This window comes from Lynx canadensis, chromosome A2 (assembly GCF_007474595.2).
Source record: "Lynx canadensis isolate LIC74 chromosome A2, mLynCan4.pri.v2, whole genome shotgun sequence".
Classification (NCBI taxonomy): Eukaryota; Metazoa; Chordata; class Mammalia; order Carnivora; family Felidae; genus Lynx; species Lynx canadensis.
This window is the reverse complement of record NC_044304.2, coordinates 11,609,158-11,750,623: the sequence shown is the minus strand read 5'-3', so window position 1 is coordinate 11,750,623 and position 141,466 is coordinate 11,609,158. Positions and strand designations below refer to the sequence as shown.

The window sequence follows — 141,466 nt, the reverse complement described above, 5'->3', positions numbered from 1 at the left end:
GGAGGGGCAGAGAGAGAGAGGGAGACACAGAATCCGAAGCAGTCTCTAGGCTCCGAGCTGTCCGCACAGAGTCCAATGCAGGGTTCAAACTCACGAACCATGAGATCATGACCTGAGCCAAAGTCAGATGCTCAACCAACTGAGCCACCCAGGCGCCCCAGGATTTCACTCTTTCTCATTGCCAAGTAATATTCCATTGTATACATAAACCACATCTTCTTTATCCATTCATCAGTTGATGGACCTTTAGGCTCTTTCCATAATTTGGCTATTGTTGAAAGCACTGGTGTAAACCTTGGGGGACCTGTGCCCCTATGCATCAGCACTCCTGTATCCTTTGGGTAAATTCTAGCAGTGCTATTCCTGGGTTGTAAGGTAGTTCTATTTTTAATTTTTTGAGGAACCTTCACACTGCTTTTCAGAGAGGCTGCACCAGTTTGCATTCCCACCAACAGTGAAGAGGGTTCCCTTTTCTCCACATCCTCACCAGCATCTGTTGTTTCCTGAGTGGTTAATTTTAGCCACTCTGACCGGTGTGAGGTGGTATCTCACTGTGGTTTTGATTTGTATTTCCCTGATGATGAGTGATATCTTACCTCAGTCCTATGAAAACAGAAGTTATTATCCCCAGCTCTTCTCCCATATTTCCTCATGAGCAAACTGGCTATCAGGAGCTTAGGGGACTGAATTTTCTCTGGAAGCTTTTCTTTATGGCATTCTTAAGCTCCTTATTCCTGAGGCTGAAAATTATTGGGCTAAGAAAGGAGGTAAAGACTATATAGGTGGTAGCCTTCAGGGTGTTACTGTCCATAGAATGGAGGCCCTTGGGCTTGAGGTAAATAATGGAGGCAAAGTCTTAGTGCACAACGACCATAGTGAGGTGACACACACATGTAGAAGGTCTCAGCTGAGTAGATCCTCAATATGGCGGCCACGATGAAGACATAGGAGAGGACGATGAGGAATAAGCAGCCCATCAGAGCTGAGACACACACCAGGATCACAGCCAAGGTGACAGAGGATGTCTCCTTCCCACAGGCCAACTTTCGAAGGGAAAGCACGTGGCAGGTAAAATGGTGGATCACATTAGACCCACAGAAGGTGAGGTGAAAAACTATCAGGGTCACCATCATCCCCATGACTGAACCACCAGCCCAGCACCAGGGGCAGCTGTGGGGACTCATGAGCACATTGTAGCACAGGGGGTGGCAGATGGCTATGTAGCAGTCATAGCCCATGATCATGAACAGAAAGGACTGCTCTGTGTCCTCACATCACTTTGCCCTCATTATTCATTCATATAGTAAAGAAATGTTATTCAACACTTATTTCATATGGAAATATTATAGGTGATGGGATCCAGCTATACCCAAGAACTAGGTCTCTGCTCTCTCTTTTCATGGTCCAGTGAAAGAATCTGTCATATAACCAAAGATGACAGCACAGAATGGTCAGAGATGTGATGAAGGCAGCCTAGGGATCTGAAGAAGCTGGCGAGGGTCACAGATCCCACTTGGGATTTAGAGACTTTGGCAATTGGTGATGTCTACATTGAGACATGAGGGAGTGTAAGTATGATTCAGGCAAGGCAGGTAGGTGGAAGATGGGTTTCCTGACAGTATAGCAAGTGCAAAGGTTCAGAGTGACAGAGGCATGGTGCATTTGGGGACAATCGTTGTCTAGCACAGCCCAGAGAGTTGGAGGTGGCTAAGGGAATTCTGGAATGCGAAGGCAGATAGGTGGGTAGGGCAAGATCATGCAAGACCATGGCATCCACTTAAAGAGTTTGTTCCAAGGAACTCTAAATACTCTCAAAATAAATACAGAAAAGATGGAAAGCCTGGATGGCTCATTTGGTTAAGCATCTGACTTCGGCTCAGGTCATGATCTCATGGTTTGTGGGTTTAAGCCCCGCAATCTGGCTTTGTTCTGACGACTCAGAACCTGGTGCCTGCTTTGGATTCTGTGTCTCCCTCTCTCTCTGCCCCTCCTCACACTCACACTCTGTGTCTCCCATTCTCTCTCTCTCAAAAATGAATAAACATTTAAAAAAATTTTAAATACACAGAAAAGATGTGTATGGTAATTGAGTATGTCAACATATTTGTAGATGTTTCCTCTTGGGGGTCCTATGACGTCTACTACATGTTCCTTCGTGGATTAATACTTACATGTTATGTTGGGTCTGAAACTAGCAGTGTAAATACTGAGTCATAGGGGATACCTATGTTCAGCTTGAATAGATTCTGCCAAATGGATTTCCAAAGTAATTATACCAAGAGGTACATTTTAAGCCCATGCACCATGGTCAGATTCCTGTTTGTAGGGAGTCCCCCTGGCTGCTGTGAGGGAAGCAGGCTGCTGAGGGCCGGCGGGGTGGGCAGACACAGGAAGAGATGGGCAGAGGTGCGCGTGGGCATCCTGGACTGGGTCGAGTGGCAGACTGGAGGTTGATTTCAGAGGCAGAATGGACTGTGTTGCTGATTGGACAGAGGGACACAGGAAGTGAGCTGTTTCTACGCCTAACACTTAAGACCGAATGGGTGAGTTCTTCCCACAACAATGAACAATTCTTCAGCTTCCCAGACACCAACTTGCAGTCCCATAATTCAGTTCACCTCTGACACGAACTACCTGGAGATGCCAGTGACAAGTTTTCAGTGTTCAGGGTACCTGCACTTTTGTCTGGTGGGACTTCACAGTTGGGGTTTCTAAATTCCCCCCTTTCATTTTGGATACTTTGCTGGAATGACTCACAGAAATCAGGAAAATGCAACACTTACTCTTTCCAGTTTACTATAAAAGACACAAGTCAGGAACAGCCAGGTGAAACAGGTGCATCAGGCAAGGTGTGGAGGAAGGACCGAGGACCTTCCATGCCCTCTCCGGACACACCACCCTCCTAGCACCTCCACGTGTTGACAAATGGGAAGGTCTCTGATTCCCATTGCTTAGGGAGTTTTTGTGGAGGTTTTGTTACACAGACATGATTGATTAAATCATTGGTCCTTGGAGATTGAATATCAATCCATAGCCCCTCTCCCCACCTGGAAGTCCCAGCTCTCTGATCTCACCTTGGCCGTTCAGGGGAGCAGCCTCCTTCCTAGACTATCCAGGGGCTCCCAACCACCACGCATCTCCTTAGCATGCAAAATCCAGTATCATCACTCCTGAGACAAGGGCTTTAGGAACTGTGTGGCATGAAGTGGACAAAGACCAAATGTGTTATTATAGCCCAAGGATGCACATACTAATGGAGATGTTCCGGCTCGGATCACCAGGACAACAGGGATAGGGTAGAACTTGACCAGTGGGGGAAGGTGGGGCTATCCAGTGTGACCAGGAGACACTGAAAACTTCTTTTGACCAAAGGAAATCAGTCCCCAAGACCCAGCTCTAAATTACCCTTATTCTGGGACACCCTCCAGCTGCCCTGACCCCAGAGCAGAGCTCTGGATTCCCACTGTGGGCTGCACCAGCTCCTGCTTTCCCTCTGACTCTTCCTTGACCCTAAGGGATTGAGGGCATCTACTCCAGCCCTGTTTTCCCCAAGACTGGGAGCTCCTAGTCCTCAGCAGGGACTGGGGCTTAGGGCAGACAGAGACAGCAGGGAGTCTTGGTTGTGTTGGGGAGTTGGAGGAAGGAGTAGGGGCTGCACATCCCCAGAGATCCTCTGATGATCCTCTTGGCCACTCCAGACCCTGAGGAGGCCCTGGGGAACAGCCTGCTGGGAAGCTGCAACAGGGATAAAGCACACAGCATCAGTTCCAAGAGCCCAGAGGTCTGGCCCCATACCTGCCCCTGTGTGCTGCTGACAGAATAACACAGGAGAGTGTCTTCTTCCCTGCCCTGCTGGCTGCTTCCTGGAAGAGGCAGCCCAGCAAGAGGTGCACCAGAAGGGACAGGGTAGGTGGCAATAATGGGACATTTGTTGGGAACAAGACTCAGACAGTGGATGGGAACCGGGCCTGGTTGAAGGGTTGTAAGACAGATTTTTAGCTCTGGACACCTGCCAGGGGGGGCTTCTCAGGGTGCCCATGCTGGGTCCTGGGCTCTTCACTCAGCCTAGTACAAATGGCACTACAGAGGCTGTGAGTTTGGAATGTGACCAACTGGTGCATCTGGTACAGACTGATGACAGGAAAGCAGTTCAGAGGACAGGGAAGATATCAGCATCAGGGATAACCCCCCATGTTAGGTAAACATGGAGCCCTTTCCATGAATCCTCTGGACCTTCTGAAGATAGTTGTCTGCTTACTCCCATTTTTCAGTTGGGGAGAGGAGGCTCAGGGCTAGAACGTTCTTTCTCAGACACACATACCAAAGCTGGGGCTTGAACCCTGGCCCTGATGACTGCACACCTGGGGTGCGTTTCAGACAGTTCTCTCTGGAAGCCAGAGTGCAGTGGGAGCAGAGGAGGGGCCTGGGGCAGTGAGCAGTGCAGGGAGGGAGGTGGAGCCATGCAGATGGATAGGAGGAGAGCACACAGACAGCTATTTAGCAGGGGGAGAGGGTGCTGAGTGATGGGGGTTGAGGCACAGAAGGGGGCTGACACGGGTGTCTCGGTTCCTGGTCTGGGGAGGGGGGAAGGCTGCATGGTCAGAAGGCTTTATTTCCAGCTCACCAGCCCAGCCTTCCTCACTCCGGGAAAGTCCCTCCCTGTCCTGCTGGTTCCGTGTCCTCTAGGCTCCAGGCTGACCCCTATTGTGGGGGATCCTTCGGAACAACACATCAGTAAGACCAGGGGGTGCAATTATGGCTGGGTCCTGCCCCAGAGCCGAGGGTTTCAGGAGCTGTGGGTGACATCAAAGCTCAAGTTATTCATAAAAACATTTTTGTTTTGTTTTATGGTGGACGTCAGGTGCAGAGGTTTGAGTCAATGACGTTTCTGGGTTGCTGCGCTTGACAAGCATTGGTTTTCATCACGTCCTTCTCTTATTTTGCTCACGTTCCCTTTCGATCACTTGTTCCCTCCAGTGTCAACAACCCTTCTCCCATACTAAAGGTATGCGCTTTGATTTGCATGTGCTCTTGTACATGCGTACTGTCTTCTCTGTGCATATATGTGCTGTGAATTATTTGTATCCTTTTAAATTTCATAGAAAAATTTTTACTTTTTGATTTTATAGAAATATTATAAGTTTGCAGGAAAACACATACTTCCTCTCTCCCTCACACAGTTTCCTCTTTTACCTCTTGGAATAGTGTATTTGTTCCTGTTGGTGAGCCAATATGGCTACAACCAGAGCCCACGGGATACATTAGGGTTCACTGTCTGTGTCGTGGGTTCTGTGGATTCTGACAGGTGCATAATGGCATGTATCCACCGTTACAGCATCCTACAGAATAGTGTCAGCTGCTCTATTTTTAATATGCCGAAAGGTTATTATGCTGGAGTGTTCGCCTGCTTTTTGCTTCATTCATTCAACACATTTTACGGGTTCATTTATGCTGCTGTGTGTGCACCGAACTCCTGGCTGGGGCTGCAGGGTTTGCATCCAGCCCACGGGTCCTGCCCCCTTCCAAAGAATGGACAAGCAGGCTTTCCAGTTCCCCAGTAAAAGCAATGCTACAGAAACACCCTCTGACATGCTCCCCTGTAAATGCCCTTGAGCAATCGCGATAGATGTTCAGGAGCACATGTGCTGGGGCACAGAGCACGTGAACTCCTCATTTCCACTATTCTGCACTCTCACAGGCCGTACACGAGGGTTGCGTTCTCTCCAAAACTGATCAACACTGGGGACTTTCTAACTTGGGGCATTGAGTAGATATACACTGAATTTCCACTGCATTTTCCTTCCTTTGTCTCTCTCTGTCCCTCTCTCTCTTTTTTCTTATTACCATGTTTTTATTTGCCTGTGGTACACCCTCTGTAAGTTCTCTGCTCAAACCTTTGCTCATTTTTCTTCCTTTTCCTCTGCTTATTTCTGTATGGAGCTTTTGCTTGTTGTAGATGTAAATGGTTTCTTTTTTATTCCAGATCATATTCCTTGGTCGTTTTTGCACAATGAACATGATTTTTCTCACCTTTCTGTCTCCATTAACTGGATCCGGAATATTTTCTGTTGGACAAAAACGCTTCTTGTTGATGTCATTGTATCTTTCAAAATCATGTAAGGTTTGTGCTTCTGGAGTTTATTTATTTATTTTTTAAATTTTTTTTCAACGTTTATTTATTTTTGGGACAGAGAGAGACAGAGCATGAACGGGGGAGGGGCAGAGAGAGAGGGAGACACAGAATCGGAAACAGGCTCCAGGCTCCGAGCCATCAGCCCAGAGCCCGACGCGGGGCTCGAACTCACGGACCGCGAGATGGTGACCTGGCTGAAGTCGGACGCTTAACTGACTGCGCCACCCAGGCGCCCCAGTGCTTCTGGAGTTTAAAAAGTCCTTCTTGGGGTGCCTGGGTAGCTCAGTCGACTGAGTGTCTAACTTTTGATTTTCGCTCAGGGCATGATCCCAGGGCCATTGGATCAAGACCTGGCCAAGCTCCACACTGAGCTTGGAGCCTGCTTCAGATTCTCTGTCTCTGGCTTTTCCCCTCTCCCCTGCTCACTCTCTCTCTCTCTCAAAACCAAAAACAAACACAAAACAAAAGAAGATCCCCACTCCTAGTTCAAGAAAATTATTCTCCTCCACCTTCTTCTATTAACTTCATAGCATCATGTTTCATATTTATGTCAGAAACCCAATTGGATTACACCCATGCGTATGTTTATAGGCAGAAATTCACATTTACTTTGCTTCTAAACAGGACGGATTTTCCCACCACAAACTCTTACACAACCCATCTTTTTCCATTGATTTGTGTCCCACCTTTACCATATATCAAGTTTTGCATCACACTGGGGTACTTTCTGAGGTGTGCAGCCAACTTGATCGGTTTTGGTGTCTGTTCCAGGGTCACACTTGAAATTGACAATGATGTGTATAATGTCTATAATGCGTCTTCCCCTGCCAGGGCATTTCTCTCCTAGTTAATCCATTTTAATGGTGCAATTGTAAATGGCACTGATTCCTTGATATCTCTTTCTGCTGCTTCATTATTGGTGAACAGAAACACAACCAATGTTTGTACATTGATTTTATATCCTGCAACTTTGCTGAATTCACGTATCAGCTCTAGCAGTTTTTTGGTGGCGTCTTTTGGATTTTCCTTGTGGAGCATCATTCGTCTGTGAAGAGTGAAAGTTTGACCTCTTCCTGCCAATTTGGATGACTTTTATTACTTTTGTTGCCTGACTGCTGAGGCTAGAACTTCCAACATTATGTTGAACAACAGTGGTGAGAGTGGACACCTGTGTTGTGTTCCTGATCTCAGGCGGAAAGCTCTCAGTTTTTCGCCACTGAGGATGATACTAACAGCGGGCTTTTCATATATGGCTTTTATGATGTTAAGGGATGCTCCTTCTATTCCTGCTTTCTTGAGGGTTTTTATCAAGAAAGAATGCTGTATTTTGTCAAATGCTTTTTCTGCATCTATTTATTTATTTATTTATTTATTTTTTTCAACGTTTATTTATTTTTGGGACAGAGAGAGACAGAGCATGAACGGGGGAGGGGCAGAGAGAGAGGGAGACACAGAATCGGAAACAGGCTCCAGGCTCTGAGCCATCAGCCCAGAGCCCGACGCGGGGCTCGAACTCACGGACCGCGAGATCGTGACCTGGCTGAAGTCGGACACTTAACCGACTGCGCCACCCAGGCGCCCCTTCTGCATCTATTTAAAAGATCATAGGGTTCTTATCCTTTCTTTTATTAATGTGGTGGATCACATTGATTGATTTGTGAACATTGAACCAGGCCTGCAGCCCAGGAATAAATCCCACTTGATTGTGGTGAAAAATTCTTTTAATGTACTATTGACTTCGATTTGCTAGTATCTTGTTGAGAATTTTTGCATCCAGATTCATCAGGGATATTGGCCTGTAATTCTCCTTTTTAGGAGGGTCTTTGGGTTTGGAATCAAGGTAATGCTGGATTCATAGAATGAATTTGGAAGCTTTCCTTCCATTTCTATTTTTTGGAACAGTGTGAGAATAATAGGTGTTAACTCTGCTTTAAATCTCTGGTAGAATTCTCCTGGGAAGCCATCTGCCCCAGGACTCTTATTTTTGGGGAGATTTTTGATTATTGATTCCATTTCTTTCCTGGCTATGGGCCTGTTCATATTTTCTATTTCTTCCTGTTTGAGTTTTGGTGGTGCATGAGTTTCTAAGAATTTGTCCATTTCTTCCCGATTGTCCAGCTTGTTGGCATGTAATTCTTCATAGTATTCTCGTATATGTTTGTATTCCTGTGGTGTTGGTTGTGATGTCTCCTCTTTCATTTGTGATTTTATCTATTTGGGTCCTCTCTATTTTCTTTTTGAGAAGTCTGGTTAGGAGTTTATCAATTTTGCTTATTCTTTCAAAAAACCAGCTCTTAATTTCATTGATCTGTTCTACTGTTTTTTTTTTTTTTATTCTATATCATTTATTTCTGTCCTAATCTTTATTATTTCCCTTCTTCTCCTGGCTTTGGGCTTTATTTGCTGCTCCTTTTCTAGCTCCTTTAGGTGTAAGGTTAAGTTGTGTATTTGGGACCTCTCTTGCTTCTTCAGACAGACCTGAATTCCAGTGTATTTTCCTCTTAGGACTGTCTTTGCTGCATCCCAAAGGGCTTGGACTGTTGTGTTTTCATTTTCATTTGCTTCCATGTATTATTTTTTAGTTTTTTGATGTTTATTTATTTTTGAGAAAGAGGGAGAGACAGAGCGTGAGCAGAGGAGGGGCAGAGAGAGAGGGAGACACAGAATCCGAAGCAGACTCCAGGCTCTGAGCTGTCAGTACAGAGCTTGACGCAGGGCTTGAACTCATGAACTGCAAGATCATGACCTGAGCCGAAGTCCGATATTTAACCAACTGAGCCACCCAGGTTCCCCTGCTTCCATGTGTTTTTAAATTTCTTCTTTAATTTCCTGGTTAACCCTTTCATTCCTTAGAAGGATGTTCTTTAACCTCCATATATCTGAGGGCTTTCCAAATTTTTTCTTGTGGTTGATTTCAAGTTCCTAGCATTGTGATCTGAAAATATGCATGGTATGATCTCAATCTTTTTGTACCTGGTCAGGGCTGATTTTTGCAAGATTGGTATGGTTTTGCACTGACTTTATTTTTCAGAAGGAACTTAAGGAAACTTTTATCAAATGTACAGTAGACTCAGTATAGACATAATGTAGGTGTGCTGATGATGTAATCATTACCATATTCACTCATCCATCCAAGAGTGTAGATTGCCCTCCATATATTCAGATCACGTCCTACATTTTTACTAATGGTTAACATTTCTGAATTTGGATGTATTGCATGTGTTTCATTAATTCCTAGATATTTTATACCAAAAGTTTTCAAAGTGTGATATGAGGACCCTGGGGTCCTGGAGACCCTTTCTGAGGGAACATCAGTTCCTTACTTTTCCATTTTTCATCATATGCTTCAACTAAAACAACATGTTGCCACAGGCTGAATGAAGAGGCAGGTATGGGCATCAATTTGTTTCCCATCCAAGTTTGTTAAAATGTAAAAACAAACAAACAAACAAAAAACAGCAACTCTTCTTACTAAATGTTAATTTTGTAAATGTAGTTACTTTCTAAAAACATGTTACTTGTATTGACATTGAGCAGGTGACTATTCTTTTGAATGTATGCATAATAAGTATTTTCAAAGAATCTCGGTGTTAACTTCTAATATGGTGAAAACGGAGAGTTGTACTGCACCCAAACAAGAACCCATCAGAGTCTCACATTTTCTTGAGTGTTAAGAAATCACCAGACCACAATGTTGGCGAGCCGTGTCTTTACAGTTTGTGTCACCATTGGGAATGTTATCTTAGTTTTGCTTAAAGCTTATACTTTGAATGATTACTGCTGGAGTAATTCTGTGAGAAATACTGAATGTTGTGAGCCGATCTTGTCTTCTGCAGACTGTGCTCTCTATTGCTGTGGTACCTTATGTCTTCATTCTTTACTTTTTCTGGTTTAAGGAGCATGTCTCTTTCCTTCCCATCCATACATACCTTCTTTCTTTTTCTTATTTATAGCACCGCTCATGACTTTCAGTCCCATGCTAAAGAACAGCAGAACCGGTGAGTATCCGGGTCACTTTCCCAATCCTAACATACTGCGTCTGTAGTCTCCCCATTTCATATATTGTTGTATACACTCATGATTGTCATGATGGTCACCTTCATTCCTCTTCTGATCTCACCAGATGCAGCACCCATGGCTGGTCAGAACTATAGCATGGTGACTGAGTTCATCCTCGTGGGATTCTCCACCTTCCCACAGCATCTTCTGCCCACCTTCTTCCTGCTGTACCTGCTCATGTACCTGTTCACGCTGCTGGGGAACCTGCTCATCATGGCCACAGTCTGGAGCGAGCACAGCCTGCACACACCCATGTACCTCTTCCTGTGCGCCCTGTCCACCTCTGAGATTCTGTTCACCGTTGCCGTCACCCCTCGCATGCTGGTTGACATGCTCTCCACCCACCGCACCATCACCTGGACGGCCTGTGCCAGCCAGATGTTTTTCTCCTTCACATTCGGCTTCACCCACTCCTTCCTGCTCATGATCATGGGCTACGACCGCTACGTGGCCATCTGTCACCCCCTGCGCTACAATGTGCTCATGAGCAACCGTAGCTGTGCTCGTCTGGTGTCCTGGACCTGGGCTGGTGGCTCAGTCATGGGGATGATGGTGACCCTGATAGTTTTTCACCTCACCTTCTGTGGGTCTAATGTGATCCACCATTTTCTATGCCATGTGTTTTCCCTTTTGAAATTGGCCTGTGGGAATGAGAATTCCTCTGTCACCTTGGCTGTGATCCTGGTGTGTGTCTCAGCTCTGATGGGCTGTTTATTCCTCATCGTCCTCTCCTATGTCTTCATCGTGGCCGCCATATTGCGGATCCCCTCTGCTGAGGGCAGGCACAAGACCTTCTCCACATGTGTGTCCCACCTCACGGTGGTCATTGTGCACTACAGTTTTGCCTCCATTATCTACCTCAAGCCCAAGGGCCCCCATTCTATGGACAGTAACACCCTGATGGCCACCACCTATACAGTCTTCACTCCCTTTCTCAGTCCGATCATTTTCAGCCTCAGGAATAAGGAGCTCAAGAATGCCATAAAGAAAAGCTTCCAGAGAAAATTCAGTCCCCTAAGCTCCTGACGGCCAGTTTGGCGGTGAGGAAAATGACAATAGGGTTGGGGATGATAAAGTCCATCTCCATAAGCCTGTTGTAGGGATTCTATATAAGAAAATACTGAGTAAGTATTGTTGAATGCATCTATAGGTGTTGGATACCTGCTAGGTATTCGTTTTTCTCCAATTTGTGTGCCTCCCTCTTGCATAGGATCTAGAGATCATGATCTCCTGTTCAAGACCCCATGTGATGAACTCCATCCCATTACTTCTGTCTGCAAATGTGTTATGTACCTGTGGATGAGTTGGGGGGGGCATCACATGGACGTGTCTGGGCACTGATGCCCATGGTTCTTCTCAAATGGAGAAGGAAGGAAAGACTTTCCCTTCATCACCATACGACTGAACAAAAGTATGCATAATAATAAATGCCATCAGCTTTTCTTTCAGGCATGTGTCTAGTGTTTTATATACCCTTTAATATAAAAATGTACAAAAAGTAAATAAACTCTTTCTCTCCAAGAAGTTGGTTGAGAGTGTATATAGTTCCTTCTGTCCTAGCAGAGGATAGACCCTAAGGGAGTTTTTCTACCTTGATCGGTGTTGAGTGAAGGATGTCAGAATGAGAAGTGAAGGGAAAGAGGGAGGGAGGGAGGGTGGGAGGAAGGAGGGGAAGAGAGTGAGGGGAGGAGACGGTTCAGTGCTTGGATAAGAACATACAGAATGTTTAAAGGGTGTTGCTTATGGAAATCCTTTTCTGTTTTTCCCCACATTACTTTCAATAAAACATCAATTTCTCATTCCTGTGTACTTACATCTATCTGCGGGCTCTGTTGGAGGACACGGTGCTATCTCAAGATAGCACAAAGAAAGGTCAAGGGTGTGGGTACCCCTTTTGGCAGATGAGAAATGTTGGTGAAGGTCACACAACATGTGAAGGAAGGGGTCACATGCAACTTTAGGTCTAACTTCCATGATAGGGTTTGGGAAATCATATGTCTGAGCATCCAGGAAGGGGTCTTCTGTTAATGTAAATTTCTTACTTAAGCTGTGGCCAGATATTTGAGCTGCAGGCAGAAGGTGTTTTATAATAATAAACCAAGGGAGGGCTGTTGCATATGAGTGCCTGCCATTTGCCAAACGTTGTGGAAAGGGTTTCCTATGCATTCACTCTTCTAAGTCTCAAAATAAATCATTATTTCTCCGCATTTAGATATGACCCACTTCTATTATTATTCACAATTTTGAAACACAGAAAATGCAAATCTGATAGATAATTTGTCCTGGGTCACACCACCTTGAAGGGGGGAAGCAGGAATCCATTACAATGTGCACGTGTGTGCAGTTGGTGAATAGGAACCCGCCTCTCTCAGGTGTCTACAGAGAGAAGTGAGGTCATGACTGGGAGGAGAAGGCTGTCATTAGAAGGAAGAGACCCCTTTCAGGGAAGGAGGGCAGGTGCAGCCCTAGGCACACACCCCTTTCACACAGCCAGAGGGAAACACGGACTCCAGAGGAGTTCATGAGACACTTTTGCTCATGAACACTGACAACGAGAGCTTGAAAAAACCGTCTATGGCAATTTTGGGATTCCTTTCATCATTTTAATCATTATTGGTTTACTAACTAATGCCACCCCTCCCCATCAAGATGTCCTTATCTATGGTGCATTTGGGGACATTGGTATGTTCAGTTCACCAGGGAGAGTTGGAAGTCACTAAGAGGGTGCTGGAATGAGATGTAGATATGTGGGTAGGGCAAGAGCATGTGAGACCATGGTGTCCACTTAGGGAGTTTGTTCCAAGGGCAATGGGGAACTCTAAATACTCTTAAAATACATACACAAAAGAGCTGTGTGGTATTCCATTATGTGAACATATGCATAGACATTTCCATTTGGGGATCCTACAAATGGTGTTCTTATGACATCTACTACATGTCCTTTAGTGGAATAACACTTATGTGTTGTGTTGAGTCTGTAGCTAGAAGTGTAAAGGCCAAGTCATAGGGGATACTATGTTCAGGTTGAATAGATGTTGACAAAAAGTTTACCAAAGTGGTTGTACCAAGTAGAAAAAAATTTTAATCAAATTCAAGTTAGTTAACATATAGTGTTTTGGATTCAGGAGTAGAATTTAGTGATTCATTACTTACATACAACACCCAGCGCTCATCCCAGCAAGTGCCCATCTGCCCACCCACCTCCCCTCCAGCATCCTTCAGCTTGTTCTCTGCATTTAGGTCTCTTATGGTTTGCCTCCCTCCTTGTTTTTATCTTATTTTTCCTTTCCTTCCCCTATGTTCATCTGTTTTGTTTCTTAAATTCCGCATATAAGTGAAATCATATGATATTTCTTTTTCTCTGACTGACTTATTTCACTTAGCATAATACAGTAAACCTTGGATTGTGAGCATAATTCATTCTGGAAACATGCCTGTAATCCAAAGCACTTGTCTATCAAAGCAAATTTCCCTATAAGAAATAATGGAAACTCAGATGATTTGTTCTGCAACCCCAAAATATTTATATAAAAATGATTACAATACTGTAATATAATACAAAATAATAAAGGAAATATAAAATATAAAGAAAAATAAACAAACTAACCTGCACTTACCTTTGAAAACCTTCATGGCTGGTGTGAAGGAGACAAGAGAGAGGAGGGTTATTGTGTTGGACGACTTTCACGATCACTAATGGAATCACTGCTATCTATTGGCTCAGTGGAATCTTTTTCTGCATGGAGGTATTGTATACACTTGCATGGATGTTGACTACAGCACAGTATTAATAAACTCTTGTCATATTTTGTATTTAATGTAAACTGACAATAAGGCAGCAAAGGAAAGGGCCTCAATCTGCAGGCAGCCTGACCTAGAATGAAGCAAAGCATTCCTGAGCTTCCTCTTGTATGGAGAAGCAAAGGACTGTCCACAGGTGCTTTGAAGTGACAAAAAATACACCAGTGCCCATTGTGGGCATCTTCAAACATTCTGAAAAATCACTGATTTCTGCCAAATACTACAGCCTGAGACTGAGCATGGGAGATGATCACCCACAATCCTACAGCAGGAGAGAGAGAGGCTCAGTTGTGATCATGTGACATCTGGAGTCACATCCCACCCATATTGCAAGACATTGCTCATTTATCAAGTTGCAATTTATTAGAGGGGTGCCTGGGTGGCTCAGTCAGTTAAGCATCCAACTTCGGCTCAGGTCATAATTTCCTGGTTCATGAGTTCAAGCCCCACATTGGGCTCTGTACTTATGGCTCAGAGCCTGGAGCCTGCTTCGAATTCTGTGTCTTCTCTTTCTCTGCTCCTCTCCCATTCATGCTGGTCTGTCTCTCTCAAAAATAAACATGATAATTTTTTAATTTATTAGAAATGTTTGCTCGCCTTATAGAGCACTTGCAGAACAAGGTACTCATAGTCAAAGGTTTTACTGTGCACTCTAGTTCCATCCACATTGTTGCAAATGGTAAGATTTCATTCTTTTTCATCGCTATTATTCCAATGTATATATATACAAATCTTCTTTATCCACTCATCAGTCTATGGGCATTTGGACTCTTTCTGTAGTTTGACTAAGGCTGATAGTGCTGCTATAAATTTGGGGTGCATATACCCCTTCGAATCCACATTTTTGTATCCTTTGGATAAATACCTACTAGTGCAATTGCTGGGTCATAGGGCAGTTCTATGTCTAATTTTTTGAGGAGCCTCCATACTGTTTTCCACAGTGGCTGCCCCAGTTTGCATTCCCGCCAACAACGCAAAAGTATTCTCCTTTCTCTGCATCCTCACAAACATCTGTTATTTCCTGAGTTGTTAATTCTAGGCATTCTGACAGGTGTGAAGTGGCATTCAAGTGGTACATTTTAAGCCCATGCACCATGGTCAGTTTCCTGTTTGTAGGGAACCCCTCTGGTGGCTGTGAGGGAAGCAGGCTGCTGAGGGCCAGCGGGGTGGGCAGACGCAGGAAGAGATGGGCAGAGGTGCGCGTGGGCATCCTGGACTGGGTCGAGTGGCAGACTGGAGGTTGATTTCAGAGGCAGAATGGACTGTGTTGCTGATTGGACAGAGGGACACAGGAAGTGAGCTGTTTCTATGCCTAACACCTAAGACCGAATGGTTGAGTTCTTCCCACAACAATGAACAATTCTTCAGCTTCCCAGACACCAACCTGCAGTCCCATAATTCAGTTCACTTCTGACACGAACTACCTGGAGATGCCAGTGACAAGTTTTCAGTGTTCAGGGTAGCTGCACTTTTGTCTGATGGGACTTCACAGTTGGGGTTTCTAAATTCCCCCCTTTCATTTTGGATACTTTGCTGGAATGACTCACAGAAATCAGGAAAATGCAACACTTACTCTTTCCAGTTTACTATAAAAGACACAAGTCAGGAACAGCCAGGTGAAACAGGTGCATCAGGCAAGGTGTGGAGGAAGGACCGAGGACCTTCCATGCCCTCTCCGGACACACCACCCTCCTAGCACCTCCACGTGTTGACAAATGGGAAGGTCTCTGATTCCCATTGCTTAGGGAGTTTTTGTGGAGGTTTGATTACACAGACATGATTGATTAAATCATTGGTCCTTGGAGATTGAATATCAATCCATAGCCCCTCTCCCCACCTGGAAGTCCCAGCTCTCTGATCTCACCTTGGCCGTTCAGGGGAGCAGCCTCCTTCCTAGACTATCCAGGGGCTCCCAACCACCACGCATCTCCTTAGCATGCAAAATCCAGTATCATCACTCCTGAGACAAGGGCTTTAGGAGCTGTGTGGCATGAAGTGGACAAAGACCAAATGTGTTATTATAGCCCAAGGATGCACATACTAATGGAGATGTTCCGGCTCGGATCACCAGGACAACAGGGATAGGGTAGAACTTGACCAGTGGGGGAAGGTGGGGCTATCCAGTGTGACCAGGAGACACTGAAAACTTCTATTGACCAAAGAACATCAGTCCCCAAGACCCAGCTCTAAATTACCCTTATTCTGGGACACCCTCCAGCTGCCCTGACCCCAGAGCAGAGCTCTGGATTCCCACTGTGGGCTGCACCAGCTCCTGCTTTCCCTCTGACTCTTCCTTGACCCTAAGGGACTGAGGGCATCTACTCCAGCCCTGTTTCCCCCAAGACTGGGAGCTCCTAGTCCTTAGCAGGGACTGGGGCTTAGGGCAGACAGAGACAGCAGGGAGTCTTGGTTGTGTTGGGGAGTTGGAGGAAGGAGTAGGGGCTGCACATCCCCAGAGATCCTCTGATGATCCTCTTGGCCACTCCAGACCCTGAGGAGGCCCTGGGGAACAGCCTGCTGGGAAGCTGCAACAGGGATAAAGCACACAGCATCAGTTCCAAGAGCCCAGAGGTCTGGCCCCACACCTGCCCCTGTGTGCTGCTGACAGAATAACCCAAGAGAGCGTCTTCTGTCCTCCCCTGCTGGCTGCTTCCTGGAAGAGGCAGCCCAGCACGAGGGGGACCAGCAGGGACAGGGTAGGTGGCAATATTTAGGCAGTTGTGGGGAGCAAGCCCCGGTTGGGGGTGGGAACAGGACTGGGGAGAAAGGTGGTAAGACAGGCTCTTAGCCTTGGGAGCTGATGGGACTTTTCTCGGGTTGCCCCTGCTGGGTCCTGGGTTCCTCACTCAGCCTAGTGACCTTTGCAGCTTCTAGGTCACTATTGTTGATTGGGACTGATTCTGTCCCCCTGAAATATTTGCACATGCCCGGAGGCCCTTTTGTTGTCACAGCTCATGGGGAGGGAGGGATGCTACAGGCATCTGGAGGGTTGAGGCCAGGGATGCTGCTAAACGTTGTACAATCTGGTAGTAGTGTGGGGCGTTTGTTCCACTGGTGAACCAATCAGGACACGTTATAGTAACTCCGCCCACATTTACACTAGGGCTCACTGTCTGTGTTGCAGCCTGTGGGTTTGGAGCAGCGGATGGTGGCATGTATACAGCGTTCCAGCATCCCACAGAATAGTGTCAGGTGCTCTGTTTTTAATGCGCCCAAATGCAATTATGCTGGAGAGTTGAGCTGCCTTTTGCCTCATTCACTAGGTGTCATTTTACGGCTTCATTTATGCTGCTGTGTGTGCATGGAACTCCTGGCTGGGGCTCCAGGGTCTGCATCCGGCCCGTGGGACCTGCCCCCTTCCCAGTTCCGGTTCCCAAGCAGGCTTGTCCATTCCCGCACTACAAGCGGGACTTCATCCCACAGGCTCCGTCCAGGTAGGTGTGCGCCATGGAGATAGAGGTTCAGGTGCACATGAAGGTTGCACTTCTCCATTCTCGGTTCTCACCCGCAGGCCGCGGGATTGCTCCCTCCCCGTATAGCTGTGGGCATTGGACACTTCCTAATCTGGGGAAATGAATAGGTGTACAGGGAAATCTCAGGGTCGTTTTCCCCTTCCCTTTCCTTGTCTTGAAACCATCTGTTCACTTGCCTGTGTAACCCCTTCTGTGGGTTCTCTGCTCATGTCCTGGACTCGTTTCTGTATGGAGTCTCTTCTTCTTAATGTGCTGGTTTCTTATTTACTCTAGACAGTATTCCCTCATCAATTTTGGAAAATGCAAAGGCTCTTTTCCCAATTTTCCATCTGCCTGTTCATGTATCCTGGATATCCTTTGTTGAACAAAACCTGTGTGGAAGTTTTCATGTCTGTTTCTTTTTCCAATAGTTAAAATATATTTAATGAGAATGGCGTCAGCACTCATAGAAGATATGCTGATGAAATTCAAATACTCCTTTGTGTGTGTGTGTATATATATATATTAATTAATTAGTTAATTAATTAATTAATTTATATAGAATGCATACATACATTTCATCTTTTTTTGAAGTTTTTATTTAAATTCCCGTTAAGTTAACATACATGTAATATTAGTTTCAGGTGTACAATACAGTGATTCAGCACTTCTGTACATCACCCGGTGCTCATCACAGCAAGTGCACTCCTTCATCCCCATCACCTAATTCACCCAGCCCCCCACTCCATGTCCTCTGGTCACCATCAGTTGGTTGTCTATAGTTAAGAGTCTCTTCCTTGGTTTGCCTCTCTCTCTCTGTCTCTCTCCCTCTTCCACTTCTCAATATTTTTTGTTTCTTAAATTCCACATATGAGTGAAATCATATGCTATTTGTTTTTCTCTGACTGGCTTATTCACTTAGTATAATACCCTCTAGGTCCATCCATGTTGGAGATGGAAAGATTTCAGCCTTTTTTATGGTTGAGTAATATTCCGTTGTATATATTATATATGTGTATAATCTTATATAGCCATATATAGATATCTCAGTAGTTACAGTTTCTGTCCTTGGAAGTACTGCATTGTGTGATTAATTCTTAGATATTTCATAACAGAGGTTTTCGAAGTATGATATGAGGGCCCTGGGGTCCCAGAGACCCATTCCGGGGGACCACCAAGTCCTCACTCTTCCAGTGAAGGTGAGGATATATTTTCATCATATGCTTCAAATTAAGAACATATTGCCACAGGCTGAATGATGAGGATACCGCATCATCTTCTATGCCATCTAGCCAGCACTGGACAAATTTGCTAAAATTTAAAACAAAGCCACACTTCTCATTAAATAAGGGTTTTTTTTTTTTATCTTTATTCATTTTTGAGAGAGAGAGAGAGAGAGAGAGCCAGAGCACAAGCAGGGGAGGGGCAAAGAGAGAGGAGGAGACACAGAATCTGAAGCAGGCTCCAGGCTCTGAGCTGTCAGCACAGAGCCCAATGCAGGACTTGAACTCACGAACCGTGAGATAGTGACCTGAGCTGAAGCCAGACACTTAACTGACTGAGCCACCCAGGTGCTCCGTCATTAAATGGGTTTTTAAAATATGGTTACTTTCCTTAGTTTGAACCAAAGGTTGATTATTATTCTTTAAATGTGTCAAGAACTTTGAGCTCCTGGGTGGCTCAGTCAGTTAAGCATCCAACTCCTGGTTTCGGCTCAGGTCATGATCTCCCGCGTCATGAGTTCTAACCCCTCGTGGGCCTTGCACTGACAGTGTACAGAGCCTATTTGGGATTCTCTTTCTCTCCCTCTCTCTCTGCCCCTCCCCAACTCATGCTGTCTCTGTCTCTCTCAAAATAATAAGTAAACTTTACAAATGTGTTAGAACTAAATATGTTCAAAGAGTCTCAGTTTTAATTTCTAATATGATAAGAATGGAGACTTCTAACTCACTCAAACAAAAGCCCTCTAGGGGACTCACGGATTTTTTTTTTTCATAAAGAAATCTTGAGACCAAACTGTTTGAGAGCTGTCTCCTTATAGTTTGTGTCACTATTGACAATGTTGTCTTACTTTTTCCTTAAATTCTATCTGGTGTGTGATTATTATGTGTGCAATTCTATGGGAAACACTATGAGTTTGGGAAGTTGATCTGTCTTCCACAGCATGTGTTCTGTCTTTGCTCAAAGATTTTCTGCCTTCATTCTTGCACCTTTCTAGGTAGATGATCACGTCTCTTTCTGTCCAATCCTGATATTCCTTCTTTCTTTATCATTCCTCAAGCACCGCTCCCGGCTTTCATTTCCCTGCTAATGAACAGCAGAGACAGTGAGTAACCTTGGCTTGTTCCTGATGCTAAAATAGTGCATCTATTGTCTCCCACTTCTTGCTAGTTTTGTAGTGTATATTCTTAGTTATCTAAGAAAAGTCCACTTGATTTCATATTTAGAAGAAACTTCTAAAAAATCTTTAAGATGTGTACATATATCAATCATTATACTGTATATCTAAAATAATACAATATTTTATGATAATTATGTATTAATTTTTAAAATCATAAACAGTAATCGAACTTTAGCAATCCAGGATTGCTGTCTCAATTGATAGAATTATATGATATTTATTTTAGTTTATTCCTGTGACTGATCACATGATAGGTTTTCTGACACTGAATCATCTTTGTTATTCATGGGATAAATTATGCACCTTCATTCCCTTTCTGATCTCACCAGATGCAGCACCCGTGCCTGGTCAGAACTACAGCATGGTGACTGAGTTCATCCTCGTGGGATTCTCTAACTTCCCAAGGCATCTTCTGCCCACCTTCTTCCTGCTGTACCTGCTCATGTACCTGTTCACGCTGCTGGGGAACCTGCTCATCATGGCCACAGTCTGGAGCGAGCGCAGCCTGCACACGCCCATGTACCTCTTCCTGTGCGCCCTGTCCACCTCTGAGATTCTGTTCACCGTTGCCGTCACCCCTCGCATGCTGGTTGACATGCTCTCCACCCACCGCACCATCACCTGGACGGCCTGTGCCAGCCAGATGTTTTTCTCCTTCACATTCGGCTTCACCCACTCCTTCCTGCTCATGATCATGGGCTACGACCGCTACGTGGCCATCTGCCACCCACTGCGCTACAATGTGCTCATGAGCAACCGTGGCTGTGCCCGCCTTGTGTCTTGGTTCTGGGTTGGTGGCTCAGTCATGGGGATAATGTTGACGCTGATAGTTTTTCACCTCACCTTCTGTGGGTCTAATGTGATCCACCATTTTGCCTGTCATGTGCTTTCCCTTCTAAAGTTGGCCTGTGGGAAGGAGACATCCTCTGTCACCTTGGGTGTGATCCTGGTGTGTGTCTCAGCTCTGATGGGCTGTTTATTCCTCATCGTCCTCTCCTATGTCTTCATCGTGGCTGCCATATTGCGGATCCCCTCTGCTGAGGGCAGGCACAAGACCTTCTCCACATGTGTGTCCCACCTCACGGTGGTCATTGTGCACTACGGCTTTGCCTCCATTATCTACCTCAAGCCCAAGGGCCCCCATTCTATGGACAGTAACACCCTGATGGCCACCACCTATACAGTCTTCACCCCCTTTCTCAGCCCGATCATTTTCAGCCTCAGGAATAAGGAGCTCAAGAACGCCATAAAGAAAAGCTTCCAGAGAAAATTCAGTCCCTTAAGCTCCTGACACTGGAGGAAATATGTTGGTGAGGAACTATGACAGAAGAGCTGGGGATAATAATGTCTCCATAGGACTTTTTAGTGATTCAATATATGAAAACATTGAATAGGTATTGGTGGGTGCATCCATATGTGTGGAAGCATCCTACACCTTTGCTTTTCCTCAATTTGATTGCCCATCTCTTGTATAGGCTCTAGTAAGCATGATCTCATGTTTAAGACCCCATGTGATGAGCCACATCCCATTAACTCTTCTAAGAATGTGTTACCTACCTATTGGCTAGTGAGAGACATGACATGGATGTGTGTCAACACTGATGCCCATTGTTCTTCTTAAATGCAGAAGCAAGAGAAGAATTTCTCCTCCACCACCTTAAGGATAAATCAAAATAGGCATAATAATAAATGCCTCCAGTATCAGGGATTTTCTTATCAGGCACTGTGCCCACTGTTGTATAAGTATTACCTTCTAACTATAACAAATGCCCAAAAGAACATTAAATATTTGTCTCCATGGAGACGGTTGAATGTTTATGGTTCCTCCCTGTGTTTAGAGGGGATTGACCCTAAGGAGGTTTCTATTTTGAGCTGGGTTGAGTGAAGGATGTCAGAATGTTTAGTAGAAGAAACGAGAGAGATAGAGAAATGGAGACAGAAACAGAGACAGAGAGAGAAAGGGGAGAAGATTCAGTGTTTGGGTAAGAACATACAAAATGTTTAAAGGGTGTTGCTCTCTGACATGTTATGGAAATCTTTTTCCCTTTTGCCCCACAATACTGCTGGTAAAACATCAGTTTCTCATTCTTGTGTTTACTCAAATCTATCTACGGGCTCTGTTGGAGGACATAGTGCTCTCTCAAGATGGCACAAAGAAAGGTCAAGGGTGTGGGTACCTCCTTTACGCTGATGAGAAATGTTGGTGGGGGTCATACAACATGTGAGTGAAGGGGTCACATGCAACTTTAGGTGTGTCTGACTCCCATGCTGGAGTTGGGAAACGATGTCTGAAGCTCCGGGAAGGGGCCTTCCATTGGTGTAAATTCTTACTTAAACTGTGGTCAGATATTTGAGCTGCAGTCAGAAGATGTTTTACAATACTAATCTAAGGATGGCTGCCACATATGAGTACCTGCCACTTGCTAAATGCTGTGGGAAGGGTTTCCTATGCATTCACTCTTCTAAGTCTCAAAATAAATTATCCTTTCTCCACATTTAGATATGACCCACATCTATCACTAATCACATTTTTGAAATGTGGAAAATGCAAATCTGTCCCAGGCCACAGCACCATGGAGGCAGGGAGCAGGAATCGATTACAATGTGCATGTGTGTGCAGTTGGTGATCAGGAACCCGCCTCTCTCAGGTGTCTACAGAGAGAAGTGAGGTCATGACTAGGAGGAGAAGGCTGTCATTAGAAGGAAGAGACCCCTTTCAGGGAAGGAGGGCAGGTGCAGCCCTAGGCACACACCCCTTTCACACAGCCAGAGGGAAACACAGACTCCAGAGGAGTTTATGAGACACTTTGTCTCATGAACACTGACAATGAGAGCTTGGCAAAACCGGCTATGGCAGTTTTGGGGTTCCATTCATTATTTTGCTCATTATCGGTGTTACTGATGGATGCCCCCACCATTCCTAAGATGTGCTTCTCCAGAGCCTGTGGCTGCGTTCCCTGACCCAGCAAGAGGGAGTGTGCAGATGAGATGCAGTTAAGATCTGAGACAGGGGGATTACCCTCATCACCCAGATGGGCTGCTATAATTGCAAGTGTCCTTATACAAGGGGGCAGGAGGGACCAGAGACAGGGAGCAGTAGGGGATGTGACACCGGAAGGAGGAATTGGAGTAGCTGAGGCAGGAACCACGAGCCAGGGGATGCGTGGTGCCCTCGAAGCTGGGAAAGCAGGAGACACATCCCTCCCCGGATCCCCCGAAGGATGCAGCCCTGCTCACACCTGGACTCACACCTGGTGACCCTGATTCGATTCTGGCCTCCAGCATAGAAGAGGATAGATGTGTGTGGAGTCAGGGCACGAGATTTATATGCTTTGATACAGCAGCCCCAGGAACTGACTCATGAAATGGCATCTTGACATTAAATGTTATTGGGTTTCACTTTACAATTAGTTTCAAGTCAGATTCTTAGACGATTCTTCTTTGTGGAGAAGACCTGGGGCGTTGAGATGGCTCTCGGAGAAGTGCTGAGTGTCCTTGGAATTCAGTCAACAAAGGTGAAGGAGTCCCGGTAGCCCAGCTGCAGGGTTTGCTCATTGGGGTGTGTTTTGAGGACTCACCTGACCGTGTAGCTGCAGGGGCCCCAGCACAGGGGCTGGGGTGCGGTGTGCCCTCAACCAACACTATAGAGCAGGAGGTGGAGGACAGCAGGAACGGTCTCCGTGCTCGACGTGGACCGTGTGACTCAGGAGGGATGCTCACCCTCCTGTGTGATGGGGCCCCTGCGTTAGAATAAAGACACAGCATCACGCACATCCTCAGAGAGACGCTGAGTTGCAGGGGCTGAACTGGGGGAAATGCTTACCCACAGGACAAACCACCAAGGATCCTGAGGTCTGGGTCACATCTCTTTAGATGGAAAAGGGACATTTTTACAAGTCCTCTTTTTCTTTTAACGATTTTGTGTTAGTCAGGGTTCCCCAGAAAAACAGAACCATTACAATGGATGTGTATATACGCATGTGAACATATATACCATATATACGTAAGTGTATATAACATATGTAATAATGTTACAGTATGTTTAAATTCATCTTTTACTGCTTGTTGCTATTTTCTTTTCCGTGACCAATCTCAAAGCACAAATAACATTTTTTCCTTGGTACTCTAACAAGTAGTCTTGTGGCTAAAGACTAAGTGGTTCCAACTACTAAGCTCATGTGATACAAGATGTATAATTTAGTTCACAAATTATAATGCCTTTCCTTTTGGGCACTACTTTTAAAACAGAACAAAAAGCTTTGAAATCAATATCAAAAGAAAAACCCACTTGGCACATAGTAGAAGTTTACTAAATATTTGTTAGTTGACTACAACACTCAACTTACTGAATAAATATTGTTCTGGTGCAACCACAGTATATTATATATTATAGTATGTCATAATTGTGTTGTTCCATTTTATAAAATGTGATATGTCTGCATCCAGCTCTTCCTGTCCCCACACTGAGGGATTTTTTAGTGCCAGGTTACATCAGTGTTGTTTCGGATCCCAAGATTCAGAGCAGGTCCCTTAGCTAGAGCTCAGTGAGGATGTGATGGATGGATGAAGGAAGGAGAGAGGATGACAGAAGGGTGAATGACTAGTGGGGAAGAAGAGAGGGAGTGGGAGGGAGGGAGGGAGGGAGGAAGAGAGAGAGAAAGGAAGGGCATTCCCAGGGCCCCAGCAGCCTCCTTGGACATGGAGGAGTTCTAACCCGCATCCCAGTCTCAGGGGAGAGGCTCCCAGGAAACCCGCCTCAGGGGAGGCACCTGTGGAGATAGAGCTCCTGCCCTGCTCACCAAGCAGCAGGAGGGGTGGCCCCAGGCTGGGCTGCAAACAGAGCATCCCAGACAGACAGTCTTCACGCCAGGGGAGAGGAGCTCGGTTTCCCAGGAACAGGTAGCAAGCAAGGTGGGAGCTGAAGGGGGAAATTGTGGCGACCACGGAAAGCCAGAGCAGAGGGAGGCTCTGGCTGGAGGAAGGGGTGGGGAGTTGGATGGGGGCAGGGGTTACGGCCCCAGCAACCTGGTCCCAACCTGGCCCACGCTGCCTCCTTCCCCCAAAGCCTGGACCCACAGCAGTCAGGGATTGTCAGGGTCCATTCCCAGGCAGGAAGTAGTCTCTGCACCAGGTTGAGCCAGAAGGGTGACCCTGGGCTTGTCACCATGCACGTGTGCTCATTTCTGCAGCACAGTGCCTGCTTCTGCGTGCAGTGTTTGTGTACATGCAGCTGCATTTGCCTGGATCCGTTTCCTGGGGCTGCTGTCACAGAGGACCACAACCAGGTGGCTTTAAACAGCAGAAATTTATCCTCACAGTTCTGGAGGCTACAATCCAAAACCAAGGTTTCCGCAGGGCCATGCTCCCTCCAGAGACTCCAGGGCAGAATCTTTCCTGGCCTCTTCCAGCTTCTGGTGACCCCAGCCGTTCCTTGCCTGCGGCCGCATCACCCCAATACCTGCCTCTGTCTGCACACAGCCTGCCTCCCTCTGTGTGTCCCCTCCTATTCCTGTGAGGACACCAGCCATTAGATTTAGGTCTCACCTTTACCCAGTACGGTCTCACCTTGAGCCTTACCTTGATTATATCTGCCAAGACCCTATTTCCAAATAAGGTCACATTCTGAGGTTCCAGTGGATGTGAATTTGAGGGGGATGCTATACAACCCACCACGGTGTCTGTGTGTCCCTGGCTTATCCCAGTCCCAGACAAGCTCCAGGCACTGGTTAGTGCTCAGTAGATGGGTTGCAGAGCCAGTAAGTGTCTCTGCTCCTGGCTGTGTGTTTGCTGGGTTCCACTGCTCGTGTGTATTTCAGAAGCCATGTGTACATGTGCATTGGTGTTGGCTCTGTCTGCTTGTGCTCCTGTGAGCACAGTCTTGAGTCTCTAGCAGTGGTGTAGAAGCAGAGAGAGCAGAGTGGGTTCCATAGTGTCCCCTGGAGGTGAAAGGGTACAGGAGTAGGATCTGGGAGCCAGCCTGCGTGTGCCCTGGCTGGGGGTTCTGGCTGAGAGCCCAGAGCTAGAAGGTGGGCCTCTCTGCCCCGTTAAGTCCAGACCTATACAGCTGACTTGGGGAGCTCCCTTGCAGCATATGCAGCGGGGCTGTTCTGGGAAGGGTGAGTGCCGGAACGAGTGCCAGAGAGAGACCCGGAGCCAAGAGAGACCCCTTTTATGGTACTATTTGTGGATTTCAGAGCACATGCCTGGGAGCCTGTTCGTAGCCAGGAAGGAGGAAGGGGTGGGCTCCCCAAGGGGGTGGGGATAGGAGGTGGGGAGGGGGCACTCGCCTGCAGAGCAGAGATTGCCCTGGACCCCGGGTTGGCATGACTCCACAAGGTGTGTCTGTGTCAGGAGCTGGAGTCTGGCAGCCAGAGGAGGGTGGAGTCGAGAGGGGAGGTCAGCGGGCACAGTGCACCAGCAGACGGGGCGTGAGGCCAAGGCCAGGGCTAGACCACGGCACACAGAGGCCGGCAGTGGGGGCCAGAGATGGTGGCTGAGGGATGAGGTCCAGGAGGAGCTGAGTCTGGTGCCCCGGGATTGCTGGGCCACCCCAGGCCCCTGCTGCCCCCAAATGCTTCTTTCCTGCATGAGAGAGAGACCCCATCCTGACACCCAGCCCAATCGTCCACTTTCCAGGTGGGGTCCTGGGTCCTCCAAGCATTGGCTGACTTGGCTCTGAGATAACACTTGGGGACAACCTTCTGGGGGCTGGGTGAGGGGGCAGAAGCAGTGCTGTGATATGGGGGTGAGCCCTGCCCCAAGGTAAGTATTTGAAGCCTTGTCATCAAATCTCAGTGATATATGTAAATGACAGATTGTGTATCATGGATATATTAGTATGTATCATCGAGATGCATGTGTCAGTGATGCAGATACAAATACACATACCTGTGTGTACCTCTTTTCCAATTTTTCACCAGAGCTGCGGCTTCAGAGCCATCCCCTGTGCTCTGTGGCTGTCAGGTTTGTTTTTTCTATATGCCGTGTAGAGCTTCGTGGCTCACGCCCACCCCATGTTACTTGGCCCTGCCCCCAGGTGAGGGTGGGGGTGTCTCTGACTGCCCCTGACTGTCTGCCATCACAGACAAGGCTGCCATGAATGGCTTGACCACGTCCCCTCGCTGAGCTGAGTTTCAGATGGAGATCTAGAAGGGTTTGCGGGACCTTGGGTAAGTGTCCCCTTAATCTGGCCGTGAACCACCAAGTGAGGACGTCTTCAGTCTACTCATCTCACATCTGGGCCAACACAGGGCGGATCCAGATTTCTAAGTCTTGCCGCTCTAGCAAGCGGATGGGGAGCCTGTACCTACTGTGTTCACAGGTTGCTGCTGTTTTATTACTTTTTAATGTTTTTTCATTTATTGAGAGAGAGACAGACAGACAGAGAGAGCGAGCATGAGCAGGGGAGGGGCAGAAAATCCCAAACAGGCTCCACACCATCAGAGCAGAGCCCAATGCGGGGCTCGAACTCACGGACCATGAGATCACGACCTGAGCTGAAACCAAGACAAGGACGCTTACCCTACTGAGCCACCCAGGCGTCCTGAGTGTTGCTGTGGTAAACCGAATTCCTCTCCTTGCTAATGAGCCGCTCATGTCCTTGTTTGCTGCTGGCCTAGTGCGTTTCCTCAGCTGCAGATCACCTGTGCTCCCCTGTTGCCCACTTTCTATCATGATGCCTGTCCTTTTCCTCATTGGTTTCCTCATTTCTCTTTTTTCTCACTGTGGATTCTAGATATTACTCTCTTGTCAATGGGTTCTTTTCAGCTTGATCGAGGTATACATAATATCAAAGAGCTGCGTATATTTAACGTGTACATTTTGATGACTTTGGACATACGCCTACAATTGTGATACCATCCGCACAATCAAGGTAATAAATGTTATGTACCGCCTCCAAAGATTCCTCATGTCCCCTTCTGTGTGTGTGTGTGTGTGTGTGTGTGTGTGTTAGTAACTTTAAAGGACATCTACCCTCTTAACAAGTTCTTTTTTATTGAAATCTAGTTGACAAATAAACTTGTGTGAATTTAAGGTGTACAGTGAGTTGAGTTGGTACGTTTATTCATTATAATGCGACCGCCATTGCACTAATAGCTAGCATGTCTATCAGGTCACGTGATCATCATGTCTGTTTTAGTGTTGGGGATAAATAAGATCTCGTCTCTTAGCGAGTTTGATGATGAGAATACAGTATTGGCGTCTATGTTCTTAACAAGTGTTTAATTGTGCACTATCGTCTTGTTAACTCTAGCTTGTAGGTTGAGCGGCAGAGCTCAGGAACTTATACAGCAAGTAGCTCTCTGTTCTCTGTCATCTGTAACCTTTATCCATGATGCTCTTTGTTAAAAGGATTCAGAATTTCGATGTAAAAGAATTGATCTTTTTTACTGAAGGTTTGTGCTCTTTTTTCTTTTTAAGGAACGTGTTTCCTATTCTTGGAGCACAAAGATCCTATCACACTTGCTGTCATTAGCTATGTTTTTATCTTTCACAATTACGTTTTCAATCTATCTTGATTCTCTTTTTGGTGGGGTATTGGGAGTCTAGTTGTGGTTTTTGTTTGTAGAGAGAGATACTTTCCTCAACAGCATCCCCTAAACAATTCACCTTTTTTCCAAATGATTTGTGGTGTGACCTTAACCATACATGAATGGCTGTGTCTCCGAGCTCTGATTCCAGAACCACTGGTCACTGTCTGTCCTTGCACTGATCCCACACTGCTTTGTTTCCAAGATGCTGTCGCGTGTCTACAGAGTGCAGTCTCCCCTCACCTCCTGTCATTCTTCATTTCCAGATGGACTCAGTTATTCATGGGTCCTTATTTTTGACAAACATTTTGCAATATGTTTATCCTCCTTCTCAAGAGTCCAACTGGATGTTTTTGAGGGCATTACATTGAATGTATAGGTTAAATTTGGGAAAGAATGAACATCTTTCTGATATTGTCTTTTGCTTTCATCCATTTTGTTAGGTCATCTGTCATGTTTCCTGTCTGTTAGAGGTCTCATAGTTCTCCATGAAGCTCCTGTGTGTACTTGTTTAAAGTAATTCCTAGACTGTTGTCAGGTTTTGTGCAACTTTGAATGATACCTTATTTTGTAATGTTTTATTATTAACTAATTTTAAACTTATGAGAAAGCTGCAAAAAGCATACAGAAAACTCTCATCCTCCCCCCAACAACCCCTTTGAATGCCGGGATCTTCCAGAACCAGGACAATGATGAGACCCAGGGCACGAAAGCTGGTATATAACACTGTATAGCAAACAACAGCTCTTACTAGAATTCTTTCGACTCTCCACTAATATCCTTTTTCTATTCCAGGACACAATCCATTTCATGTAGTTGTTATTTCAAGTTTGCATTATCATTCACTTCTAAGTATCTCTTAATGTCCCTTTTAGCCAGATGATTAACGATTAATATGTTACTTTGGCATTGTCAAATGTTCACCCAATATTTACATTCTAAATACATGGGAATTTTGAGGGGTTCTTTTCTTATTAAAGTCCAGTTGTATTGCCAAATGGTCAGATATCTGGGGCTTTGGGTATTGGTACTTGGGAATGGAATGCACCTGCACTTCCTTTATGGCCTCACACATGGTCTTTTTTGGTGATAGGTCCATGCTCCTAGTGTTGGGTTTTTTGTTTGTTTGTTTTGTTTTATTTTGTTGTTTGGTGTATTGAATAGGAGTGTATGCATGTTTGTGTATATTTATACAAGTTAATATATGTATATATATAAGTATATATTAGCTTTTGCACATATATATACACATACGTGTGTATATATACTTGAGCTGTGTGTGCGTGTGTGTATTAAATAATGTGACAGAAACACCAGGAATTACAAAAGTGGTAAATGCATTAAATGCATAATCAAAAAAGAGATACAGGGGCACCTGGGTGGCTTAGCCAGTTGAGCATCTGGCTCTTGGTTTTGGCTCAGGTCATGGTCTCATGGTTCATGAGATCGAGCCCTGCATTAAGCTCTGCATTGACAGTGTGGAGCCTGCTGGGATTCTCTCTCTCCCTCTCTCTCTGCCCTCCCCCCCCCCATGTCTCAAATAAATAAATAAGCTCCCAAAGAAAGATTCTCTCTCTCTCTCCCTTGCCCTTCTCCCCAGCTTCCATGCTCTCTCTAGAAAGAGAGAGATATAACCATAAATTGCTACTTTTTAAGGGATTCTGATTCTGGTCATTCACGCCCTTCCTCATTCTCAGTGTCTCTAGTGTTTACTCTATTTCACACCCCACAGTAAGTACATTAAGCGCATAATCTTACTTCTCATAACAACCTTGTCAGCCAGACATTATTATGATCAACTTCCTTTATCGAGGAGGAAACTGAGGCTCAAAAAGTTTAAGGAACCAACCCAATGTTGTTGTGGTTGGTGTTGGTGTTGCAAGAGTGTTTTAAGGCAACGTCTCAACTTTATTTAACTTAGGCAGATAACATGGTAGAGTTTTGTCTAAAAAGAGAGAAAAGCCATCCCATAATACTTAGCAAGCCTAGCAGGCACTAAGGAGATGCAGCCTACAGGACATATGATGGCAAGGTTTGTGCTGTCCTTTCAGAGATGGAACACCAACAAGCAGCAGGTTGTTCCAATTCAAAATATTTCATGGGAGACCCCAGCATAATCACTGTTTAAAAAAGAAGACTGAATTGTGTTTTTCTTTATTTTCCATTCCCTATTAGCACAATGATTGGAGGCACTGACAAGCTAGTGGCAACTCAATCCAGGTGTGGCTGAGTAGAGACCCAGAGCTCCTATCACTGGGATTTTAAAATACTAGTAGCCAGGGGCGCCTGGGTGGCTCAGTCGGTTAGGCGTCCGACCTCAGCTCAGGTCACGATCTCGCGGTCCGTGAGTTCGAGCCCCGTGTCGGGCTCTGGGCTGATGGCTCAGAGCCTGGAGCCTGTTTCTGATTCTGTGTCTCCCTCTCTCTCTGCCCCTCCCACGTTCATGCTCTGTCTCTCTCTGTCTCAAAAATAAATAAATGTTAAAAAAAAAATTAAAAAAAAATAAAATACTAGTAGCCATTATTATTAACAGTATTATTATTATCATCATGTCCTGAGTTCTTACCGCGCACCAGGATCAGCGCTAAGCACTTGAAGCCCACAATCTTCCATGAACCCCGCGCAGCTCAGAGGAGCGCTGACCGTCCTCACGAGCAGCCTGTGGCCGAGGGACCGGCCATGGCCTGTGGGGTGAGGGGGTACCTCCTCGGGGAAGTCCTCCCAGGCTGGGCTCAGCACATACCCGTAGCTCCCGCCCACCTGGCCGCCCTTGCTCTCTCCCCACCCAGGGATGGCTGCCATGCTGGGCCGAAACCACAGCTCTGTGTCCGAATTCATCCTTGTGGGCTTCTCCACCTTCCCAAGGCATCTCCTGCCCGCCTTCTTCCTGCTGTTCCTGCTCATGTACCTGTTCACGCTGCTGGGGAACCTGCTCATCATGGCCACAGTCTGGAGCGAGCGCAGCCTGCACACGCCCATGTACCTCTTCCTGTGCGCCCTGTCCACCTCCGAGATCCTCTACACCTTGGCCATCACCCCGCGCCTGCTGGCCGACCTGCTCTCCACCCGCCGCACCATCACCTGGGCGGCCTGTGCCAACCAGATGTTTTTCTCCTTCACGTTCGGCTTCACCCACTCCTTCCTGCTCACCGTCATGGGCTACGACCGCTACGTGGCCATCTGCCACCCCCTGCGCTACAATGTGCTCATGAGCCCCCGCGGCTGTGCCTGCCTGGTGGCCTGGTCCTGGGTAGGTGGCTCGGTCATGGGGCTGGTGGTGACCACGGCCGTTTTCCACCTCACCTTCTGTGGACCCAATGAGATCCACCATTTTTTCTGCCACGTGCCTCCTGTGGTGAAGCTGGCCTGTGGAACTGATGTACCAACCGTGGCCCTGGGTGTGGGGCTGGTGTGCATCATGGCCCTGCTGGGCTGCTGTCTCCTCATCCTCCTCTCCTATGCCTTCATCGTGGCCGCCATCTTGAGGATCCCCTCAGCTGAGGGCCGGCACAAGGCCTTCTCCACCTGTGCATCCCACCTCACTGTGGTCATTGTGCACTACGGCTTTGCCTCTGTCGTCTACCTCAAGCCCAAGGGTCCCCAGTCTCTGGAAGGAGACACCCTGATGGGCATCACCTACACGGTCCTCACCCCCTTCCTCAGCCCCATCATCTTCAGTCTCAGGAACAAGGAGCTGAAGACTGCCATGACCAAGACCTTCCTCAGAAAACTCCATCTCCAGAGCTCCTGAAGTGGCTCCTTTCGTGGCAATGGTGTGTCAGGTAGAGGCACTTCAGGCTTCTATCTGTAAAATGGGAATGATTACACTTCACTGGTGATGATTCTTATATGGGAATTACCCCACCTCCCCACTTTGCAAGTACTCTGAATTCTAGATGTGTGTGTTCTCTCCTTTCTCTCAGTCTGGTTGACCTTGTTCTTCCTGGATTCACTGGGGTGTCGACCTTCCCACTATGGACCTAGTATGTCACCTTCCTCCAGGTTCCTGTGCCTGATGGTGGCATTGGGGGAGGGGGTGCCCACGTCGCTGTGTTGGGGAACCTGTGTTCATGGTTTATCATGAATGTGTGAATGAGGGATGTCGACTCTGCCCAAAATGAATAAACTGTGATTGGGCACCTGCTGTGTACCAAGCATTGTGTCCTCTGCCGCAGACACACCATTGCTGTCATTCTGAATACCACACTGAAGAAAGGAAAGCATTCTTGATGAAGAAAATGATTGTTCATTTTTAATTCTTCACATTTTTGGAGGAAAGGTGTCTCCTCTTGGGAGTTGCCTTCATTGGCTGAACTGAATGACTGGTTGAGGAGAAAGAAAGAGGAGGGATCTGAATTTCTCCTGGGAGAAAAGCTATGTGTGGACACATGGAGTTGAAGCCTTCATGGGAGAGGGATAAGGAAGTGGAGAGGGAGAGGGATAAGGAAGTGGGGCAGAGCTGAGAGAAAGGGTCGGGACAGGAAGAAGAACCAGTTGCTGGCCCTTAACCTCCAGGACGTAAGGGAGGTGATGGGCCCATGTGACTGGTGAAAAGTTTGAGGAATGAGCAGCCTGTAAATGGGCATTTTATAAGGTTTATGAGGTTGCCATAAAGTGCTGATATAATTCCCCTTTCCTGACTCCCTTTGAAATCCTCAATAAGAATCCATTTCTCTTTCACGTGTTGTGTACTCAGATATATTGAGGGAAGCATCCACAGGCTGAGTCTTGCTTCAAGGGAGGTGCTCAGGTGGAGTCAGGCAGCCCCTTTGGGTTGCACCTGTTTTTTAATGAGGAAATGGACACAGTGAAGCTCAGACTTGCCCAGGTTCATTGAAACCAGACAGGTGCAGGGATGCGGTATGCCACCAGCCAGTGAGTCCTCTGTGGCAATGGAGCTCAAGGTTGGGGGAACATCACAGTCACCTGGAGGGCTGGTTAGGTCACAGGCTGCTGGGCCCCACATCCAAAGTGTCTGCTTCAACAGGTCCGGGTTAGGGTTCTAGAATCTGTACATCTAACAAGCTCTCAGGTGCTGGTGCTGCAGGTCTGAGGATGAATTTTGGGAACCACTGCCCTACAGAATCTTCAGCTCAAGATAAAGCCAGATATACGAGTTGGAAACAAAGCAATCAACTTTCTTCTTTCTTTCCTCCTTCCTTTCTTTCTTTCTTTCTTCTTCTTTCTTTCTTTCTTCTTTCCTTCCACCCTCCTTCCTTTCTTTTTTTTTTTTTGAATTTTTTTAATCTTTATTTTTGGAGAGAAAGAGTGAAGAGACAGAGTGTGAGCAGGAGAGGGGCAGAGAGAGAGGGAGACACTGAATCTGAAGTGGGCTCTGGGCTCTGAGCTGTCAGCACAGAGCCCAACGTGGGGCTCGATCTCAGGGACTGTGAGATCATGACCTGAGCAGAAGTCAGCCACCCAACCAACTGAGCCACCCAGGCACCAACCCGCCTTCCTTCCTTCCTTTCTCCTTCACTTGTTAATAGTTATGCTGATAACAGCTTCCATTTTTCCCCATGGTGGGGGGAGGGAGGGACATTTATCATCAGCTAGGTAAGGTTTAAATAAAATAGTTATTGTGGGGCGCCTGGGTGGCGCAGTCAGTTAAGCGTCCGACTTCAGCCAGGTCACGATCTCGCGGTCCGTGAGTTCGAGCCCCGCGTCGGGCTCTGGGTGATGGCTCAGAGCCTGGAGCCTGCTTCGATTCTGTGTCTCCTCTCTCTCTGACCCTCCCACGTTCATGCTCTGCTCTCTCTGTCCCAAAAATAAATAAACGTTGAAAAAAAAAATTAAAAAAAAAATTAAAAAAAAATAGTTCTATTGAGATATGATTCACATACCATATGATTCACCTGTTTAAAGATATGTGTAATCCAAATCAGTCAATTTAGAACATTTTCATTCACCTCCAAATAAAACTTATAGCCTTTAAGTGTCATCCCTCTTTCCTCTCTTCCCTTCAGCCCTAATCCACTGTATTATAGATTTGCCTGTTCTGAACATTTTTATAAGTCATACAATATTTATCCTTTCGTGTTTGGCTTCTTTTACTCAGAATATGTTTTCAAGGTTTATCCACATGTATCAGTATTTCATTCCTTTCTATGGCTGAATAATATTCCATTGTTTGATAGGCCACATTTTATTATCCATTCATCTGTTGATAGATATTTGAGTTGTTTCTAACTTTTGGCTATAATGAGTAATGCTGCTATAAACATTCATGTACAAGTTTTTTATGTGGACATCACATTTCACTTGGGAGGTGTTGTACTTAGGAGTGGAAATGAGGGGTATGTGGTAACTCTATGTTTAATCATTTGAGGAATTGCTAGACTGCTTTCCAAAGTGGTGGCTCCATTTTTACATCCCCACCAGCAGTCTCTGCGGGTTCCCGTTTTCCACAGCCTCAGCCAACGCTAATGTATCTAACTTTTGATTATAGTCATATCTGTAGTATCTTATTGTGCGTTTGATTGTATTTCCCTGGTAACTAATGATAGATAGGTATAGTCCTTTTTTAAATTAATTTTATTTATTTCAGGAAAAGAGACAGGCAGAGAGAAGGAGAGAAAAGAATCTTAAGCAGACTCCATGCTCAGCACAGAGCCTCAGGCGGGGCTCAATCCGTTGACCGTGGGATCAAGACCTGACCTGAGATCAAGAGTCAGATGCTCAACCAACTGAGGCACCCAAGTGCCCCAAAGATAAGTATGGTCTTAAATGATTTAACACACGTGGGTTCTTTTACTTCACAAGGAAGATATATATCAGCTCCATTTCAAAGATAGGAAACAGGGCTAGAAAGAGGATTAAATCCATTAGTTAAAGGTCTTGTCCTGAATTGGGAAAACTAAATTCTTATGCTGGAACTTGGGGTCAGAAGCATACATTTCTCAGGAATTATGAGGAGAGGAAGCCAGTGTGTTCCAAGAAGAGATGGAGACATGAAGGTGTCGATTGCAAGGAGAGGACCAATTGTAGCAAGCCCTGAAAAAACAAGCCAGAACTGGAGATACACGTTCTCGGGGGTCAGGAGGAAACCCCCAGCATGAGAGGATCTGTGAGACACATCGTAATCTCGACCAAACTGCCTGAACATTTCTATGTTTTCATTAGTAGATGTATTAATATGCAAAATATTGTTATATTCAAACATGAAATTGTTTGCTCTAAAGAAATGCTGATCCTCAGTCGATTGGGCGACTGACTTCAGCTCATGTCATGATCTCACGGTTTGTGGGTTCGAGCCCCGCGTCTGGCTCTGTGCTGACGGCTCAGAGCCTGGGGCCTGCTTCGGATTCTGTGTCTCCCTCTCTCTCTGCCCCTCCCCCACTCATGCTCTGTCTCTCTCTGTCTCAGAAATAAATAACCATTAAAAAAAGATTAAAAAAAAAAAGAAATGCTGATCCCTTTTAAAGCCAGATTCCTAGGTTATACTGAGAAGATTCAAGGCAGTTAGCTAGCAATATTTGGTGACATCCTTTGCCCCCCTTACAAAATGAGAAAGAGTCCAGATGGTAAGATCGACCCCTCTTAGAGTTGTCCTGTAGAGGTATGTTAAGTGGCCAGCATAAGTCTTGGGGTGTAGCCACTGCTCCTTAGCTGGCTACAGATACAGAGACGTCTTGGAGTATACTGGTTGACCTGGGAAACAGGTGAGAGACTGTGAATTTGAAAGAGCTGATGGCAAACATGGCTTCTGGATTATATCCAAAAACTGTAAGTGTGGTTCCCTGTGGTCATCAGAGAAAAATCCACTTCCTCTAATTGGACTGACAATGTCAATGCACTCCGAAATTTAAAAAAAAACCACGTTTTAATTCTTTGATTTAGTGTTAGTTGCTTTGAAAATTTAAAACAACCAAGGAAATTGAAGTTAGTGAATGTATGTTGTTTCTGTAGGTGACAGATTCTAGACCCGAAGGGCTGGGTCAGGACGAGATGTTTGAGGCAGAGCTATGAAAGCTCACCGTTACATCCCATCTTTATTTAAAATGTTGATGCGCTGCTCATCATACATTTTTTGCATTAATTTTGGTTTTAAAAAGGTTGCATTAAATATGATTTATCTTTTTTAAGTTTATTGTGAGAGGGTGAGCAGAGAGAGAGGGAGAGAGAATCCTAGGCAGGCTCCACACTATCAACACAGAGCCTGATGTGGGGCTCGAACCCACCAACGGTGAGATCATGACCTGAGCTAAAACCAAGAGTCAGACACTCAACCGACTGAGCCACCCAGGTGCCCCAAAATATGATTTATCTTGATCACTGAATTCTTTGGTGGCCCCTTAAATTTGGTGGTCAAGGTGAATGCCTCACTTGCTTGACCCTAGTCCCTGCCTTGCTAGACTCCCCTTCCTTGCCACTCCAAATAATCTTGCATTTATTTTCCCTGAAAAAGACCAAAAAATAGAAGCCATAATTAACTTATCTGGTGATAGAAAATAGAAGTAGGAATATGTGCCAAAAGTCAGTGTAAACACATCAGGGTTTTAGGTTAAGACCCTCCACATCAGGGGAGAGAGCCCCGCCCCTCTGCTCATTAGTGTTGGCCAGGACTCCACCCCCACGCCCAGGGGAAGTGTCCCACCTCCTCGCCAGGATTCAGCTTCCCCTTTTAGAAGTTGCCCCCACCCCCTCCATTCCTCACTGTTTGCCATTCCTTGCTAATGGTCCCCTTTGTGCCACATTCTTTGGTATCCCCAAGGCATAGCCAGAGCCCAGAGAGGTGATTAAAAGGCCTGGAGCGCTGAGAAGGGCTGTTGATGGCGAGATCTCCAGACTTTAGGGGACCCCTCTCCCTGCACTAATTAGAGCCACCAAGTGTTTCAGTGCTAATTTCTGGAGGCAAAGGCCAGCTTGAGAGATGCAGTTTGCTGCCTTAACTCCTCTTGTTCTGTTCTTCCCCAATGTTGACTTGACCCCCTTGCCCTTGCCAATTCCCTCCTCAAGGGTGTTTTCCTCCTCCCCCACCCCCAACCTCCCAGACTATCTATGTCCCGAGGCCAGAGGGATCTTGCTAAAGGGAAAACCTGAAAAATCACCAGTCTATTTATATACTCTTGAGATATATTACAAACTGTAGTGTGGTTGGGTCACTGCTTCAACTCCAGCTTTATCCACAGCCCTTCCCAGCTCTCCTGCCCCTCTAGTTCTCCAGCTGTTCGGTAATAAACCAAGCATGCTCAGACCTCAGGAAGTTTGCACGGACTGCTGCTTCTACCTGAAATACCTTTCCTTAGTCCTACGTATCCATAGGTCTGGCTTTAAATGCCACCTCCTCAGGAAAGCCTTTTCTGACTTCCCCATACTGTGTCACCACCCCTATTATGAGCAACTCCTATCACAGCAACTCCCTTCTTTTCCTCCTAGCTTTTATCACAGTTTATCATATATGTTCATTAGGTTATTTGTTTAATATCCATGTCTTCCTCTCTGAAGTACAAGCACTGAAATCAGGGGTCATGTCTAATGAGTTTAACATTATATCCCTAGTGGCATCTAAAAAAGTGCCTGTCAAACAGTAGGTGCTCAATAAGTGTTTGTTGAAGAAATACAATAGGATTTGTCATCCTTGGCATGACTGACATTTGGAGATGGCTCATTCTTTGTGGTTGGGTCTGTTCTATGCATTGTGGGGTGTTGAATGTCATCCCTGGCCTTCGCCCACTAGATATTGTGACATATGTCTCCCTCCTTCAACTTTAACAGCCAAAAATTCTCCAGAAACTTCCAAGCATCCTCTGGTGGGCACAGGTGAGGGTCATGCCCCTTTGGTGACCCTTAGCCCTTGGTCCATATCTTGGTGAGAGCCCTGATATTTCTCTGTCGTTCCACCAATCACCTAGAAACAGGAAATAGCAATGTACCCATCTCTGTGCTCCCAAAACTAGCACAGGAATTGAGACACATTTGAAAGCTACAATAATTACTGAAAAGATCTTAAAAGCTGCATTGAGTGCAATCGGATGCCAGTCATCATCAATTAACCCTACATACACGATGTTATTTAATTCTCAGAACAATCCTAACAGGTGACTACATTATTATTGAATCCATTTTAAAGATGGGAAACCGAGGCCAAGAAATGGGATGTAATTCAACCAACACCACTTTGCTTCATCACTTAACCACTGCACAGCCCTGTCCTGCAATTCAGAGCACCTCTTTGTCTCTTGAGAGAGCCAGGTGTCATCACCTATCTCCAGTCCCATTAGCTGTTGCCATGGTGATGAGTCATGGGGACCATGCATGGAGGCTAGGAGCCACAGAGAGGAGGAGAAGAGGATTCTGGGAGAAAAAGGCTAGGTCAGAAAGCCTAGCTGGAGCAACCCTTCTCCCAGTGGTGCCCCCTGCTGGACCCCAATCCTCTCCACTGAGGTCCTACTCCTTCCGCAGCACTGATAACCAAGATGGATACATCAAAGTTGATGGCTCCAGATGGTCATTGCTTCAATTTACACCTCTCCCTCTGATCCCAAACTTATTAAAAAAACTTGAAATTATAATGTCATCCTAACTCCTGTGGCTACCATTGCGCCAGGCACCATGCTAACCATGCTAAACCTTTGTAAGCATTGTCTTACTTCAATATTACAACTGTCTTAGAAGGTAGTTGCTGTTACATTCTTTCAGTGTAGGCTCAGAGAGGGGAAGTGACCTGCCTAAGCTCAAACAACAAAGTGTGACAGCCAATTTCCCCACACCCACTCCAACAGTGTTAATAAACTTGAAACATTTTTTGTCCATCTTATTGTGTAGACAAAAACTGTACCTCACAGTTATATGCTCATTTGTCATCATTCTTTTTACTTAATGTCTTCAACAAATATTTGAGAACTTACCGCATTTTGTGTAGGCATATAGCAGTTTGCAAAATGGACCAAGGGTCCCTGACTACCTCAAACAACATTCTATTGGGCAGAGACAGACAATGTCTAATAAGCAGGTATATTCCAGGTGGTGATAAACACATGTCAGACAAATAAAGCTGATCAAGAGACATAGGACATGGCCAGGAGTGTATCTATTTTGTGTAGTGTGGTTAGAGAAGGGCTGTATGATTTTTGAGCAGAAATGTCTTCAAGGAATTGAGATTGAGTTGCTGTGTTCTGAGATAAGAAAGACTGTGGAAGAATGTGTGTGTGTGTGTGTGTGTGTGTGTGTGTGTGTGTGTGAGAGAGAGAGAGAGAGAGAAAGAGAGAGAGAAAGAAAGAGAGAGGGAGGGACACAGAGAAAATGATAATGGCAATGAAAATGTCTAAGAGTTAGATTTTGGACACATTAAGTTTAAGATGCCTACTAGATATCCATGTAGAGATGCTGAGTAGGCTATTGGATAGGGATGAAGATAAGAATTTTGGGGTCACCTGTGTGTAGAGTGTACATAAAGTCCTGATACTGGATAGGATCCCCAGGGAGAAAGGACATTGATGAAGTCCAAGGATCAAATTTCTTTTTTTAATCTTCTGTCATTTATTTGTTTTTTTTTAATATAATTTATTGTCAACTTGGCAATAACTGCTTTGTGTTTCAAGTATGAATGAACAAATGTTCATTTAACAATCCTTCACTAATGGATATATCTAATGCTTTCCAATCATAAATTTCATTTCTCTGAATATACTTTTATTTACACAAATGTGGAATATATCTGTAAGAGGTTGATTGAATTCGGTGGAAAAATGGGAAGCAAGTTCAAACCCAGGTCAGTTTGACCTCAAACACAGCTCCCCCTACACCATCTCCCACTGCTTTGGAGGGCAATGAGGCTTCTTACAGTAAATATTATAAACCAATATTCTGGTTTGTTTCAGTACTGTAGGGAATACATAGGTCCACCCAAGAAATATTTATTAATCAATTTATGTCTTCCTAATATCATGTTGATGCTGTGTGATGGTAAGCAAGATAGACAGACTTCCTGACCTCAGGAAGTGGATAGCCTAAGGGATCAAAATAAGTTAGCATAAGACACTGGAGGCCTGACTCACACTGGCCCACCAACTACCTTCCAGGTTCTCTGTCTATTCAGATACCAGTAGGATCAGAGGCCAACTTGGCCTTTAACGAAGAAAATGAAAGAGACTAGCTTGTATTCTTGTCCAGATTGGCCTTGCTGTTGGAGAAGAGGAGCATCTTGGCTCAGTGTGATAAGAATTCACTGCAAGATGAAACTTATTTTAAAATCAGGAAGTAGACCTGAATCTATAGAAATAACCCATCAGTGTCCCAAAGCTCATGCATGGCGGGTTGTGAGTGCCTGCCTGTGGTTTAAAAGTCTCTTAGGATTGTGGAGTGTTTGGTTTGAGGGTGGACTAGTCCTCCATGGACAGGCACCCCACAAAACCCACCATAGGAAGATGTGTGAAGCATTGGGTGGCCAGGACCAGGATTCACAAAAGACCTACACCAGAAACTTGGCCCTACCAAGTTGTGTGATCTTGGATGAGTCATACAACCATTTTGACCCTGAGTTTCCCCTCTGTCAAAGGGAGTGGATGTGTTTATCTGCCCTGATCCCCTTATGTGGCTATGATGAGATAATGTTCGTGAGGGGTAATAGGAAACATGCAGTGCAGTGTATATTCTGCAAAGAAGGATGGTCTGGATTTCCCACATTTGACTGAAATTGTTTCCTACATCCTCCCACTTCATGATAAGATGGGATATTTTTACCACTCGAGTTATAGGGAAAGACTGAGTCCAACTTTAGGACAAATGATGAATAGTTATTATTCAACATAAACATGAATAAACATTTTCTTTATTTTAGCTTTAGGTAATTTAATTTATTGTTCATGCATTTTAAATACTTTTTAAAGTTGATTTACTTATTTTGAGAGAGAGAAAGAGTGGGAGCAGGGGAGGGGCAGAGGGAGAGAGAGAATCCCAAGCAGGCTCCATGCTGTCAGCATAAAGCCTGAAGCGGGGCTTGATCCCACAAACAATGAGATCATGACCTGAGCTGAAATCAAGAGTCAGATGCTTAACTGACTGAGCCATCCAGGAACCCCATTCCTCGTACATTTTAATTACATCTGTTGTTGTGCACAACAGTATCACTATAACCTACTGTCCATTAAGTATTACTATAAATTATTGTTTTTATTTATTTTTTTAAATGTTTTTATTTATTTTTGAGACAGAGAAAGACAGAGCATGAGCAGGGGAGGGGCAGCGAGAGGGGGAGACACAGAATTCGAAGCAGGCTCCAGGCTCCGAGCTGTCAGCACAGAGCCCAACGGCAGGGCTCTAACTCACCGAGTGTGAGATCATGACCTGAGCTGAAGTCGGACGCTCAACCGACTGAGCCACCCAGGTGCCCCTATAAATTATTATTTTTAAATGAATGCATAGATTCATATTCAGAAACAATTTAAATTTGTCAAAGAAACTTTTTTTAAATTTCATGTTTAAGTAATCTCTACACCTAGCATGGGGTTTGAACTCACAACCCCAAGATCAAGAATCACATATTTTACTGGCTGAACCAGCCAGGTGCCTCAAGAAAAACTTTTTTAAATGAGATATAATCAATACATAATATTGTGTAAGTTTAAGGTGTACAGTGTATTGATTTGATGCATTTATATATTGCAATATGCTTGCCACTGTAGCATTAGCTAACACCTCTATCATGTCACATAATCATCATTTCATTTTTGTGGTTGGGACAATTAAGATCTAGCCCCTTAGGGACTTTGAAGTTACTGATACAATATTGTCACCTATAATCATTATGCTGTGCATGAGACCTCCAGCACTTATATATCTACTGGTTGCAAATTTATACCCCTAAACAACATCTCCCCAGTTCCCTCACCCCTCAGTCCCTGGTAACCAATGATTCTACTCTTCGTTTTTATGAGTTCAGCTTTTTTAGGCTTTGCATATAAATGATATTATACAGTATTTGTCATTCTCTTGAATACACTTATTTTCAACAAAGTATAAATACTATGTAGTATGATCAACCTTAAATCCCCCTCATGGCCACAGGGAAGCATTTAGCTGGTCTGATCATGAGATACACTTTTATCCTGAACTCTGAACTCAATGTGGCTCAACAAAGAGTTCCACACTGGCCCATGTGTCACATCACTCTCTAACACAGCAGGCGATGTCTCATGGTGGGACTTATTATAGAGACTTCTCTGTGTCCCTGCAGCTGCTCAAGATTCACACTTGAAATGTAGAGGTTTCCTTGACTTTATCTGTGAGTCTGCTCTGTTACTGTTTCTAACTGTTATTGTACAGATCTGTGCAATGCTGAAATTTAGGGTGATTTGCTCTCCTCGGCTATAATCTGGCTTAGTTTTTTGTAGCCTTACAAAATCCATGTTGGAGGTACCCATTACTGCCTAGTAGAAGGTGGGGACCCGACATCTTCCATTTCTCCTAGCAGTGTGGACTAATGGTAGTGGGACTAATTAGACCACTCTGGCTGCTGTCAGGAGAAGAACAGATCCCAGGTTTGAGGCCGCCTGATAAAATGTCATGCAGCAGATGAGAATCATGAAATCTGATTTTCTCTGTGTCATCATCTTATACATCTTTCCACTCTGAATATACTCTTGATGCTGATTAACCATTGTGTGTGCATTTGGATGTTGCCTTTAAGGGTCCTTGTAAACCTTAAAGCATCAGATAAATATAGGTTATTACATGTTTACAAGGTGCCATTTCTTTTTCCTCTTTTTTTTTTTAATGTAGACTCCACACCCAGCATGGAGCCCAATGTCGTGCTTGAACTCAAGACCCTGAGATCAAGACCTGACCTGAGATCATGAGTCAGGTGGTCAACCAACTGAGCCACCCAGGTGCCCCTCAAGGGTGCAATTTCTAACTTGGTAACCCAACTTAGCTGTTTCCAAGTAATTCCTTCCTGATCATCATATTTTTTCTGGGTAGAGTTTTCTGAGGAAGGTCTTGGTCATGGCTGTCTTCAGCTCCTTGTTCCTGAGACTGAAGATGATGGGGCTGAGGAAGGGGGTGAGGACCGTGTAGGTGATGCCCATCAGGGTGTCTCCTTCCAGAGACTGGGGACCCTTGGGCTTCAGGTAGATGACAGAGGCAAAGCCGTAGTGCACAATGACCACAGTGAGGTGGGACGCACAGGTGGAGAAGGCCTTGTGCCGGCCCTCAGCTGAGGGGATCCTCAAGATGGTGGCCACGATGAAGGCATAGGAGAGGAGGATGAGGAGACAGCAGCCCAGCAGGGCCATGATGCACACCAGCCCCACACCCTTGGCCACTACTGGTACATCAGTTCCACAGGCCAGCTTCAAGAGAGGGGGCACGTGGCAAGCAAAATGGTGGATCTCATTGGGTCCACAGAAGGTGAGGTGGAAAACGGCCGTGGTCACCACCAGCCCCATGACCGAGCCACCTACCCAGGACCAGGCCACCAGGCAGGCACAGCCGCGGGGGCTCATGAGCACATTGTAGCGCAGGGGGTGGCAGATGGCCACGTAGCGGTCGTAGCCCATGACGGTGAGCAGGAAGGAGTGGGTGAAGCCGAACGTGAAGGAGAAAAACATCTGGCTGGCACAGGCCGCCCAGGTGATGGTGCGGCGGGTGGAGAGCAGGTCGGCCAGCAGGCGCGGGGTGATGGCCAAGGTGTAGAGGATCTCGGAGGTGGACAGGGCGCACAGGAAGAGGTACATGGGCGTGTGCAGGTTGCGCTCGCTCCAGACTGTGGCCATGATGAGCAGGTTCCCCAGCAGCGTGAACAGGTACATGAGCAGGAACAACAGGAAGAACATCATCTGAAGGTGGGGGAAGGTGGAGAAGCCCACGAGGATGAATTCAGTCCCTGCTGAGAAATTGCCTTTCTGCATGGAGACTGTGCCTGGGGCGAAGTGTGAGAGACAGAGCTCAGCTACTTGGTGGAGAAGGTCTTCCCCATCCCGGGGTCTGCTCAAGAGGGTGCCCCGATCAATGACAGCTGGCATTTGTAAAAATTAGCAGTGGGAAACCTCACTAAAATGCAGTCAGAGGTTTTGGCAGGAAGAGAGCTCACACCCTGTCCCTCCTAGTCCATTGCAAACTTGACAAGGACAGGAAGAGATGGACTTGACCTTGGGAGTGGCTACTACTCCCCACGCTCCCAGTGAGAAGCCACCATACTTTGAACTCTCGGTTTATTCTAATGGACTTTTTATAACAGCCTTTCCAACTTACCCCTTTTCTCCTTAAAAAGTCTACCTTTCCTTTGTTCCCACCTGCCTCTGGTTTTGTGGTGGCCTATTTGCGCTGGATTGTGGTTCCATTTTATTTCTGAATAAACACATCTTTTGCTGGTAAAATAACTGGGTTTGTATTTTTAAGGTTAACACACTGACTGAGTTCCCACTCTGTGCCTCTTAAGATTTAACCCTCTCGGGGTGCCTGGGTGGTTCATCGGTTGGGCGTCCGACTTCGGCTCAGGTCATGATCTCACAGTCTGTGGGTTCGAGCCCCGCATCGGGCTCTGTGCTGACAGCTCAGAGCCTGGAGCCTGCTTCCGATTCTGTGTCTCCCTCTCTCTCTGGCCCTCCCCTGCTCATGTTCTGTCTCTCTTTGTTGCAAAAATAAATAAAAAAAAACATTAAAAAAAAAGATTTAACCCTCTCATTAACCTAGTAACAGAGGTGCTGTTTTTATCACCTGCATTTTGAGCATCTTGAGCAGACTCACGAGAATATTGGTGTGCATGGAAGTTAGGCAACTTGCTCTAGGTGAAGCTGTCAAAATGGCAGAGCTAAGACTTGAACCTGTGCCTGGCTGTCTCTAAAGACTGTGCCTTTCACTATCCTTCTGGGTTGCCTCCCAGAATGAAAACATTCCTCCCCTGGAGCTTCCAGCCATTGTCATTGTATCCTTCTACTGCCTTCTGATAAATCCTGTTCTTCACATAGCTCAGTGACCACAAGACACCCCTACCCCATGTCTATAATCCTTGGACTGGCAGGCATCTCTAACTTAATACAAATCAGATTCTTTCTCTGGAGGTATCTCTTTAGGGAGTGAGAGGTAAGAGGCTGTGTAGAAGTAACACTCTGGGTGTTTTTCTGCTCTCATGAGGCACATCCGTATGTTCTAGGACAATGCAACATGGACATCCGACAAAGGGACGTGGGAGCCAACCTGAATTCTTGTTCTGCCAACTGTGTAAAAGTGAGCATGTCTCTTCATCTCTCTGTACCTCCATGTTCCCCTGCCTCCCTCAGCATTGTTTTGAGAAATAAATCAGTTATTCTTGGGATGTGACCTGACACCCAGCAAGTGCTCCCTATAAAAATTAAATCAACACACTAAGTGAGCAAATGTACATAGTCTGTGATCAGCAAATAACTTCAATTTCATGAGATTTCAGTGTCTCTTCATGAATAACTTCACCATTTTTAAATGATCTTTTTTATTAGGCAGTATAAAGTTTTAAAGGCTATAAATCCCCAATCTGCTTTCCATCTCTATTTGCCTGTTCTGGACATTCATCGAAATGAAATCATACAGTATGTGGCCTTTGGGGTCTGGCTTCTTTCGTTCTGTGTACTGTTTTTGAGGCTCACCCACATTATAGCATGTAACATTCTGAGAACCTGGTTGCTTTTCCATGGTTGACCAGTACTCTGTTGTATGGATAAACCACATATTGTCTATTTACTCACTGCTTAATGGACATTTGGGTTGTTTCCACTTTTCACTGTTGTGAATAGTGGTGCTATGAATATTCATTTATGTAGGTGTTTTAAAGCATATCAGTGGTTGCCAGGGGCTGTGGAGGGAGAATGGGGAATGACTGCTAACGAACACAGGGTTTCTTTTTGGGTTGATGAGAAAGCTCTGGAACCAGACAGAGGTGGTTGGTTCACAACACTGTGAATGTAATTAATGGCACTGAACTGTATGCTATAAAAAGGCTAAAATGGCAAATTTTATGTTATGCGTATTCTACGGCAATAAAAAAAAAATAGGGGAAAAAAGTAGTAAGTGCCCTATTAGGTGGGTGCAGGTCCCTGATCAAGCCCTGACAGGCTAGTAGTGAGAAATAAAGAAGGGAACAGCTGCATTGGTGACTGGAGGCTGCATTCCCCAAATATCACCAGTTTCCAGAGTTTCTTGGTTTCCCTTCCCTGGAGCCCCTCGTATCCTTTCTCCACTTTTGGGGCATCACCTGCCAGTAGGTCCCCAGGATTGTGTCTCCAACAACCCCCCAGTCAGTCCTGCCACTCTGAGATCTCAGAGGGATGAGTCAAAGGTCAACAACATGGAAACCAGAGCCTCTGAGAAGAGGCTGAATGGGTGAGAGCAGGGTCATGTGGATTGTGCTCACAAACCTCCGATGGGTCTCCAACATCTAGAGCAAGGTTTCTCAACTGTGGGACTCTTGACTTTGGGAACCAGATCATTCTCTGCTATGGGGAGGGGGGTGGGTGTTCTGTGCACTGTAAAGTGTTTAGCTGCATCCTTGGCCACTACCAGCCCCCGTGACAACAAAAAATGTCTCCAGGCATTGCCAAAGTCAACCCCAGTGGAGAACCAATGACCTAGAGGCTGCAGTTACAATTTTTTGGCATGCTCCCCAGTCTTGGTTCCTTCCCTTCTCCGCCCAGCAAATGCCTGTTTATCTTTAAGATTCCATTTAAATGTCCTCCCGGACATTCTCTTCCCAAAGCAGATTTAATCACTCATTCCTGCCTGCTTCCAAAACAATGACTCTTGAATGAGTTTAAAACTCCTTGATCCTAACTTTATCATGACCCTCATCATAATGTGTCATGCTGGAGGTGTGACTGTCTCTGGCACTGGATTTTGAGTTCTCGATGAGAATAGCTACCCTTTGTTAGATGTGTTCTATCGACGCAACACCTATGCTCATGTGTTTTGTATTTAATCTTTACTCCAACATTATAAGGTACCTGCTATGATCCCCATTTTATAGATGTGGCTGCTAAATCCCACAGAGGACACATCACTTGCCCAAGGGACCATGGCTCTGAAATAGGGAAGCCAGAATCTGAACCCACGTTTGAATGACCTCAAAGCTTCTCTCTTCCTAACCTCTCTGTCATATTCACCACTTACTGGTGGCTGTTAATGAATGCCAGAGGCCACTCCCAGGATCGGGGAAATGTCAGCTTCCCCATGCTGGACAATTCACACACTCCCTCCCTGTATCAGTTAAGATCTCAAAAAAGGGAGAGGATGTATGAGAAGACAAGAAGTCACCATGTCCTGAGGAGGTGGCCCAGGGCTGCATATATCACCCTCTGGAATGATGGGGGTGCAGAATGCGGTTAGAAGGGTGCCCGTTCTTTCTGGAAAAGGCTGAACTATGGACACAGTGAAAAGATTGGTGGTTGCCAGTGGCTCAGTGGCAGAGAGAGCAAGGGACAAATGGGTGGAACTCGGATTTGGGGACAATGGTAGTTAAGCTGGTGAACTCTTGTAATGGTGGATACCTGATGCTGTGCATTTGTCAAAACTCATAGAATGTACAATACAAACAGCAAAACCTAATGTAAACTGTGGGCCTTTCTTAATAATGTGCCAATATTAGCTCAGCAACTTTAACAGAGGCACCTCACTAATGCAGGATATTAATGGGAAATATTGGGTGCAGGGAGAGAGAGCATCTATAAGAATTCACTGCACTATCTGGGATGCCTGGGTGGCTCCATTGGTTAAGCGACTGACTTTGGCTCAGGTCATGATCTTGCCGGTCGTGGGTTTGAACCCCGCATCGGGCTCTGTGCTGACAGCTCAGAGCCTGGAGCCTGCTTCGAATTCTGTGTCTCCCTCCCTCTCTACCCCTTCCCCTCTCGCACTCTGTCTCCCTCTCAAAAATAAATAAACATTAAAAAAATTTTTAAATAATTCTCTGCACTATCTGGGGTGCCGGGGTGGCTCAGTTGGTTGAGCATCCAACTCGTGATTTCGGCACAGGTCATAATCTCATGGTTGTGAGATTGAGCCCTGTGTGGGGCTCTACGCTGACAGGGCAGAGCCTGCTTGGGACTCTCTCTCTTTCTCCCTCTGCCCCTCCCCTTCTTTCTTCCTTTTTCTCAAAATAAATAAATATATGTTTTTTAAAAAAGAATTCTCTGCACCATCTGCTCATTTTTTTATAAACCTAAAACTGCTCTAAAATGTGAATCCCATTAATTTTTTTAAGTAAAAAAGAAGCCATTATAGGTGTGGGTCCAGGACAGCAGAGAGGGTAACTAAAACCCTCCTGGCATTGATCTACTAGGAAACCACCTGGAGAATTCCTCTGTAAGTAAACCAAACAGGCCCAGAGAGAGAGAGTGTGTGTGTGATCTGGCTAACTGGAACATAGACAAAGCAAAGATGGGGCCTTCTCCTGCCCACATACACCCCTAGGGCCAGGTCTCCTGACTTCAGCATTAGGGACATTTGGGGCTGGATCACTCTTCATGGTGGGGACTGTGTGTGTTTTGCAGGATGTTGAGGTGCATCTCTGGTACCCAACAGATGCCAGTAGCATCTCTCAGTTGTGATAACCAAAAGTATCTTCGCACATTGTCATATGCCTCTTGGAGGAAAGAAGTGCCCCTTCTGAGAACCACAGGCTAGGCCTCTCTTGTCACTCAGACCTCCATCTTGCCTTACCTGTCTGCCCCCATCCTGGCTGTCTCCTTTTAGTGAACCTCCTTGGTTTCCCTTCCCTGCATCCTCCTTCCCACCTCAGCCATCTCCTACCTGCCTTGTCTCTCCCTCTTTTCATCCTTAACTCCTCACCATCACTCCATCTGTCCCTAGGGCCTCCCTGATTGTTTACACCCCCGGAGGTGGCTGGAGGAGCCTCTCAATCCTGAATCCTCCTATCTCTGTCTTTTCTCTGCCTCTCCCTGGTCCTTTACTATTTGTTTCTGGGCAGGACAGAGAGGAGAGAGGTGAAAAGCCAGACAGGTATCCTGGCTAACTTTGAGTGGCAGCTCTTCTGTCTCTGAGCCTCAGTTTCTCACCTATCCGATGAGCCTCCCTCTAAGGCAATGTGAGCTCCAAAAAAAGATAATGCCTGTAGAGCAATCATCCCACTGTCTTGAAGCTAGGAAGAGGAACCCCACCTGCCCACATGCCATAGACTCAAACTGTACAAAGGATTATGTAAACACGGTAGCTTCGCTGAGTCTAGGACAGATGCTGGTTCCACAGGTCTCTCCTATCCAGGTGGAACGTGGGGAAGGTGACTCACCTGGGGTCAAGGCTCTGCATCTGTCTCTGACTCACTCCAGCAGGAGGTCCTGAGTTAGTCTTTCTCTGAAGATAAGGGTTGTATAGGTGAGGGCTGGGCGGCAAGGCAAGGAGTTTCCACTCTGAGCCTGCCAGCTAGGCAGGGGAGTTTACCTGAGCATGACCACCATTATTTATGCCGCCTCGGCTCCCACCTGCCACCTTCTCTCACTGTGGTCCTACCGCCTCTGCCTCTGCTGGATGGGATGCTGGAACCCCTTGGGACCCTATAAGGGAGGGGGCAACCTCAGAGAGAGTATGTCCTCACTTTCCTTCCCTCCCTGCCTGCCAGGAGTAAGTCAATTACCTGAGCTTCTCAGGGACTCAAGTAGAGTCTAATTCTCTGCAAATTTGGAATTTGGGGCCCTGGCTTCTGATGTTGACAGGAGAGTAACCCTGCCACGGCCCACTGGGGCCAAAGAGTCTGCCTAATGTGCCCTCTTGATCTTCATTTTTCTTTCCCTATCCAGGTCATTTTCCCAATTAAATGTCCTTTTTAAGGATTTAAAACATCAAAAAACCCACAACTATTTGTATCTCCTTATTAAATAATTGAAATGCCACAAATAAGGCTAAAAGTCATGCAATGGCCACCCATTCAATCATGATGACGAATTTGATGGGCATCTTTCCAGACCTTTGTATGCATGTGACCATGTGAACAAACACAAATCCATAAGATTACTCTTATGAGTTTTTGCTATGGTTTAAGATAGATATCTTTCTGTCACTTGTGTGTTGTTGTTGTTGTTTGTTTTTGTTTTTGTTTTTCCTCAGCATTGTTAAGTGAAATCCATGTTAGTTTATAGAGGCCAAGGTCTCCGGTCCCTGGCAGTATTGACATTTGGGGTTGGGCCATTCATTGTGGTGGGGGTTGTCCTGTACATTGCAGGAAGTTTTACATCATCACCCAAAGTCTCTACCTGCTAGATGCCAGTAGCCTCCCCACCCCAATTACAACAAAAATGTCTCCAGACAGTGTCAAAATCGCCCCTAGGTGAGAACTACTGCTATAGAACCACCCCATTTTTATAAAATCAGTTTAATATTCAATTTTATGAATATGCACAGTGTATGTTTAACTGATAAGCACCTCAGCTGCTTACAATTTTTCACCTTTATTAGGAAGAATGCAATACATACCTTTGTATGTCATCTACTATCCACAGGCACTATCAGATACAAATTAAGTAGTGAGATGATCAGGGCATAGGAAATATGATTCTTAAATTTAAGAAGAATTGCCAAATTAAACTCCCAAGTGGCTGTGCTAATTCATGCTCCCAGCACCTGTGTGTCAGAGGATTTATTTCCCCACACCCTCACTAATGCTTGATCATGTAAAACTTAATTTTGCCAATATGGTTGCCAAGTGATCTTCCATTGTGGCTTTAATTTGTATTCCCCTAGAAGCAGCTGGGTGGCTCAGTCGGTTGAGCGTCCGACTTCAGCTCAGGTCATGATCTCACAGCTCATGGGGTCGAGCCCCGCGTTGGGCTCTGTGCTGACAGCTCAGAGCCTGGAGCCTGCTTCGGATTCTGTGTCTCCCTCTTTCTGCCCCTCCCCTACTTGCGCTCTGTCTCTCTCTGTCTCTCAAAAATAAATAAGTATTAAATTTTTTTATTAATTTGCATTCCCCTAATAACTAGTGGTGTTGAAAAAATCTCCATTGGTTATTAACCATATGAGTTTCCTCCTTTTAATATATCTTTCCAAAGCCTTTCTTCATTTTCCTGCTGGATTGTCTTCCTCTTATTCTCTTACAGGCATTTTTGAAGAGATTCTAAGCACTAATTTTGTCTACCAATCTTTTTCCTTTGCCTTCTGTTTCTTGTGCCTTACTACTGTTCCTGTCAGGAACACTCTCCTTGGTTTCTTCTAATGCTTTTACACTATAGTTTTAGGGTTGAAAAACTACTGTCATAGATTTTCTGTTTCTATACATGAAGTTTTATTGGAACACAGCCATGCCCATTCATCAACCAGGGCTATTTTTGTGCTCTGGGGGCAGAATTAAGTAGTTGTGACAGAGATAGTGTGGCCTGCAAGGTTGAAAATATTTACTGTCTGTCCATTTACAGAGAAAGTTTGCCAGCCTCTCAAACTTTAATCTACCAAAATATTGTGAAAACATTTCAAGTTGGGTTTTAACTTATTTTTTAGGACTTTTTTTTTTTTTTAGAGCAGCTTGAGGTTCTTAGCAAAATTAAAAGGGAGGTACAGAGATTTCCTATAAACCCCCTGCCATGCACATGCATAGACTCTCCCATTATCCATATCCCCCACCAGGTTGTGACATTATATTCGTTTCAGGTGTACAACATAAGGATTCAATATAGGTATATATTGAGAGTAGGCATTCTTATAATTTCTGATGTTAATGGGAATCTTTCCGTATTTCACCTTTAGGTAGATTGCTTGATTCTTTCAGTTCTGTAAATCTGGGTGCAGTAGGCCTCACTTTTAATGCCCTCTGTCCCTTCCTGGCAGACTCAAACTCTATCTGCTGTATTTCCTGTCATAAACTATTAGTGGCTAAAGGTAGAAGCTTGATTGGATTCAGTTTCTAATTTTTAGGCAACATTACTTCATAAGGGGTGTTGTGTGTTCTCTGTTGCGTGATATCAGGAGTGTGACGTCCGACAGATACACTTTTAGTGGCACTAGGATTGATCAGTGGGTTCTGATGTGTGTCTGGCCTTTCCTTTCATGGAGTGGTTGCAACTTTCACCGATCATTATCGTCTAGGAGACTAGGGCTTTCATTACAAAAGGTATACAGTCTCTGCTGACAACGAGACTGGGATGGGGAATAATTGCCAACCTTTTTCTGGCGAGTCCAGAACATCTGTGGCATGGCCACAGATCCCTGTGTGAGTGGGGAGGGCAAGAATCCAGCAACAGGTGGTTCTTACTCATAGGACTAGTCATACCCAAAAGACCTCATTCCCTGTACCTTGGAAGAGATGGGCTTGTTCAGATCTGTCAGCTTGGAGACTTCGTTTTGGGCTGGCTCCTCTTGAAGGCTATATTGGGAGCTGTGTCCTCCCAGAACTCACATGTTCAAGTCTTGACCCCCAGTACATCAGAATGTGACTATATTTGGAGATAGGATCTTTAAAGAAGTGGTTAAGGCAAAATGAAGTCATATGGGTAGACCCTAATTCAATATAAATGGAGTCCTTATAAAGAGGGAACTTGGTTGGGGCGCCTGGGTGGCGCAGTCGGTTGAGCGTCCGACTTCAGCCAGGTCACGATCTCGCAGTCCGGGAGTTCGAGCCCCGCATCAGGCTCTGGGCTGATGGCTCAGAGCCTGGAGCCTGTTTCCGATTCTGTGTCTCCCTCTCTCTCTGCCCCTCCCCCGTTCATGCTCTGTCTCTCTCTGTCCCAAAAATAAATAAACGTTGAAAAAAAAATTAAAAAAAAAAAAGAGGGAACTTGAACACAGAAAGACCACGTGAACACACAGGGAGAAGATGGCATTTTTCAGCCATGGAGAGAGGCCTCAGGGGGAAAAAAAACCACCTTTCCAGAACAGTAAGCCTCCAGAATGGTAAGAAACTAAATTTCTGTTATCCAACACACCCAGTCTGCAGTACTTTGTTATGGAAGCACTAGCAAGCTAATACAAGCTGGATGCAGACTCTGAGTAATTGTCTCAGCCAGCTTCTCTTTGCCTCAGTTTCCCATCTGTGCAATCAGGATTGTGAAGCCATACCCCCTAGTAAGGGCGTTGAATGAACTCTGCCTATAAAACCCTAAAGCATAGTATGCGACCCACAGCAGGTTCTCAACAAAGGGAGTCTCCACTGTCATGAGAAGAACAGAGAGGAGTGACTCAGGGAGACTAATAGTTGATACTGGGAACAAGAGAAAGATGAGAAGGGCATCTCAGTGGCAGGAAGAGAACAAACCAAAGGCGGTAACCGAGACACTCGGATTTCCCCATCATTTGTTTGCCTGGCTCATTTCTACTCGTTTTTTTGGGCCTCAAGTTAGACGGTAGATGTTCCACCCCCTGGAAGCCTTCCACACTCTCTGATCTGGGTCATTTGGCCCCTTGAGTTTCCAGAATGCCCTCATAATTTCCCCATCACTGATCCGTCTGTATTTACAAATGCCTTATCAGCTTGTCATCTATCCTACGCACAAGATTGGGCCTGCTCTGTTCACCAGGTGTGTCCAGCCCGTACCACGGTGCTTCACATAGTAAGTGTTCACTGAATACATGCCATTGTCAATTGCAGAGGCTGCCGTCAGGGGCGGACCTAAGCAAAACCGTTTAGGAATAAATACTGCATTCCCTTCTGTTACCTTTCTGTTATACCTTTACGTCTACCTGGCATATCCTTGACCCACACCTTTGGCACAGAGGTAAGAACGTAAAAAAGGTTCTAGGCCGTGTTTTGTTCCTTTCCTGCTTCTCTTTGGTCTTGCTTTCTCCTTTGTGGAACTTATGATTCTTTTTTTTTTTTTAACTTTTAAAAAAATATTTATTTATTTTTGAGAGAGACAGAGTGTGAGGGGGTGAGGGGCAGAGAGAGAGGGAGACACAGAATCTGAAGCAGGCTTCAGGCTCCAAGCTATGAGCACAGAGCCCGACGTGAGTCTCGAACCCATGAACTGTGAGATCATGACCTGAGCCAAAGTCGGACGCCTACCTGACTGAGCCATCTAGACGACCCTGGAACTTCTGATTCTTGACATGGCTCCTACCTTCATGAAAGTCCAGTGGGCCCAGCCAACCCTCTGTTCTATGAGGGTGGGGGTGGGGGTGCACCAGATCTGTGCTTTCTCCATATCGCAACATCTAATACGTGCACTTCCCAATTCTCCTTCCCCACCAGGACTTCTTTTCTGGTGTCCCAGTCCCTCAAGGCCATGACTTTTCACAACACTGATTTATACCAAAGTATGAATGGTTGTCTTTGGTGTAATGGGCTGGTATTAGTATTTGTCAAAGGATATTAATATGTTAACTCAGGGGCACCTGGGTGGCTCTATCAGTTGAGCATCCAACTCTTGATTTCAGCTCAGCTCATGATCCCAGGATCATAGGATAGAGCCCCACATCAGGCTCCTGGAGCCTGCTTAAGATTCTCTCCCCTCCCCATCCCTCCCCCTTCATGCTCTCTGTCTCTCTCAAACTAAAAAAAAAAAAAAAAAGAGGAAAAATATGTTAATTAAAAAAAAATGAATCCCAGGGTATTTAGACATATTGGAAGGGTTTATAGAAGTAAAGCATAAAAGTATGTGAACAATTATGGCCTTAAAATTTTTGGAGGAATTTTAAAGCTTGGGAATGATTAGGATAGAAGGAAGAACTTTGACTTGAACAATTCGCATCTTACCTATTGCAGCAACACATAAAAGAACTAGTCTGGGTTTAAAGACATGCTCACACTAAGTCAGAAATATGCAAATATTTATTGAGCACTTACTATGTACCTGACACCAAGGTGCAAAGATGAAGGAAGCCAGATGCCTTCTTCTGTGGAGTACACAGTCTGATGAGGAAGGCAAAATTATTAGAGCTACAGTCCTAAGATGCTGAGCCAGCATGCAGTGGGGCCAGGACCAGGAAAGCTCCAGCATCCAGAATCTTAAAGAATGAGAAGAATTCATCCAATCAGAGGAGAGGGGGCAGAGGGTCACAGGTGGGGTGTTGGTCTAAGGAGCTATGGCTTCCTCTTGAAGTCTGGGGGAGTCAACCCAGAGTTTTAATCATGAAAGTGACATGATCAGATGACTGGAGGATATGGGTCAGAGGGAGATGTTCAGCGACGTGCTGGAGGCAGCCCAAGCCCCCTCACAAGAGCCAGTTGTTAAATTTTCAGGAATTTTGTGAGCCAGTTGTTAAACACAGCTGTCATTAAAAGTAAACTATCTGAACTTAAAATTAAATAAATGAGGGTAATCTGGGACTGAGCCCCTCTTCTTACATCTGTCACTGTTGGGGAGGTTAACTTGATGTTCTTAGCACTGAAACCAAAGGATGACGGTCTTATGAAACTACAAATTACTACAAATAATGAGACCGAGCCTTCTATCTGAAAGTATTGGAAGTTCTTAGAGATAATTTGCTTAAAGACTGAGCAAGTCAAAAAGTAATAAAATCTAGAACCTAAACTCTAAAATAGTAATAACCGTTCAAAAGCCATTACTTCCCAATTATTTTATTTCACTTCACTATTATCTGTACTCTTGGGGCTCTTCATGACTATTGTATGTGTATTGTGGAATTAGGATGTAATGGCGTGCCACTGTGCATCTCTGTGGGTGCTTCAGCCACGGGGCAAGATTTATAACACGGAAACTGGCAAATGCTAACGTACCAGTGGAGGTGAACCCAGAGGCAGGAGGTGAGGGAAGACGTTCACTGAGAGACAGAGATTTGGGAATAAATAGAAGGAAGATCATTACCCTAAAGAAATCCAGAAGGTAAGTGGGATGGGATTTGTTCACCAAAGTTCAGTTCTGGCAAGACTTTTGTTTTCCAAAGTCTGGTAAGGTGATAAACACAAAACATCAGCAGATACAGTAGAACTTGTTGAAAGGATTAACTCAAAAGTAAAAACAAAGTAACAAAAGATACAGTCAAGGAGTCTTTTCTTGTTTCTTTCTGTAAGTCTTCTCTTTAAAAATAAACACTTTATATCTCTATCTGGCACAAAGGTGGGCAATAATTCTCAGAAACACCACACAATCTTTGATTTTACAATGTTGATGTTTTCTTCCATCCTGAATCCTGTTACTCTTCATGAATTGACAAAGCCTCAAATTCTGGGTTGTTGGTTTTTTTTTTCAGTGTCTTCTGGCTCCATTAGAAAAGAGTTGAGGGGCGCCTGGGTGGCGCAGCCAGGTCACGATCTCGCGGTCTGTAAGTTCGAGCCACGCGTCGGGCTCTGGGCTGATGGCTCGGAGCCTGGAGCCTGTTTCCGATTCTGTGTCTCCTTCTCTCTCTGCCCCTCCCCCGTTCATGCTCTGTCTCTCTCTGTCCCAAAAATAAATAAACGTTGAAAAAAAAATTAAAAAAAAAAAAAGAAAAGAGTTGAGGAGTGCCTAGGTGGCTCAGTCAGTTGAGTGTCTGACTCTTCATTTCAGTTCATGTCATAATACCAGGGTTGTGGCATCGAGCCCCATTTTGGGCTCTACACTGAGCATGAAGCTGGTTGGGATCCTCTCTCCTTCTCCCTCTGCCCCTCCCCTATTCATTCACTTGCACTCTCTCTCCAAGAACGAAAGAAAGAACGAAAGAACAAAAGAAAGAAAGAAAGAAAAAGAGTTGAAACCATTTAAAAATCAGTTCCACAAATAACTTCGCAACTCTTGTTTGAAAAAAAAAAAACGCTGCTGATGACGATCAAGGATAGTTTATTTAAAATACATTTTTAGCTTTTTAGGGGCGCCTGGGTGGCTCAGTCGGTTGAGTGTCCGACTTCAGCTCAGGTCACGATCTCACGGTCCGTAAGTTCGAGGCCCGCGTCGGGCTCTGGGCTGATGGCTCAGAGCCTGGAGCCTGCTTCGGATTCTGTGTCTCCCTCTCTCTCTGTCCCTCCCCCGTTCATGCTCTGTCTCTCTCTGTCTCAAAAATAAATAAAAACGTTAAAAAAATTAAAAAAAATACATTTTTAGCTTTTTAAAATTGTGATGTCTATCTTTTTTGAGCCACAGAAGTCTGATTGGTCCAATGCTTATTATGCACGGAGTCCTTTGATAAGTGATTTACGTTTTTTTTATAGAATTCTCATGACCACCTGGAGAGAGGGGAACCATTACTAACTTCCGTTTACAGGTGAGAAAACAGTAGTGCTGAGATGTGAAGCTAATTGACTTACAGCAACAGGCTAGAAGGGATATTGTACAGCCTGCACTCCATGAAGGAGAAAACTCACACTCAAAGGGAAAGTGAGCAGATAAGAGACATTCAACCTATTCATGAGGGAGTGGGGAATTTGAACCCAAGTCTGTCAGGTTTTAAAGCCAGTGCCCCACCATCATGAAATCCCAGTGTTTTGCTCTTGACTCAGCACGTGCAATCTGTCTGATCCAGTATCTCCCATTCCTGTTATTTGAGTCAAAGTACATTCAGGTACTAGCAATGCTTTTATTTACTTGGTAGGGTTTTTTCTACTGAATGTTGTTAAGCCTTTAAAGTTCTTCATTAGAACCTAATAGATCACTACTGTACATAGAAAACCCAAACTATCGGACATAAATAAGTGTGCAAGCGGGAGCACACTTTATCTTTTTCCACCTGAACCACAACTGATACAGAAGATAAGAGTAAAAAGAGAACATCTTAAAAATTAAAGAATATTGTTTAAATTCTAGCTAGCTGCTGTTGCCTGCTGAAGGCTCTGAGCCAAAGACCCTCCTTCTCACTTTCCAAAGGGATGTCATGGGGAAAGTGTTGTAGGCACAGTAACATCAAATCAAAATATTCTCAGGGTGTCATCAAAAGAATTGAAGGAATGAAAAAGGGGGTACCTTTTTTATGGGCACCTGGGTGTGTCCGACTTCAGCTCAGGTCATGATCTCACGGTTCATGAGTTTGAGCCCTGCTTTGGGCTCTGTGCTGACAGCTCAGAGCCTGGACCCTGCTTCGGATTCTCTCTCTCTCTCTCTCTCTCTCTGCCCCTCCCCTGCTCATACTCTCTCTCTCTCTCTCTCTCAAAAATAAACATTAACAAAAATTTGTAAGGGGATACTTTTTTAATGTTGTGTCTGTGAACCAAGAAAAAACACCATGAAAAGCTTTTAATTTCAACTAAAATTCAACAAGGGAGCCAAAAACATCCAATGGAGACAGGATACTCTCTTCAACAGATGGTGTGTGGAAACTGGATAAGCCACACGAAACAATGAAATGGGAACTCTATTTCACACCACTCACAAAAATTAACTTGAAATGGATCAAAGACTTAAGCATAAGACTCAATACCATAAAACTCTTAGAAGAAGCCCCTCAACATGGGTCTCGGCAATGATTTATTAGATATGACACCAAAAGCATAAACAGAAAAAGCAAAAATCAGCAAACTCAAAGACTTCTGCACAGGAAAAGGAACAATTGACAGAATGAAAAGACAATCAAAAAATTGGGAGAAAAATTTTGCAAACCGTATATTGGATAAACGTTAACCCAAAATGTGTAAAGAACTCATACAACTTAATGACAAAAACACAAACAATCCAACTTAAATGGGAGGGGGGGCAAACTAAATAGATATTTTTCCAAAGAGGACATCAAATTGGCCAACAAGCACACGAGAGGATGCTCAACATCAGGGAAATGTAAGTCAAAACCACAATGAGATACCACCTCAAAAGACAAAAGACAACAGGTGTCAGGGAGGATGTAGTGAAGAGGAAACCCTGGTGCACTGTTGGTGGGAATGTAAATTGGTCCAACCACTATGGAAAACAACATGGAGTTTCCTCAAAAAATAAAAACAGGTCTACTCTATAATCCAGCCATTCCACTTCCAGGTATATACCCAAAAGAAGTGAAAACAAAATCTTGAAGAGATATATGCACTCCTCTATTTATTGCATCATCATTCACAATAGCCAGGATATGGAAACAACCTAAATGCCCATCAAGGGATGAGTGGGTAAAAAAGGTGATACACACACACACACACACACACACACACACACGAATATAATTCATCTGTGAGATAGGAAGATATCCTGCCTTTGTGACAACATGGATGGACGTGAGTACATTATGCTAAGTGAGATAAGTCAGAGAAAAACATGCACTGTGCAATATTACTTACACTTGGAATCTAGAAAAAATAGAGTGGTGGTTTCCAGGGGAGGGAGGGTGCAGGGATAAGACTGATGTTGTTTAAGGGTACAAACTTGCAATGAGTGGTAAATAAGACAGGTCTAATGCACAGTGTAATGAATATAGACAATATTATACTACAATCATCAAACTTGCTAAAAGACTACTTAATTATCTCAGCCATTAACAAGAAAGGGTAATTATGTAATGTGATAGAGGTGCTAAATATTGCTATACTGGCAATCATATTACAATATATAAATGTATTGAATGAACATGTACAACCTCAATTTACATAATGTTCTATGTCAAATAATTCAACAAAAAATAAAATGCTTACATGAAGACTAAAACTTGGTTTCTACCTTTAAAAAAAAAGGGAAAATGGGGCGCCTGGGTGGCTCAGTGGGTTAAGTGTCCAACTTCAGCTGAGGTCATGATCTCGCAGTTCATGGGTTCAAGCTCCACGTTGGGCTCTGTGCTGACAGCTCAGAGCCTAGAGCCTGCTTGAGATTCTGTGTCTCCCTCTCTCTCTCTCTGCCTCTTCCCTGTTCACACTGTCTCTCTCTTTCTCAAAAATAAATAAAGCATTAAAAATTTTTTAATGTAAAAAATAAAAAAGGGGAAAAACACCCTGAGTTCAAAAATTGGGAAAAAATTAGTTTATTTCAAAAGGAATTGGGTCTAAAAAGGGTCTAAAAAGAGTCTTCAAAGAGGCTTAGCCAAGTGGTTTCCTTTAAGAAGTTTCCTGAGGGCACCCTTCAGATCGCGGTTCCGAAGGCTGTAGATGAAGGGGTTCAGCATGGGGGTGACCATGGTGTACATCACTGTGGCTACCATGTCCCTCTGGGTGGTGTGTGTGGACACAGGGTTGAAGTAGACCCCAATAATAGTCCCATAGAAGAGAGAGATGACACAAAGGTGAGAGCTACAGGTAGAGAAAGCTTTCCACTTCCCCTGGGCTGAGGGCACCTTCCACACAGCCGCAGCAATAGGTGTATAGGAGGCCATGATACACACAAAAGACATCAGAACCACCGAACCCCCAAGGACCAGCATCAACATCTCGTTGACTTGCGCGTTGGAACAGGAAAGCTTGATCAAGGCATTAATGTCACAGAAAAAGTGTGGGATCCTATTGGTGCAAAAGGACAAGCGGGTCATCAGGATGGTATGGACCATGGAGATGAGGTTTGCTGAGGTCCAGGGCACGGTCACTAGCAAGGCACAACGAAGGACGTTCATGATCGTCATGTAGCGCAGCGGGCAGCAGATGGCCAGGTAGCGGTCATAAGCCATGACTGAGAGAAGGATGCTTTCCGCTGCCCCAAAGGCAATGAAGAAATACATCTGGGCCAGGCAAGCCTGGGGGGAGATGGTGCTGTGTCTGCACAGATAGTTCACCAGCATCTTGGGGACGGTGGTGGAGGTAAAACAGATGTCCAGAAGAGACAAGTTGCTGAGGAAGAAGTACATGGGGCTGTGGAGGTGAGGGTCCAAGAGGATGGCCAGGATGGTGAGCAGATTCCCCATGCATCCGATCAGATACAGGCTGCAGGCCATACCAATGAGCACCTGCTGCTGTAGGGGCTGCTCGGAGAGGCCGAGGAGGATGAATTCGAAGACTCGGGTCTGATTCTCCATATCCGGGCAGTTCTGAGGCCAGAAACAAGGGCGTCAACAGTGAGTGGACTCTGGAGGAAGAAATGGATCATCGCCTTACTGTCCTTCCCACCCAGCCTTCAGGGTTCCTCTCACTAACCCCTCTGAGCCTGTTTCCTCATGTGCTTAAGGAACTAATAATTCTAACCTCTTAGGATCATTACAAGAATTAAGTGATAAAGCTGTGTACAAGGGCCTTAAATCCATACCTAACACGTAATGTGGACAGTTATTTTTATTACTGGGAGTTTCCAGTGATGCTATCAAGATAAAGAGTGATATATGTTAATTAGCTTGATCGTGGTGACTATTTCACAGTTAGGCACATATCAAAGTATCAAGTTGTATACCCTAATTATATACATTTTTACCTGCCAATTATGACTCACGAAAGATAGGGGAAGAAATAAACCAAATAAATAGCCTAAATAAAATACTATTTCCAAGACTTGTTTTAAAAAATAATAAAAATAAAGGCGCCTGGTCACTTGGACATCCAACTCTTGACTTCAGTTCAGGTCATGATCTCACAGTTCATGGGTTCGAGCCCTGTGTCGGGGTCTGCGCATGGAGCCTGCTTGGGATTCTTCCTCTCTTCCTCTCTGTGCCCCTCCCCAGCTCATGCTCTCTCTGTCTCTCTCAATATAAATAAATAGACTTAAAAAAATTAAAATGAAAATATTCTTTATTTATTTTTTATTTTTTCATTCATTTTTAATATATTTTCAATTGTGATTAAGGGCATCAATTCTGAAGGCAGACAGCCTGGAGTTAAATCTTAGCTCTGCCTCTTACCAGCTGTGTGAGTTAGGCAAGTTACTTAACTTCTCTGTGCCTTAGTTTTCTCATCTTTAAAGTGAGGCTAATAATAATAGCTGCTCCACATAGTTGTGAAGATGTGGTGGGTGAATACAGAAAATGCTGAACCTCATGAATATTAAGACCTCTTAGTGGCTGAGAGCAAGGGTTCCGACAGACCCTGTTTGAATACCATCTCTGACACTCATTGGCTGTGTTAGCCAGTGACAGACACTCCCACAGCCTCAGTTTCTTGGGAGGAGTAAATGAGACAATTCATGTGGAGCTCTACAGAAGCTGCTTTTAAAGGCACACTCTAAAATGTTACAAGGACACGTATCTTTTCCATCAGTCTCGTTGTCAGGCTGTAAGAGCATGCGCAGATTAATTATATCTTGGTGCAGGTTATTTCCAAAGGGAGCTAATTTCATTCATTTTATGCTTCTTAGCATCAGTGTTGGAGACAGACAATCTTTATTTGCCCACAAATTCTGGCCCCATGTCCCAGGCACTGCTTGCGTTACCCGGACCCTGGGCAGCCCACTGACTCTAAGTCCACTTAGGCTAAGGTACACTCCAGCTACATACACGCCCAAATCTTGGTGGCTGACAGCACTGAAGGTTTATTTCCCTCTCGGGCTGCAGGCCCATCATAGGTTGCTATGGCTGTGCTTCGTGATGAATTCAGTCCAGAACTCAGGCAGAGAGACAAACCTCTGTGTCTGGGGCACTGCCAGTTATCACAGCAATGGAAAAAGTGAAGGGTAGGCTGGCTCCAAAGAGCTTTTACCAGGAAACAGCCTTCTCTCACCTCCACCCACATTTCAGTGGCCAAGCCTGGTGTTAAGGGGGTGGGGTGGCAGAAATCTCACCCTGGGAGCAACATTACACATTTGTGAATGACAATAGACTCTCCAAAGCTATCCAGTCATCTTTATCCACGGAAGGCTGAGAAAAAGAGTGAATATCTGGGTTGGCTGGTGTTTTGTTTTTGTTTTTGTTTTTGTTTTTGTTTTTTGTATCTATGGACTCCCCCATGCTGTTCACCCTGCAATCCACATACCATATGGCAAGGCATGTTCAGGGTACATCTGAGGTATGAAAATATTTATTTTGGGGTTTTGTTCTTTAAGTTTATTTATGTATTTTGAGAGGGAGAGAGCCCAGGAGGGGCAGACAGAAAGAGAACTGCAAGCAGGCTCCACTCTGTTAAGGCAGAGCCCAACACGGGGCTTGAACTCTCAAACTGTGAACTCATGACCTGAGCCGAAACCAAGAATCAGACGGTTAACCAACGGAGCCACCCACCCAGGCACCCCAGAAAATGTTTTTTTATATTACAGGTGGCAGGTGTCTTAGTGTGGGGGCATGGGGTGGCGGGGGTGGGGGGGCAGAGGGCGGTCTCAATTGTCTTCCATACTTACTTGCACTTTTTATTCAATGGATTAAATTCATTCTGAATTTCTGACTCAGCATCCACCTCTTTTCCAATTCCTGCTTGATTATCCTGCTGTTTCCTGGACATCACTCCCAGACACCGCCCCCACCCCAGGCAATCCCGTCTCACGAGGTCTGAAATGGGATCCCCCTGCCAAAGCCGCTGAAGTTGGCCCTGGGAGTTTTTTTGCACTGTGGCATTCCGTGGGGTGCACAACCTGGACAACCAAGTCAAGCACTGGGCACTGCCTGCCACTCCTGTCCTGCCTCTCACATCCCAGTGATTCTGAATTTGTGGACTTTTAAGCATCATCTTAGTCTCTTGGACAGAAGCAGGAAGTTCATTCCCAGCCCAAGTTCACTACAGACTCCCAGGTGGGTGATCTATCATCCCCTGGTCTCCCCATGGCCACTCTCGCCTCCCACAGCCCAGCAGCCAGTGAGCCTGTGGAAATGCAGACCCGGGTCCAATCCAACTTCACAGCTCAAGCCCAGGGATTCTCTTCCTGGAGTCTGCACACATTTGGGGCCAGATCATTTTTTGTGGTGGGGACCACCTTGTGTATATTTGCAGGATATTGAGCAACACCCCTGGTCAGTAGCACCCCCCTCCACTCCAGCTGCAACAAGAAGAAACATCTCAAGGCCCCTTGGGAAGGGATTGAAATTGCCCTCCATTGAGGACTGCTGAACTAGGTTGAAACCCCTGCTCTCTCCTCCCCCAGCACCTGCCCAAACTGACTAACTTTAAGCAGGACAGTGATGCTTATTTGACGCAAATCCACAGTTGAGCTAACCCACTTGACATGTAGCACCCCCACTGAACCCTCCACAAGTGCATGGGGCAGGCAGCTGAGGCTCCACACCTCACTTCTGCATGGAGTTAGAATTCAGCCTGAGCTCTGGCTCTAGTGGCCACTCTCTCGACCAGCTCAAACACCCTGTCCACCCACGAGGCTATGACACCAGGCACTCTAAAGTTTTGGCGGGGAACACTGAGCAGGCAGCTCCCCGACCTTTGAGGAGAAGTTCCAGGGAGGAAGTTGAAACCTGAGACCATGCCTCTACAGCTTGTCTTCTTGACACACTTACTTGACCAGTGGCTGCTGTACCTCTGGCAAATCCCAGGACCTCTCAGCCCATGGGTGTTGTGTTTCCAGGGGGAAGGGGCCACTGCTGCCTCCACATTGTCTTCTGACTGTAGAGGAGGAACATGTTTTCTCTGGGAGCCAAAGCAGGGGCACCACCAACAGGTTTATACCAGACTTTCTGACCTCCTGAAGCGTGATCCCCAGAGAATCTTGTTAGAGGGAATAAAATTAGCTCATCCTCCCTAGCGTGCCTCTAAGTCTAGAGAGCGTGCCTCTGTGGGAAAATAGTTGGTCCCAAGAATAGTGGCTTTTTTCAGATTCATCCCTCTTGGTTGACAGAGGAAGGTGTGGTACTCAATGTTTTCCATGATGAAACTTTTAAATATCTTATTACCAATAATGGTTATAATGTATTAAGTATTTGTTATGTGGGTAGAGCCACACTAAACATGTAATATCCTATCATTCCTGCTATAGTGAGTGCCTGTGTCTTCATGCATAGTCTCTAATTTTTCGCTTAAAGACATCGGAATGTCTGTGGTTCTGAAGGTCACTTAACGTTTTTGTGCAATGGTGTGATATTTTCCAAATATTTCTTTGTCTATCGATTTGCTCTTGGCTCATAAAACACAATCTCTATACCGACTCTGAATGCAGAAAATTTGGCACACACTTCTAAATTCTAAAGGTGTGAGCAGCAGCCTTGGTGTCTCTGTGAAAACAAGGGTATCGTGTGTGAAAACTGATGGTTTTGTATCTTCTTTCCCAAATTTTAGTACTTTTGTTTCTTGGGTTTTTTTCTGGGGGGAGGGAGGGGAGAGGTATAGTACTGCTTTGTCTAGGACCCCCAGGATAATGTTGAAGAGAAATCCATAACTGTAGAAATCCATACATTGTTCCCAAGCTAAAATGGAATGTTCTCAATGCCACACTGTGAAATATGATATTTATAGTAGGACTATACATAGATCTCACTTCTAGATTCAGACATTTCTGTTCTACCACAAGTTTGCTGAGTTTCTTTCTGAATCGTGTTTACCTTATACAAGTTACTATGAATTGCATTGACTAATTTAAAATTTTATGTGGAATGTTCCTGTAGGCACAAATTAGACAGAATAAATGATGAACTCCTGTGTCTCAAGGTTTAATAATTATAAACACTCGACCAATTGAGTTTCTTACAATCTTCCCCCTTATTTGGTTTATCATTTTAGTTTTTTTAATTTTTTTTAACATTTATTTATTTTTGAGACAGAGAGAGACAGAGCATGAACGGGGGAGGGGCAGAGAGAGAGGGAGACACAGAATCGGAAGCAGGCTCCAGGCTCTGAGCCATCAGCCCAGAGCCTGATGCGGGGCTCGAACTCACGGACCGCGAGATCATGACCTGGCTGAAGTTGGATGCTTAACCGACTGAGCCACCCAGGCACCCCTGGTTTATCATTTTAAAGAAAATCCCACAGAGTACACAAATGTACCCCTATGTATTACCCATGTTCGTGTTAGTATAGATTACTAACATATAGTGATATATCTCTATCTATCTATCTATCTATCTATCTATTTATCTATTCATCCATCCACCATCTGTCTATGCCATGCCATTAGCACACCTAACAAATAAATAAAAATGCCTTAATGTTTCCTGATATACAATCCATACTCAAATATTGTGATTTTTTTCAAGATTTTTCTAATAAAAATCCAAACATGGTATACACATTGAGTTACGTCATTAAGACTCTTTTATTTTTTTATATGAGATTCAAATTTTATTTGTGTTTTTAATTAATATGAAATTTATTGTCAAATTGGTTTCCATACACCACCCAGTGCTCCTCCCAACAGGTGCCCTCCTCAATGCCCATCACCCACTTTCCCCTCCCTCCCACCCCCCCATCAACTCTCAGTTTATTCTCAGTTAAGACTCTTTTATTTTATCTATTTATATTTTATTTTATCATACCTAATAATATGACATTTGCCTTTCTGTCATTTTTTTTTCAAAACTAGATTATTTGTCTTGTAGAATGTCCTACACGATATATTTTGCTCATTGTTTCATCCTGGTGTTATTTTACATGTACCCCAACAAAATTTAGAAGTAAGGGAAAGAAAGGGAGACAACGCTACCAAGAGGACTAGGGCTTTCAGGAGACCCCCTTTTCTGCAGCCAAGCTGGGGAATTGTTATGAGGTCACATATCAAGACAATCTTTCCCAAGACTGAAGACAGAGGAAAGGGAGCATCTCAGCAGACCTGTGGCTTCTCACATATCCAATGATACCAATGCGCATAGCATGTAGTAGAGGACCAAGAGCCAGAACCCATCAGGAAGGCACAGTCATAGTGAGAAGATCTGGTATCACGCCAGTTGCTGTGAAAACAAATACAAGGATCAGCCCGGTCCCTTAACCACAGTGCTGGGCAAGCCACACTCAGCCATGCCCAGATGAGCTCACCAACAAGATCCCAGAAGAGAATAAGGCTACTGGCAAAGGTCTTTCCTTGGGGATATGTGAGTAATCCTAAAAGTAAAATATCCTAACCATATATTACAGCACTGTGTTTACATGAAGGAAATATTTACATCGGGAGCTTTATCATTATCTGTTGTGTGGGGCCATCCTGGGCACTGTAGGACATTGAGTGGCATGGCTGGTCTCTACTCACTCTCCATTGTGACAACCAAAAATATTGCAGTGCCAGTTGTCTCTAGGAAGAAACCACCACCTTTTGAGCACCACTGTTTTATAATAATCATCTGTTTTATAATAATAATCTTGAATTATAAATGAAACAAATGAGGCCAAACCGGACAAATGACTTAACATCCCTGGATCTCTGAGATTAAGTTTGAGAACATGATGCATTTGAATGTCTGGTGTATAACAGGTGACAAGTCTGTCAAATGATCCCATACTCTCTTTCCTAAACATTTCTTGAAATCCTTATAACACTCACTCACTCATTCATTCCAATATAGTTCATTGTGCACCTGCTGTGTACCAAGCCCTGTACTGGAAACTGGAGACACACCCATGTGTTGGAAGTCTGCCCCGCCCTAAAGTAGCAGCCTGTCTGATGGGCAAGACATACATAGGCAAAGGAAGATCATAATTAACACAGCTACAAAACTCTACATAGGGTATGACTGGGATATTAAGGGAGTTGGATTAATTCACGCTGGGCACAGGATGGGTTCTTCTATGAAGCTTGACACGAGCCAGTGAAAGATGTTCCAGATAGATGACACGGCAGGAACAAAAGCATAAAGATAAGATACAAGACAATATCCAAAAAGATGAGTCATTTACCACATAGCTGTGGCAAGGGGGTGGAGAGCCCTTGGGAGTGTAGGAGATGCGGGTATAAAGATGAATTGGCACCCACTATGTGGGAATTGAAAGGTGCCATCTGAAGATTCTAGGTTATCCATGTGGCACTGAGGAATCGGATGTTTCCAAAAAGTATATCAAGGGCGTGTTTTAGGAAGATGGCCCCTTGAACTTGACTAGAGCATGGGTTGATGAAGGTAAGACTAAGTACAGGATATACAGCAATTGTCCTGACCTGAGCTGAGGCAGAAGCAGTGGAAGTGAAAGAGAGCAGATGTACTCAAGATGGTCCAGGAGGCTTAGCGTGTGGTTCTGGTCAAGTGTGTAGACACGAAAAAAGTTCAAAAACAGATGATGACCGGAATGTGAGGTCATTGAATCATACGTGGAGGGGTTAGGACTGGATCCCCTGGGCAGTGATTCCTTGGGTGTGTTCTATAGGACACTGGAAGCTCCAGATATATCCAGATGAGCTGGGCCTCTCAGTAAGCTTGGTACATCACACACTGTCTACTCCCTCCTTAGAGTGTACAATTCTCTTCAATGTATTAAAGGCACTGAGACTTCCTACAATAAAGAACTTCCTATTTAATGTTGTTTAATTATGGTTTTTACACACACACACACACACACACACACATCTGCAGCTAACAAAATAGCAATAAGCATGACAACTGGAAATATGACAGGAAGTTTGGTTCAGGCCAAAATCAGACCCTTGAGGCAATTTGAGAATCTGTGGGAAGAGGTCTTCAAGATTCAATGGGACAGACAAGCTCAGGTGTTCTGAGTCCAACAGAGACACTCACATGAAGGTAGGGACTGAGCCATCTTGCCACTTGTGAATGCCCTTTGGGTATTGTTTCCTGAGGCCAATCCAGTAGCCATTATTTTCCTTTGGACTCAGGAATTTCTGCATGAGAAGAAGGCAAAGTAAGTCAAGAAAGACTACATCCAGAGGTGAGAATGGCAGTGGAAGCAGTCCATGAAAGGGACTAAGACCTAGGGGACCCCATGGGCAAGGATGTCCTCCAATGTCGCCATTGAACACAGTGGCTTAAAGCTCCAGGTAGATGACCATTTCCACCATTATTATGACCTGTGTAATTAGCAAATTCTGGGCACTTACGGTCCTCAGGCTTTTCATTTGTAAAATGGGGGTAACAATGGCAACTGCCTTCCAGGATTTTCTGAAACTTCAATGAGGGAAGAAGAGCCCAGTATGGCTCCTAGATGAGCACTGCCTGGTTAAAGGGTAGATAGGATTATTCAAGGGCATGGTTAACAGAGTGAAGAATCTGGACACTACTCCATAGAAAATGTTGTGGCAATCAGTTGGATTCCACTGACAAACATTGAGTCCGCTGAACCATACTGAGTGTGTCCAATCTGGTTCCAGGCAGTACGGACTCAAGAATGAGTCAGAACCACCCCTAGCCAGGAAGTTCTCCATGTGCAAGGAGATGAACCAGGGATCTGGCAGCATGGTCCTGTATTAAGGAAGAGGGGGTGGGAAGGATGTTGAAGGACAAAGTTTGATCTGATGAAGAACAGGTAGGAGCTGTCCAGGTAGATAGAAGGAAGCATTCCAGACAGAAGGGCCACCATGAAGAATCATTCAGAAGCAGGACTGAATACTGGGCAACGTGGCATGCTGAAACAGCGGAAGGACATTATGAAGGACAGAATGCAGGATTTGCACTGGATTCTACAGGGAACAAGGACATGAGATTGCAATGACTTGACGGGTCTCCAGAGCACCCCTCCCTGCTTCTCACCTGCTCTGCTTGGCTGTTGATGATGACCAGGTGAGCACCCTTCTCTGTACAGTGATCCTTGGCTTTGAACCAGCTCAGTACTTGTGTGGAAAATTGATAGCAGGAGCCCTGAAATGCCGTCCAGTTTTCATGGCAGGGCTCGCAGGAGGATTCTGGAGAAGGGGAGGGACATCAGATCTGTTGAGGCTACAGGCTGCACTGGCCTCCAGAGGTGAAATGATCCAAACCTGTTCATCCGTGCCTCTTTGCCAAAATGAGCACAGTACCTTCCCATGTGTTCATGCAAGAGCCGGGCCTTACCAGATGGCAGAGTGATACATGCAAGGGGCCTCACACTTTATGTTGGCATCCACCTTGACAGAGGATCGATTAAAACAACCCAACACCCGCTCGCGTGTTATAAGAACCACTACCATCAGCAGTGCTGAAGACAACAGCAGTCCTCTTCCAACTCCCAGTTCCCACCACCCAGCCCACCCTGCCTCCTTACCGTTGCCTGCCCGCACAGCTTCCGTTTGCCGGAACACCTCTCCCCACACGATGTCCCGCTCGTGCCCAGCATCTGCCAGACCCTGCACAACTAAGAGGCCCACAGAGAAAGGCGGATCAAGACCTGGTGGTGCGTGTGGGAAGGAAGCCCTCCGTTTCGTTCAGCACTCACATTGGATGTCCATTTGCTTGAGGTCTTCCTGCATCTTGTTGGAGAACAGCAGTACTAGGAGAGACACGTGCTGATGTGCTCTAGACCTTTCAGCACCCGGTTCTTTTCCCACTCCCCAAACTGCAGGCTAAGACGAGGAGGGCAGGTTCCCTCTAAAATCATGAAGTCCAGCAATGCAGTCCAGCCACCCCCTTACTGACCCATCTCTGCCCCAGCCCTGTAGGGCCTGCTTCTCAAGACTCGGTCCATGTGATCACCCATTTCCCACTGGCTCACCACCTTACCCTCAGCCAGGACCACACCTAGGATGAGGTCGAGTAGAAGCAGCATCAGAGTCATTGCCAGGCAGAAAAACTTCCAGGGGTCATCCTGGGGCAGCCTTTGGTCCCTCTGTGCTGCGGGGAATGTGTCAAGTATGAGGCGGTGCACATGGTCTGCCAGGATCATGCCAGGAATGTGGAGGGATGAGGGATGGGCCTGAACCATGCCCTGGAGTGGAAAGCAAGGAGCAGTCGCTGGTACTGAGGGCACCTACTCCTGCCCTGGGCCTCTTGACTCACCCGGTTTCCCCTGGATGGGCGGATACTTTCCTTCCATGGTGTGAGGTCCTGTGCCTGTGTTCACCTGTGGCTGCAGCTCCTTCTGGTCTAGCTACCCACAGCCCTTCTGGTTATTGTTGAAGACACACCCATCCTATACTAGGAAATGCCACACCCCACGTAAACCATCAGATGTTTCCTTCCTGGCTCAGTGAGGCCCCCAAGGTCTCTAGATGGCTTATCACCAATTCACACCACCGGGAGATGGAATTAGCGTCTTGGAAAAGGTGTTCTGTCCCAAGTATTCTCTGCAGCTGTCATTTCTCTCTTGGTCTGGGGGACAGTAGCCGCCCCAGAAATCTGCTTCGAAGTTTGTGGTGCATTTGCACCTTCAGGCTTCTGGTTCCATTTGTTTCAAAAAATCCCCCATTTTCTCAGAGATAAAATTGTAGTAATTTCAGCACTGGAGTTACGTTTATGCTCTCCCAGAGCAAGTGGCCACTCCTTTCCCCACACGTTGGCTTTGTGACGTTACATCTTAAATGGAGAATGCGATGGGGTAAGAAGAGGCAAGCTCATGTTGATGGAGAGGCTTCTATTTACCAAACCCACTGTTAGGAAACGTTCATACATCATGCCATTTCACGTGTCTTTTTCTCTCTGAGTGCCATTATGATTTTTCTCCTTTTCTTTGGTTTTCAGCAGGTTGCCTAGTGTGTGTGTGTGTGTGTGTGTGTGTGTGTCCATATGCTGTTTGGAATTCACCCAGCTAGGATTTTCTGAGTTCCTTCAATCTGTGCTTTGTTTATCTTTCATGATTTTTATAAAGTTTTCAGAGCCCCACACCTCCTACTCATTTACTCTGATGACATGTAATACACTCCCCTAACCTATCAACCTCAGTTTCCCTATTTATAAAATGGGAATAAGTATCCCCCACCAATCAGGGATGTTCTCTGCTTAGAGATCATGGTGTCTGGTGATTCACAAGCCTCCCATACATACAGCTACGGGTATTTTGAGAGGCACAGTAATACTCCTAGACTTGGCCAAGCAGGACGCCTACCTGGGTCCTGAACAAGAGGGGGCCCTCAGTTTCAAGGGCATTCCTCGAGGGAAGTCCTCCTCTGCTATCCGGGGTCAGACAAGACTGTCAGTGGCTTCCAGAAAGAACACTCCAGGACCCCAGGACCACAGTGAGTTCAAGTGGGTCTTGGCCATAGGAAAGAATTGTCTCAAACTTTTCACTCCCCTCTGGTGCCTGTCACCTTCCAGGGACAACCCTGGTCCCCATGTCTATTTTGGGGGGCACTCTTAAACCTCAAACACCACAAAAACACTACATCCATGAGTTTTATTACAGGATGTTCAACTCCAGACTTGAGAACTGCACTCTGGCCAGTGGGAGTGGCTCGGTCAATAAACTCCACACCAGGCATCTATTGAGTCTCTACCAAGTGCCAGCAACTATTACAGGCTCTGGGGACACAGAGATATATCGCATCCAGTCCCAGACCCAGCAAGGATGAGCCATCGTGCTCTGGGGCAAGGCTGTGAGGGCGACATCTGCTGGTCACTGTGGGAAATGTGGTCCCTGGCGCTGGAAGGATGATGAAAAAGGCCTTCTCTGGGCTGATAGCAGAGGGAGGGGAATTCCTGCCAGAGGGACGGAGACCAGTAATGTAGAGAATGGGACACTGTGTGGTTGGGTTACGTCCACATGCTGGGTGAGCTTGGGGGAGATAAGCTATGGGCCTGAAAGCTGGACAATGGGGTTTGGAATGGATCCTGCAAAGGACAGGACATGCCCCTGCACTGTCTTGGAGAAGGGCCCTAAGGCCCACCTGTCCCCACCTGTTATGTTTGACCACTGGTAGTGACTAGGTGAGCACCCTCCTGTGCAAGGGAGACTTACCTGATTCCAGAAAAGTTGTCTGAGGAAAAGTAGTAGCAGGAGCCCCCAAACACAGGCCAGGCATTCATCTGGGCTCACAGGTGGATTCTGGAGAAAGGGCAGGTTCCCCTAAGGGCTGAATATTGGACATGTCTCCTTCAATTCTACCACCCTCATTTTGCATCTCTAGGCTAAAATGAGATGGGAGCATTTTCAATTTCTTGAATGTACCAGACTCTCACCCCACGTCCCACCACATCCCTCATGCCTCCCTCCCATCTGCCTCAACTAACTGGTCTCAGATCACCTGCCACCTCCTCCAGGAAGCCTTTCGTGATTACCCCATCCCTGGCTGGGTCTGGTGCCTCTCTGACTCCTCGCTTCCCCGGAGATCCCCTATCATACAGTGTTGTCCTTACCTGGTCATGGGTCGCTGTCTCCCATGACACTGTGACATCATGAGGGCAGGGACAGTGCCTCACTGGTTCCGTGCTGTGTTCCCAACATCAAAAATGATTCCTGCACATAGTAAATGTTCAATAAAAATGCATTAAAGAAAACAGTGAAGGAAGCATGCAGTGAGTGCTGTGAGACCCCACAGTGCAGGCGGCAAAGGAGGGACGTGCCACCTGAGCTGAACTCTGAAGGATGAAAAGTCTCCCGCACACGGTGCCAGGGACGGAACGGCAGGCAGAGGAACCAGCAGAGCCAAGGCATGGAGAAGTGTCCAGAACGAGCTCAGAGGAGGCTGGGGAGTCAGACTGGAGCCAAAATGTGAAGGGACTTGGAGGCACCGCAGGACCACCCCTCTAGGGCCCAGGAGGAGAGAGTGGGCTGGAAGGAGGTGCCAGCCTGGACTGAGGTCCAGCCAACACTCTCCTCTAAGCTCTATCCCACTGGGACAGCAGAAGAGCCAGAATGTGGGGGGAATCTGGGGGATTTTCTGGCACAACTCAAATCGGGAAAGGCATCAGAGAAACACACGGTCAACCAAGAAATGAGCTCAGGACGAAGGAGAAATCTCTTTTATTGCTGCTTCTGGATGGCCAGAGAGGTCAGGATACCAGGCTAACATCGCACACGGGAGTCAATACCAAGCCCCAGGAGGAGTGGAGGCCAAGGTCTCAGTTCAGCTGCAGCTTGCAGCCCTGCCTGGAGAGGGCGCTGTGGCCCCGGACAAGTGGTTTGGCCTCTCTGGGCCTCACCTGCTCTTCTGTGAAATGGGGCTGAATGAGGATAAGAGACACCATGTGTGCAGAGCTTGGCACCCAGTAGGTGCTTGGTCGACATGAGCCCCTCTCCCCGCTCAGCGCCCATTTCAAATGTTTTCTTGAACGATGGGCACCCTGCTTTCGTTTGTCTCACAGGTATTTCCTGCGCACCTGCTGTGTGCCCGGCAGTGAGTGTGTGGCCACTGGAGATAAACGGCCAATAACCAAAGTCGCTTTGAGCCACAGCCTTGCAGCTCTGCTCAGCCGTTCTCCAGGACAGGCCCGTGCATTTCTGGGTCTCGCCACCGGGTCTGACCAGGGGTGACCGACGAGCACTGTTCAAGTGGCTCTGTCGCCCAGACGACCATCAGCCCTTGCTGGCGCCAGAGCCTTTGCTCACAGCTGCAGACGGAGAGGTGGCTCAGACCCAGCCTGTCCCCAAGAGTAGCGCCCTGCACCTGCTTCCCTCCACCGCACCGCGCCCCTGTGTCTTCCACCTGAGCCCAGACACAAGTACAGGACGGCGCCCTCTAGTGTTGGTGGTGAGTTCACCGTCAGTGGCTTTCCTTCCTGGCTCTTTGTACCTCGATGGCTCTCGGGGAGGTCGGGGGGCTGTGGCGTCCTGGGAGTCGGTTGTATCTTCATGGCATTTATCTCCCAGATTTGAATGACCTCAGCGCTCGCTTGTCTCCCCCTCCTGTCCAGTTGCTCTTAGAGGTGGAGCTCGGGTCCAGTCACTTTCCATCTGTAGCACAAACCAGGGACACCGTGAGTGTTTATAGGACAAAACTCCCACTGCGGATTGCCCAGTTAAGTCAAGCTGAAGAAGTCTTCAAATCCTTGGTCATCGTCTTGCTTAAGAAGTCCCCCCTCATCCCCTCACGGTGCATGGGGGGAGGAAGCCTCATGCTTGATCTGCTCTTTGATAACTGGGTAAAGTCGGAACAGGGCACACCAGCTGCTTAGTTTGATAAGCATGTCCGGCCTCGGTACCCAAAGACTGTGCACGAGGTAACTCTTATCTCCAGCTCAGAGGAAGTCCAGCCCCAGCCAGCATGTGTCCAACAGCTGCGTATGCAATGCCTGAGCCCTTCGCCAGGGAGCCCACCGTGACTGACATACCTGCTCCTGTGAACATTACAGTAGAAGGGCGAGGGTGGATGATGGATAACTGAATGTAGACGAGAGGGTGAGGAGTTTGAGGGAAGGAAGGAGGTTGGCTGTAGGAGCCCAAATACCAATCCACAGAGAGTAGGGAGGGTACAGGTGGGCATAGGGGGGCGGGTTCATGGATAAAGTGACATTTCAGCTGCGACATTTGTTCCAGGGGCAGAGTGAGAGGAAAGGGTACACCAGGCCGAAGGAGCAGCATGTCCAAAGGACCTGAGGCAAAAAGATGATTGTCCATCCAAGGAACAGGGTAAGGCCGACATGACAGAGTCTTGGGCAGCAAGAGGGGTGAGTGGCTCAAAATGGCCTAAAATGGCAGGTGGGGATCAGATTGCAGAGTGCGTTACCCCATAACCCCAACAGGCATTAGACGACACACAGTTTACAAGAGGGAGACTGGCTGTGATGTCAGTGAATTTCAGATAAATTGGGGAATAGCCATTCACACCTCAGGGGGACCTTGCAGCACACGGACTTCCCATAGGGTTGTAGTGAGAGGCTAGTTTGTTCTCTCAGCCAGTTTTATTGAACACCTATTAGGTGCCCGGCTGGGGGGACACAATGCTAAGCAAGTTCATATTGGTCCTGCCCTCTCAGGGCTGCCAGTGTAGTGGGGAAGGAGGGGCGGTGTTGGCCAGGTAATACCCATAACTGCAGGGAGCCTGCTGCAGAAGTAGAATTGTCAGCCGCCCTCGGAGCTCTGGACACCCCCACCCGCGTAGTCAGCAGCGCGGAGCGATCACAGCAGCCACGCTCGGCAGCAGGTGCTTTGCACGCTTGGGTTCTGCTGCCCGGAGCCCCAGTGTGCATGTTGTAGCATTCGGCTGTTTGCAGCTCTGGGAATCCTGTGGCTTGGGGGAAGAGAATGTCACCTCAGTTGCCACTTCTGTCTCTTGATGTTAACCAAATGGCCAGGTTTGGGCCTGAGTCAAAGTCGGAAAACTATCTGGGGACCAGTTCTCCAGAGGGGGGTGAGTCCCTGGCCCTGTCTCCACCTTGGCCCTGGGCTGTGCATCAGATCTCATCTGCCTGCAGGTCTGTGGCTGATCCCCAGGGACTCTTTAATTTCCACAAATGAAGTGGAGGGTGGGGAATTGTGAGCCAACTTTTAATGAGTCCTTAAGTGTCACTGAAAATCCCATGGCTCGTTCACTAACAAAACTTGGAATTGGTTTCTAGGGATTATTATGCCAGCAGAGTTTGGCAGATTGTGCTGGGTGCATGTGCCATTGGGCTCCTTAATGCCAGTCACGTCTATGATATTTTTAATCTATCTGTGTTCTCAAGGAAGCATGCCAAGGAGCCCCGACTGAAGGCACAGAGAATGTTGGGGTGGGGCTGGAGATGGCCAGTTTAGATGAATTCCAATTGCTGGTTAAGGAGATCCCATGACATCACCTCTGTTGAATTCCCTGGGAACTTATTTTCCTTTGTTTTCTTCTTGTTCTATAATTTGTTGATTTCATTTATTAAACAGAGATGGGGCACCTGGGTGACTCAGTCAGCTGAGCATCCACCTTCGGTTCAGGTCATGATCTCAGGGTTTGTGGGTTTGAGCCCTGCTTGGGGCTCTGTGCTGACAGCTCAGAGCCTGGAGCCTGTTTCCGATTCTGTGTCTCCCTCTCTCTCTGCCCCTCCTTCCCCATGCTCTCGCTCTCTCTCTCTCTCAAAAATAAACATTAAAAAAATAAGAAATAAAATAAAATAAAAATGAAAAACAGAGACCAGCTGGCCACCAGTGCAAATTGTTCATTTGTCCTCAGGTTCTTAAACACAGAGTAACAGGCAAGAGGATACTTGTGTAGTAACATGGATAGCTTCCTGCTTTAGGGCACAGACTCCCATAAGACTGCCATGGGTTCAAATCCTGACCTTGCCCCTTTCTGGCTGTGTAAACTTGGTGAAGTAAATTTGACCTCTCTGAGCCTCCAACTGCAGGTGGGAAAGGAAAGCTTAATGGCACCTGTCTCATAGTGCTCAATGAATGTTGGGGAGTGTCCACACAAAATGAACAAACCTTTTAGAATCTCTACAAGTTAAGAGAGTTTTCTTCGAGCCCAAGTTAGGACAGCTGTCTGGGAAACACGACCTTCACAGAGAGTGCTCCTGAGAATGAACAGTTATTCCAGGGTTGCATCCTTTTTTGTATCTTGCAAAGACCCAAAAGATTTGGATTATACATTAACACTAAATGCAGTGCACAGCACATAGGCAGGAATCATGAGTTTTATTGTAAAGGAACACAGGGAACAGGAACATTGATCGATGTCTCAAGGACAAGATGGTTTTCCTTTAAGCCACTCATTCACGAAGCAGATGCACAATGCGTGACTGTGGGCCATAAATCAGGCAAAGTTTATGTACAGTGATGCTGACTTACAAAGAAATCAAGGGGCGCCTGAGTGGCTCAGTGGGTTGAGCGTCCAACTCGTGATTGGGGCTCAGGTCATGATATCACGGTTTGTGAGATGGAACCCCATGTCAGACTCTGTGCTGATAACTCAGAGCTGCTTCAGATTCTCTCTCTCTTTGCCCCTCCCCTGCTCGTGCACTCTCTCTCTCTCTCTTCCAAAATAAATAAACATCTTAAAAAAAGAAAGAAAGAAATCAAAAATGGCTTCCCTTGCATGTCAGGCCTTTAGAGAGTTTTTCTCCCATCAAGAATATTGTTTTATCACTTATTAGAGTCCTGTAGGTATCTGAGCCAACCAACCACCCCATGTCTTGAGGACTCATCCATTCACTTATTCAACCAACATTGACTGAGTGCTTTCTCTGTTGCAGGCTAGGGAACTCAAGCACAGAACAAGCAAGATGAGGTCCCTGCCCTCCTGGCATCTGTCTTGAAGTGGGAAGAACATAATTCACAAGAATAGGAGCAAATAATCAAAGAGTTACACATTTATATTCATGTCTTAAAGGGAATGAAAAGCGTGCTGTGATCTTAAAGCACTGTGTTCTAGGCATTGAACTGAATGCCTCCCGTGTTTATGAGATTGTTGCTCTCCACATCTGATGAGTGACTGAGATTTGCAGGTCCCAGGAGAGGAAGAGTTTTCTCATGACTAAAGTCCAAAAAGGAAATGGTCCACCCAGGGGGTATGGAGGGCTTCAAATAGAGGTCTGGAACACCCACCATGTGAGTGGGGAAATGACTCCCCCATTAGATATGGAAGGAGTGACAGTCTCCTAAATTCCTTTCTGACTGAATGGAGATTCAGTTGTCAGGGACAGAAAGGTAAATTTTAGCCAGATAAATAAATAAATAAATAAATAAATAAACCCCCCCCCCCCAAACTAAAAAACCAGAAATCCATTGACTCCTGTCCGAGGACATGCAAAGATTGGGGGAGGCGACCTCAGGACTCTGATCATGGCATCACAGCTCTCTTCTTTGAAATTTCCACATGTGGTTTTATTTCTTTCTGTCTTTGGACAGATAAGCCTCATTCCAATTACTCTAGATGGTGGAGCCCACAGAGGGGAAAGAGGGCTTCTCTCTCCCACCACCCACATGCTTTTGTTTTAGGGCAAAAACCAGTACTTACTGTTCCTTCTCTTGTGGAATAGCCACACCTAATTTATTTTTTTTAAGGAATAAAAATTTATTGAGAATTCCTGGGATGGTGGTTAGCCCTTCCCAACCTAGAGGGAGGAAACAACACTGTAGGAAATCACTCAGAAATTACACTGTCCCAACACCTTTGGCCAACATAGGAAGGAGCAAAACTCATTCTCTCAAAAATTGGCCAGGCTCTGTTCATCCAAGAAGGGTTGGGTGGATAGATGCAGAAGGGACCATCACATGATACTGGGGGTAGCATGAGGGTGTGCTAGACCCCAAGCCTCATCAAGGATAAGAAATGAGCCTGGTGACCAGAAACTCCACCCCCAGAGAAGAAGTGGATCGTTTTTGAGGAGGCAGCTTGGGGTCCAGCCACACCTAAAGGTTTTGAGACTTGTATAGTAGGTGTGAATGAGTGAGGTAACCTTTGACAAAATTACATTCCCCTCACCCCCGACCCCTGGCCACCACAAATCTATTCCTTTTCTATGACTTCACGTTTTTTTACATTCCGTGTATGAGTGAGGTCATATACAACATTTGCCTTTCCCTGACTTATTTTACTAAGCATAATGCCTTCAAGGTCATTTATGTTGTCATAGAAGACAGGAGGACTTCCTTCTTTTTATGGCTGAGTAATATTCCATCATATATGATGAGGGAACATAAGGCAAACTGAGGGCAAAGTACAAGCTAGCACACTGCCCCCCCCCCCCACCGGGAATATGTGTGACACTCCTGGCTACCCAAGAGCAAAGGAAAGGGGTTCATGTGCTTGCCGTGGTGATGTGGGAAACTAAGGCAAATGAAAAATCAAATTCCCTTACCACCTACAGCCCATTGACAAGTCTTTGAAACGGGCAAAGTGACCTCCCTCTAGGAGCTCAGCTGCCTCTATGATGACACTTTGCTGGGGGCAAAAGGGAATCTTGGCTTAACATTATCCTGACCCCCCAGGATCCTGTGAGTCTCCTTTAACATATAAAAATTCCTTTGCTAACCTCCTTTATTTTTCATCCCCAAGTATATGTTGGCAACCATACTCCAAGCTTATGGCCCCCTGATACACATCTGAAGGGTCTCATGACTGAGGTTTTACTAAACAATAATAAATGGTTTCTGTAGCAACAGCTAGCCCCTCAAGGTCCTAGAAACCTTGCTTCCAAAATTCCTTAGAGACTTACTCTATCCCTGATGCCCTCCCAACCTGAAGGTATATAACCAGTTACCTGTCACAACCCCAGTGCAGCTCTTTCTGCCCACGGGTTCTGTAAATGTGCTTTAATAAAATCACCTTTTTGCACCAAAGGTGTCTTCAAGAATTCTTTCTTGGCCATTGGCTCTGGACACCCACCATCACCCCAAAACCCCATCAGTATACATGGGAATATATGTACACTCCATTACACATTATATCTAGGTTGTTTCAGTGTCCTGGCCACTGTGAGTGATGAAGCAATGACCACACAGGCGCAGATGTCGTTATGTGATCGTGATTTCACTTCCTCCAGATAAATTCCCAGAAGCAAGATTTCTGGATCACCTGGTAGTTCTAGTTTTAATATCTTAAGGAACCTCCATACTGTTTTCCAGAGTGACTGCAGCGATTTCCAATCCCACCAAGGGTGCACAAGGGTTCTCCTTTGTCCACATCCTCGAGAGTCACTGTGATCTCTTACCTTTTTGACATTAGCCTTTCTAACATGTGTGAGGTGACATTTCAATGTGGTTTTTAAATTAATTTATTTTTTTAAATTTTTTAATATTTATTTATTTTTCAGCAAGAAAGAGACACAGAGCACAAGCAGGGGAGGGGCAGAGAGAGAGGGAGACACAGAATCCAAAGCAGACTCTAGGCTCTGAGCTGTCAGCACAGAGCCCAATGCAGGGCTCCAACCCATGAACCGTGAGATCAAGACCTGAGCCGAAGTTGGACGCTTAACCGACGGGGCCACCCAGGTGCCCCTAATTTATTTTTTAAATTGACGTATAGTTGACATACAAGGTTACAATCGGTTCAGGCATACGGCATGGTGATAGGACAAGTCTGTACATCAATGTGGTTTTGGTTTGCATTCCCCTGTTGATTAGTGATGACGAGAATCTTTTCATGTACCTACTGAGCAGCATCTTCAGGTCTGGGAGGTGTGGGGAGAGAGCAAATGCATGGTCCTCAGCCTCCAGCCTGGCTCCAGGATTCTCTGAACCCTCAAACCCCACCAGATCTGAAGTCTGCCTCCCCCTTCCAGCCCAGATATCTGACACCCAAGGATCAAGGGGAATTGGCCCAGCCCCCACCACTCACTGTCCCCAGACCGGGTCTCTCCACCCCGTCCTCTGCCTGGCCTGTGTTCCCCATTCAGGAAGCCAGAAACTTCCCCCAGTGAGCTCAGCTGCACTGCCAGTAGCTGACACGGGGGAGCTTGGGGGTGGTAAGGCCGGCCTCAGGGGGAGGAGGACAGCCTTGCTGCCACTGCCAGGGGCCAGATCCAGGTCTGCTGGCCTGTGAGCTGCTCTTCTGTTTCTAGAAGTTCTCCTCTCCTCCCTTAGTCTTCTCATTAGTGCTTCCAGACACTTCCCCAAGCCCATCCTCTACCCTCCACACACCATGATGCCCTTCTTCCTACAGGCGGCCATGGTGTATGAATAAGAATACCATTCCGTGTGCCAGTCCTTGAAGTAAACGCTGCCCTTGAGTCTTCTCGGAAACTTCTTCCAGCAGCCTCTGAGGTGGGTTCATCTAGAGTCCCCACCACACAGATGATGAAACTGAGGCTCAGAGTTTAGTTCCCTCACCCACAGCCAAGTCCTCTCTTCAGGGGCAGAGCTGGGATTTGAACCAGCTGTGCCTGACCCCAGGGCTTGTGTTCTCACTGTCACGCTGCCTGCCTCCGTTCTGACCCGTGTTCTGACCCTGTTCACTCGCCGCTCTTTGTTAGGGAAACTCTCAATCCTGCTGGGTCTGGCTCCAACTTTCAGGGGTGGATCACAGGAAGTACCTCCCAAGCTGGGGACCAAGAGGAGGGTACAGCTCCCCCCTGCCTCCCACCCCATCCTGACAGCAGTCAGGCTGTCCCATCCCGATGGCCATCTTTTCTTCCGCCAATCTCTCCCCCAGCTTGGTGGGCTCCTTCATTTGTGAGAGGGACACTGGGGGCACCTGGGTCACTCTAGTCAACCCGGGTCCCAGCAGGCCAGTCTTTTCTCCTTTGTCAGAATAATGCTGAGGAAAGTGACCATCAGAGGATCAGAGTCTCTGTCGGGCAAAGAACAAAGGAATTTGTTCCCATCATCCTGAGGGAAATTCATTCAAGGGAGGACAGGCAGCAGAGAAGAGCTGCCTGTTCCCCACAGATACACTCTCACCAGAGGATTTCCAGGTTCACCCTCTGACTCACTAGGTAGTGAATTTTCTGATACTCATTTTCTTCCTGATAAGGCAGAAGAGATGGGCACATCCACCTGGCCTCCTTCTGCCTGGATGCTGGATCCTAGACTAAAGCATGACTTATGGAAATGATTTAAAATTCTCCACACACAACTGAGCCTTCCATACAAAGGAATGTTAGGGGCAGAGGCTAATGGGGTCAAAGGAGAAGAGCCATAAACCTATAATCCAGCTTGTCTGGGTGGAGTAAAGGTGTACATTGACCAAGTCTTATCTCACTTGTTTCCTGCAGCCTGGCTGGAGGTGATGAGGGAGTATGAAGCAGGCTGAGGGCAAAATACAGGCTAGCATACACACTCCCAGGTGGGATCTATGTGATATTCCTCAGACACTCCCGGCTACCCAAGAACAAAGGAAAGGGGTTTAAGTGCTTACCATGGTGCTGGGGAAACTAAGGCAAATGAAAAACTAAACTCCCTTACTGCCTACAGCCCATTGACAAGTCCTTGAAACCAGCAAAGTGACCTCCCTCTAGGAGTTCAGCTGCCTCGATGATGACACTTTGCTGGGGGCAAAAGAGAACCTCAGTTTAACATTATCCCAACCTCAATGATCCTGTAAATCAACTTCCTTTATCTCAACTGCCCCAGGATATATGCTGGCAACCATACTCCAAGCTTATGGCCCCTGATATACATATAAAGGGTCTCATGACTGAGGTTGTATTAAATGGTAATTAGTGGCACTTCCCTAGCAACAGCTAGGTCCTGGAAAGGTTGCTTCCAAAATTCCTTAGAGACTTACTCTATCCCTGACCCCCTCCCAACCAGAGGGTATATAATGAGGTACCCATCAGGACCCGAATGCGCTCTTCCTGCCCATGGGTCCTGTCCCCATGCTTTAAGAAAATCACCTTTTTTGCACCAAAGAAGTCTTCCAGAATTCTTTCTTGGCCGTCAGCTCCAGACCCCACGAGCCCCCCCATCACCCCAAAACCTCATCAGAGGTTTGGCTCCCTGGGCCAGGAGCTTCAGTGCAGCCCTCAGACACAGCAGGTGCCCTGAGCTGCCCCCACTACTCTCAGTCATTCTCCTTTGTCCTTGAAAGGAAACTGCTGCTGCCCTTCAGACCTCCCACATTTCTCTTCTTTCCCGAATCAGCACAGAGACAGATCTGTAGATGGTTTATCATGAAATAAAATGTGGGAAAGAGAATCTAGGCATCTAGGTGAGAAGGGAATAGCGGTAAGCTGCCTCTCCAAAAGTGATCTTCTTTCCAAGGTCATGGACACTCCCTGGGCTGCTCCTGGGCGCCATGCTTCCTGTCCTCGTGTCACTTTAGCCTCCAATGTCCTATAGCCCCTCCCAAATGTGGTCATTCTTGAGATTCCTTTAGAGTTAATGGAAAGGTCACTTCCCAACACTTTTATTTACTTTTCATTTAAATTTTGAAGTTAAGAATTGGATTCAACAGGAAGGGAAAAGAAAAATCAGGATTGTTGAGTGGTTTCTATTTCCTATGGTCCTGGGTCTATCAGAGCTTTATAACCCTCTTTGAGGCTCCTAAGCTAGGGTTCTGCTGGCACTTAAATCCCAATGTCACTGTGTTTAAAATTAGTTTTCTTGGGGCACCTGGGTGGCTCAGTCGGTTGAGCGTCTGACTTCGGCTCAGGTCACGATTTCGCAGTCTGTGAGTTCGAGCCCCGTGTCGGGCTCTGTGCTGACAGCTCAGAGCCTGGAGCCTGTTTCAGATTCTGTGTCTCCCTCTCTCTCTGCCCCTCCCCCACTCATGCCCTGTCTCTCTCTCTCTGTCAAAAATAAATAAACATTAAAAAAAATTAGTTTTCTTTCCTTAATGCCATTCTGCCTGGCCAACCTTAAAAATGACGTCTTTAAAATAGAGAGACCAACCAAAAAACAGATTCTTAACTATAGAGAACAAACTGGTAGCCACCAGAGGGGATTAAGGAGTGCACTTGTGATGAGCACGGAAACAAGTGTTGAATCACTGTATTGTACACCTGAAAGTAATATAACACTGTATGGTAAGTATAGTGGAATTGAAAACAATTTTTTAATGTTCATTTATTTAGGAGAGACCACAAGTTGGGGAGAGACAGAGAGAGAGAGGGAGACCATCTGAAGTGGCCTCTGTGCTGACAGCAGAGGGCCCAATGCAGGGCTCGAACTCACAAATCGCAAGATCATGACCTGAGCCGACCTCGGAAGCTCAACCCACTGAGCCACCCAGGTGCCCCCCCTTCCAAAAATAATTTTTAAATGACCTCTTCAAAGAAACCTGTGAGAATCACATGACCACATTTTTATACTGACCTTCAATTCTTATGCTCATGCATAAATATTTACACACTAGTTACAGAAGTATGTTGATATTACATACATGCCCTATGCTTCTCTGTAGACATCATAACTTTTTACCAGCTACATAATATTGGTTCATCATCCACCCTTGACCTATCCAAAAGGTATATATGGGCAAAAGAAAATAATTTAAAAAGAATACACAGTGGATAGAAAATATGAAAAGTCAGGGGCAATAAACTTTTTAAAATATTTATTTAGTTTTGAGAGAGAGAGAGAGAGAGACAGAGACAGAGACAGAGCACAAGCAGGGAGGAGCAGAGAGAGAGGGAGACACAGAATCTGAAGCAGGCTCCACGCTCTGAGCTGTCAGCACAGAGCCTGATGTGGGGCTCAAACCCATAGACCACAAAATCATGATGTGAGCTGAAGTCAGATGCTCAACCAACTGAGCCACCCAGGCACCCCAGTGGCAATAAACTTCTAATGTAAGAATTACTCCTAATGTATGAATAAATGTAATTGGGTTAGAATCACCAGTTAAAAGAGAGTTTTTAGATTTGATTTAAATAAGAAACAAATGTCTTGGGGTTCCTGGCTGGCTCAGTCAGTGGAGCATGCGACTCTTGATCTCAGGGTTGTGAGTGCAAGTCCCATGTTGGGTGTAGAGATTCCTTAAAAATAAAATCTTAAAAAAAAAAAAAGAAAGAAATGTCTTACAGCATGGTGTATACAAGACACTCAATTAAAACATAAGAATACGGAAAGGTTTAGAAAAAAGGGAATGGAAAGTGACTACTCACTAGGAACAGGGTTTTCTTTTAAGGTGATGAAAATGTTCTGGAACTAGATACAAGCAATAGTTGTTCAACATGGTGAACTTGCTGAGTGCCACAGAACCGTTCATTTCAAAATTGTTAATTTTATATGAATATCACCTCATATTTTAGAAAATAGACAAAAGATATAGCCAACAAATATTAAACCTGGGGTGGCAATCCTATTATCAATATCTGATACAATTAAAGGGAAAAGTATCTTATGTCACAAAGATGCTATCTATTTTTAAGGGGTCAAAAAGATTGTCAGTAGACATAAACTCATCATACGTAAAGGAGTAAATGGTAATCCACAGTAGCATCAATTCCAATACTTGGAGCTTTTTTTATCTTAAAAATTGACAACTAAAGCAGACAAGACTCAGACTAAGGAATCTATTATCTAAATACTGCATCTTTGAACTATGGAGCACCTGTGTGGCTCAGTTGGTTAAGTGTCTGACTCTTGGTCTCGGCTCAGGTCATGATCTCACTGTTCCTGAATTCGAGCCCCAAATGAGGCTCTGCGCTGAGGGTGGAGTCTGCTCAAGACTCTCTCTCCCTCCCTCTTTCTCTCTGCCCCTCCCCCACTCATGCTCAAGCTCTAAATGAATGAATGAATGAATGAATGAATGAAAACTTGTTTTTAAAAAAAGTTTGAGCTATAAAATAGAGAAATGTACACCCAGGGAGGAAAAGACTCATTTTCTTCAAGCACATGGGGAATATTTATAGAAATTAATCATGTATTTGGCCCAAAAAACACTCAATGAATTCCAAAGTAATCTCTTTATGTGTTCAACTGCATTGCGGTAAGATTAAGTGACAAAAAAAAAACAGCTTTAAAAAGGCACTTGTCTGCAGACCAAGTCAATGAAGCCACTTTTTGGATCAGCAAAGGAGCAGGTCTGCAGCGAAAATGAAGAATTTGGTTTAGACACAGTGAGTCTGAGATGGCTCATAACTTCCAAGTGGGGATGATCACTGAGTTGCCATCCATTTACCAGACTTTTATTGAATTAATCAATGTCTCTGTTCTCTGTCCCAAAGCACACTGGAAATGGCAAACATCCTGTTACTACACTCCGTTAGTTTCACTTAAAATTTTGCTTCAGGGGTACCTGGGTAGGTCAGTCGGTTAAGCGGCCAACTTCAGCTTAGGTCATGATCTCATGGTTCATGAGTTTGAGCCCTGCATCAGGCTCTGTGCTGACAGTGCAGAGCCTGCTTGGGATTTTCTCTCTCTCCCTCTCTCTCTCTGCCCCTCCCCCACTTGTGTGAGTGCACCCTTTCTCTCAAAATAAATAAATAAACTTTAAAAATAAAAAAACCCAAAAGTTTGCTTCATTAGGAAATAATCCAGATTTACTAGTTTTCTTGGTGCCCTGAGGGTTTCGTTTTTATTTGGTTTCCTTTCTCTTTTCCATATCTTTGTATTTGATATTATATTACATTTAAATATTTATTTTGGTTTAGTAACACATGAACCTGATTAAAAATAAATCAGAGTGGGTGAATGAATAGATAATACATCCTACAACGGAATTTTATTCCGCACTAAAAACAAGCGAGCCATCTAGTCAAGAAAAGACACGAAGGAAGTTTAAATGCCTATTACTAAGTACAAGAAGCCAGCATGAAAAGTCTACATACAATATGATTCCAACTGCCGTACATCCTGGAAAAGGCAAAACTACGGAAAAAGTAAAAATATCAGTAGTTGCCAGGGGCTGAGGGGAGGAAGAGATGAAGAGGCAGAGCACAGGGGTGTTTTAAGGCAGTAAGCTACTCTGTATGATACTATAATAATGGATACATGTCATTATTGTAATAGGTCAACTTATAAGATATCAGAAAGCTTATTGTATATAAGTTTGGCTTAAACTCACCTTTCATGAATAATTGAGATAAAAGCTTATGTAGTTCCCTATTAGGATTATCGGAAATTACTAACCGCCCTATCTCACTTCCGTAACTTCGCCTGCTTGCTAAATGGATAACTTAGGTTACAAAACCTTCCCCTATCCCTTCTACCAACATCTGGCCTAGGCAAAGACCAACATGTAAAAAGTCTCCAACTGACTGCCTCATGGTATCTTAGGTGTCCATGATTGGTCATTTTAAACCCTCTTAGGACAAAGAACTTTAAATTGATAGGTTCCCACCAAAACTAAGGTCTGTATGTCACAATATAATTGGCTACCATGAAATGTTGTAAATTGTAATTGGTTAACTAAATAATGATGTATTCTGACTTGCTAAAATCCATATAAGCTCACTGCTACCTTTGTTCGGAGCCATTCTCTGCACTTTTCTCCTTAAGATCAGGAGATCAGGTTTGGCCCCGCCATGAATAAAATATTGCCCCGCTTCTATTCGGCATCTGGTGGTGTTTTTCGACAGCACCCTGTTTCAATTATCCATTTGTCAAAATCCACCAAATACACAACACCAAGATAATAATGATGTGTCAATGTAGGTCCCTCCTTTGGAACAAATGTAGCACTCTGATGTGAGATATGATGTGTGTGTAAGGAGCAGGGGGTATATGGAGGGAGGGCTGGCAGGCAGTCTGGAGACCCCTTACCAGTTGTTGAAATTAGAGACTATTGGGAAAATATACAGTTTTAGTATGCTTTTCTTTGCTTTATTCTCTATCTGAGTGACCATAGATTTGATTTTGGGAGAACCCGCAATCAGCATGGGCGCGTGCCTGTGGTCAGCTGGAAAGGCTGTCAAGGTCTTGCGCTCACACACCCACCACCCCACCCCCACCCCTACTCCCACCCCTCCACCCCACCCCCACCCCTACTCCCACCCCTCCACCCCCCACCCCTCCCTGCGTTCCCGCAGGTCCCGAGCGCCCCCTGCTGGCTGTCAGTGGCGCCCCAGCAGAGGAGACCACACAGGTCTAGTCCTGGGAATCCGCCAGGGGGCGTGTGTAGGGTCGGGGTGGATCCCAAGCCAGGGGGAGCTGGCGGGTCACTGGGGGCCCGCGCTCAGCGGCTCCACCCGCAGCCAAAGCCCGCCCTCGGCGCGCAGGATGAGCTCCGGCTTCCTGCGCGGCTCCTCCTTGTCGGGCAGGACCCGAAAGCGCAGCAGCGTGAGCGCCAGGACCACCTTTATCTCGGTCAGGGCGAACGTCTGCCCGATGCAGTTCCTGCGGGCGGCAGTGGGCACTCACTCGCCAGGGACCCCAGCAGGTCCCGTCGCGCCCCGAACCTGGCCGGGGACCGCCAGCCCCGCCCGCAGGGATACCGGAGGGGACTAACCGTGCCCGGGACCCCCATACGGGGGTCCCTGAGCTTGGCTCAGATCCCAGCCCTGAACTCCCAGACAGAGGGAAGGGACTCTGAGCACACCGCGGAGCCCTCTTTGGACCCAGCCACCCCCCCACTGCCCAGGACTTTACCCGCAACCTCTGGAGGAGGGGAGAGAAGGAGAACCATCCTCAACACCCCGTTTTCCACCCGCACAGCCACGTCTGGGATCTCATGCCCAGGCCCCTGCCCTCACCACATCCCCTCCTCACCTGGGCCCTGCGGAGAAGGGAATAAAAGCCAGGGAAGACCTTTCCTTGATGTTTTCTGGGTCAAAGCGGAAAGGATTGTATACCTGGGGGCGGAGAGACGCGGGACTGTTGGATGGGGTTTCCCAGGACAGCAGGCTTTGGAGACACAGGTGTGCGTTTCATGGAGGGAGTGACTTGCCAGGTCAGAACCCTGAGCCCTCCCTTAGGCCCCGCTAGGGAAGTGGCCAAGCATGAGGGTGGGTGGAGGGGAGGGAGGGGGAGGCAGCACCTCAGGGTCTGGCCACACGGATGGATTGTGGTGGGTCCCGAAAATACTAACGAGGCAGATAACACCTGTGGGAGGGGAGGGGCCCGTCAGGAAGGGTTTCACCCTGCCTGATGGGCCCCTCTTCCTGCCCACGAGGCTCCTCCCCCTGTTCTTGTGGGCACCTTTGGGGATAACCCGGCCATCTGGGAGCACGACGTCCTGGGTACAGCAGCGGGAGACGACTGTGACCGGGGGGTGCAACCGCAGACTCTCCTTGATGCACATGGTCAGGAAAGGCAACTGGGCCAGGTCGTCCCTAAGGACCCCTCCCCACCCCCGCCCCGCAACAGTTATCCAGGGAGCAAAAACAGAGACCCTTACCCCCCACCCCCACCCCAGTTCTCTACTGCCCCATGAGATCATCTCTCCCTATAACGAAATAAATTCCAGATGGATCAAATATCTCCAAACCCATTAAGTTGTGCGCCTTAAAGATGTACAGCTTTTTAATGTGTCCATCACACCTCGATAAAGTGGTATTTGGAAAAGAAGGGCAGTATCACAGAAATAGGAGAGGAAATTTAGCTGGGTATTTTTAGAAGGTTTTCTGTCCAAAGCACAAGACCCAAAATCCAACCACAAAAAGGTTTACGATTTTGCATAAAAATTAAATATTGTTTACTGCAAGAGAGCAAAATCAAAAGGCAATGAGTAGGAAACAAAAGAAACAGATCCAATGTTTTATTTCTCATGGTACTAGAGATCCTAGCTAATGCAATTAGACAAGAAAAAAAGAGAGTAAGGCAATCTGAAATGTGGGGGTAAGTGTGTCATTGTTGGCAGATAGTGATTCTATGCTTAGAAAACACAAGAGAATACACCAGAAACCTTTTATAAACATTGAAGATCCAGTAAGGGGGTGTGGGGGTGAATTCTTTTTCTTTAATCCCCTTCAATTTGTGTGGTGATGTAAATTTTAATGATATAGTTAACTGGCTCAAAACTGGAAAATTATAAAACACCATTCTTACGACTCAACTCACTCATTTCCCATCCTCACAGTTTGCCTAGGTTCTTTTTTTTTTTTAATGTATTCTTCCAGAGCTACTTTTTTGCATTAAAAAAATTATACAGTAGCATACTATATACTATACACACTGCTCTTTATCTTTTTCAGGCAACAGTACAGCAATCTCTTCTTGTATATTTCCTGGCACTTTTGTCAAAAATAAGGGCTTCCTTATTATGGAGCTATAAAATAATTTCCCACAGTTTTCTCTAAAGCGTTTAAGGCACTTTTATTTTTTATTTTAAATTTGATTCCATCCTGGGGCACCTGCGTGGCTCAGTAGGTTAAGCATCCAACTTCGGCTCAGGTCATGATCTCATGGTTTGTGAGTTTGAGCCCCACACCAGGCTCTGTGCTGACAACTCAGAGCCTGGAGCCTGCTTCAGATTCTGTGTCTCCCTCTCCTCTCTGCTTCTCCCCCACTCGTGCTCTCTCTTTCTCTCTCTCTCTCTCAAAAATAAATAAACATTAAAAATTTTTAAATATTTGATTCCATCCTGATGTTGTCATGTTACAATACATGAGAAGCAGGTTGAGTTAAGTTTTTTCTGGATAGCTCCCCAGTTGTTCCAAAAGCTTTTATTGAAAACATGTTTTTGGATACAAGACTCCATACTTAGTATTTACTATGTTCACTGGCACAAAATGTATATGCAAATGAAAAAATTGTTTTTCTATGTTGAAATAACAACTAATTAGAAAAAATAAAAGAAAAAGAAGAAGAAGAAGAAGAAGAAGAAGAAGAAGAAGAAGAAATAAATACCTGGATTAAACTTAGATATGAAATCTCTATATTCCAAATGAATTTATAAACTTCTCTCAATCCCAATAGAAGATATGATTCACCATAGCAATGAAAGTATCTTAGGGTTGTGGTGCCTGGGTGGCTCAGTCATTTAAGTGTCCATCTTTGGCTGAGGTCATGATCTCAGTCCTCGTGAGTTCAAGTCCCACATCAGGCTCTCTGCTGTCAGCACAGAGCTCACTTCAGATCCTCTGCCTCCCCCTCCCCCACTAGAGCATGCACTTGCTCTCTCTCTCTCTCTCTCAAAAATAAACATTAAAAAATATATCTTAGGGTTAATTTAACCAAAAATGTATAAGATCTCTAAGAAAAATTTTGGACTTTATTAAAAGACTAAAGAGTATTTCAGTATCCAAAAATGGGGTATTTCTTCCACATTCTAGAATGGTATGCATTCATATTATGAAGTAATCTGTTTTCCACAAGTCAATTATATATTCAAGTCAACCTATAGAATATGTTCAATTCAAATGAAAATCTACCTGGTAGTTTTAAGAATTTGATAAACTTAATCCAAAACGTTTCCAAAAGAATAGAAGATCATGAAGTGCTAGGTCATTTTAAAAATGAAATATTAAAGAGGCACCTGGGTGGCTTGGTCAGTTAAATGGCCAATTTCAGCTCAGGTCATGATCTCACGGTTTATGAGTTCAAGCCCCACATCAGGCTCTGTGCTGACAGTTTAGAGCCTGGATCCTGCTTCAGATTTTGTGTCTCCCTCTCTGTCCCTTCCCTGCTCTCTCTCTATCTCTCTCAAAAATAAATAACCATTAAAGAAAAAATATTTAGTGAAATATTAAAGAAAAGGAACTCACTCTACCAGGTATTAAGACTTATTACAGGGGCACCTGGGTGGCTCAGTCGGTTAAGCAGCCGACCTCGGCTCAGGTCATGATCTCACGGTCCGTGAGTTTGAGCCCCGTGTCGGCTCTGTGCTGGCAGCTCAGAGCCTGGAGCCTGTTTCAGATTCTGTGTCTCCCTCTCTCTGACCCTCCCCCATTCATGCTCTGTCTCTCTCTGTCTCAAAAATAAATAAACATTAAAAAAAATTTTAAAGAAAAAAAGACTTATTACAAAGATGCAGTGATAAAACAAACAAACACACCAAACAAACAAAAAACAGTGTGGCATTGCTGCAAAAATAGGAAAATAGACCCATGGAACAGGAGAGACAAGTAAGTGAAGCCCTAACATCTGGTAAGAAAAGCCCACAAAACCCTAGCATAAGGCTAGACAGTATGACTGTAAAAGAAAATTTGGACAAATCTGTCTCCATAACAATTAACTAGAAGTGCCCCTCAAAAGTCAAAAGGCAATCTTTAAATGAGTTATTGTAAGTAAATATGAAAAAAAGAGAAAAACTCAAAGAGAAAAATAAAGATGAGTACTAATCACATAACAAGAAATACAAATGGCTTATCAATGTATGCAGAAGAATGATCAGAATAAACATTTTATTTTTATTTATTTTTTTAGAGGGGAGGCAGGGGACAGTGTGGAAGAGTGGCAAAGGGGGAGAGAGGGAGAGACGGGGGGAGAGAGAGAGAGAGAGAGAGAGAGAGAGAGAGAATCTCAAGCAGGCTCCACGTTCAGCACAGAGCTCAGTGCGGGTCTCAGTCCCATGACCCTGGGATCGTGACCTGAGCTGAAATCAAGAGTCAGACGTTCAACTGACTGAGCCACCCAGGCACCCCTGAATAGACATTTTTTTAAAGAGACACACAAATTATGAATAAGTACATGAAAAGATGCTCAAAATCATTAATTATCAGGGAAATCCAAGTCAAAACCGCAAGGAAAAATCACCTCACACCTCACAGCTGTTAGCACGGCTATTACCAAAAAGACAAGAAATAACAAATGCTGATGAGGATGTGGAGAAAAAGGAACCCTGGGCACTGTTGGTGGGATTTTAAATTCATGCAGCCACTGTGGAAAATAGTACGAAGTTTCCTCAAAAAAATTAAAAACTACAACTATCATGCTATCCAGCAATCTCACTTCTGGGTAGTTATCCAAAGAAGATGAAAGCACTAACTCAAAAAGATATACGTAAACTTATGTTCATTGCAACATTATTTATAATAGCCAAGGCTATGAAAAACAGCTGCGTCCATCAATAGGTGAATGGATAAAGAAAATGTGATATATACATGCAGTGGAATATTACTCAGCCATAAAAAGACATCTTGCCATTTGAGACAACATGGAGGGATCTTAAGGGCATTGTGCTAAGTGAAATAAGTCAGAAAGAGAAAGACAAGCACTGTATGATCTAACTTATGTGTAGAATCTGAAGAAACGAACAAACAACAACAAAAACAGGCTCCTAGATACAGAGAATAGGTTGGTTGTTGTGAGGGGTGGGGGTGGGGGTGTAGGTAAGCAAATGGGTGAAGGATAACTTTCAGTTATAAAATAATTAAGTCATAGGGATGTAATGTACAGCATTACATAGTTACTGTATTTTAGTTAATAATACTGTATTGGCTATAGTTGACTATAATTAATAATACTGTGGTTAATACTGCTGTATTGTATATTTGGAAGTCGCTAAGAGAGTAGATCTTAAAAGTTCTCATCACAAGAAAAAAAATTCTATAATTATGTATGGTGAAAAATGTCAGCAAACTAATTGTGGTGATCATTTTGTAATATATACAAATATCAACTCACTTTTTGTACACCTGAAACTAATATGATGTATATAAATGATACCTCAGTATTTGAAATGTTGGGAGTAGCCCCCAAAATGTGCAAAAGATGTTCAACCCCTTATTTAAATAAATATTCATTAAAAGAGGAAATATGAAAAATTGGCAAAGATTTAAAATTCAATACAATAATTCTATAGGTATGGGAAAGGTGGTAACATCAAATTCAGCTGATAGGAACAGATCTGAAATAGCTATTAAGATGACAAAAACTGAAACTGTCTTTGACTCAGCAATTGTCCTTCCGGAAATTTGCAGTGGAGAGACATTTACATGTGTAAGTGCGGCCCAGTGTTCACAGATGCTGACTTATTGTTTGTTTTAGTAAAAAAGTAGAAACAATCCAAATATCCATCAATGGGAGATGTTAAGAGAAATTATAGTACAGCCATATGTTAGAATATCACACAGCAATCAAAACAGGAGGAAGTAGGGGGCACCTGGGTGGTTCAGTTGGTTGAGCATCCAACTCTTGATTTCAGCTCAGGTCATGATCCTAAGCTTGTGGGATCAAGCACTGGGCTCTGTGCTGAGCATGGAGCCTGCTTGAGATTCTCTCTCTCACCCTCTTCCTTACTCCTCTTTCCTGCTTGCATGCTCTCTCTCACACAAATAAAAAATTGTTTTTAATTTTTAAAGGAGGAATATGGGGGACACCTAAGTGGCTCAGTCAGTTAAGCCTCCAACTCTTGGTCTCAGCTCAGGGCATTATCTCACAATTCATGGGTCAAAGTCCCACATTGGGCTCTGCATGGGCAGTGGGCATTGGCTCTGCATTGGGCTCTGCTTGGGATTCTTTCTCTGCCCCTCCTCTGCTTGCACTTTCCATCTCTATCACTGAATGAATGAATGGATGAATGCGGGGAATATGGTTCACAAGTCCTATCACACACTGTAGGATGAAAGGAAAATCAAAACAGAGACTCTGGAAAGCAATTCAGCAATGTCTACTCTAATTGAGAATACTAACATAAGGGTCCTTAACAAAGGGGTGAACCAAGTAAACCACTGAAAGCTTTGCAGCACACAGAGAGAAGGAGCTATAAGACACACTTTTGAGTGAATGGAACAAGTTACAAACAGTATGTATATGGAAATGCAAAATGTGTTAATGGACAAAAAGATTATATAGATGATAGATGATAGATAGGTGATAGATAGGTGATATAGGTGATAGATAGATGATGGATAATAGATGATAGATAGATGATAGATAGATAGATAGATAGATAGATAATGGATGATAGATAGATGATAGATAGATGATAGATAGATGATATAGATGATAGATAGATGGATGATACATAGGTAGATGATAGATAGTTATTGATAGATAATAGATAGATAGATAGATAATTATGGAAAGAGACATAGCAAATCAATGAGTCTAAAAGTTTAAAAACCCCTCAGGAGACAGAAAGGGGATTAAGTTGGCAGGGGAGGATGTTAATGATAACCATAGTCTCCTTTGTAACGTCTCAGAACAAGAAGAACTTGTTCTCATCATTGCTTTTGTAATTCAAAACTATTTTTCAAAAACTCATATTCTGGGAAAAGGAAGAGATCTCAAGGATATGTTGTTAATGTGTAGACCTTAATTCCCACTTGGAAGGGGAGAGGAGATAGTTTTCATATAAATGTGGGTATAAAGATAGATGTCTTCTGGAAGGATACACAGAAAATCACTGACAAGTGTTCCTCCTAGGGCAAGGATTTTTTTAAAAGTTCATTTCTACTCTAAACTCTGTTTTGTATAGTCTTTTTTTTTTTTTACCAAGTGTATAATTTTGTTTGAAGTCTTGTTGAAAAAGCTTAAAAATATTTCCCTACCTCACAGGACTGTTGTGCTGAGCGAAGGCTTGGAGTGGAAAATATTACGTAAAAAATGCCTGTCCAGTCCAATGCCTCTTCAACATCCCCCAGACCCTGGCCTGTCCCAGGCCTCAGAATCATTTTCCTGGTCCCCATGCAACAGCTTGTCCTCTCCAGTATGTTTCCCACACTAGCCCTAGAAAGATCTTCCTGGGGGTGCCTGGGTGGTTCAGTTTGTTGAGTGTCCGACTCTTGATTGAATCTCAGGTCATGATCTCAAGGTTCAAGTGATGGAGTCCTATGTCGTCCTCTCCAGTAAGCATGGAGCCTACTTAAGTCTCTCTCTCTCTCTCTCTCTCTCTCTCTCTCTCTCTCTCTCCCTGTCTCCCTCCTTCCCTCTCTCTTCTCCCTCTCCTTCTTCCATTCCTCCCCTCCTCTTCCCTTTTGTCCACCCTGTCCTCTTGAATTAACTGCACCCCAACTGTACCCAAACACCTACTGATCATCACTCAGGGTCTCAGCTGAGACACTCTCTCTACTCTTATCCTTGCCTCTCTTACTCTCCATCCTATCCCTGCCCAGGGGGTGGACCCAGGGTGTCCTGATCTGAGTCTATTCCCCCAGCAGGCTGGAGCTCTAGGACACAGAATGGGCTGGTAGAATTGGAGATGGCATACAACTGGGGACAGAAAGGCAGTGCGGCAGTGTTCTCTGAATGGGGACAGGATGAATGAAGGTGTTCCTGGACAAGAATTGAATGATTTCAATCCCTAGGTGTCCCCCATGAATCCTAGGCTGAACAGTATTGAAGGAGTTAGGAGGCAAGAGACAAGCAAAAACTCAGGGAGTGAAGATATTTGGGGGGCAGAGAGAGTGTGATTTAGGAGAGAAAAGTAAGGGAGTGGAGTGGAAGTTCACTTACAGAATATGTGCTAAGTGGTATCATCTGCCTTCATAATTGTCAATAATTCTCTTAGCAGTCCAGATCTTTCTGTCACTTTCCCCTGCTCTCCAGGCTAGGTACCAGACCCCGGCCTCTGGATTCTGCTCCTAGTCTCTCTAAGCAATAATGACACAATCAACAAAAAGTTCTTTCCCCTTCCCCAGCAGGGGAGCAGAGCCAATGAGAGGGGTTCCAGAACAGGACATGAGGACCTGCACTCACCATTCAATCTCTTTAGGCTCACGGTCCCTCAGGAGCTCTTGCACCTCCTGCCGACAGCGCTCCTGATACTCTGGGTGCTTCGCAAGGTTGTACAGGACCCAGGAGAGACCACTGGCCGTGGTGTCATGGCCTGAGAGGCAGCCAGACAGGCTTGGGTCTCTGGGCTTGTTCAGCACCAGAGGGCGGACAGCGCCCTTTGTTAGGGCCCTCAGGGAGGTTGGGGAAGATGGGGTGGGATGGGGTGGTCCAGGGTCCACCTGCCAAGTCCCTGGGATTGGACAGACTCCTACCCCCTGCAGTCCCACACTGGGATGCTTACCCCCAAACATGAAGGTGTCAGCTTCAGCTCGGATATCCTCATCTGACAATTGTTTTCCATCTTTGTCCTGGAGAGAGTATAAGACCACTCCACCCCACCCGCCCGCACACACAGCAGATCATATCCACTCTGAGAGCTCATAAGCCTAACTTGAGACAATCTCTGAAGCTCCATAATCCATCCAGAAACTATTACCAGAGGCCCCACCCCACAGGCCTTCTCCTCCGTGGCCTCTTTGCCTCCTGTTTTGTCCCTGGTGAGAGGGATCAGTGATCCATGAATATCTTCATGTTTCTACATGGTGAGGACTTACTGGAAAGAAGTTATTGGCCACCTGGATTACAGGAGACTGAATGACAACTTCCATTGGAAGTTGGAAATGAGCATTGCTCTGGAGCCATTTGCTCTCATTCTTGGATAGTAAATCCAGAGATTCCTTATCTCCCCTGGTGATAAGCCAACAGAACCTGTAGACTTTGCCTTCTTGGTGAAGACAATTGGTTTACACTCCAAAACACTTTTCTCTACTTCCCTCTCTCTTTCTCACACACACAGAAGGAGAAGGAGAAGGAGAAGAAAGAGAAAGAAGGAGAAAGAAAAGGAGGAGGGGGGAAGGGAGGAGGAGGGGGAAGGGGAGGGGAGGAAGACAAGACATAGGCAGAGGAGGAGGAGAAGAAGAAGAAGAAGGGGCAGATGTATCAGCAGTCCTATATAAGTTCCAAGATTCATAATGTAGAGGTACCTCTCCTATGATGGAAGCATGGTTGGTTGCATGTACAGATAAAAGCATCATGTAGCTCTCAGAAGAATTTTAGAATGAGGAACCATGGCTACAATTCTATGGCCACCCTTATTTCCGTGAGTAACAAATGGGCTTCTCTGGATTCTAATATACAAATAAATAAATACACACGCGCACACACACACACACACACACACACACACGCATGACTACCTTATTAAGTAGAGTAAAATCTCAGGCCCTTCACAGTTGCAGACTTAGCAGTCCCCTGCAGGTTACATTCCATAAAGTCATCCCTAAAACATATCCCTAATCCATCCCTCCTTTCCTCAAACACCACCCATGACTCCCCAGTGCCCTCTGGATCAAGTCTAAGTCTTCAATTTGAAATATGAAATCAAGGTCCTTTCTACCTCTTGAATCCAGATCCCAGAGAAACCCACCTTGGTCAGCAGGAGCACATCAATGAAGTCCAAAGTCTTGGCCTTAGCCTTGGCCTTGAGGAAGTCATCAACACCGTCATCGGGGAGAGTGCGGCGCCGTTCCTGGATGACAGCATCTGTGAAGTTGTGCACCAGGCGGCAGGCTCTGCGGAAGCGTTGCCCATCTGGAGTGAGGTAGTACAGGAAGTCCATGTGCATGAAGATCTGCTGGTGCCGTTTTGCCACAAGGGCACTGAGCTCTAAGATGGCAGCAATATATTCACTAGGCTTCCTGCAGGATGAGGGCATGAAAGAAAGTAACAACTTAGCTCACCTGAAGGCTGAGAAAATGCCTGCTACCAACAGCTGGGAGATATAGCCCATCAGAAAACTGAGTATCCAGGAACAGATGGCCCCACAGATACATGGTGGGGATGATCCAGGACACGTGACTCTCCAGACTTTCTTCTCTCCCTGATTCCCATTTCTGTGAGCTGCCTCCATGAACCCAGAACCCAGCTGACACATTATGCTTCTCTCCTCTCTCTCCATACAGCTCAGACTTCATCTTCTCCCATTTGGTCAATGGACCCAATCCCCTCTCTAATCTTGCATCCAATTTCACACCATCCATTGTCTACACATCAGTTGGTCTTCTCCAGACCCAGATGTCCAAGAACAGCTTTGCCCATGACCCTCACCTGCTCAAACCTCAGATAAAGTTCATACCCTTTTGCCTGGATTTTGAATGTCCTTAAGATATAGCTCCTGCCAACCCTTCCAATCTCATTCCCAAGGTGGCTCCTTACTGTGGCACATGCTTCACTCATCCTAGTCCCTTGGCCTTTGTCAAACATTTCTGCTTACCTGAAAGGATCACTCTTTCTCTTTCCCTTCCTTGTCCTTCTTTGTCCAACTCTGATCCATCTCCTCCAGGAAGTCCCATCTGATTGCCCTGGTCATCCCTCCCCTCCCCATCTACTCCCTTGGGTCTACAGTTCATGTTCCCAGGTCCTGAGCAAGCACTCACTCCTGGCAATTGCTGTCAAAACTGAAGACACATTTCTGCAGACTGTCCAGGGTCATGAGGCTGATGTGCTCAAACATGTCCAGACGGGTGCTGCCCTCTGAGACCAGGCGCTTCCACTTGGCCTGGGCAGAGAAGGAGGCAGAGCTGGGGCTGGGACCTGCCTCCTCTGAACCCCTCTCCAACACCAACCACCAAGAGGGGATCCACCAGACCCAGGCTCCTCGTCCTCCACCCCAGGCACCCATCCCCAGGGAGGACCAGGCTTGGGTGGGAGTACAAACTCTTACTATTAAGATCCCATGGCTGAGAGTCAGAAGACCTGAGTTCAAATCCTGACTCTGCCTCCTACACCCCTGTGTGCCCTTGGTCAACTCACTGCTGCCTTCTGGACTCCACCTGTCAAAGCTTCAGTAACAGTTAATATGACTTGCTCTGTTGTCAGACAAACCAGGTTGGAATCCCAGCTCCACTCATTAGCTCACTTGCTAGCTGTGTGAATGTAGGCAAGCTCCCTAACTTCTCTGAACCTATTTTCACCACCTGTAATGAGGTAATAATAATCATCTTTACCTCATATGGTTGTGAAAATCAAATTAGACAATATATGTCATGGAATGTGCACATAGATTCTGGTGTATAGTAAGTTTCTGAGAAATGTTAGCTTTCATCATCTTAATTGTCATAAATTAAGAAAAATTCCCCTATGTTGAAAGAGGCGATTCATGGGCCCTGAGCACCCCTCCACCTTTTTGCTGGGTATGCCCAAAAAAGGCAAGGCTCTGATATTCTTTACTTAGGCATTTCTCAGAGTTGCATTTTCAGCAAACACACTTAAGGAATAAGGTAATATTTCCCACACACAAATGTCAGGCTTGCTTTTAATTACCAGACATCATAGAGTCCCTGAACCTGGTATGCCTCTCCTGTAATGCAACATACTGCATAAGCATTGAAGCCCACCTATGTTATCCTCACAGGATTTGGTGACTTAGAGAAAGAATGCAAACCAAGAAGTACGTGTGCTTGCTGTGCTATGAGTAATAAATTGTTCTTTGTCTCTGACACAGGAGTCTCGTGTCTTCTGGCACAATCCACAAAACCATAACAATCTCACTCCTTAGCTTGCAAGTGTGAAAATAATCCCAGGCCCTTCACAAAACCCCCACCTCCAATTCTTCACTTCCTTATATCCACACCTTTTCAATGTGATTTTTCAGCAACTCCCATTAAAAGGTGGATGCTTTTTCACCACCTTTTGATTCTATAATGGCCTTTTGACTTGCTTTGGCCAGTCGACCATAGCAAAAATGACAAGGTGATCATCTTAAACCTAGATCTCAAGAGGCATTGAAGCCTCCTCTCAGTCTCCTGGAACCCTGCCTCAGCCATGGGAACAAGCCTGAGATGCCTTCTGGAGGGAGATAATCACATTAAAGAAAGTTCAGTTGTCCAAGCTGAGACTGCCCTAGATCAGCCTGCAGCCAGCCACTCCTCGAACGTGTAAGAGGGCTGAGCCCAGATCTGCAAAGTACATACCTGACCCAGAGCTGATCACAGGCACATGTGATCCCATCCATGTCCAGAAGACCAACTGACTCACAGACAGGTTAGCAATAATAAACCCTTATTGCTTTAGACCAATGAGTTTGGAAGTGGTTCGTTAATTCAGCATAACTACTATGCAACCTTCATGGATAACCAAGTGGGTCTCAGGTTCGAAGGCTTCTTTGTAAGGGAAACATTGAAATTAACACCTTCTGAGCACCTGCTATGTGCCAGGGACAGGAATACATTACATTATCTTGACTACCCTGCATAGTGGGGACCATTATTCCCATTATATAGCTGAGAAAATTGAGGCTCAGAGAGGAAGAGCAATGGCCCCAAAGCTGTCTAGGAGAGCCAGAATTCCAGACAAGATATCTCAGAGCCTCCATCGCCCCCAAGACTTCAGCTGGGACCCTGGGTTCAAAAGACTCACATGCATGACATTTACACTGTCATTGAAAATCTTCACATAGTGCTTCAGGATGTTGAAGTGGAAGGCAGGTGTCAGCATGCGGCGATGGCTGCTCCATTTGTCACCAGCACTCAGCAGGAGCCCATCCCCTAGTAGAGGCAGCCGCAAGAAGTGGGCAAAGGCACTTCTTCCCCCTGGGTCCCCAAGGTTGTCTCCAGTCCCCTTCACCCACAGTTACTCACCCAGCCAGGGCTTCAAGAAGCTGTAGAAGACCGCGTCCTTGGGTGCAATGGCAGCTGACACGAATGAGGACCATCAGGGGTCATGGGGAGGGGGAGGGGAGGGGTTTGGGTTGGGGGAGTGGAGGGCCCAGACAGGGGAACTCATACTCCCTCCAAGACCAGCTTAGCAGGAATGGGGACAAGAGCGGAGGAAACAGAGTGGGGAGGTGAGGGGGCACCATACCAGGCTGCAGCACAGAGCAGAGCAAAGGCAGAGCCCATGGACACACCCCTATGTACTTAGATGCTCCCTAAAATGTGGCACAACACATGTTGTGCCAGTCCAACATGTTCGAAACACCTGAGCACAAATCAGCACTCCACAAAATGCCTTTACAGGGACCTAGGACATCGCATCTGTCCCAGAACTCTCTGACATCTCCTGACATGGCCCCAACACATGTTAACATGCCCTGGCATGAAACAACATGTATAACACACACTGACCTGATGCAGCATCCTCTGACATGGACCCAGAGACAATCTGACACAACCTCAGTCTGTCTCACAGATGGTCCCAGGCAGGACTTAAATACGATCCCACTAATGTCCCAGGCATGGACCAGGTATGACCCAGCCATATCCTAAGACCTGCCCTGGACAAGGCTCACATAAGGCCTCAGCATTTCTCAGAAGGACTCAAGGTTCCAGACCTCAGACAAACTCCAAACATGGTCCAGACACGACCCACAGGAGAACCAGACAATCTCAAATAGCATCCCAGACAAAAAACAAAACAAAACAAAAACAAAAACAAAAAAAAAAACCCAGACACACTCCCCACATGCCTTGAATATCCTTGGCCACAGGTGAGCCCCAGACATGACTAAGGCCATCTTCATGGTTACCATGTACCATATGCCAGGTATAACCAGGTATAAAGTATATCGGCCGTAACCAGAACACAGGTGGAAACACAAACGTGACCAGACCTGGCCATACAGCAGACATTGCACAATCACACCCTAGGTGTGAGAAGACGTGACCAGAGATCTGGCATGTGGGGTCCAGGCAAGACAGAGGCAGTGGCATCCCCACAGCTGCATCTGGGTCACCCACCACGCTGTCGGCAGCACAGAGACTTCAGCAGTGAGCAAGCCGTGGCCGTGGGGTGTCTACCTGGAGCAAAGAGCACAGGCTTGATGCAGGTGGGGTGGAAGATTCGGATGACTGCATGCCAGGGACCCACCCACCAGCAGCACACATCCCCATAGGTGCTCGCCAGGTTTTGTGTGTACAGAAGGCCTTCCTCTGAGCTCTGAATCTGAAGAGAAACAAAAAGGACCCCATTCACAGTCTTTCTACATGGCCAGATGGAAGGACCCTGCAGAGCAAAGACCCGGACCTGAGCCCTGTGCATCCTTTCCAGCAGCTCAGCCTCCTCCTGGAATCCTTCCCCAGACCCTTGGTACAACAATTGGGGCTCTTTGGTTACAGGAACAAAAAGGGTCTTTCCCCCATTTGGATCCCAAACACCACATTCACCTGGCTTCTCCTCTCTCCTCATTTTCCATATAAGAAAACTGAGACTCTGAATGATGAAGTCATTTGCCCCCAGTCTCCCAGATGGTAAGTGGCCTGCCAGAGATCTGAGCCCAAGTCCATCAGAATTCCAGGACCTGAGTTCTTAGCCATCAAACTGCTTTGAGCCCCAAAACAATAGCTCTGAGAACCTACACTTGCCAAGACTGGGTAATCAGAGCCACAGTGATTAAATGAGAAACTGACCCTGGGATGCAGCCCAAGAAAATTAAAGGGAGTTTTGCAACTTTTCCCCTGGAACTGTTGGGAATAAGCTCGCTTTCCCATGGGGGTTGAGTTTCTTTACCAGAATGAAAGTGAAGCCATCACAGAGGAAAACAGAACCGAAACAATGAAGACAGATTCTTGATGATGTTATTTGAGACCTGGATCCAGCCATGCCTGAAGACAATGCTCCCTGGACTTCACTGTAAATAGATTTCCTTTCTTTGATTAGACCACATAGGGTTGAGTTTTCACCTCTCACAACTGAAAAACACCTTGGCAGCCAGAGAGAGCTGGGTGCCTTCCCAGAGTCGAGTCACCCAGAATTTGGGCCTTAAAGCTAAGGTTTCTGTTGCATGCTGCTTATTCCCCTGCTCAGCCTGGCCTGTCTGGAAGTCGAAGAAACAGAAGCAAGTGAAGGGAGCTAGGCTGGGGTAGAGTCCCATCAAGGAGATTCCTGGGCCCTCAAGCAGAAGAGCAATGAACTTAGAGCAGACAAGATTGTAGAATAGGGTGGAAGGAACCAACCCACCAGAGGTGGGTGTCACAGAAAAAGCAGCGCAGGTACTCTGCCAACACTTGTTGCTCTGAGGATGGGGATGGGTGGGACTGAGGCCAGGCCTGGCAGGGGACCTCAGATGCTATTGATGTCCATCGCACCACTCTGCCCTCTGCTTTAAAAAATTTCTGCTTGTCATTGCATACCCAGTTCCAATAATTCCTCCTCTAGGAAGTCTTCCAGCCTGCCCCAGCAGAGGCCTTGATTCGTCTGTGGGATGACACAGCCATGTCCCTCTGGCCAATTCCTTACCTCACCAGGTCAAGGACCTCTCTGTCAACCCATCTCTTCAAGATTGAGGGTTCCTCCAGGACTGAGCCTTGGATTGAGGGCTCTTGGGGTCCCAGTGGTGCCCAGGACACCAGGGTTGGGGTGGGGGATTGGACAGCAGTGGAAGAAGGAGACAGTGAGATGGGGATTGACAAACACAAGAAGGGAAGAGGAAGATGGCTGAGAGAGAAGGGGGAAGTGAGGCCAGTGACCTGCTGGTGTTGCGTGAAGCTTCGAGAAAGAGGGGCTGACAGCCGTGGGTTGTGTCACAGCCCATCACCACAAGCTCTGCATGAGTACCTGAGGCATTGGTGATAGTCCGGATCATGTCAGGGTGGCACAAAGTGATAAGGGGCATGGTGGGGCCCAGCCACGTCACAAACCACTTCGAGTAGGCGGCCACCAGCTGAATTAAGACCCTCAAGCCCTGCTCTGTGGGGTGGACCTACAAGCAAGACAGGGGCCATCACCTCCACAGAAGGAGCCACGGCAAGTTCCCCTGCAACCTCTGCAGTGGTCAGTGTGTCCAGACTCTGCATAGATGGAGGGGATCTCTGTTTCTTCCTGCTCCTTCCCTTGGGGGCAGAGGGATCCGGGAAGACTCTCCATGTCCCAAGGGTCGCTCCCAGGACACAGGGAGACCACATGCTCCCTGCCCCCAGAGAGGCCGACCTTGGCGTGAGAAGTCAGATCTTTCTTCTCCTGGGAGTCGTTCCCATCTCAGGGAGGTGCCCACGGGAACAGCACTGTGGCCTCACGTTTTATACTGGGGCTCGTTCCCCTGTCCAGTCATGTCCTGGCTAGTCCACACAGCCCCCCCCCCCCCCCCCCCAGAGGGTGAAGGTATGCAGACCTTCCAGCTCTGACAGACCCCAGGACACAGGTGTGAGCTCTGCCCATCAGTCAGGAGGGCAGCTCCCACCAAGTCCTCTTCTGCCCGCCAGCTTGCATGGTGTATCCTGTCTGTCTGTCTGTCTACCTGTCTATCTACCTCTACCTATGAACCTATGGACTATCTATGAACCTATTCCCTGAACCTACGGACTCCCCCATCAGCCATGCCTTTTACAAATGAAGAAACCCAGGCCGCGTCCCCCAAAAGGAGAAGGAGGGGGCCTTGCCTCCCAGTGAGGCATCCTCTCCAATCCCACGGGAAGCCCCATCCTGGCCTGACAAATACTTCCAGGTGCTCCAGACAGGTGAATACAAGTCATCTTCACTTTTGTGACTGTTCCCTGCTCCCTATGAACGCTGAGGCATTTGGGGAGATTGGCCCAGAGAGGGAGAGTGACTCAGCTGAGGTCACAGCAAGAGGGACTGGAGGAGAGAAGAGTGACCAAGACCAGCCTGCATGGCCAAGCCCTGGAACAGGGAGTGGAAACGGCAACTTTATAACATTCCTGCTGCCCCCAGGGTTTGTCAAGACCATTCCCAGACACAGCATCTCAGGCAAACTTCACAATGAGCTTGGAATGCCCTCATTCCAAACTTGGCCATAATGATCAGTAAAATAGCAGGAAGTCCTTCCGCCAGCTGTGGTCCTCATGCTGGGCAGTTAAGGAGAGCTGTGCTCCTCCCTCAGCCTGTCTGGGGATGGGAAGAGCTAGCCGCTCATCCATTTGACCTTGAACATGGCAGGTAATGGCAAGCTCACCTCCTATGTCATCAAACACTTACCTGAGTGCCTACTGTATGCCAGCTCCTGGGCTGGACAATGTAGTATCTGATCCCCAGAGCAACTATCCAGGAAAAGATGTGGAAAATAAGTAACTGGACAATTAATTCTTTAAGTATGAGCAGACCCAAGTCAAAGGTCCTTGCAGGTGAGGAGTCAAAGAAAACTTCTGTAAGGGGAAGTGAGTGGTTAACTTTATTCAGGTTGGGCAATGGGCCTATTGGGACATCTCAGCAGGGAAGTGTAGACTGAGAGGAAGCTTTCCTGGGGAGGGGAGTGGGTGGAGAGCTAGACCCCTGTGAGTAGAGGTGGGGAGGTCATAGGTAATTCCTATAGGTAGTTGAGCAGACACAAGGGAATGGGCCAGGTAGGGAGCAGACCCTGGACAGCGCCCCTGAGAAGGTCTCTGGGGTAGCCATGGACACTGGGAACGCCAAGGGACCCTGCTCTGTGCAGCCCGCCCTGGGAGCCCTTCACAGGGACATTAACGTGGGGAAGAGAGGCAGAAAATGAATCCCAAACAGGCTAGGGGTGCGAAGATGAAGATGTGGAAATGGCCTGGGATGAATGAGTGATTAAAGAACGGCTCCCTAACCTTCTTCATTATCTGCTGTCCCAGACCCCAGCCACACCTCAGGTCCCAGTTCCCCACCCCTGGGAAAGTGCATCCACCCCGATGCCCCAGGCCCGTCCTGCCAACCACACTCACCAGTCCCAGGTGACCCCAAAACCAGCTCCGCTTCGGGGGCTGTGGGAAACACCGGAGGCGGCAGCAGGTGTCATAGAAGCTGTAGCTCCAGGCCAGGACGCGGGCCAAGAGCCAGGAGACCCCCACCACCAGCAGCAGCAGCCATGGGGAGGCTGCCACCTGCCTGAGTCCCAGCCAGGACAGGCTCAGCATCCTGGAGGCAGAGGGGACAGATTTTCCTGAGGCCGAGGAAATGGGCCCAAGGGTGAGCTCTCTGGACTCTTCAGGAACAGAGGGAGAGCCCCTCCCCCACACCGGGATGGGAGGGGCAGGGACAGAGAGGGGTAGGCATGGTGAGTGCTCAGCACTGGGCAAATGGTGATTCAGAGAGGGGAGGAGGACCTAGACAATTCCAGAAGGAGAGGCAGAGTGAGTGAGAGGGAGAAAAAGACAGAGAGTGAGAGATAGCTAACCACCCACCAGTCGCCACTCTGCTCCCAGCGGCTCTCTGGAGCCACCCCACCCTTGGGCAGCATCCTTTGCTACCCAAGATCAAGACCCCCAGCCAGGTACCTTCAGAACACGGCAGCTTATCCACACAGCCTCCTCTCCTCTTCTCTTGGAAAGTCTTTGTCCCTGGCGCCTGACCTAGGGGACACTGGCAGTGGCCAGGCTAAACCAGCCAATCCCTGCCTGCCTGCTTACCTCCTCCCCATCTGGCAGTGGCCCAACTAGTAGGTGGGGGAGGGGGACTTCCGTGTTATAAAGAGAGTATGGGATTGGATCGTCAGAACTCAGCATCCCCCACATGGGGGTGGGGGATCCGTTGACAGATGGGCAAAGGTGACTCCTGGCCCCCAAATAACAGCCACCCCTGCCCTTTCAAGGCCACAGGACACAGCAGGGAAAACCTTGAATGTGAGAGTTCAGGTGCCATGGGGGCAGGGTCCAGCCAAGCCTAGTCCCAAAACATCTCTGGGGCTCCTCTCCACGTATGAGGCAGGTCAGAGGCATGCACCATTTCCCAATGCAGAATCAGGAAGCCTCGGGCCTCTGGGCTGCACAGCCTGGCAGGAGTTCAAGCCCTGCCTCCAAGCAGCCTAGGGCCTGGGCTGACACAGGACCGCTGGGGACAGGAACAAAGAAGCCCTTCTGGCTGGGGGTTACTTGCATCAGACTCAGGGGGTAAAGGGCCCAGTGAAAAGAAGGCACCTGGAGGTGAGGGGGTAAGGCTGATGGGAGCCCGGAGAGGGAGGGGGGCCCAGACAGAGCAGGAAGACCCTGCACTCAGTTCTGCCCGCTCCTGGCTGTGACCTTGGGCTGTGCCGGCCCTCTCTAGGCTCAGTCTTGCCATCTGGGAAATGGGATGTCAGATGAGGGCCTGAGAGGGGGACAGAAGACGGTTCCACAGGAAGGTAGGAAAGATCAGGGACCCCCAAAAAGATAAGTGGCCAAGAAAGAGCTCGTGACTAATGTGTGTGCTGCTCTGTGCCAGCGTTCCATGTAAAGTAAACCTACTGTTTGCAGAAGACTGTCTGTAAAGTGCGCCTACTATGTACTGGGTACCACAAAAAGTGTGCCTACAGTGTGATGGGAACGCTACATGAAGTGTGCCTACCACGAGCCAGGTACATCATATAAAGTACACCCACTGTGTGCCCCTTCTGTTTCACACAAATCCTGTCAACCGTATCTCAGGTGTTGACCTAAAGCATGCCTACATGTGCTGGGGACCCTCTACAAGGCATGCCTACTAAGTGCTAGGTGCTCTCCATAAAGCACACCTACAGTGTGTTGGGTATTCCATGAAAAGTATACCTACTGTGTGCCCGGTGCCCTCTTAGAGCTCTCCTACTGTGTGGCAGGTGCTTAACATAAAATAAGCATACTCTGTGCAAAGTACTTTACATAAAACATGCCTACTGTGTGCCATGTACTCTTTGCTGTGTACTCTGCAAAAACCTTGACTACTGTGTGGCAGGTGCTCGACATTAAGCATGCCCACTGAGTGCCAGGTACTGTGCATAAAATGCTCCTTCTGTGTGCCAGGTACTCTATGTGAAGTAAACTTATTGTACACCAGATGTTCTGCCAATGAGATAATGCAACATCTCCGCCCCCTCTCCCCCTGAGCCCTGCCAACTCTCTGGGCCAGTGCCCTGGAATCAGAGAGAGAGAGATCCAGGCGATGACATCCATAGGAGGCAAGATGCCTATTGAACAGAAGAGCAAAGTCTGCCCCAAGAGCCAGAGGCCCAAAGATGCCTATTTAACAGAAGAGCAAAAGAAGAGGCTCAGAGAAATCAAGCCTCTGCCCAAGTTGCAGAGCTGGGAGGATCCCAGGTCTGCCACACTCCCAAGCCTGGGCCAAGCTTGGCAAAGCTACTGAGCAGGGGACGGGCCAAGAGTCGTCCTGACACGGACAGAGTGCTGGGAAGACCCCAAACCTCCCTCTTCCTCCGGCCAGGGGGTCCAGGTGGCTGGTCCTGAAGCCCTCCGTGGGGTGGATTGCACTCTCTTCCCACCCCACCCCCAGATTTTTGCCCCCTCCATGGAGGCAGCCCTCCACTGCTGGCACGCCAATTCATATCAGGGCCAGGAGGCAAGGTCAGAGTACAATGATCCAGGCAGAATCCTGGACACATAAGAGAAAGAGCACCCAGTGCCTAGAGTGGCTCAGCTCACTGTGCACCTACTGTGTGCCAGGAATGGGCAGGCAGCTACAGCAGGAATGGCATTTGTCCACATGAGCCACGATCCCGTTTTAAGCCCTGTAGATACATTATCCACGATTTTCTCCCTATTGTACAGCTGTCCCAAGTCACATAGCTGGTGGAGCCAGCCTGGGCACCGGGGCAGCCCCCACTTCCCACCAGGCGCCCTGACCCACTCAGCCATGCTGCTTCCCCTCTGCAGATGGGCATTTCGTTAGCGCCACCTCCTAAGATAGCAGGAATAATTTTAAAAGCCGATGCACGTAAAACACACAGGACAGAAGAAGGGCGGGCTTAATAAATGCCAGTCACTGTTCTCGCTGCTGTTGTTGTGGTGCAATTTTCCAACAGCCCCACAATTCACGAGCCCGTTTTGACAGAGGAGGAACCAGAGATTGAGACAGGTGAGGAAACTTGCTACAGCCCCACAGCTAATGAGGTGAATATGACAGCACAGACGGCAGCAGAGCCTAGAACATAGTACGTGCTCATTACATATCTGGGGATGAAAGAAAGGTTTGCAGCCATGAGTTCTAAGGATCGGTTACTCAGTGTGGTCCTCAGACCTCCACCGTAGGCATCACCTGAGAGCTTGCGGGACATTCAGAATCTCGCACCCTGGCCCAGAAATATTGTCCCCAACTGGGTCTAAGTAGATCCTCAGGAAAAGTGTACATGCCTTCAAGCTGTAAGAAATGTTGCTTTAAGACCTCTGAGTCCAGGTTCTGCAGAGAAAGTGGGGAGGGGAAAGGCTTCACTTCTCGGCTTCCCAGTTTTATCTTGATTTGTTTCAGTCATAACGTAAGGAGAAAAGAAATCTAAATCTCCAGGGGTTGTTCACACAACCACGTGTCTACTGACCATCTGTTGTGTGCGGGGCACACAATTTTAGGCACTGGGGATGCAGAAGTGAACACAGACTCCACTGTCAAGGGCCTCGCATCTGGTGGGGAGATGGGCGGTGATGCAGTAAATGATCAAGAACATAACAGACCGTGATAAGGGACGTGCCGAGGGGAGGGTCGCACCTTCAGCCTGGCATCAGGGCAAGCAGGGACCTGGAGGAAGAGGGAGCGTCACCAGGGGCAAGCGTGGGGTGGGATACCCATGCTGCACAAAAAGGCAGGTGGCTTGTTGTTCTTTTGACTCGGGGGCTAAGAGCACACACATGCAAGATCACACAAGTGACCAAGGCCAAGGCAGCTGGCAAAATCCGGCCCCATACGCAAGCTATAAGTAGGTGTTGAACTTTGATGAGCCATACCAAGGACTAAAACCCCACAGGGCCTCTGGGCAATGGCCCCCAGCCACACACAGAAAGGCAGAGGTTGACTGCCACAGAGGTCAACCCCCATCCCCCAACCCACAACCCCCAGGGATCAAGAAGGCAGAGTCTACTGGCCCGGGGCTCCCCCTGACTCTTGAGGCAGGAAGCCTCAGGTGTGGACATTCTGCTCTGAGCCAGAGAAGGATCAGAGCGTCCCCAGTCGTTTCTCATCCAACAAGGAATGTCTCACCTGCCAAATGACACAAGCCTGGCTTATGCAATGGCCCCCAGCCACACACAGAAAGGCAGAGGTTGACCTCCCCTCCAGACGTCAACCCCCATCCACACCCAGAGCCAGGAAGTGGACAAGTGTGTGTCAGACCAGAGGTGGCAGTCACTCTGTGAGTCACCAGGTTTGGGCACAGCCTATCACCCCTCTGAGCCTCAGTCTTCATGTCTGTAAAGTGGGCTTGGTAAAACCTCACAGGGCAATGCAAGCATTCTATCCGACCCCATCAGGGAGAGTAGAGGAAAGGACCTTTCAAAGTGACATGCGAAGGAAATGTTTCCATTTGTGACAACATGGGAGGACGGATGGACCTTCAGGACATTATCCTAAGTGAAATAAACCAAACAGAGAAAACCAAGTACCATATGATCTCACTTATATGTATTCTTTAAGAAAATGAACTCATAGAAATAGAGAACACCCTGCTGGTGGCCAGAATGGTGTAGGGAATGGGTGCAATGGGTGAAGGAGGTCAAAAGGTACAAATTTCTAGTTATAAAATAAATCAGTCCTAGGGATGCAATGCAAAGCTTGGTGACCATATTTAATAGCACTGTATTGTATATTTGAAAGTTGCAAAGAGAGTAGATCTTAAAAGCTCTTATCACGAGACAAAGAACAGTCTATAGCTACCTGTGGAGATGGGTGTTCACTAGACTTTTCGCGGTGATCGTTTTGCAATATATGCACACGTGGAGTCATGCTGTGCACTTGAAACTACTATAATGTTATATGCCGATCATACCTCAATGAAAAAATTGGCATATGAGTAATGAGCTCGTCTACGGCTAGAGCTTCTGAATATGTGTGTGGATCTGTGTGTGCATGTTTGCATATGCACTGAGAAAATTCCAGAAGAATCCACACATCACAGTGGAAGTGGGCAAAGTACAAGTGGAGTCTGGATCCTTCTCACGTGCTACTTGTCTCACGCTTTCTCTCTCCCACACTGTGCTGCTATAATTTTTATCACGAAAACACAAATTTCAGAAGAAACAAGGATTGTCACAGTGGGGGAAGGGGCCCATGGTTGGTGCACAGAACAGGTGAGCAGTTTTTCTTTTGTGACCCCATGAAGACACCTCTCCCAGGAGTCAGCCTGGGGTCTCTCTACACCAAGCAGGGAGTCTGCCTGGTGGCTGGAGTCTCCCTTTCCCTTTCCTCGGCCTTTGGGAAGGAAAAGGCTCCGGTTTCAGCCCAACAGAGTTCGGATCCCAGCCCTGCTCCTCGCTGGCTGTGTGACCTTGGACAAGTCACTTGTCCTCTCCACGCTTCATGCCCTCCTCAGTAAGATGGAAAGGGGGACTTACACCTCCCAGGTAGTTTGTTCTTCAACAACAGCAACAGCAACAACAACAAAAACTGTACGAGAGACTCTATGCCAGACATGGTGCTTCAACCCGAGACCCAGGATGAACAAAACAGATAAGGGCTCTGGATGGTGGTGCTCATGTCTGATGGGAGAAGCTGATGGGAAACAAGACCAAGTCAGATGGTGGGGTGGTAATGAAGGAAATTAACAGAATGAGAACCAGCAAGTGAGCAAGGAGGCGATCGGGGAGGGCTGCCCTGTGGAGTTGACCTCTGAGCAGAAACCTGAGTGACATGGAAGAGTGAACAGTGAATAACGATCGCTCTTTGCCCCTAAAGCCACAGCAGGACTGTAAACACCCGGCACACAGTGAGGTAATCAAATGGCTTGAAAACTCTCTCATTCCTCCTTCCTTCCTCAGACATCCTGAGGTAAACAAAGACAATGGAGGCAATTTCACTCAGTATCCATCTGGGAGGGAAGCAGGAACCAGCCCTGTAGGGAGATCCACGGTGGTGAAATGTGGCCCAACACTCAAGCTGGAAACAGTTGTTCCATTTCATTCACCGTTATAAAGATCAGGAAACCCAGCCAGCCCCCTCAGCATGTCAAGGGCCAGACCCATAAGCTGGAGTTTCCAGCTTCTTGGCATAAGGACCAGGAGAGCAAACAAGCTGGCTTTGGAAAAAGAAGACTGAAGGGAAACTTCAGGAAAGTCCTGGGGCCCCAAAATAGCTGCATCACCTTCCCCTGCAAGGACTTTTGGGGTGGTGCCAGCTCTGGAAAGTAGTCAGACCACCCCCACCACCCCAGCAGTGGGGGTCACCATCAACAGAGGTCATCCCTGGAGGCTAAAAGGCTATTTCTCATGCAAAAGCCAAGGAGGGGGGGCCCCAAGGACATCACAGAAAAACAAACACAAAACCAGAAGGGCGTGAAAGGGAACACGCAGGATTTTGCCCCCCTCCCATTCTGATGTCTGTTTAGCCAGCAGACAAGGGAGCCACCCTGGTGCAGAGGAACTGTTGAACCCCCCTCTGCGGAGACGTGGAGTGGACACCAACCCAGCTCAAGACACTGGGCTACCACAGGAGTCTCTGGCCACCTCCCTACAGCCTCTTGGGGTCAAATGAGAATATGGCGTTGGGTCAGTGGTGGGCACCTGCAGGCAATCCGAGGAGATTAGAGAAATGGCGTCCATTCTCTGCCAAAGGCTACCTGCACTCTCCATGACAGTTAAGCTCTCTGGATTCCAGAAATAGCTACTCTTTGGCCCCATCAACCTAGCAGTGGTGACGGCTCTCAGCTGATGCTACCCCCAGGACGCTGCACTAGCCTCCACGGTTTCCCTTGGCCCTGCCCATAGTTTTGTAAAGGGCTGCGTCTTCCAGTCACCCTTATTTAACCACTTAAGGTCCCTGCCCATTACAGGCTTTAGCGACTTCAAGATACACACAGTCACACCCTTACACACACACACACACACACACACCAATGCATCCACGCGTGCATACACTTGCACGCTTACACACACACACTTACCGTGCACACACAAACACACATGCACACAGATTTACACACATGCTCCCATCCATGCACCCAATTACGTGGATACACTCACATACACACACCCTCGCACATGCATACACACAGTAGCACGAACGCACACACAGTCACACATACACTTATACACACACACACGCTCACACACATGTTGAATTAATGGAGACCAGAGGCCAGGCCAGAGCCTGTTGTCCCAAAAATTTCCAGCAGAGGGCGCCGCCCACACACCCAAGAAAGGAAAGAGACCCACAGCAGTGAGTGACAGCAGACTCCTGTCCTTTAGAATCAATACACTCAGGTGCAGCAGAGTCCTGGGGATCGAAGGGCTTCATGCCTCTCCTCCTCCCTCTCTCATTAATTCACCATCACAGTCCTTAGCAGAAACTCAAAGCCTGTTTGTAGTGCAAGAGGAGACATTGAACACAAGTATAGCTCACTCTTTGGACGAGTTAGCTGCATGGTGGAAGGAAGAAATGGTTCATTAGTGGGAAAGTGGGTCAAGGGAAGGCACTTTTTAAGACTGAGGAAACAACAACATTTTCTGTGTTCCAATGGGAATTACCTAATAGAGTTCAGGATACATGATCAATAGATAAAAATGTATACAGAAGATATTCTACCTAAAATATAGAACATAGAAATTCTATTTCTATATTCCAGGGATTAGAAAACTATGGTCCATGGACCAATCTGGCCTGTGGCCTGTTTTCGTATGGTCTATAAACTAAGAGGTGTTTTTATATTTTAAGAGGACTGTACGGGACACCTGGGTGGCTCAGTCGGTTCAACGTCCGACTTTGCTCAGGTCATGATCTCACGGTCTGTGAGTTCAAGCCCTGCATCAGGCTCTGTGCTGACAGCTCAGAGCCTGGAACCTGCTTCAGATTGCGTGTCTCCCTCTCCCTCTCTGCCCCTCCCCCGCTCAAACTCTGTCTCTGTCTCTCCCTCTCTCAAACATAAGATGATTGTAAATGGAGAAGAGGGGCAAGAGGAAGAGGACATCCTGAATGGGATGTGCAAAGCCTAAAATGTTTCCCATATGGTCCTTTGCAGAAAAAGAATGCCAAATCTGCTGGATAGAAGCAATAAACAATCAGAACAATATTTTCATATACCCATTTTAAAGCATTATGCACCAGAAAAAGTGAAATCCTGAGGTATAAATCTAACAAAATGTGTTCCAGATTTCTATGAAGAAAATTTTAAAACACTTGTGGAAGAAACCCAAGAAGGCCCAAATTCATGGAGAGAGAAGCAATATTCATGGATTGAAAGACTCCACCTTGTGAAGATAGTAAGTCTCTGCAAATGGATTTATAGATTTGAAGAAATCACAACCCTAATCCCAACAGGACTTTTTGTAGAAATAGATAAGCTGATTATAAAATGTACATGAAATTGCAAAAGACTTAGAATAGCCAAAAATTTCTTGACAAGGACAATTTTAATGGAAGCTTTGCATTGGTTTGCATTTCCCTAAGGTCTGATGATGTTGTCCATCTTGTCATGCACTTATTAGACAATGAGAGAGCACTTTTTAAACAGAAGATGACGTGTAAATGTAAATGCACATTTTAGATGTAAATATAATTTTTACTTGCGTAACATTACATACGAATACAAGCTGGAAGTATACGTCAGAAAATATGAAGGGATTATTTTGACTAGTTGGAATTATGGATATAAAAGTGATTTTTATTTCTGACTTTTTCTTCTTGGTGTTTTCTTCTAGGAAGACGTATTGTTTTGGGGCACCTGGGTGGCTCAGTCAATTGGGCCTTTGACTCTTTTTTTTAGGACTAATTATTTTAAGTTTACTTATTTATTTTGAGAGAGAGAGAGAGTACAAGCAGGTGAAGGGCGGTGGGCTGGTGGGGGGACAAAGGATCTGACGTGCGCGCACTGTGCTATTAACACAGAGCCCAATGTGGGGCTTAAACTCATGAACCGTGAAGAGGTGGCCTGAGCTGAAGTCAGATGCTTAACTGACTGAACCACCCAGGCGCCCCAGGAGCATCTGACTCTTGATTTCACCTCCGGTCATGGTCCCAGGGTAGTGACATCAAGCTACGTGGGTTCGCTCTCCCCATCCCTCTGCCTCTCACTCCACTGGCATTTTCTTTAAAAAAAAAATCAGATGTATCGCTTTGGGAATATGAAAAAAATTTTTGGTTTATTTATTTATTGGATGTGCGGGGAGGGGGGCGGGCAGAGGAAGAAGGAGAGAGAATCCCAAGCAGGCTCCACGCTGTCAGTGCAGAGCCCAACATGCGGCTCGAACCCACGATCCTTGAGATCATGACGTAAGCAGAAACCAAGAGTTGGACGCTTAACCCCCTGAGTCACTCAGGCACCCCAATGGGAAAAGTAATTTTAGTTAAGAACTTGGCAAGAAAAACATGTTATTTTCAACTTAGAATATACTAAATATTTATTCATTTAAGGTTGCAATGTTCCTTTCTTATTTTGCAGTCACTAGGCCTCCTGGGCCCCCCCATCTGTGGGCCCAGAAAGGTTTTGAGGCCCTGGACACAGTAGCCCAGGGCAAGTACTCCTACAGCTTGAGAGGAGGGAGTCCAGGAGCGGCCGCTGTCCCAGGTGCTGAAGGAGGCCCTTCCACTCCCACCCCCCACCCTCCACCTTCTTTTCTCTCTTGGACCCTCGTGACCTCCACCTCTTGAAACACCTAAGCAAACATGAAGTCCGGATCATGCCTCTTTAGACGGATTTTTTTTTTTTTTTTTTTTTTTTAGTTCGTAGCTTCAAGGCCAGCTTGGCATCAAAGGCCCTTGAAGTTACTCAGAGGTAACTACGGATATTCAAAACTAATTGGATCTTCTTTTTTTCTTTTTCTTTTGATTTAAACATTCATTATTTTAATCTTTTATAATTTATGTCCAAATTAGTTCGCATTTGGTGCGACAATGATTTCAGGAGTAGATTCCTTAGTGCCCTTACCCATTTAGCCCATCCCCCCTCCCACAACCCCTCCAGTTTGTTCCCTCCAGTTTGTTACCCTCAGTTTGTTCTCCCTATTTAAGAGTCTCTTCTGTTTTGTCCCCCTCCCTGTTTTTATATTATTTTTGTTTCCCCTCCCTCATGTTCACCTGTTTTGTCTCTTAAAGTCCTCATATGAGTGAAGTCATATGATATTTGTCTTTCTCCGACTGATTAATTTCACTTAGCATAATACCCTCCAGTTCCATCCACGTAGTTGCAAATGGCAAGATTTCATTCTTTTTCATTGCTGAGTAATACTCCATTGTGTGTATATCTATATCTATATCTATATATATCTATATATCTATATATATATACCACATCTTCTCTATCCATTCATCCATCAATGGACATGTGGGCTCTTTCCATACTTTGGCTATTGTCGAAAGCGCTGCTCTAAACATTGGGGTGCATGTGCCCCTTTGACATAGCACACCTGCATCCCTTAGATAAATACCTAGTAGTGCAATTGCTGGGTTGTACGGTAGTTCTATTTTTGGTTTTTTGAGGAACCTCCATACTGTTTTCCAGCATGGCTGCACCAGCTTGCGTTCCCAACTAACTAGATCTTCTAATGATAATTTTCTTCACAGAAGATTGTCACATTTCCCAACACTTAAATTTAACTTTTGTGACTACAGCCTTTTAAATGTTTTAAAGCGATACAAAAAGAAGAGAGGACTTACCACCTACTGATTGAGTGATGTTGCACACGTTTGCTTATTCAGTCTCTCCATCAGTGTAACAAGGTGGCTATAACTGTATGGTAACAGAACTCAGCCTCAGAGAGACCAATAATTTCCCCCCACCCAAAGAGCTAGTGATTAGCAGACTGTGATTGTGACCTTGGCAGTAAAACTCCAAGGTGCCGTGGATCCAGGGTCATCTGAACCTAATTGCATCTAGTTATCTGCCCCACCTTCTTTGAAGAGTAGTCTTACCTCCTTGATCCAGGATGAAGCTGCAGTCCCCACATCACCCCAAGATGCAGCAAAGAAGAAAGGGGAAACTGGACAGAGAGAGTGTCTACCTCTCCATAAGGAGAGCTTCTAGAATTAGCAGGTACTCTTCGACTTTTCCTATGGGACAGGGTATAGTCATTTAGCCAATCTAGTTTCAAGAAAAGCTTTCAAATGCAATCCGTATTTCGGCCTGCCATGCACCTAAAGTAAAAACTAAGGGTTATAGGAAGGCCAAAATGAATATGAGGATACACAGTTAGCAGTCTCCAGCACAGTCCATCCTGTTGACAAAACATCCAATGTGTACCCCGCTCTCTAACCAGGAACAGCCCTGGGGGAGTCAATCAAAAAGCCACCTGCTACCTCCATGTAGCCCAAATTCCAGGATCTCTGGGGGATGTTCTGTCCCCTCCCTTAATCCCTGATGTGAGCTTTTGTGGTCCATGAATCTATACACTTAAAGGCAATCATTGCCCTGAATACGTTCAACAGTAGAGTGATAACTGGATCACCACCATTTAAAATTCCAACTGAGGGGTGCCTGGGTGGTTCAGTTGGTTAAAGGTCCTACCCTTGATTTTGACTCAAGGCATGATCTCACAGTCGTGAGACTGAGCCCCATGGTGAGCCCTGAGCGGGATGTGAAGCCTGCTTAAGATTCTCTCTTTCCCTGGTCCTCTGCCCCTCCCACACTTGCACTGGCTCTCTCTCTCTCTCTCTCTCTCTCTCTGTCTCTCTCACACACACACACACACACACAAACTAAAATGAAATGGATAAAATTCCAACTGAGACTTCGTGTTCCATTAATGGCAAGCTAGGTTCTTGGGATTAACCTTTCAATTTAAAAAAACACAACTCTCATAGCTGGATCCTTTTCCAGTTACTTTTTTTTTAAGTTTACTGATTAACTTGAGAGAGACAGAGACAGTGCAGGTGGGGGACGGGCAGAGAGAGAGAGACAGAGAGAGAGAATCCCGAGCAGGCTCCACGCTGCCAGCACAGAGTCCCATGCAGCCCTCAAACCCACGAAACTGTGAGACCACGACCTGTGCCAAAACCAAGAGTCTGACGCCTAACCAACTGAGGCACCCAGGTGCCCCCTTTTCCAATTTCTTAAATGCATACATGACCTGAAAAGACAGTAAAGAATTACAAAGATGTCACTCAAGGGGCACCTGGGTGGCTCAGTCAGTTGGGCGTCTGACTTCGGCTCAGGTCATGATCTCACAGCTCGTGAGTTCAAGCCCTGCATCGGGCTCTGCTGACAGCTCAGAACTTGGAGCCTGCTTCCGATTCTGTCTCCCTCTCTCTGCCCATCCCCCGCTTGTGCTCTGTCTCTCTCTGTCTCTCAACAATGAATAAATGTGGGAAAAAATTGTAACAAAGATGCCACTCAAATGAAAAAAGAAGCCTGGGGGCTCCTGGGTGGCTCAGTCAGTAGAGCATCTGACTTCAGCTCAGGTCATGATCTCACGGTCTGTGAGTTTGAGCCCCGCATCAGGCTCTGTGCTGACAGCTCAGAGTCTGGAGCCTGTTTCAGATTCTGTGTCTCCCCCTCTGTCTGACCCTCCCCTGCTCATGCTCTGTCTCTGTCTCTCTCTCTCTGTCAAAAATAAATAAATGTTTAAAAAAAGAAAAGAAAAAAGAAACCTGGAGTTAAAGGAGCATGAATTATACTTTGGTGCTGGAGCGAGTCAGGGAAATGTGAAACTCTTTTGACGGCCTCACGGCCAGGGGAGAAAAATCAAATCCTAGAGTGACATGGGAAAGAAAAGTTGTAAGAAGATCCTCCTTACATAGGTGGAAGCCTCCAGGAGCTACACTGCTCAGGGGGAGAACACACTGGTAGAGGGGACTGCAAGTGTGACCTCTGCTGGAATTTAAACTGCCTTAGTGATCTTGGCACCACAAGCCTTGAACTCCATTTAACATCATCCTTGACCAGCAAGGCTCGAAGAATGCCTCCTAGAGAAAGCTACCTTCTCCAAGTTCTACACATGTTATTTCAAATATGATAATGGATACTCAAGCAAAGATAAACAGGCACACGAGACCACTAACCCTACCCGTGAAAATTAGCAAAAACAACAGACCACATAACGGATACAATGATTGCAATGATCAGACACATAGGAGAAAGCATCTATGTTTGTTTCAGTGAACATAGTGACCATGGAAACATAGTGACGGATTCTGGGGTAAGAAAAGCTTGGGTATATTAGATAGGAACAGAGGTCAGAGTGGCCAGAGAGTAGTGCCACTATGGGTTCTCCACTGTGACCCAGAACTTCAAACATGCCCCTCAGTCAGTGTTTAACGGTGGTCCCTCTCCTACTCAAACACCTCTCATGGCTTCCTATTGCCTACAGGACAAAAGCCCTTATTGGGCTCTAGGAGAACCCGCAATCAGCATGGCGGGGGGGGGGGGGGGGGCGTGGTCAGCTGGAAAGGCTGCCAGGGTCCTGGGCTCACACACCAGCCTCCCCTTCAGCCCACCCCTCGCCCTCGCCCTCCCACTGCGTTCCCGCAGGTCCCGAGCGCCCCCAGCTGGCTATCAGTGGCGCTGGGGCAGAGGAGACCACACAGTTCTAGTCCTGGGAATCCGGCAGGGGGCGTGTGTAGGGTCGGGGTGGATCCCAAGCCAGGGGGAGCTGGCGGGTCACTGGGGGCCCGCGCTCAGCGGCTCCACCCGCAGCCAAAGCCCGCCCTCGGCGCGCAGGATGATCTCAGGCTTCCTGCGTGGCTCCTCCTTGTCGGGCAGGACCCGAAAGCGCAGCAGCGTGAGCGCCAGGACCACCTTCATCTCAGTCAGGGCGAACGTCTGCCCGATGCAGTTCCTGCGGGCGGCAGTGGGCACTCACTCGCCAGGGACCCCAGCAGGTCCCATCGCGTCCCGAACCAGGCCAGGGACCGCCAGCCCCGCCCGCAGGGATACCGGAGGGGACTAACCGTGCCCGGGCCCCCATACGGGGGTCCCTGAGCTTGGCTCAGATCCCAGCCCTGAGCTACCAGACAGAGGGAAGGGGCTCTGAGCACACCGCGGAGCCCTCCTTGGACCCAGCCACCCCCCACTGCCCAGGCCTTTACCCCCAACCTCTGGAGGAGGGGAGAGAAGGAGAACCATCCTCAACACGCCCTTTCCCGCCCCCACAGCCACGTCTGGGATCTCAGGCCCAGGTCCCTGCCCTCACCACCTCATCCCCACCTCAGATGCCCGCTGCGCTCACCTGGGTCCTGCGGAGAAGGGAATAAAAGCCAGGGAAGACCTTTCCTTGATGTTTTCTGGGTCAAAGCGGAAAGGATTGTATACCTGGGGGCGGAGAGAGGCGGGACTGTTGGATGGGGTTTCCCAGGACAGCCGGCTTTGGAGACACAGGTGTGCCTTTCATGGAGGGAGCGATTTGCCAGGTCAGAACCCTGAGCCCTCCCTTAGGCCCCGCTAGGGAAGTGGCCAAGCATGAGGGTGGGTGGAGGGAGGGAGGGGGAGGCAGCACCTCAGGGTCTGGCCACACGGATGGATTGTGGTGGATCTTGAAAATATTAACGAGGCAGATAACACCTGTGGGAGGGGAGGGGCCAGTCAGGAAGGGTTTCACCCTGCCTGATGAGCCCCTCTTTCTGCCCACGAGGCTCCTCCCCCTGGTGTTGTGGGCACCTTTGGGGATGACCCGGCCATCTGGGAGCACGACGTCCTGGGTACAGCAGCGGGAGATGGCTGTGACCGGGGGGTGCAACCGCAGACTCTCCTTGATGCACATGGTCAGGAAAGGCAACAGGGCCAGGTCGTCCCTAAGGAAGCCCCCTAACAATTAGCCAGGGATCGAATCAGACTCCCACAGACCTCCAGCTGCTCCCCGGATTCTGTGTCTCCCTCTCTCTCTGCCCCTCCCTGTTCTCTCTCTCTCTCTCAAAAATAAATATTAAAAAAAATTTTTTTAAGTATTTCTGAACAAAGCCCAACATCACACAGTACCTTTAAAAGTTAGAAAGTCTAATAGGGTATCAGAATGGATAAAAAAACAAGACCCATCTATTTGCTGTCTACAAGAGACTCATTTTAGACCTGAGGACACCTTTAGATTCAGAGTGAGGGGATGGAGAACTATTTATCATGCTACTCGAAGCCAAAAGAAAGCTGGAGTAGCCATACTTATATCAGACAAACTAGACTTAAAATTAAAGGCTGTAACAAGAGATGAAGAAGGACATTATATAATAGTTACAGGGTCTATCCATCAGGAAGAGCTAACAATTATAAATGTCTATGCGCCGAATACCGGAGCCCCCAAATATATAAAACAATTACTCATAAACATAAGCAACCTTATTGATAAGAATGTGGTAATTGCAGGGGACTTTAACACCCCACTTACAGAAATGGATAGATCATCTAGACACACGGTCAATAAAGAAACAAGGGCCCTGAATGAGACATTGGATCAGATGGACTTGACAGATATATTTAGAACTCTGCATCCCAAAGCAACAGAATATACTTTCTTCTCGAGTGCACATGGAACATTCTCCAAGATAGATCATATACTGGGTCACGAAACAGCCCTTCATAAGTTTACAAGAATTGAAATTATACCATGCATACTTTCAGACCACAATGCTATGAAGCTTGAAATCAACCACAGGAAAAAGTCTGGAAAGCCTCCAAAAGCATGGAGGTTAAAGAACACCCTACTAACGAATGAGTGGGTCAACCAGGCAATTAGAGAAGAAATCAAAAAATGTATGGAAACAAACGAAAATGAAAATACAACAATCCAAACGCTTTGGGACGCAGCGAAGGCAGTCCTGAGAGGAAAATACGTTGCAATCCAGGCCTATCTCAAGAAACAAGAAAAATCCCAAATACAAAATCTAACAGCACACCTAAAGGAAATAGAAGCAGAACAGCAAAGGCAGCCTAAACCCAGCAGAAGAAGAGAAATAATAAAGATCAGAGCAGAAATAAACAATATAGAATCTAAAAAAACTGTAGAGCAGATCAACGAAACCAAGAGTTGGTTTTTTGAAAAAATAAACAAAATTGACAAACCTCTAGCCAGGCTTCTCAAAAAGAAAAGGGAGATGACCCAAATAGATAAAATCATGAATGAAAATGGAATGATTACAACCAATCCCTCAGAGATACAAACAATTAGCAGGGAATACTATGAAAAATTATATGCCAACAAATTGGACAACCTGGAAGAAATGGACAAATTCCTGAACACCCACACTCTTCCAAAACTCAATCAGGAGGAAATAGAAAGCTTGAACAGACCCATAACCAGCGAAGAAATTGAATCGGTTATCAAAAATCTCCCAACAAATAAGAGTCCAGGACCAGATGGCTTCCCAGGGGAGTTCTACCAGACGTTTAAAGCAGAGATAATACCTATCCTTCTCAAGCTATTCCAAGAAATAGAAAGGGAAGGAAAACTTCCAGACTCATTCTATGAAGCCAGTATTACTTTGATTCCTAAACCAGACAGAGACCCAGTAAAAAAAGAGAACTACAGGCCAATATCCCTGATGAATATGGATGCAAAAATTCTCAATAAGATACTAGCAAATCGAATTCAACAGCATATAAAAAGAATTATTCACCACGATCAAGTGGGATTCATTCCTGGGATGCAGGGCTGGTTCAACATTCGCAAATCAATCAACGTGATACATCACATTAACAAAAAAAAAGAGAAGAACCATATGATCCTGTCAATCGATGCAGAAAAGGCCTTTGACAAAATCCAGCACCCTTTCTTAATAAAAACCCTTGAGAAAGTCGGGATAGAAGGAACATACTTAAAGATCATAAAAGCCATTTATGAAAAGCCCACAGCTCACATCATCCTCAACGGGGAAAAACTGAGAGCTTTTTCCCTGAGATCAGGAACACGACAGGGATGCCCACTCTCACCGCTGTTGTTTAACATAGTGCTGGAAGTTCTAGCATCAGCAATCAGACAACAAAAGGAAATCAAAGGCATCAAAATTGGCAAAGATGAAGTCAAGCTTTCGCTTTTTGCAGATGACATGATATTATACATGGAAAATCCGATAGACTCCACCAAAAGTCTGCTAGAACTGATACATGAATTCAGCAAAGTTGCAGGATACAAAATCAATGTACAGAAATCAGTTGCATTCTTATACACTAACAATGAAGCAACAGAAAGACAAATAAAGAAACTGATCCCATTCACAATTGCACCAAGAAGCATAAAATACCTAGGAATAAATCTAACCAAAGATGTAAAGGATCTGTATGCTGAAAACTATAGAAAGCTTATGAAGGTAATTGAAGAAGATTTAAAGAAATGGAAAGACATTCCCTGCTCATGGATTGGAAAAATAAATATTGTCAAAATGTCAATACTACCCAAAGCTATCTACACATTCAATGCAATCCCAATCAAAATTGCACCAGCATTCTTCTCGAAATTAGAACAAGCAATCCTAAAATTCATATGGAACCACAAAAGGCCCCGAATAGCCAAAGGAATTTTGAAGAAGAAGACCAAAGCAGGAGGCATCACAATCCCAGACTTTAGCCTCTACTACAAAGCTGTCATCATCAAGACAGCATGGTATTGGCACAAAAACAGACACACAGACCAATGGAATAGAATACAAACCCCAGAACTAGACCCACAAACGTATGGCCAACTCATCTTTGACAAAGCAGGAAAGAACATCCAATGGAAAAAAGACAGCCTCTTTAACAAATGGTGCTGGGAGAACTGGACAGCAACATGCAGAAGGTTGAAACTAGACCACTTTCTCACACCATTTACAAAAATAAACTCAAAATGGATAAAGGACCTAAATGTGAGACAGGAAACCATCAGAACCTTAGAGGAGAAAGCAGGAAAAGACCTCTCTGACCTCAGCCGTAGCAATCTCTTACTCGACACATCCCCAAAGGCAAGGGAATTAAAAGCAAAAGTGAATTACTGGGACCTTATGAAGATAAAAAGCTTCTGCACAGCAAAGGAAACAACCAACAAAACTAAAAGGCAACCAACGGAATGGGAAAAGATATTTGCAAATGACATATCGGACAAAGGGCTAGTATCTAAAATCTATAAAGAGCTCACCAAACTCCACACCCGAAAAACAAATAACCCAGTGAAGAAATGGGCAGAAAACATGAATAGACACTTCTCTAAAGAAGACATCCAGATGGCCAACAGGCACATGAAAAGATGTTCAGCGTCGCTCCTTATCAGGGAAATACAAATCAAAACCACACTCAGGTATCACCTCACGCCAGTCAGAGTGGCCAAAATGAACAAATCAGGAGACTATAGATGCTGGCGAGGATGTGGAGAAACGGGAACCCTCTTGCACTGTTGGTGGGAATGCAAATTGGTGCAGCCACTCTGGAAAGCAGTGTGGAGGTTCCTCAGAAAATTAAAAATAGACCTACCCTATGACCCAGCAATAGCACTGCTAGGAATTTATCCAAGGGATACAGGAGTACTGATGCATAGGGGCACTTGTACCCCAATGTTCATAGCAGCACTCTCAACAATAGCCAAATTATGGAAAGAGCCTAAATGTCCATCAACTCATGAATGGATAAAGAAATTGTGGTATATATACACAATGGAATACTATGTGGCAATGAGAAAAAATGAAATATGGCCTTTTGTAGCAACGTGGATGGAACTGGAGAGTGTAATGCTAAGTGAAATAAGCCATACAGAGAAAGACAGATACCATATGGTTTCACTCTTATGTGGATCCTGAGAGACTTAACAGGAACCCATGGGGAAGGGGAAGGAAAAAAAAAAAAAGAGGTTAGAGTGGGAGAGAGCCAAAGCATAAGAGACTGTTAAAAACTGAGAACAAACTGAGGGTTGATGGGGGGTGGGAGGGAGGGGAGGGTGGGTGATGGGTATTGAGGAGGGCACCTTTTGGGATGAGCACTGGGTGTTGTATGGAAACCAATTTGTCAATAAATTTCATATATATAAAAAAAATAAAATAAAAAAATAAAAAAATAAAAAAAAGAGAAAAAAAAAGTTAGAAAGTCTAAAGTTATACAATTTATTTAAAAAGGAAAAACAATCTCTTTGCTGGACTTACCAGGTTATTTGAACAAATAAAAGGCACCCTCCTAGGTGAAATACCTAATATAACGGTGTGGATTCTTTCTAAGTTAATTAATGTATCCAATGCACCCAATCAAAATCTAGTTGGTGCTTTTGGAGCTTAGCGATCGTATTCAGTTTGAAAAACTTAAAGTTCAAAATCTATGTCGATTTAAAAGACCAAAGAAAGAGAATCCATTGACCTCATATTAAGACCCATTACAAACGTATGGTGATAATTAAAAATTTAAATTAAATTAAATTAAATTAAATTAAATTAAATTAAAAGGCAGCAAAGCACTGTTGCAAGAACAGGAAAACAGACCCTCAGAACAAGATAGAGAGATCAGAGACAAGTACGTGAATAGGTGAAAACGTAGCATCCGGTAAAGGAGGCCCCGCCACCCCCAGACAAGGGATGGTTCAGGCACAGACACAGACACCCCCACAGTCTCACCAACACACACTCCAAAAGAACTGAAGCATCATGCACTCCAAATAAAAGATGGGGTCTTCTCTTACACATGAAAGGTAAAGAAATAAGGGTAAAAGAAGATGTAATATAGAAGACACCTCTGTTACCTATGAGTAGGAAAGAATTCTCAAAGCCCCAAAACATAAACCAGAAGACAAAAAAAGAAAAGGAAAAGAAAGGAAGGAAAGAAAGAAAGAAACAAAGAAATAAAGAAAGAAAATGAAAGAAGAGAAAAGAAAAAAACAAGAGAGAAAAGAAAAAAGAAAAGAAAAAACATGCACAGAATTAAGAATTTCTGTTTAACAAAGCACTCCATTCTATGGAACAATTAACATTCAGATGAGAGATTCACAGAAGATAGTTGCAATAAATATATAGATCTAGAAGAATATCTGGAATAGACAAGGAATTCCTACCAATCAACAAGAGAGATGGCAGGCGACTCAAAAGAGTAGACAAAGGACATGATCTAGAAATTCATGGGAGCTCAAACTCAGAGATTTAAAACATGAAGAGATGGGGCGCCTGGGTGGCTTGAGCATATGACTTCGGTTTGAGCATATGACTTCGGTTTACATCGTGATCTCGAGGTCCATGAGTTCGAGCCCCGTGTCGGGCTCTGTGCTGAGAGCTCGGAGCCTGGAGCCTGCTTTGGATTCTGTGTCTCCCTCTCTCTCTGCCCCTCCCCCACTTGTGCTCTCTCTCAAAACTAAATAAATAACCATTGAAAAGAAATAACTAAATAAAACGTGAAGAGATGCTCCAAGTCGCCGATTACCAGAGAAATGGAAATTATATAGCAATGGGATGTTACCTCATATGTATTGGAGGTGAGAATTAACAAGGTGGGTAATGGCAAAGCCCGGCTGAGGCACCGGGGTCGGGGGACTCCACTCACTGACAGTAATGGTATGGACAGGAGCCACCACTCTGCAAGGCATTGGCATGGTCAAGGAAAGGCGATGTGTGTTTCATGACCCAGCAAGTTGGCTCTCAGCCTAGGACCTGGAGAGATTCTCAGACAGGTAGATAAAGACATGAACACCAAGAGCTTCATTGCGGTCATGAGATGGAAACCTCCTGGATATTTAGGTCCAAGGGACTAGAGAGGAACTTTCCATATGACAGTCCAAAGCAACAATCTAAATGTACATAGAACCACGGATGTCTGACAAAGTCACAGTGCTATGTTTCTGAGAAAGGTAAGAACCAGCAGCAGATCTGTGATATAACACATATCTGTGAATTTTTAAATTTGTTTGAATGTTTATTTATTTTTTGAGCGAGAGAGACAGCATGAGCAGGGAAGGGGCAGAGAGGGAGAGGGAGACAGAGAATCCGAAGCAGGTTCTAGGCTCTGAGCTGTCAGCACAGAGCCCAAGGTGGGGTCAAATTCATGAATCACAAGATCATGACCTGAGCCAAAATCAAGAGTCGGACGTCCAACCAAATGAGCCACCCAGGTGTCCCATAAACAAAATATATTTAATAAATAAACCCATTACAAGAAAACAAACAAGTTTTACAGTTTAGCATTAGAATGGGAAGGGCCTTTCTAAGCATTGAAAAAAAAAACAACAGAAGCTATAAAAAAAAGTTAATAAACATGACTCCAACTAAATGAACAAAAACTAAAATAAAGTCAAAAGTCAATCCAGGAAAGAATTTTTGCATAACAGAAAACGAACTAATTTTCTTTACATGTAAAGAGTCCTCACAAATCAATTTTAAAATGAAAAACAGAAAAAACTCAAAGTAAAAAGGGCAAATTATGCAAATTGAAGCTTCACAGAAAAAGAAATATGCATGGTTCATAAACATGTGAAAATCGTGCTCAGTTTTACCCATTCTTAAAGTGATATTCATTAGGATAATGAAGTATTATATTCACCTACCAGATTGGCAAGAGTTTTAGAATTTCATTATGCACACTGTCAGCAAAGATGCAAGAAATTGTCACTCTCAAAATCTGTCTACAGGAGGGGATTTGTCAGGGATTACATTGTGAAAACTCAAATGGCCTTTGATTCCGCAATTCCACACCGAGAAATTTGTTCTGGAGAGACATCCTCACATGGGAGCAAAAATCAGTGTGTACATGGATGTTTGCTACATCATGTTTATTACAGCATAAGGCTCCAAACTATACAAATGACCCTCGGCAGGGGAATGTTTACATAATTATGATACATCCATATGATGGAATACTACACAGTTATCAATAGGAGGAAATACAGATCACTGGTCCTATCAAACACTGCGGGGTAAATCGGTACAGAGGTGCTGAAAGGCAATTCACCAATATCTGTCATCACTGCAAATCATCACATAAACGTCCCCAACAGAGGGGTGAGCTGAATAAAGTGTGCGATTTACAATTAGAGAGGAGTCGAAAACAACTGTTGAGAGAAAAGAGAAAAGAACAAGTAACCAAATGTGTGTGTGTGTTTCTATTAAAACCATTATAACTATAGAAATACATAGCTACAAGACCTTCTGAAAAGTCTGAAAGGACATATGACCAATTGATGTCCCTGGAGACCCCTCGGGAGACAGGGGATTGATTAGGCTTGGGGGGACAGCAACAAAGGTGGACCTAACCTTCTCCGTAGTGTTGCATTTTGTGCAAGGAAAAGAAAAGAAAGGACTTCTTCCCATTATGGATTTTGTAATTCAAAATTAATTTCCCAAAACTTACATCTGGAGGGGAAAGGAAAAGATCTTGACGTTATATTGTCAGTGTGCATGCCTGAATGGTCTGTGTTTTCTCTCAGCTGTGGAGAGAAAAGACTATGCGCAAAATGAGAGAGACTGTGGGCACATAGGTGTGGGCAGAGATGATCATTGGAAGCACACCAGAGATCATCAAAGGTGGGGATGGGATTGCGGTGCTGGATAAAGCAGAGGCTTGTGTGAGGTAAGGAAAGTATTTACCCCTGTGCTCATTTTGCAATATATACGTATATCAAACCCTCGTGATGTATACCTTGTGTTGTATACGCAGTATTTTATGTCAACTATATCTCAATAGAACCGAGATTGAAAAAAGACAAAGGCTTATTATATCCATTGTAAAGCATTGCGCACCATTTGAAGTGTTACCAAGTGCATTGTTTGAAGTTGAGAGACACACAAAAACACTTCTCCACTTCACACAACTGCTGTACTGAGCCCAGCCTTGAACTTGAAGGCACTACCTCCAAACTGTTCAGTCCAACATCTCCTCCCCCTTCTTCAGCCCTTGGCCCCCAATCTCCCTGGAACCCCCAGGCTCCACCTCATCTCCTCCAGTTTGCAGATATGTTTCATTCGAATATCTGACTTGTCTCTCCCCTGCTCAAACATCTCCCATGGCTCCCCACTGCCTTCCTATATTAGTCACGAATCTCCCTTCAAGAAAGAACTTGATGTCCAGCTCCAAGGAGTGCAGTCGGCTGACAGCCTCCAGTTAGAGGGTCTCTGGGCTCTGCAGCAGCATTCAAGCCAAGGCCACACTCTCTTGGGCAGGTCCCAGCCACTGAGAGAGCATGGTGGGCCCCTACTTTCTGATCACTTCTGCCCAATGTGAGACTCCCTCCCTGAGAGCAGTATCCCTGCACACTTTTATCTTTTATCCAATACTGGCTTCCCAGAGGACTTGAACCGACACCTTTGGAAAATTTTCACGTGGTTTCCAAAGCAGACCAAGAAGGGCTTCCATTACCAACTACAAGCTCCAGCCTCACTGGGAGCCTCTCAGATGCTTCACACTGTAAATTTCACAAGGAGCCAGCCACGTTTACTTCCTCCCAAACACGCCAGGCCCACCGCTGCATGCCTCCATCAGGGCCTTTGCACAAGCTGTCCGTAAGGCCTGAGCACTGGCCACTATCCATTCCCAGAGGGCTGAATTCATATTTGCGTCTTTGCTACCCAGCCTCACCCCCTTCTTTCCTCCATGATCCAGCCTTGACCAAGTAGGACTTAAATGGGACTGGACATGGAGTTGAGAAGGGACGGCAGTGTAGACATGTTTACAGAACCAAGCAATGCGTAACTTTTTTTACCCTCAAGGACCACTTGTGAATCCCTGGAATAGATAGTAGGTGGGAATTAGATATAAGAGCAAAAATTAAGAGCAGGGGTCTTTAGGGGAAATGTGCAACTTCAGGCAGAAAAGCAAGGGAGAGAAGTTCATTTACTGAACACACACTGGATGGCATCTGTTCTACACACATTGTCACGGTTCTCCAAGCAGCCCTTGGAGGAGAGATTCCCTGACCTGTCCCGCCCCCATTTCCAGAGGTGAAAAGTGGTACTCAGAAAAGGGAATTGGTTTTATTCAAGTCACATAGCAAGCAAGCAGGGCAATAAATGTGGATACTCCAACCTTTCTGTTGCTTAAGCCTGCTTTCCCCTGCTCTCCAGGCTGGGTACCATACCCTTGCCTCTGGGTGCTGCTCCTAGTCTCTCTAAGCAACAATGACACAATCAACAAAAAGTTCTTTCCCCTTCCCCAGCAGGGGAGCAGAGCCAATGAGTGGGGTTCCAGAACAGGACATGAGGACCTGCACTCACCATTCAATCTCTTTAGGCTCACGGTCCCTCAGGAGCTCTTGCACCTCCTGCCGACAGCGCTCCTGATACTCTGGGTGCTTCGCAAGGTTGTACAGGACCCAGGAGAGACCACTGGCCGTGGTGTCATGGCCTGAGAGGCAGCCAGACAGGCTTGGGTCTCTGGGCTTGTTCAGCACCAGAGGGCGGACAGCGCCCTTCGTTAGGGCCCTCAGGGAGGATGGGGAAGGTGTGGTGGGATGGGGTGGTCCAGGGCCCACCGGCCAAGTCCCTGGGATTGGACAGACTCCTACCCCCTGCAGTCCCACACTGGGATGCTTACCCCCAAACATGAAGGTGTCAGCTTCAGCTCGGATATCCTCATGGGACAGTTCCTTCCCATCTTCATCCTGCAGAAAGGGCACGACCTCCTGAATCACACCGGCTCGGAGGGCACCTGAGTCTCGCCTGAAACAGTCCCTCAGGCTCCATCACCAAAGCAGGATTCGTCCCTCATCATCTCTAGAGCCCTATCCCACAGGTCTCCCTGTCTGCAGCTTTCTTCTCCCAAGCAGCCTTCTACAAAGTCATGTCTAAAACAGATCCCTGACCTGTCTCTCCCTTCCTCAAGCACCTTCCGTGCCTCCTCAGTACCCGCTGGGTCAAGTCCAAGTTCTCCCATCTGACATTTGAAGTCAAGGTCCATTGCAACTCTTGAATTCTGATCCCAGGGAAGCCCACCTTGGCCAGCAGGAGCACATCAATGAAGTCCAAAGTCTTGGCCTTAGCTTTGGCCTTGAGGAAGTCATGGGAGCCCTCAGTAAGGAGGGAGCAGCGCCGCTCCTGGATGATGGCATCTGTGAAGTTGTGCACCAGGTCACAAGCCCTGCGGAAGCGCCGCCCATCAGGGGTGAGGTAGTACAGCAAGTCCGGGTGTAGGAAGATCTGCCTCTGCCGTTTCACCACAAGGGCGCTGAGCTCCAAGATGGCAGCAATATATTCACTGGGGCTCCTGAAGGGTCAGGCCATAGAGAACAGCTCCTTAACCCACATGAGGCCCTAGGAGTGCCTTCCAACCAGAACCTCAGAAGCATGTCCCTGCAAAACAGAGTGTCCTCCAGGCATGCTTCTCTCTCCACCTGCCATCTCTGTAAATGTAATCATGGCCCAGACCCTGGGCAGACCTTGGGTATCACACTCATCTCTCTTCTGTCCTACACAGTATCTGCCCCTGCCCATTCCTCCTTACTTTCCCCCCAATCTGCCCCATTTTCGCCACCACATTCAAGCTGCCTCCTCCTCAAATTCTGTGTCTATGTGACAGTTGGTCCTCTCTAGAGTCCAATGTCCAAGAACAGCTTTGACCATGGCCTTCATCTGCTCAAACACCTTCCACCTTCCATCCCTGGAAACCTCAGGATAAAGGTCAGACCCCGTTGCTTCACTTTTGAATATCCTTAAGATTAGCCCCCCTGCCAACCCTTCAATATCATTCCCAAGGTGGCACATGCTTTATTCATCCTAGTCCTGTTGGCCTTTATCAAGCATTTTTGCTTACCTGAAACCTTACCTTTCTCTTTCCCTTCCTTGTTCTTCTTTGTCTCACTCTGATCCATCTCCTCCAGGAAGTCCCATCTGATCGCCCTGGCCAGCCCTCCCTTCTCCATCTACTCCCTTGGGTCTATGGTTCATGTTCCCAGGTCCTGAGCAAGCACTCACTCCTGGCAATTGCTGTCAAAACTGAAGACACATTTCTGCAGACTGTCCAGGGTCATGAGGCTGATGTGCTCAAACATGTCCAATCGGGTGCTGCCCTCTGAGACTAGGCGCTTCCACTTGGCCTGGACAGACAAAGGGGCAAATCTGGGGCTGGGACCTACCTCCCCTGAGCTCCCCCTCACTCCCAATCACCAGGATGGACTCCCCAAAACCCAGGCTCCTGGTCCTCCACCCCAGGCACCCATCTCCAGGGAGGACAAGGCTTGGGTGGGAATAGAAACACTTACTATTAAGACCCAATGGCTGGGGGTCAGGAGACCTGAGTTCAAATCCTGGCTCTGCTTCCTACACCCCTGTGTGCCCTTGGTCAACTCACTGCTGCCCTCTGGACTCCACCTGTCAAAGCTTCAGTAACAGTTAAGATGACTTGCTCTGTTGTCAGACAAACCAGGTTGGAATCCCAACTCCATTTATTAGCTCACTTGCTAGCTGTGTGAACGGGAGCATGCTCCCTAACCTCTCTGAGCCTCAGTTTCATCACCTGTAATGAGACAATAATCATCATCTCTACCTTATATGGTTGTGGAAATTAAATAAGACAACGTGTGCAATAGAACTGGTGCCTGAGGGGCAGTGGGGAGGCTCAGTCGGTAACGTGTCCAGCTTGGGCTCAGGTCATGATCTCATGGTTCCTGATATACACCAAGAGCTAAGTAACCATTAGCTATCACCCTCATCTTCGTCATTATCATAGAGGTAGGCGACTGCTGCAAAAATGTCTCCATTTCTTCATCCCTCCCTCTACCTTCACACTTTGCAATGAGGTTTGGCAGATCTTCCATTAGGAGGTAAAACCTCTTTCTCCAGCTCTTGAATTGGAGCTGGATGTGGGACTTGCTTCCGCCAACAGAAGAAGGTGGAGGTCCTGGTTGCCTGTACTGAAACTAGGCTTCAAGAGGTACTGCATGTTTCTGCTTGTTCTCTTGGAGCCCAGGGTCTACCATGCGATCAAGCCTAGGCTAGCTTACTGGAAGATGAGGGACAAATGCAGGAGTCTGGTTGTCCCACCAAGGCCAACCTAGACTAGCCAACCATTAGCCAAGCCCCAAATGTGTGGCAGAGCTGAGCCTGGAAAAGGAGAGCTGTCTCCCAAACCCAGGCATGGCCACAGACACGTGAGTGATTCCAGCCAAAATAAGAACTATTCTCCGGACTCATCATCTTGCGAGCAATAAAACACAAATTCCTTCAACCTCATGAGTTTTAAGGTGCAGTTCAGTGAAGAAAGAGCTACCATACAATCTTCATCATTAGTGTCTCACGTTTCACAGAGTTTCAGTGAGGCAGATTAGAAGCTAACACCTTCCGAGCACCTACAATGTGCCAGGACCATGATTCCATTACATCATCTTGACCACCCTTTAAGAAGGGCTTATGATCCTCATTTGACAGATGGGGAAGCTGATGCTTGGAGAAGAAATAGAATGGCCCGGAAGTCATCTAGCAAAGCCAGGACTCCAGGCCACTCCCCTTTTCCCAAGGCTCCAGCCGGGGCCCTGTGTTTCAACTCACATGCATGATGTCTGCACTTTTGTTGAAAATCTTCACATAGGATTTCAAGATTTCAAAGTGGAAGGCAGGTGTCAGCAAACGACGGTGGTGGCTCCACTTGTCACCAGCAGTCAGCAGGAGCCCATCCCCTAGTAGAGGCAGCCACGAGGAGTAGGCAAGGGCAGTGCTTTCCCCTGAGACCCCAAAGTTGTCCCCGACCTCCTTCACTTAACAGTTACTCACCCAGCCAGGGCCTCAGGAATCTGTAGAAAAACTCATCCCTGGGCACGATGGTGGCTGGCAGGAGAGACAGATCATCAGGGGCCATAGAGAAGAGGCAGGGATGGGCTTTGGGTTGGGGGGTGGAGGATCCAAGCCAGGGGAATGCATACCCCCTCCAACCTCCATAGTGGGAATTGTATAGTGCAGAGTGGGGAGGTGAGGGGGGACAAGACCAGGCTGCAGCACAGAGCAGAGCAAAGGCAGAGCCCATGGACCTACACATAGGTACTTAGATGCTCCAGAAAATAGGGCACAACACACCCAACATGCCTTGACATGGCTCCTTGCCGGTCCAACATTTTCGAAACACCCAAGCACCAATCAGCACTCCACAAAATGCCTTTACAGGGACCTAGGACATGACACCTGTCCCAGAACCCTCTGACATCTCCTGGGACTTCTGACATGGCCCCAACACATGATAACGTGCCCTGACACGAAACAACATGCCTAACACACACTGGCCTCAAGCAGCATCCTCTGAATGGACCCAAAGACAATCTTACATGACCTCAGTGTGTCTTATAGACGGTCCCTGGCAGGACTTAAATATGGTCCCACTAATGTCCCAGACATGGCCCAGGAGTGACCTAGCCTTTCTCAGGATTCTCTTCCATCCCATAGTTATCATTAAGTGCTTAGGCTCAGGGGCTCCTCTGTCCTTAAGAGACCACACAATGTTGCCACCCTCAGATGCTGAGATCCCCCCACCACAAAGAGCTGCCACTGCTCCCTCGTGCCTCTAGACCAGCTCCCCACAACACTCTGTGGATCTTCCCCCACAACACTCTGGCCATCTCCCTACCCCAAATCCCCTTCCAACTAAAGGTCCCTCCTACCAGAGGCAGGTAGGGCAGCCAAGAACACACAGAAGTAAGAGATATCTTCGGCATGCTATGTGACCTTGAGAAGGTATTAAGCCTCCTGGAGCCACCGTTTCCTCACCCAGGAAATGCCCCCCCTAGCAGAGATGCCAGGGAATGGACATCTGTGGTATCTGCCTGTCCATCCCCTTCTGGAACCAACACCTCGCTCCTCTTCCTCCCTCAGACCAAGTAGCTAGGGAGGGTGGCCATGCCAGTCCATCCTCCGTTCCAGAGCTGAACATAGGACCCTAACCCTTAACAATCAAGTTGCCGTGACTAGAGGAAGAATTGGTCCCTGTGACCCAAGCCAGGCCAATTTAAGAGACTCCTGCAACTATTTCTGGGTCTGCAGAGAATGAGCTCACATTTCCATGGGGGTTGAGCTTCTTAGACTCATCTTTGTCAGCATGAGAGTGAAGCTGTCACCAAGGAACACAGAACTGCAAGAGAAAGACAGATTCCCAAGGGCACTGTTTGAAGACTGGATCCAACCATGCCTGAAGACAACATTCCTTCATCTTTTCAGCCAATAGATTCCCTTTCTTCTCTTAGACCAACATTGCTGAATTTCCACCACTCAAAATTGAAAACGACTGGGAACCAGAGAGAGCCAGGACCTGCCCAGAGTCGCCCAGCAGTTTAATGGCAGGTCTCCATCAATACTACCCACTTCCCTGCTCAACCTGGTCTGTCCAGAGGTGCGAAGAACTGGGAACAGGGACAAGGGAATGGCTGGGTCGGGTGCTCCTGGGAGAGATACCTGGGGCCTGGAGCAGGGGGGCAACGAACTTAGGGTGGACGAACCGCAGAACTGGGTAGATGGGCCCCATCCACCACAGGTGAACATCACGGAAGCTGTGGCTCAGACTCTCCCTGAACCTCAAGCCTTCTTCATTGCTCTTTACCTGGGGATGGCAGGGTGGAGGAGGAAGGCCAGGTCAGGCAGCAGCCCCAGAAGCTTCCAACTTCCCACTGTATCCCCCCTTCTGCCTGCATTATTAGTCTACACCTGTACATATCACCAAGTCAGCTTCCCTTTGTTGGTCTGTTTCTCTTTTTGTGTGTCTATCTATGTGCCTCTCCCTCTCCCTTCACTCTCACAATCTTCATCTGTTTCCTTAGGTAGGTGAGAGACAGCCAGATGATAATTGCTAGATGATGGAGAGCTACATGATGATTATAGATAGATGATAGATAGATAGATAGATAGATAGAGATAGAGAGATAGATAGAGATAGATAGATGATAGAGAGATAGATACATAGGGAGAGAGATAGTGAGGGGGAAAGAGAGAAGAGGGATGACAGAAATGGGAAGATGGTTGGATGGATGCATGGACAGACAGACAGACAGATGGACAGACAGATGGATGCATGGATGGATGGATGGATGGAAGGCAGATGGATGGATGCACGCATGTATGGATGGATAGATGGATGCATGCATGCATGGACGGACAGATGGATGGATGGATGCATAGATGCATGGATGGATGGATGCTTGGATGGATGGGTGGATGGATGGACAGACGTACGGATGCATGCATGCATTCATGCTTGGGTGGGTGGATGAAGAGAGAAATGAAAGACATGAGAGATGGATTGGTAGATGATAGATGATATGTGTTTGTGTATGTTTCTTTTACATTCTCTGTATGTCCTCTCTGACTCCCTCACTTTTTCTCTGTACCTCTCTTTCTTCACCTCTATTTCTCTCTCTATCTCTCCCACTCCCCATGTCTGTGTCTCCTAACATGCACACCCTCCATGGCTCCCCAGAACCCTCAGAATAAACCCCCTGCCCCCACACAGTCCTGCAACCCTGCTGGCTCTGCTGTCCCCTTCACCTTCTCCCTGCCTCTCACCAGCATTGCTCTTTATGCACTCAACTCATGGTTGCTCAAAACCCCGGTGCTCACAGGGCAGTGGGGTGGCTCAGTTGGTTAAGCATCTGACTCTACATCTTGGCACAGGTCATAATCTCATGGTTCATGATTTCAAGAGCTTTACTGACAGTGTGGAGCCTGCTTGGGATTCTCTCTCCCACTCTCTCCCTCGGCCCCTCCCCCACTCATGCATATTCTCTCTCTCTCTCTCTCTCTGTCTCTCAAAATACAAAATAAACTTTAAAAAAAAAAAACAGGTGTTGCTCTGTCGCCTCCAGGCCTTTGAGTGGGCTATTCCTCTCCATAGTATGTACTTTCTCTTCTTTTCTTAAAAAATTCCTACCCATCAGTCCAGACCCCCTTCCAACAACTCCTTCTCTAAGAAGCCTCCCAGCCTACCCAAACAGCAGATGCGTTGCTTCCCCTCTGAGTTCCCCTTACCGCTGTCTCTCCATCAGACCCACTCTGACCACACAGGATTGAGGGAGTCTCTAGTTCTACACACCCAAGTTTGGGGTTCCCCCAAGACATTACCTGGGACTCAGCCTCCCCAAGGACACTCCTGAAGCAGTGTCCAGAAGAAAGCAATGACCAAGGTCACCCAAGAGCAGAAAGGACCTTGGAATCCACAGGGACCTCACAGAAGCCTGGCAGGGAGGGGTACGTGGCCCTCAGATGCTGCCACAGTGCCCATGGCCACATATTCCAGATGGGTACCTGTGGCATGATGACAGAGCAGGCAATGCCACGGTGGCAAGAAATGATGGGAGCCCAAGCAGATCATAAACCCTGCGAGTAGGCAGCCACCAGCTGAATTAAGACCCTCAAGCCCTGCTCTGTGGGGTGGACCTACAAGCAAGACAGGGGCCATCACCTCCACAGAAGGAGCCAAGGCAAGTTCCCCTGCAACCTCTGCAGTGGTCAGCGTGTCCAGACTCTGAATAGATGGAGCGGATCTCTGTTTCCTCCTGCTCCTTCCCTTGGGGGCAGAGGGATCCCGGAAGACTCTCCATGTCCCAAGGGTCCCTCCCAGGACACAGGGAGAAGACATGCTCTCTGCCCCCAGAGAGGCCGACCTTGGCGTGAGAAGTCAGATCTTTCTTCTCCTGGGAGTCGTTCCAATCTCAGGGAGGTGCCCACGGGAACAGCAGGGTGGCCTCACGGTTTGTACTGGGGCTCGTTCCCATGTCCTGTCATGTCCTGGCCAGTCCACACAGCCCCCCCGCTCCCCAGATGGTGAAGGTGTGCAGACCTTCCAGCTCTGAGACAGACCCCAGGACACAGGGTGTGAGCTCTGCCCATCAGTCAGGAGGGCAGCTGCCACCTACGACCTCTTCTGCCCGCCAGCTTGCATGATTCATCCCATCTGTCTGTCTGTCTGTCAGTCTATCTGTCTATCCACCTCTACCTATGAACCTATGGTCTATCTATGAACCTATCCCCTGAACCTATGGACTCCCCCATCAGCCATGCCTTTTACAAATGAAGAAACCCAGGCCGCGTCCCCCAAAAGGAGAAGGAGGGGGGCTTGCCTCCCAGTGAGGCATCCTCTCCGATCCCACGGGAAGCCCCATCCTGGCCTGACAAATACTTCCAGATGCTCCAGACAGGTGAATACAAGTCATTTTCACTTTTGTGACTGTTCCCTGCTCCCTAAGAACCCTGAGGCATTTGAGGAGATTGGCCCAGAGAGGGAGAGTGACTCAGCTGAGGTCACACAGCAAGTGGGACTGGAGGAGGGAAGAGTGACCCAGACCAGCTTCCATGGCCAAGCCCTCATAGGAGGTGTAGGAACTGTAATTTTATAACATTCCTGCTACCTCCATAACTTGCTGAGAAATTGCCAACACCCAGAATGTCAGGTAACATTCAGGACAAGCTTAGGGCATCCTGTTGTGTAATGAGCTGGTTTGTGGGAGGGCAGGGGTGGAGCTGGCCCCTGTCCCTTTGGCATTGCATGACCAAGGGAGGTGTTGGTAAGTTCATCCAATCCTAGAACAAGGCCTCCACCATGACATTATCACACAGTTATGAAGTGCCAACTGTATGTCAGCTCCTGAGCCGGGCATTATAGATATCAATCTATCCCCAGTGCCACTGTCTAGTGAGAGAGAGAAAAAGAGAGATAATAAACAAATAACTGGACAATTAACTGTTTGAGTGTGAGCAGGACCAAGTCACAGGTCAAGGTCTAGGGGGGGAAGTCAAGGGAGGCTCGTAGAAATTACACCTGAGCTGAAAATGCAACCAGAAAAGGAGGGATCGACCCAGTGGCTACAGGAAGGGAAGCCCTTCCAGGCAAAGGAGGAGCACAAGCAAAGGGCCTGAGGTAGGAAGGGTTTGGCTCGTGGAGGAGAGAAAGCAGGAGCTTGGAGGGTCCAGGGTGTGCACGGGGCCAGGAGGGCAGCAGAGCCTGGCCAGGCAACACGTGGTCTGTCTCCAGAATGATGATCAGTCTTACAGAATGGTTTTCAGCTGAGTAGTGGTGTTAAGAGAAGTGAAATTTCAGAAAAACCTCTCCAGGGTTAAAGACAGAAAGGACCACAGGGGAGACTGGGGCTGGAGAGCTGGAAGCTTATTATTCATTTGTGATGGGAGTTGATGGCCCCCTTGGGAGTCAGAGCCCCCCCCAGGTGAGGCAATGGCCTGCGGAGCCAGAGAAGAGGACGGGTGGGTTAGGACCCTGAAGGCACCCCGCATGGAAAGGTGGGGTGAGGAAGAGCCAAGTGGAGACCGGGGCCGGGTGGTGTGCGAGAACCCAGAAGACAAGCAAGTTCTGGGCAGCTGCCATGGTCAGCAGGGCCAGATTGCTTCTGGGGGGTGATGAGGTCATGGTCATGTCTGGAAACATGACAGGGGTGGGAACCAGGCAGGAGTGGGTGAAGACGGGCTGACGAGATGCAGGCACTGAGTGAAATAGGTTTGGTCACGAAGGTCAAGGCCAGGGTGATTCCTTCTGAAAGGGGAAGTGGCCAACTTTTATCCCAGTTGGGCAATGGGGCCCATTGATGTATCTTGGGAGTGAAAGGCAAGATCACAAAAAGGAGGCAGAGGAAAAGGGCTCACAGGCCACCCCTCTCCTCCAGCCTAGCAGCACCCCATGGCAGGAGAGGGGAGCAGAGATCAGAACTGATTCCTGTGGGGAAGCCAACCCCACAGAGGCGATGTGTTTGCCTGAGGCCAGCAAACATGGGCCAGGCAGGGAGCGGACCCTGCACGGTGGCCCCTGGCAAGATTGTGGGGATACCGGGGAACTTGGCTCTTTGCAGCCCTTCTCTGCTGTCCCAGACCCCGGCCCCACCTCAGGTCCCCATTCCCCACCCCTGGGAAAGTGCATCCACCCCAATGCCCCAAGCCTGTCCTGCCACCCACACTCACCAGTCCCAGGTGACCCCAAAACCAGCTCCGCTTCGGGGGCTGTGGGAAACACCGGAGGCGGCAGCAGGTGTCATAGAAGCTGTAGCTCCAGGCCAGTACGCGGGCCGAGAGCCAGGAGGCCCCTACCAGCAGCAGGAGCAGCCATGGGGAGGCTGCCACCTGCCCAAGTCCCAGCCAGGACAGGCTCAGCATCCTGGAGGCAGAGGGGACAGATTTTCCTGAGGCCGAGGAAATGGGCCCAAGGGTGAGCTCTCTGGACTCTTCAGGAACAGAGGGAGAGCCCCTCCCCCACACCGGAATGGGAGGGGCAGGGAGAGAGAAGGGTAGGCATGGTGAGTGGTCAGCACTGGGCAAGTGGTGATTCAGAGAGGGGAGGAGGACTTAGACAATTCCAGAGGGAGAGACAGAGTGAGTGAGAGGGAGAAAAAGAAAGACAGAGACACAGAGAGATAGCTAACCACCCACCAGTAGCCACTCTGCTCCCAGCGGCTCTCTGAAGTCACCCCACCTTTGGGCAGCATCCTTTGCTACCCAGGATCAAGACCCCCAGCCAGGTACCTTCAGATCACACCAGCTTATCCACACAGCCTCCTCTCCCCTCCTCTTGGAAAGTCTTTGTCCCTGGCGCCTGACCTAGGGGACACTGGCAGTGGCCAGGCTAAACCAGCCAATCCCTGCTGCCTGCTTACCTCCTCCCCACCTGGCAGTGGCCCAACTAGTAGGTGGGGGAGGGGGACTTCCGTGTTGTAGAGTATGGGATTGGATCCTCAGAACTCAGCACCTCCCATGTGGGGGTGGGGGATCCGTTGAGGGATGGGCAAAGTGACTCCTGGGCGCCAAGCTAACAGCCACCCCTGCCCTTTCAAGGCCAGCAGAGCACAGCAGGGAAAAGCTTGAACGTGAGAGTTCAGGTGCCATGGGGGCAGGGTGCAGCCAAGCCTAGTCCCAAAACATCTCTGGGGCTCCTCTCCACTTACAAGGCAGGTCAGAGGCATGCACCATTTCCCAGAGCAGAATCAGGAAGCCTCGGGCCTCCTGGCTGCACAGCCTGGCAGGAGTTCAAGCCCTGCCTCCAAGCAGCCTAGGGCCTGGGCTGACACAAGACCAGCTGGGGACAGGAATCAAAAAAGCCCTTCTGGCTGGGGGTTACTTGCATCAGACTCAGGGGGTAAAGGGCCCAGTGGGAAGAAGGCACCTGGAGGTGAGGGGGTAAGGCTGCAGGAGGCCAGGAGAGGGAGGGGGGCCCAGACAGAGCTGGGAGACCCTGCACGCAGTTCAGCCCCCTCCTGGCTGTGACCTTGGGCTGTGCCGGCCCTCTCTAGGCTCAGTCTTGCCATCTGGGAAATGGGATGTCAGATGAGGGCCTGAGAGGGGGACAGAAGACGGTTCCACAGGAAGGTAGGAAAGATCAGGGACCCCCAAAAAGATAAGTGGCCAAGAAAG

At 46.6% G+C, this 141,466-nt stretch overlaps 8 protein-coding genes and 1 pseudogene across 19 annotated transcripts; 3 read left to right on the top strand and 6 right to left on the bottom strand.

The window, feature by feature from the left end:
- Nucleotides 1–667: 667 nt before the first annotated feature.
- On the bottom strand, nucleotides 668–10,269 carry LOC115527910 (annotated as a pseudogene).
- Nucleotides 10,268–11,218, top strand: LOC115499860 (olfactory receptor 10H4-like). Its single transcript, XM_032592510.1, has one exon. The coding sequence runs from the start codon at nucleotides 10,268–10,270 to the stop codon at nucleotides 11,216–11,218; it is 951 nt and encodes a 316-aa protein (XP_032448401.1).
- Nucleotides 11,219–17,440: 6,222 nt separating this feature from the next.
- LOC115527904 (olfactory receptor 10H3-like) lies at nucleotides 17,441–21,137 on the top strand. Its single transcript, XM_030335680.1, has 2 exons — nucleotides 17,441–17,534; nucleotides 20,176–21,137. The coding sequence occupies exons 1-2, from the start codon at nucleotides 17,441–17,443 to the stop codon at nucleotides 21,135–21,137; spliced, it is 1,056 nt and encodes a 351-aa protein (XP_030191540.1).
- Nucleotides 21,138–31,168: 10,031 nt separating this feature from the next.
- On the top strand, nucleotides 31,169–32,128 carry LOC115499853 (olfactory receptor 10H2-like). The gene has a single exon (XM_030294055.1). It carries the CDS (start codon nucleotides 31,169–31,171, stop codon nucleotides 32,126–32,128), a length of 960 nt encoding a protein of 319 aa, XP_030149915.1.
- An 11,149-nt stretch (nucleotides 32,129–43,277) lies between these two features.
- On the bottom strand, nucleotides 43,278–44,225 carry LOC115499843 (olfactory receptor 10H1). Its single transcript, XM_030294047.1, has one exon. The coding sequence runs from the start codon at nucleotides 44,223–44,225 to the stop codon at nucleotides 43,278–43,280; it is 948 nt and encodes a 315-aa protein (XP_030149907.1).
- Nucleotides 44,226–60,113: 15,888 nt separating this feature from the next.
- On the bottom strand, nucleotides 60,114–61,125 carry LOC115499834 (olfactory receptor 24-like). The gene has a single exon (XM_030294037.1). The coding sequence runs from the start codon at nucleotides 61,063–61,065 to the stop codon at nucleotides 60,130–60,132; it is 936 nt and encodes a 311-aa protein (XP_030149897.1). The 5' UTR covers nucleotides 61,066–61,125; the 3' UTR covers nucleotides 60,114–60,129.
- Nucleotides 61,126–66,417: 5,292 nt separating this feature from the next.
- Nucleotides 66,418–88,576, bottom strand: LOC115505561 (C-type lectin domain family 4 member G-like). 5 transcript variants are annotated; one of them, XM_032591495.1, is made up of 9 exons: nucleotides 88,572–88,576; nucleotides 84,177–84,184; nucleotides 70,750–70,825; nucleotides 70,474–70,584; nucleotides 70,190–70,243; nucleotides 70,019–70,108; nucleotides 69,529–69,680; nucleotides 68,560–68,663; nucleotides 66,418–66,789 (listed from the first exon to the last, which is right to left on the bottom strand). In XM_032591495.1, the coding sequence occupies exons 3-9, from the start codon at nucleotides 70,784–70,786 to the stop codon at nucleotides 66,663–66,665; spliced, it is 675 nt and encodes a 224-aa protein (XP_032447386.1). In that variant the 5' UTR covers nucleotides 70,787–70,825; nucleotides 84,177–84,184; nucleotides 88,572–88,576; the 3' UTR covers nucleotides 66,418–66,662. The 5 variants fall into 5 exon arrangements, with proteins under 5 accessions (XP_032447386.1, XP_032447393.1, XP_032447387.1 ...); XM_032591502.1 differs by lacking the exon at nucleotides 70,190–70,243; XM_032591496.1 differs by lacking the exons at nucleotides 84,177–84,184; nucleotides 88,572–88,576 and adding an exon at nucleotides 80,789–80,793 and having other exon boundaries at nucleotides 70,750–70,813.
- Nucleotides 88,029–106,785, bottom strand: LOC115505521 (cytochrome P450 4F3). 5 transcript variants are annotated; one of them, XM_030303188.1, is made up of 13 exons: nucleotides 106,705–106,785; nucleotides 106,153–106,345; nucleotides 104,069–104,213; nucleotides 101,155–101,208; nucleotides 100,934–101,061; nucleotides 98,953–99,074; nucleotides 97,944–98,214; nucleotides 96,759–96,825; nucleotides 96,440–96,569; nucleotides 89,057–89,190; nucleotides 88,896–88,960; nucleotides 88,628–88,710; nucleotides 88,029–88,255 (listed from the first exon to the last, which is right to left on the bottom strand). In XM_030303188.1, the coding sequence occupies exons 2-13, from the start codon at nucleotides 106,342–106,344 to the stop codon at nucleotides 88,078–88,080; spliced, it is 1,569 nt and encodes a 522-aa protein (XP_030159048.1). In that variant the 5' UTR covers nucleotide 106,345; nucleotides 106,705–106,785; the 3' UTR covers nucleotides 88,029–88,077. The 5 variants fall into 5 exon arrangements, with proteins under 5 accessions (XP_030159048.1, XP_030159034.1, XP_030159028.1 ...); XM_030303174.1 differs by lacking the exon at nucleotides 104,069–104,213 and adding an exon at nucleotides 102,313–102,457 and having other exon boundaries at nucleotides 106,705–106,782; XM_030303168.1 differs by lacking the exons at nucleotides 104,069–104,213; nucleotides 106,705–106,785 and adding exons at nucleotides 102,313–102,457; nucleotides 103,022–103,142 and having other exon boundaries at nucleotides 106,153–106,294.
- A 12,586-nt stretch (nucleotides 106,786–119,371) lies between these two features.
- Nucleotides 119,372–140,722, bottom strand: LOC115505481 (cytochrome P450 4F11-like). Of its 4 annotated transcripts, XM_030303147.1 has the most exons (14): nucleotides 140,582–140,722; nucleotides 140,024–140,216; nucleotides 137,430–137,494; nucleotides 135,521–135,600; nucleotides 133,856–133,909; nucleotides 133,634–133,761; nucleotides 132,062–132,183; nucleotides 131,084–131,354; nucleotides 130,686–130,752; nucleotides 130,367–130,496; nucleotides 120,897–121,030; nucleotides 120,736–120,800; nucleotides 120,469–120,551; nucleotides 119,372–120,078 (listed from the first exon to the last, which is right to left on the bottom strand). In XM_030303147.1, the coding sequence occupies exons 2-14, from the start codon at nucleotides 140,213–140,215 to the stop codon at nucleotides 119,901–119,903; spliced, it is 1,569 nt and encodes a 522-aa protein (XP_030159007.1). In that variant the 5' UTR covers nucleotide 140,216; nucleotides 140,582–140,722; the 3' UTR covers nucleotides 119,372–119,900. The 4 variants fall into 4 exon arrangements, with proteins under 4 accessions (XP_030159007.1, XP_030158996.1, XP_030159004.1 ...); XM_030303136.1 differs by lacking the exon at nucleotides 137,430–137,494 and having other exon boundaries at nucleotides 131,084–131,363; nucleotides 135,521–135,665; XM_030303144.1 differs by lacking the exon at nucleotides 137,430–137,494 and having other exon boundaries at nucleotides 135,521–135,665; nucleotides 140,582–140,721.
- Between the last annotated feature and the right edge of the window lie 744 nt (nucleotides 140,723–141,466).

Coding starts and splice junctions, on each gene's coding strand:
- LOC115499853 (XM_030294055.1), top strand. CDS start 31,169: ATGGCTGCCATGCTGGGCCGAAACCACAGCTCTGTGTCCGAATTCATC.
- LOC115527904 (XM_030335680.1), top strand. CDS start 17,441: ATGGAGATAGAGGTTCAGGTGCACATGAAGGTTGCACTTCTCCATTCT. Junction 17,535..20,175: donor TGCTCCCTCCCCGTATAGCT/GTGGGCATTGGA, acceptor TGATCTCACCAG/ATGCAGCACCCGTGCCTGGT.
- LOC115505521 (XM_030303168.1), bottom strand. CDS start 106,226: ATGACACCTGCTGCCGCCTCCGGTGTTTCCCACAGCCCCCGAAGCGGA. Junction 99,075..100,933: donor ACAGTGTAAATGTCATGCAT/GTGAGTCTTTTG, acceptor TTCTCTGCCCAG/GCCAAGTGGAAGCGCCTGGT. Junction 98,215..98,952: donor TTTGACAGCAATTGCCAGGA/GTGAGTGCTTGC, acceptor CTCATCCTGCAG/GAAGCCTAGTGAATATATTG.
- LOC115499860 (XM_032592510.1), top strand. CDS start 10,268: ATGGCTGGTCAGAACTATAGCATGGTGACTGAGTTCATCCTCGTGGGA.
- LOC115499834 (XM_030294037.1), bottom strand. CDS start 61,065: ATGGAGAATCAGACCCGAGTCTTCGAATTCATCCTCCTCGGCCTCTCC.
- LOC115505481 (XM_030303136.1), bottom strand. CDS start 140,215: ATGCTGAGCCTGTCCTGGCTGGGACTTGGGCAGGTGGCAGCCTCCCCA. Junction 121,031..130,366: donor GAGCCTAAAGAGATTGAATG/GTGAGTGCAGGT, acceptor GGGCTTCCTTAG/GGACGACCTGGCCCTGTTGC. Junction 120,552..120,735: donor CCGTGTGGCCAGACCCTGAG/GTGCTGCCTCCC, acceptor CTCCGCCCCCAG/GTATACAATCCTTTCCGCTT.
- LOC115499843 (XM_030294047.1), bottom strand. CDS start 44,225: ATGCAGAAAGGCAATTTCTCAGCAGGGACTGAATTCATCCTCGTGGGC.
- LOC115505561 (XM_032591495.1), bottom strand. CDS start 70,786: ATGGAAGGAAAGTATCCGCCCATCCAGGGGAAACCGG. Junction 70,585..70,749: donor GCCCATCCAGGGGAAACCGG/GTGAGTCAAGAG, acceptor CATTCCCCGCAG/CACAGAGGGACCAAAGGCTG. Junction 66,790..68,559: donor GGCTCAGTCCCTACCTTCAT/GTGAGTGTCTCT, acceptor TTGTTTTCACAG/CAACTGGCGTGATACCAGAT.